A 144,179-nucleotide genomic window follows, 5' to 3' on the forward strand; every position below is an offset into this window, starting at 1 on the left:
TTTGTGTACATCAATATTTCCATTGAAAATCAGTAAGGGTGTGCCCCATATCCCTCTCCCATGCACCCCGGATCCAGGCATCCTTAGAAGGGAGTAATACCAGGGATGCCTTGAAATTCTTAGATATTAAATATTCACCCCCAGAATCCGTGATTATTAATGATAACTGCAGGAATTCCTCTGGTTCAAGAGCATAACTAGGAATTTGAGCCCTTAGTGCTCCATGTGTCCGTCTCAACACAGTGTGATCCATCATGGGCGCGTCTTTAAAAGAAGCGTCCTCTGTCTGTGAGAAGGCATGTCCGTCAGGGAACATATCACCAAAGGTATTGGTTTAAGTACGTTTAACAAGGGCATAATGGGCAGCCACGCTTTGCCCACTGTGGGAAGAGCAGATGAATATAATGTGTCCCCCGTAGCATGACTCGTTCTTTTCTATGCCCAGCTAGTGGTAGACAGTGTCTGGATGTCACGTGGATCACGCGGTATACCAGCTGGGGGTATCGTAGCCAGCGGGAGCGACTCCACTAGATCCGCCTCAGGCTTGGTATATGGTATCCTAGCATCTGGATGATACCAATGTCGGGCATAGCTAGACGAGGCACCAAATGGTAAATATAAAAATGTGGAACCCCCCACCTTCATATGGAAGGGTCAAGGTGCCCCAGCTAACCCTTGGTTGTTTCCCACCCCACACCAGGTGGATTCATAATGTACGAAGTGTGGCAAAAAATGCCTTAGTTAGTGGGATCGGGATGTTGTTAAATAGATACGTTTCAAGCCTCTTTTCCACATCTTGGTACCCAAGGTGAGAAAGCATTAATTAGGCTGCTCAGCTAAATGTTTACATGCTTCTTGCAATCTGAAGGGCATATACATCCTTTATCAGGACCCCAGTCTACGGTTCAATGTTTGAATGTATCACGTTTCCCATTGCAGACCCATATGCAGTGAAGGCTCCTTATCTAGGGCTTTAGGGCATATCCCCGCCTCCTGTGAGGCGCCACTTACTGCCCATTGCTTCTGCTGCTAATGATTTAATTGAGTAGTGTCCATGAAAACACGACTTTTGTGTTTTCATGAATACTGCTGGTGCGCGGGTCAGCTCTCGCGGCCTCGTCTCCAGGCTGCTAATGACAGGAGAGGGGGGGGGGGCTGAACAGCTACAGAGCGTTGTTTAAAAACATGGATGTTTGGATTGTGTGGTTCAACTGCGATCCCCTCACAAAGGCACAATCCTTTTTATTTATCGGACATACTATGCATGCTTCTGGCAGCCCAGTATATCTGCTAAATGTAGCTGTTATAACGCACAACAGTGCATCTGTGAGAGCCAATGAGGAACCACACAATGCAAGGGGGCAGGATCCCAAGCTTTGTCCCACTTTCTTATAGGGTTGTGCTTCCAGTCCTATTAAGAAGCTTGCAGAGGGATTGAAGAGGATCTTCCCCTTTTCAAACCTGGTCTTGCTGCTCTGTCGGGCTCCTCATTGGGCACCATGGGTTTGTGGTTCGAATGTCCATCGCCAGATCCCTGCTTTGCTGCTGTCACGGAGCCTTCGAGTTGTTTGTAAATGAAGCCAGGTAAGTAAAAAAAGTTTGTTTCTCTGGGCATGTGTATGTATGTGTTAGTGAGTGACTGAGAGAGAATCAGACTGAGTGAGAGTGTGTGTGTGAGAGTGTTTGAGAGTGCCAATGAGAGTGGAATTAAAAGTCTGAGTTTGAGACAGTTTACAAATGAGTGAAAGTGAGTACAAGGGAGTGAGTGAAGAAGTGTGAGGGAGCCAGAAAGAGTAGGAGATTGGAGCTGGTGAGAGGGCGTGGAAGTGGGTCAGGGATGTGGCTATCTATGGTGCAGCAGTTTTAGTTGCACCTGGGCCCAGAGTCAGTAAGAGTGAAAGGGTGATTTGGGCACGTGCACACTGCCAGACATTCTTAGCATGGGGGCACCTGTGGCAAAATACTGATGCTGGGACACAGGACGTAATTCTTGGCATTAGAGAGGGCACCCAGGTATAATGGAGACTCTGAAGTAATATTTGACATAAGGGGACACCTATGGCAAAATGCTGGTACTGGCATGCTGGAGGTAATTTTTGGGGGAACAGAGGGCAACTATGGCATATAGGGTCTGAGGGGGATGGGTTAGGGGATGAAAACCATGATAAGATGCTACCTCTGAAGTATTGGAGATAATTTCTGACACACGGGCCACCCATCGTATATAGTTAATATCAATGGGAAAATTCTGATACTAGAATATCGTATACATGTTTTGGCATAATGAGGCACCCATACCAAAATGCTGTCATCGGAACAATGAAGGTAATTCTTAACCTATGTGGAACTCTCAAAGAAAACATTGAAAAAAGTGGGAGGGACTCATGGCAAATATGACACCCCACCATTTTCAAAGATCAACATCCACCACGGCCCAAGAGTAAATCCGATACTTTAGTGCTTTGCCGTTACTTGTTGAGCTTGTTCCAACCCAGTTTGCCGGAGACCCTCTGGCCAACTGGCATTGTGATTTATAGAGTATTCATTGACATTTTGTTAATAAAGCCATTTAAACTTTGATTGGCATGTGAGCATATTTTATTTAACAGTGCTGAGAGACCTCAACTAAAATACTGATCAATGTTTGTTCTCAACTTTTGTCCTCTGCCTCACATATCTGTCCTGAGACTTTTTACTTGTGGCGTAGGGACACTTCAGTGCTAGGGTGAATAAATTAGGCAATTTGTTTTTTGGCTCATGGAGCGCATGAGTGATATGGCTGTGAATCGCCATGTTGTTTTGGGTACTGTGCGCACAAACCCAAGCAGTGCCAATAATGGGTTCGGTGTAAGAAAGTTTTGGATCATGTGTGAAATCTCGCGAAATATGGCCATCCAGTATTTATTCAGTTTCTCCAAAAACGCGTCATGTGCGCAAAATCTGCTGAGGGAGCGTGACATTTGGGACAGTTGTGGGGCCAGGAATGGTCCATGCGATGCATTTTGAGTGATGTAACATAGGCCAGTCACAAAACTTTTAAATGTAATATTTTGTGTTGATGGTTGAGGGAGACCCAGCGTGTTTGTGTACATCAATATTGCTATTGAAAATCAGTAAGGGTGTGCCCCATATCCCTTTCCCATGCACCCTGGATCCAGGCATCCTTAGAAGTGAGTAATACCAGGGATGCCTTGAAATTCTTAGATATTAAATATTCACCCCCAGAATCCGTGATTATTAATGATAATTGCAGGAATTCCTCTGGTTCAAGTGCATAACTAGGAATTTGAGCCCTTAGTGCTCCATGTATCCGTCTCAACACAGTGTGATCCATCATGGGCGCGTCTTTAAAAGAAGCGTCCTCTGTCTGTGAGAAGGCATGTCCGTCAGGGAACATATCACCAAAGGTATTGGTTTAAGTACGTTTAACAAGGGCATAATGGGCAGCCACGTTTGCCTACTGTGGGAAGAGCAGATGAATATAATGTGTCCCCCGTAGCATGACTCGGTCTCTTCTATGCCCAGCTAGTGGTAGACAGTGTCTGGATGTCACGTAGATCACGCGGTATACCAGCTGGGGGTATCGTAGCCAGCGGGAGCTGCTCCGCTAGATCCGCCTCAGGCTTGGTATATGGTATCCTAGCATCTGGATGATACCAATGTCGGGCATAGCTAGACGAGGCACCAAATAGTAAATATATAAAAATGTGGAACCCCCCACCTTCATATGGAAGGGTCAGGGTGTCCCAGCTAACCCTTGGTTGTTTCCCACCCCACACCAGGTGGATTCATAATGTACGAAGTGTGGCAAAAAATGCCTTAGTTAGTGGGATCGGGATGTTGTTAAATAGATACGTTTCAAGCCTCTTTTCCACATCTTGGTACCCAAGGTGAGAAAGCGTTAATTAGGCTGCTCAGCTAAATGTTTACATGCTTCTTGCAATCTGAAGGGCATATACATCCTTTATCAGGACCCCAGTCTACGGCTCAATGTTTGAATGTATCACGTTTCCCATTGCAGACCCATATGCAGTGATGGCTCCTTATCTAGTGCTTTAGGGCATATCCCCGCCTCCTGTGAGGCGCCACTTACTGCCCATTGCTTCTGCTGCTAATGATTTAATTGAGTAGTGTCCATGAAAACACGACTTTCGTGTTTTCATGAATACTGCTGGTGCGCGGGTCAGCTCTCGCGGCCTCGTCTCCAGGCTGCTAATGACAGGAGGAGGGGGGGCTGAACAGCTAGAGCGTTGTTTAAAAACATGGATGTTTGGATTGTGTGGTTGAACTGCGATCCCCTCACAAAGGCACAATCCTTTTTATTTATCGGACATACTATGCATGCTTCTGGCAGCCCAGTATATCTGCTAAATGTAGCAGTTATAACACACAACAGTGCATCTGTGAGAGCCAATGAGGAACCACATAATGTAAGGGGGCAGGATCCCAAGCTTTGTCCCACTTTCTTATAGGGTTGTGCTTCCAGTCCTATTAAGAAGCTTGCAGAGGGATTGAAGAGGATCTTCCCCTTTTCAAACCTGGTCTTGCTGCTCTGTTGGGCTCCTCATTGGGCACCATGGGATTGTGGTTCGAATGTCCATCGCCAGATCCCTGCTATGCTGCTGTCACGGAGCCTTCGAGTTGTTTGCAAATTAAGCCAGGTAAGTAAAAAAAGTTTGTTTCTCTGGGCATGTGTATGTATGCGTTAGTGAGTGACTGAGAGAGAACCAGACTGAGTGAGAGTGTGTGTGTGAGTGTGCTTGAGAGTGCCAATGAGAGTGGAATTAAAATTCTGAATTTGAGAGAGTGTACAAATGAGTGAAAGTGAGTACAAGGGAGTGAGTGAAGAAGTGTGAGGGAGCCAGAAAGAGTAGGAGATTGGAGCTGGTGAGAGGGCGTGGAAGTGGGTCAGGGATGTGGCTATCTATGGTGCAGCAGTTGTAGGTGCACCTGGGCCCAGAGTCAGTAAGAGTGAAAGGGTGATTTGGGCACTTGCACACTGCCGGACATTCTTAGCATGGGGGCACCTGTGGCAAAATACTGATGCTGGGACACAGGACGTAATTATTGGCATTAGAGAGGGCACCCAGGTATAATGGAGACTCTGAAGTAATATTTGACATAAGGGGACACCTATGGCAAAATGCTGGTACTGGCATGCTGGAGGTAATTCTTTGGGGAACAGAGGGCAACTATGGCATATAGGGTCTGAGGGGGATGGGTTAGGGGATGAAAACCATGATAAGATGCTACCTCTGAAGTATTGGAGATAATTTCTGACACACGGGCCACCCATCGTATATAGTTAATATCAATGGGAAAATTCTGATACTAGAATATCGTATACATGTTTTGGCATAATGAGGCACCCATACCAAAATGCTGTCATCGGAACAATGAAGGTAATTCTTAACCTATGTGGAACTCTCAAAGAAAACATTGAAAAAAGTGGGAGGGACTCATGGCAAATATGACACCCCACCATTTTCAAAGATCAACATCCACCACGGCCCAAGAGTAAATCCGATACTTTAGTGCTTTGCCGTTACTTGTTGAGCTTGTTCCAACCCAGTTTGCCGGAGACCCTCTGGCCAACTGGCATTGTGATTTATAGACTATTCATTGACATTTTGTTAATAAAGCCATTTAAACTTTGATTGGCATGTGAGCATATTTTATTTAACAGTGCTGAGAGACCTCAACTAAAATACTGATCAATGTTTGTTCTCAACTTTTGTCCTCTGCCTCACATATCTGTCCTGAGACTTTTTACTTGTGGCGTAGGGACACTTCAGTGCTAGGGTGAATAAATTAGGCAATTTGTTTTTTGGCTCATGGAGCGCATGAGTGATATGGCTGTGAATCGCCATGTTGTTTTGGGTACTGTGCGCACAAACCCAAGCAGTGCCAATAATGGGTTCGGTGTAAGAAAGTTTTGGATCATGTGTGAAATCTCGCGAAATAGGGCCATCCAGTATTTATTCAGTTTCTCCAAAAAAACGCGTCATGTGCGCAAAATCTGCTGAGGGAGCGTGACATTTGGGACAGTTGTGGGGCCAGGAATGGTCCATGCGATGCATTTTGAGTGATGTAACATAGGCCAGTCACAAAACTTTTAAATGTAATATTTTGTGTTGATGGTTGAGGGAGACCCAGCGTGTTTGCGTACATCAATATTGCCATCGAAAATCAGTAAGGGTGTGCCCCATATCCCTTTCCCATGCTCCCCGGATCCAGGCATCCCTAGAAGGGAGTAATGCCAGAGCTGCCTTGTAATTCTTAGAGATTAAATGTTCACCTCCAGAATCCGTGAATATTAATGATAATTGCAGGAATTCCTCTGGTTCAAGAGCATAACTAGGAATTTGAGCCCTTAGTGCTCCATGTATCCGTCTCAACACAGTGTGATCAATCATGGGCGCGTCTTTAAAAGAAGCGTCCTCTGTCTGTGAGAAGGCATGTCCGTCAGGGAACATATCACCAAAGGTATTCAGGGAGTATTTTGTTAAAGTGCGTTTAACAAGGGCTTTCTGCATAATGGGCAGCCACGTTTTGCCCACTATGGGACGAGCAGATGAATATAATGTGTCCCCCGTAGCATGACTCGGTCTCTTCTATGCCCAGCTAGTGGTAGACAGTGTCTGGATGTCACATGGATCATGCGGTATACCAGCTGGGGGTATCGTAGCCAGCGGGAGCTGCCCCGCTAGATCCGCCTCAGGCTTGGTATATGGTATCCTAGCATCTGGATGATACCAATGTCGGGCATAGCTACATGAGGCATCAAATAGTAAATATATAAAAATGTGGAACCCCCCACCTTCATATGGAAGGGTCAGGGTGTCCCAGCTAACCCTTGGTTGTTTCCCACCCCACACCAGGCAGATTAATAATGTATGAAGTGTGGCAAAAAACGCCTTAGTTAGTGGGATCGGGATGTTGTTAAATAGATACGTTTCAAGCCTCTTTTCCACATCTTGGTACCCAAGGTGAGAAAGCGTTAATTAGGCTGCTAAGCGAAATGTTTACATGCTTGTTGCAATCGGAAGGCCATATACATCCTTTATCAGGACCCCAGTCTACGGTTCAATGTTTGAATGTATCACGTTTCCCATTGCAGACCCATATGCAGTGATGGCTCCTTATCTAGGGCTTTACGGCATAGTCCCGCCTCCTGTCAGGCGCCACTTACTGCCCATTGCTTCTGCTGCTAATGATTTAATTGAGTAGTGTCCATGAAAACACGACTTTTGTGTTTTCATGAATACTGCTGGTGCGCGGGTCAGCTCTCGCGGCCTCGTCTCCAGGCTGCTAATGACAGGAGGGGGGGGGGAGGGCTGAACGAGCGGAGGCATGAAACAGCTACACAGCGTTGTTTAAAAACATGGATGTCTGGATTGTGCATGCGTGGGGTGTAGTTCAACTGCGATCCCCGCACAAGGGCACAATCCTTTTTATTTATCAGACATACTATGCATGCTTCTGGCAGCCCAGTATATCTGCTAAAGGTAGCTGTCATAACGCACATCAGTGCATCTGTGAGAGCCAATGAGGAACCACACAATGCAAGGGGGCAGGATCCCAAGCTCTGTCCCACTTTCTTATAGGGTTGTGATCCAGTCCTATTAAGAAGCTTGCAGAGGGATTGAAGAGGATCTTCCCCTTTTCAAACCTGGCCTTGCTCAGTGCTTAATTTGTGCCGGTGCTTGCCGGTGCTTAGCACCGGCACTTATTTATCAGGGCCGGGTCTACACGTATGCGCGTTGATGACATATTTACCTTACGGACTCGGGCAGAAAGTGTTGTACTTGTTTGTCCCTCGAGTGAGTCCTAGTGAAGTGTTACGGCTTTGAGAGCCAAGATTCGCAAGATATGAGGAATTACTGGTTTTTAACCATAATTATTTATCCAATATCCTCCATATAGCAAGCGCATTGCGAATTTGCTTTTGGCGGCGCAGAGGCAGCCCTTAGTTCAGTGCTTCCGGCGGGCGGGTGCCAGGCGGGAGCCGCGGGACACTGATTGGGCTGGAGTAGGTTTCTGCGGGTGGGGGCTGTGCGACAGGCAGCGTGCACAGATTGTTTTCAGAATGGCACGCCCCAGCACGCCCACACCCCACGAAGCATCAGCGGTTCAGCCAGGTCAGCCCGACGACGACGTGGAGGGCAGGCAGTAGGAGCTGCACCAGGCCTATCAGTTAAATAAAGGGAGTGCTCCGGCCGCCAACCACCAGTAAACCGTAAGTTCTAAATGAGCGCTGGTATTTTTTATCTTGAGCCGAGCCAAGCCAAGCGTGTTGGCTTGACGGACACCGTGGTAGCTCCGGCTCCACAATCTCAAAATTCAACGATGCCCAGGGGGCCCTGCCCTAGCCGTACATTATATCACAATAGAGCGGACCGCCCGGGGTGAAGTTAAACGCCCTGCCCAGCACCTGCACAATCACAACGGAAATGATACCAATATTATATTTTGAAATGCGCGCCTGAATGGTGACTACAGCAGCACACACGTAAAATTACTTTCTTGTACATACTCTTTGTTTACAGCCCAGACCTCTTGGGCTCATGATGACTCACACCAGGGAAGGGGTCAGAGAAGAGCAACAGGCCGAAATGCGAGCGAAAAGCCAGAAGCGGGGAGAGCGTGTGAAATAAATAACCGTTGGAGAATGCTTTCTTTAGATGGCAGGGTGGAGTCTGAAAGGCAGTGCGGCATAAAGTGTGCAGTGCTTTGATTCGCAAACTGGGCCGCCACCGATATTTTCTCTGAAGAAACCAGAACATTATTCTTTCCTAGCAGTCACTAACAGGCCCGGTTCTAGAGGGTGCCTCCCTCGCAGTGAATCTGAAACCGATGTACAACAACAATTTAAAAAAAAAAAATCGTATAACTGGCGATTTATGATCCTGCTGCAGAGCAACCCTTTGTTGGTAGTTTTTAAATGCTGATAAACGGAATTTTATGGAAATAGCTCAGCGGGTTACTACCTCTGTCACAGAGATCCTTGTGTTACTTGCAGTTCAGAAGTTACAATCCTAACATAGGACAGTGACCAATGAACTGTCATCAAAGAGCTGCATCCAAAATTCGTTTTTTTGTGTTGTGATATAGTTAGAACTTCTCCATTCTTTTATTATTCTAATGTTGCTAAAAAGAGTTCGTTTGGGCAGTTAAACATTTTTTTCAGTAAAGCCAACCCCCAACCACTGGAGTACTCTTTAAATCCTGAGTTTGTGCTTCTCCAGACAAAACCCTCGTAAAATATGTTGCCCACTATGACATGTGATTTCTACACCTTGAAATCCTCATTGGCTTATGTGACATTCCCCGTAGACTGATTTATTGTCTCTGTATAATGTGTGCTGTTATGTAAAGTACTGTGACACCCTACACTGATATGAGTAGCGCTATACAACAAATGGAATGGATATGAGAGCGGGGCAATGGAGATATGAGCACTGGTGGAGGGTGGCAGTGAGGGAGACAGAGGAGGAGGTCACGGGGTGGGGGGAACTACAGAGAGATGAGGGGCACTAATGGAGGGTGGCAGTGAGGGAATGCAAGGAGGAGGTCATGGTGTGGGGGGAACTACAAAGGGATTAGGGGCACTAGTGCAGGGTGGAAGTGAGGGAAGACGAGGAGGATGTCATGGGGTAGCGGGAAACTACAGAGACATGATGGGCACTAGTGGAGGGTGGTAGTGAGGGAATCCGATGAGGGGGTCATGGGGTGGGGGGGAACTACAGAGAGATGAGGGGCACTGGTGGAAGGTGGCAGTGAGGAGTCTGAGGAGGAGGCCATGAGGGGGAGGGGCTACAGAGAGATGAAGGGCAATGTTGGCGTGTGGTAGTTAAGTTATCTACAGAGAAAGAGGTCATTGGTGGGGTGCCAAAAAAGACTTCCACACCAGCACTAAACCCTGTCATGGCCTTTCTGTTTTGGTTTATTTAATTAACAGTCAGGTGATTAGGACAACTGTGGAGCATACTTTAAAGTGTGTGCTAATTACATTCACTGCTATATTCAATGTTTTAAGTTTTAAGGTGATTTTACTATTGTTTTCTACTGGGAATAATGAAAGTGGAACTGAATGGTGGCTGATATGGGGCTGGGGCCCAAGGTCAGCTGTGAGATAAGGTGCAATGGAGAGGGGTGGTAGAAAAGTGGATAATCAAGCCTGTAAGGGAGCGCGCTGCAGAATCTGGTCAGATGGAGGTAGTAATGAAGAGGGTTTCTGCCTGAAGGCTCACACAGAGGGAGCCCGAGTAGTGTCACTTGCCTGATACTCCCACCTTAGAAACCTCCTCTTCCCATCAACAGGACATTACATGGATAAAAACACTTTTTGAGAGTGATAACATTTAGAAAGAGACTTGGAAAAGAGTGCGTTTTACTGGGCTTGTAAGACTAAGGACAGATAAGAGGGCCCGGAAGCACGCCTGGCTAGATATACAAGCGATAAATCGGGCCAGCAGTGGCTCACCCGAATGCACCCTTGGCCCACCCAAATAAAAATCCCTGGAGCCGGGACTGGTCACTAAACAAGCGTCTTAACTTGAGTAATTAGACTAAATTCAACCAATATCTGGGTAGGACTGGAAACATGATCCTGAAATACTACCTAGAACACTGGTGATGTGACCAAACACCACAGTAGTGCCCGTGGCCCTGACAATTTAGCTACCCACGGCATTCATTCCCATTAACCCTTCGCCTACCTCCTTAGTTTTATGATCGTTAAGTTCTAACCTTCTACCAGTGTCTGGGCTGGAGCTGCCAATCTAGGACCCTTTGAAAACGGCCCCCATCTTGCACTACAGAGGTGTGCATATATCACTTTGTAGTACTGCTTTCAGAGCGTACCAGGTACCCTTTCCATACTGGACCTTACTCTCCAGCTACTGGAACTCAGTGGGGAGAAATATGTCTTGTCTTGGTTACATAAAAGGAATAGAACCGATGTCGGCCAAGCCTCTGTCCCTGTGTCAACCCATCTCTTTCTCTGTTTCTCTAACACTTTTCCCACACTCTGCAACATCCTCTTTCTGCCTTTTTAAATATTTTCATAACTCTTACTTCCTATCTTTCTCTCTTCTCAAGCATCCTCTCCTCCCGGTCTGTATCAGCTCCCTCTCTTCTCCCATCCTCTTTCCTTCTATCACCAGTCACTAGTCACTTATCACTTCGGTTCTCACCTGGCCTCCTCCCTCTTTTAAAACCAGTGCCCTGGAGCAAGAGTGTCTCAACTCTACAACTGGCAAGTTGAGAATGTTCTGATGAAGATACATGTTTACCAACATGCAAATTGGATTTACACATACATTTTACATTAAATCTTTTGCTGACCTTTTTGTGCTTTGTGGAGAACATCTGTATTTGCTGAATGAACCCTTTAGTTATCAGAGGTTTACCTTTTCTTTCTGTATTTTTATTTAAGTGTTCTTAATGTAATTTGCAATATCTTTTGTGATCTAATCGCATACTGGCTGAGCAACGCTGTTCTCAAGTGCGCTTATGGGCAACTTAAAATCTGGGTCTCCGCTTGACCCTTGCCCTGCTAAGCTCCTGGGTAAACTGGCGGAGGTGGTTAATCCGCTGGCGCACCCTCTTCTCAACCTGTCGTTGAGTCTGGGAGAGGTGCCGCCAGTATGGAAGCAGGCAATGGTCATCCCGCTGCTTAAAAAGCCGGGACTTGACCCGAAAGCCCCAGCCAATTATAGGCCAATCTCGTTGCTGCCGGCCCTTGTAAAAATTTTGGAGAAGCACGTTCAGTCGGTGCTCTCCAATTTTCTGGAGTCTCATGAGTTATTACATGACTCCCAGTCGGGCTTCCGTTCTCATCGCAGCACCGAGACCGCGCTCCTTGAGGTTTCTGAAACCATTAAAGGGGTGTTGGATTCCGGGGGCAAAGTCATGCTGGTGTTGCTGGACTTGTCGGCGGCTTTTGACACCGTCCCCCATGAGGGCCTGCTCGTAAGACTCTTTGAGATTGGTCTGCGGGGGACGGTGCTCAAATGGTTTTCTTCCTTTTTGGCCGGCCGCCGGCAAACGATCTGGACATCATCTGACACCGCCGTAATGCCGCCTCTGGGAGTCGGGGTCCCTCAGGGCTCTATATTGAGCCCGACCCTTTTTAACATCTTTATGACCCCTTTGGCGGCGGTGGCGGAGTCATTTGGTGCCCGGATCGTGTCGTATGCCGACGACACCCAGCTCCTCTTCTCTTGTGAGAGAGGGGCTGACTTTGACGGGGAGAGTATCCGGAATTGCCTTGGGGCTGTGTTCGCATGGTTCCAACGGAACAGCCTCAAGTGCAATTCCGACAAATCGGAGGTACTCTTCTTTGGGTGCGAGACGGAGCCTAGCTGGCAGGCCTGGTGGCCCATCGACATGTTCCCTCCGTCCGGCTCTTCTCCCATGGCTAAAAACTTGGGGGTTAAGATGGACAAGGGGCTGACGATGAAAGCCCAGATCTTGGGGGTAACCGGCACTTGCTTTGGCCTGTTAAAAATGCTGCGGAGGTTCCTGCCTCTCTTATCCGAGGAGCACAGGAGGCTGACGGTGCAGGCTCTGATAGGCTCCAGGTTGGATTATGCCAACATTCTTTACCTGGGCCTGCCAGAGTATCTGCTACAAAGGCTTCAAGTTGTACAGAACGCGGCGGCCAGGGCCATTTTTGGCCTAAGTAGACGGGTCAGCGCCTCTGGGTTGTTGGTGGCGTTGCACTGGCTACCCATCCGCAAACAGATCGCCTTTAAGGCTTTGACCCTGGCCTACAAGGCGCTCCATGCGGTGGGAGCTAAACATCTTCAAAAGAGACTGACCTTTTACCATCCGACTCGCTCGTTGCGGTCAGAATCTCTACTTTTGGCAGCTGTTCCGCGTGTGAAGAGGGCTCGCCTGGGGGGCCGCTCTTTCAGTCTGTTGGCCCCACAGATGTGGAACGCACTACCGCTCCCTTTGAGGGGGGCGTTTACTCTCCTTGATTTTAGAAGAGGTCTCAAAACCTGGCTGTTTTCTCAATAGGTCTCCCAGTTGTTTGTCTTCTCTTTGTTTATCTTTTAACTTGTTTTTAGTTGTGTTGTGTTATTCTGAAATCTGTCTCCCTTACCTAAAAAGCGCCGGGATACTCTTTTTGAGTAACCGTTGCGCTATACAAAAGAATAAATAACATAACATAACATAACATAACATTCTATGTTGCTCTCCTTCACATGTGGATAAATGATATGATATGATTTAATCCTTTTCAAAATTTCCCAAGGTAGGGGAACCTCCTATCAGAACTTTGCTATGAGGACGGTTCAATTGCTGAAATTCAGATAGGGTATTACCTCTGACTATTAGCAGTGCCAGTTGAGGATGTGGGTGGAGCCAATAGAGTAAGTGGGTGGAGCTGGGGAAAAGTAGGTGTGGCCTCCGACAAACATTTTAGCACCTGGACTTCATATTTTACAAATTAAGCACTGGCCTTGCTGCTCTGTCGGGCTCCTCATTGGGAATCATTGGTTTGTGGTTCTAATTTCCAATGCCAGATCCCTGCTATGCTGCTGCCACGGAGCCTCTGAGCTGTTAGCAAATGAAGCCAGGTAAGTAAAAAAAGGTTGTTTCTCTGGGCATGTGTATGTATGCGTTAGTGAGTGACTGAGAGAGAATCAGACTGAGTGAGAGTGTGTGTGTGAGTGTGTTTGAGAGTGCCAATGAGAGTGGAATTAAAAGTCTGAGTTTGAGACAGTGTACAAATGAGTGAAAGTGAGTACAAGGGAGTGAGTGAAGAAGTGTGAGGGAGCCAGAAAGAGTAGGAGATTGGAGCTGGTGAGAGGGCGTGGAAGTGGGTCAGGGATGTGGCTATCTATGGTGCAGCAGTTGCAGTTGCACCTGGGCCCAGAGTCAGTGAGAGTGAAAGGGTGATTTGGGCACTTGCACACTGCCGGACATTCTTAGCATGGGGGCACCTGTGGCAAAATACTGATGCTGGGACACAGGACGTAATTCTTGGCATTAGAGAGGGCACCCAGGCATCATGGAGACTCTGAAGTAATATTTGACATAAGGGGACACCTATGGCAAAATGCTGGTACTGGCATGCTGGAAGTAATTATTTGGGGAACAGAGGGCAACTATGGAATGTGAGTGTGTGTGTGAGTGTGAGTGTGTTTGAGTGTGCCAATGAGAGTGGAATTGAAAGTCTGAGTTTGAGAGAGTGCATGAATAAGTAAAAGTGAGAGCAAAGGAGCGAGTGTAGAAGTGTGAGGGAGATAGAAAGAGTGGAAGATTGGAGCTTGTTAGAGGGCTTGGAAGTGAGTCAGGGATGTGGCTATCTATAGTGCAGAAGTTGTAGTTGCATCAAGGCTTAGAGTCAGTGAGTGTGAAAGGGTGAGTGTGGGTAAGTGTATTTGTAAAAGAGAGTGAGAACCAGAGATTATGTTGTGTGTGAGTAACAGTGAGTGGGAGTAAGTATGAGTGAGAATGAGTAAGTGAGAGAGTGTGAGTTAGAATGAGTGAGGGAGAAAAGAGTGAATAGTGAGAGTGACTGTGAGTGAGAGAATGTGAGGGAATAAGAGTGTGTGTTTTTATGTTTAATGATTTTAAGTCTGCCGCATGGCATTCTCAATATATTTCTGGACTTATAGCTGTACCCAAGGAAACATGCTGCAGAGGGCATATTGGAGATAATTATTGGCATAATGAAAGGCACCTATGGCAAAAAGCAGGCACTAGTATAATCAAAGTAATTCTTGGCATGAGGACACTGTGGGAAAATGTTGGCACTTGCACACTGCAGGACATTCTTGGCATGGGGACACCTGTGGTAAAATAGTGGGGCTGGGACACTGGACGTAATTCTTGGCATAAGAGAGGGCACCAAGGCAAAATGCAGACTCTGAAATAATATTTGACATAAGGGGACACCCATGGCAAAATGCTTGTGCTGGCCTGCTCCAGGAAATTCTTTGGCGCACAGAGGGCAAGTATGGCATATTGGGTCTGAGGGAACGGGTTAGGGGACGAAAACTGTGGTAAAATTCTGCCTCTGAAGTATTGGAGATAATTTCTGACCCAATGGCCACCCATCATATATAGTTAATATCAATGGCAAAATTCTGATACTGGAATATTGTACACACGTTTTGGCATAATGAGGCACCCATACCAAAATGCCGCCATTGAAACAAAGAAGATAATTCTTAACCTATGGGGAACTCTCAAAGAAAACTTTGAAAAAATTGGATGAACTCTTTTTTTTTTTTCCCTCATCTCACCAATAAGGTTCTGCAGATCTTACATAGCCGTCCTTCTCCAACTGGGCGCCCAACGGCTTACTGCAATTGCTTAGGTCGACCCGACCGGCCCCATTTGATGAAGGCTTGGTGTAATCATAGGACCATGGGGGAAGCCAACATGAATTATATTATTCTCAGGTCTCGGCCCCAACTCATAAGGGGTTGCCAACTGTTTATCGAGCTATCCCCAGTTCCATCCTGGTCTAGACGAGCCAATGCAAATGAAGCTTTAAGCCAATCTTTTCTCTTCGGGGGGTGGGGATCTTTCCACTTCAAACAGATCTCTCTCCGGGCGATTAACACCAAGTATAACAGCAACCCACTATAGATATGTGGTAAATTCAATCTAAAAAAGGGACGAACTCTTGGCAAGTATGATGCCCCACCATTTTCAAATATCAGCATTCACCACTGTCCAAGCGCAAATCCTATAGTTTAGTGCTTTGCCTTTACTTGTTGAGCTCGTTCCTACCCAGTTTGCTGGAGACCCTCTGGCCAACTGACATTATGATTTATAGACTATTAATTGACATTTTGTTAATAAAGCCTTTTAAACTTTGATTGATTTGTGAGCATATTTTATTTAACAGTGGTGAGAGACCTCAAATTAAAAACAGATTACTGTTTGTTCTCACTTTTTGGCCTCTGCCTTACATATCTGTCCTGGAACTTTTTACTTGTGGCGTAGGGACACTTCAGTGCTAGGGTGAATAAATTAGGCAATTCGTTTTTTGGCTTATGGAGCGTAAATGTGGAACATGCCCCCCCACAAATCCACCTTTTTTGCATGATCCCCATCTGCTAATTGTGTCAAAAAACAAAGGTGATTTGCAAGTGCTCATTGTGCAGCAGTCCAAGGATCACCGCATGACTTGTAGGCAGTTTGTCTATAGCCTGTTTTGATTGGCTACTGAATGGTCTAAACACAGGAATATATTCCGATTAGTTGAAAGGATCCATATGATACAACCATTCTGATTGACTCATGTTAGACCTGGCATCATTGGCGTGGGTTTCCCCTGTATTTTTGTCTTTGCCTCCTGTTATTTTGCTATGTGTTGGACTTCGATTTTGCTGGTCTAGATGCTTTGGGTACTTTGCCATTGCTGTTCAGTGCCAAAGCGCAAGTGCTCCCTGTAAATTGTTGCTCTGGATTAGTGATTCCATGATTGGCATATTTGATTTACTAGTCAGTCCCTAGTACAGTGCACTGTGTGTGCCCAGGTCCTGTAAATCAAATGCTGCTAGTGGGCCTACAGCACTGATTGTGCCACCCACATAAGCAGCCTGTAAATGTAACTCAGACCTGCCACTGAAATGTCTGTGTGCAGTTTGGTACTGCCATGACGACCTGGCAAGTGCAACCACAAGAGAAGGAATTAACCTTTCAACCAGCAGACAAAGGGGAGCGCTGGTCGCCATGGATACGGCTTTCTACGAACTAAGCATGGACGAGCACGTGAATAACACTGAAACTTACATTCTGTTGGATACAGATCCCACCAAGGAATTCATGACGTTACTGGGCTCCATTTTATGTAAGGCTGAAGAGATGGGATGGATTAACGACTCTACTAGAAGATTTTTACAGATCACCACTCCTAAAACACCGCATATATATATGCTTTCTAAGATTCACAAAGACGCGGTTAACCCACCTTTTCGACCAATAGTTGCTGGCTGTGGATCCATTCACCGATTGGACAATATTTGGATCATCATTTACAACCATTGGTACAATCTTGGGGTATGTACATAAAAGATACCACTGACTGCCTGAATAAACTGGAAGCCATACGTCATCACTTCACAGAGGAGATCTTAGTGTGCACAATAGATGTACTAGCCCTACACACCTCTATCCCCCATGATGAGGGACTAGAGGCAGTGGAATGAAGATTACTACATATCCTACTGAAGTTTCAAACGGAGTATTTTTATTGGAATTACTTCACTTTTCGCTTTACCATAGCTATTTCTCATGGAAAGATAAGTTTTTTCTCAACGCACCGGGACATCCATGGGTTTTCTGGGGGATCCCTCCTACGCAAACACTTACATGACACATTTTGAAGATAAGCATATATTACATAATCTGAGGTGGCAAGAAAACCTCATCACAGACATACGTTACATTGACGATATTCTGGTGATCTGGAAAGGAAACAAACACACACTGGAAACATGCATTAAGGAAATAAATCAATGCAACGCACAAATTCAATTCACATCTACAATTCATTAACAGAAAATACATGTTCGAGGCATATGAGCTGCAGATCACACACTTAGGATAGTAGATCGCCATCTGGTGTTGGGCTCGGATGCTTGCAGGTTGTTGTTGTCTTCGGAAGAAGTCTTTGGTCACGAGATAGGTGACTCCTCCCTTGGACTACAGTGCGCATTGGCATCCACTCCATACTCAGATTGTTTTTTTCCGCCATTGGGTTCGGATGTAACTTTTCCACTCCGGTTGAAAATCTCAAATACAAGCTTTTCGAAGCGAAAACACTTCTAACAACTACATCAAAGCACCTTCACTCGACATCGAATTCATGGGCTCGATTCCGGACGTCGGCGCGGGCGGTTGGGCCTATCCACGCCGTGAGGCCTACGGCTCATGGAAAGGACGCCGTTTAAAAAGTGCCCCCAGTGCGGAACAAAATTTCCGCACAGTGATGATCACAAAGTCTGCAACCTGTGCCTATCACCGGAACACGACGAAGCCTGCTGTCCAGCCTGCGCAGCATTTCGATCCAAAAAGATCATTCGGGATCGAAGAGCTCGATGCCATATCATGGCACACAAACCAGCCCCGGAACCAGAAAACATCTTTGATGAGGGTCCCGATGTCCCGGAAGAAGATTCCGAGCAACTTCAAATCATCTCAGAAGCAGACAACTCAGACGACCCCATTACTCCTGGGCAACGCGTGAGTACCACTGCCCTTGCCCCAACCCCTCCAAAACCAAAGGCATTGGTCAAGACTTCGCCAGCTGGCCTCAGTCGAGACCGAAAACACCCTTCAGAAGCCCCACCTCCGGGCTCGGTTCCGAAGAAACATAAGCCTTCCGGTGGCTCGGGCCCGAGCAAGCCGCATGTAATGGTAACCCCGGCACCGAAGACAAAAGACCCCTCGGCACCGAAATCGGATCCGACACCATCAGCACCGAAAACATCGAGGCCCATAGATAAACCGGCACCAAAACTACCCAAGCTGAAAGACTTAACTTCGGCACCGAAACCTTCATCGGCACCGAAACCTTCATCGGTACCAAAACCACCGGCTAAGGACTATAATACACCTCCTAAAGCCAAAGACTCGACCGATCAACCAAAACCTCGATCGGAACCGAAAAAATTGGCGCCCAAATCTGTTCCTGAAGAGAAAGAACTTTTCCATCCAGATCCAACAAAAAAAGGATCTATATTAATCCAAAGACTGGACATGTCACTGCAGTGCCATATAAGAAACGGAAATTGGACACAACACCTGCCCCAGTTCCTATAAGAAAGAAGGACTCTGCAACATCACCTATTCCTCCTTCCTCTCCCATACGACCTTCTACCCCACCCCCTCTGCCTACACCACCCTTACCTCTAACATCTCCATCACATACACCACCTCCACAGGATGATGATGATGACCTAGGGGGAGAGGGTGATCCTGGTGATCCTAATGATCCGTTCACGGATCCAGATACCGCACCATTGGATGATTGGGCATACCCTCTACCAGATATGCCTGACCCTACACCATATCCCTCCAAACCATCACCTCCAGATGACCACCTGGGGTTTGGACAACTAGTAAACAGGGCAGCACTTTACCATGGCGTCACCATGCACTCCGATGCACCCGAGGAAGATTTCCTCTTAGACACGTTTGAACAGTCTCAGAAAACAGTACAAATTTTACCTATGATTAAAGGTGTCACAAAACATGCTACAGAAGTATTTAAAGACCCCGTCCGTGCCAGGGTGCTTAACCCAAGAATTGAGAAAAAATATAGACCTGCCCCAGAAGATCCTTGTTACATCAAAGGACAGCTCCCTCTAGATTCTTTGGTCATTTCCAAAGCAAGGAAACGCACCAACTCCCAAACCATGGGAGATACACCACCCCCTGACAAAGAATCTAAACTATTAGAAGCCTAGGGCAAACGAGTAGCAGCACAAGCTGCTAATCATTTGCGTATTGCCAACAGCCAAGCCCTACTAGCACGCTATGATAGGGCTCACTTCGATCAGTTGGAGAATCTGCTACAACACCTGCCAGACCAATATAAGACCCAGGCAAATGTCCTTATACAAGAGGGAAAACTCATCTCAAATGCGTCAATTAAATGCGCACTTGACGCCGCAGACACCGCCTCTAGAGCAATAAACACAAGTGTACTCCTCAGACGCCATGCCTGGCTACGCATTTCAGGCTTTAAGCCAGAAGTACAAAGTACCATACTCAGCCAACCATTTAACCAAGAACAGTTATGTGGGCCAGCAGTAGACACTGCACTCAAAAAATGAAAAAAGACACCGAGACTGCTAGGTCCATGGGAGCATTGCAGTCTCCACAACCACGCGGCTCCTTTCGGCGCTCCTTCTACAGAGGAGCCTCCAATAATATGGGAGCAGACACCTCCTCTACCTTCAAAACCTCTCAACAAACATCCCCCCGCAGAGGATATTTTAGAGGAGGATATAGAGGAAACAACACCAAGGAAGGCAATACCAACACTCGTACCTCCCCCACCACAAAACAATGACTTTCCTCCACTCCCCCTAGACCATTCCACTCCAGTCGGGGGAAGACTCAAACAGTTCCTACCTGTCTGGAACTCCATCACAACAGACAAGTGGGTAAGACAAATTATCCAGTATGGTTACTGTCTGGAACTCACCACTATCCCCCCCACACATACCAACCAAGCAGCGTTCCATGTCACCAGACCATCTTACGCTCCTCAAACAAGAGGTTCTCTCATTGCTTCAAAAACACGCAATAGAACCAGTTCCCTTACAACATCAAGGTACAGGGGTATACTCACTACTACCTAATCCCCAAAAAGGACGGGACTCTAAGACCAATACTCGACCTCAGACCCCTAAATCTGTATATAAACTCAGATCATTTCCATATGATCACTCTTCAACAAGTGCTCCCAGTACTGCAACAAGGCGATTTCCTTGCCACACTAGATCTCAAGGATGCTTATTTTCACATTCCCATACATCCTGCTCACAGGAAGTACCTAAGGTTTATGGTGGACGGACAACACTATCAGTTTACAGTCCTTCCATTCGGGGTGACAACTGCGCCCAGAGTATTCACCAAATGTCTAGCAGTTGTAGCAGCGCATCTCAGAAGACAACAAATTCATGTCTTCCCATATCTAGACGACTGGCTAATAAAAGCCAACTCATTCAACAAATGCGTTCTACACACTCACCAAACTATTCAACTCTTACACAGCTTGGGATTCACAATAAACTATCCCAAATCTCATCTCCAACCCTCCCACATACATCAATATCTGGGAGCCACCATAAATACCTCCAAAGCCCTAGCATATCCCAGCCCAGCCAGGATAGCCAATATACAAGATCTGATCGCAAAATTTCAAGCCCAACACTCTCTTCCAGCAAGAGTGTTCATGCAACTCATAGGCATGATGGCGTCATGCATCTTCATTGTGCTTTATGCAAGACTACAAATGCGTCCCTTGCAAGAATGTCTAGCACGTCAGTGGAATCAGGCTCATGGACAACTAACAGATCTGGTGTTGGTGGACAGCCGCTCACATCGCTCTCTAAAATGGTGGAAAACAATAAACCTGTTCAAAGGGTGGCTGTTCCTCGAGCCTCTTCCACAAATAGTGCTAACAACGGACACATCATTCACGGGATGGGGAGCCCATCTCCTAGGATACACAACTCAGGGCAAATGGACCACTCAACAGAAAGTGCTCCATATCAATTACCTGGAACTACTGGCAATATTCCTAGCACTAAAATCATTCCAAATACATCCCCAGAACAAAACTGTCCTCATCCATACGGACAACATGACAGCCATGTATTATATACAAAAACAAGGAGGCAAACATTCTCTCCAGCTGTCCCAGCTCGCACAGAACATTTGGAGATGGGCCGTTCCCCAGAACATATACCTACTTGCAGAACACCTTCCAGGGGTTCACAATCAGACTGCTGACCTGTTAAGTCATCAGACTCAACAGATCCACGAATGGGAATTACATCCACAAGTCCTACTCCCCTTTTTCCAACAATGGGGCCAACCAGACATAGATCTGTTCGCCACACATGAAAACGCAAAATGCCCAACCTTCGCAGCCAGGTTTCCCCACCCACAGTCGAAGGGCAATGCGATATGGATGAACTGGTCAGGCAGATTTGCGTACGCTTTTCTGCCTCTCCCACTCATTCCATTTGTGGTACGAAAGCTCCGGCAAAAGTCTCTCAAACTGATCCTAGTAGCTCCCACATGGGCATGCCAGCCCTGGTTCACAACACTGCTGGAACTCTCTCTAGTTCCACACCAAAAACTGCGCCTCTCCCCGTCCTTATTAACCCAGAACCATGGAGAAATCAGAAACCCAGATCCAGGACAACTGAATCTAGCGATCTGGCTCCTGAAGTCCTAGAGTTCGATTACCTCAACCTACCACCAGACTACATGAATATTATAAAAGAGGCCAGACGACCTACCACTAGAGCCTGCTACGCTGCAAAATGGAAAAGATTTGCCATTTACTGCACTAACAATGATATACGCCCACTGGATGCATCCATCCAGAACATCATTTGCTACTTACTACACTTGCAAAGATGTAATTTAGCGTACTCATCCATACGTCTCCACCTAGCAGCATTAGTAGCCTACTTACAAAATCGACAACACTTGTCACTATTTAGAGTACCTGCGATTAAAGCCTTCATGGAAGGCCTTAAGAGAATTATTCCGCCCAGATTACCACTCTCTCCAGTGTGGAATCTAAACATTGTTCTTACAAGGCTCATGGGACCCCATTTGAACCTATGCATAAATGCGAACTGCAGTTCCTCACATGGAAAGTGGCTTTCCTTATTGCTATCACATCCCTTAGAAGGGTAAGTGAAATCCAGGCTTTAACCATTCAAGAACCATTCCTACAATTACACCGCAACAAAGTGGTTCTTAGAACAAATCCGAAATTCCTGCCAAAAGTCATATCTTCGTTCCATCTTAACCAATCAGTTGAGATACCAGTATTCTTCCCAAATCTGGACTCGGTAGCTGAAAGAGCTCTCCATACCTTAGACGTTAAAAGAGCCCTGCTTTACCACATTGACAGAACCAAATCATTCCGCAAAACCAAACAATTGTTTGTTGCTTTCTCTCCACCACATAAAGGCAACCCCATTTCCAAATCTGGGATAGCCAGGTGGATAGTTAAATGTATCCAAATATGCTGGGGAACATCCTTTACATCGCGGTTAGTACACCGCAATGCAGTTACATCGCAATCGTTACAACGACTGCGATGTTACCACGCCATGCCATTACAACGCAAGTCTTTACATCGACTTGCACTAGATGGCGTGCTAACATTACAAATAGTGTACACAAATAGTGTAGTTTACTATCCCAACACCTTCCCTACTGTTAAGTGGACTGGAGTTGGAATAGTAAATTACGCTTTTCTAATGTTAGCACGCCATCTAGTACAAGTCGATGTAAAGACTTGCGTTGTAAAGGCATGGCGTGGTAACATCGCAGTCGTTGTAACGACCGCGATGTAACGGTACGCGTTGTAAAAACTCGCGTTGTTACATCGTACATCCAAATATGCTACCACAAGGCTAAACGCACACTATCAGTTCCCCCTAGAGAGCATTCCACACTCAAAATAGGGGCTTCCATGGCATTCTTAGGAAACATTCCCTTAGAAGATATTTGTAAGGCAGCCACATGGTCTACAACACACACCTTCACTAAACACTACTGTGTTGACGTGCAAGCAAAACAACAAGCTTCTGTAGGTCAGGCTGTCCTCAAAACCTTATTCCAAACTGCTGCAACCGATACAGGTGACCACCGCTAGGGGAGACACTGCTATATAGTCTATCCTAAGTGTGTGATCTGCAGCTCATATGCCTCGAACGGAATATGCTACTTACCAGTATGCATCTGCTCTTGGCATGTAGAGCTGCAGAGCCACACACGCCCACCCCCCTCCCCGGGACCTGTATCTGTTCCAGCATCGTCTTACTTAGACATGGACATCTCTCTCTTTTTACAAACTCCATCATTTCCCATCATGGCGAAAAACAATCTGAGGATGGAGTGGATGCCCATGCGCACTGTAGTCCAAGGGAGGAGTCACCTATCTCGTGACCAAAGACTTCTTCCGAAGACAACAACAACCTGCAAGCATCCGAGCCCAACACCAGATGGCGATCTACTATCCTAAGTGAGTGACTCTGCAGCTCTACATGCCAAGAACAGATGCATACGGTAAGTGGCATATTCCTTCGTGGATATAGAGATTCAAAAGACAGACAATGGATTACAGACAGCTGTGTACAGAAAACTAACGGATGTAAACAACACCTTACACTACACAAGTGCACATCCCTTTTCCTTGAAAAAGCATTTACCCATATCACAACTTATCAGGATCAAAAGAATCATGTCTCATCACAAGCTAACAGAGCGTCTCATCAATGAACAATTAGATAGATACCGAGAGAGGTTTCCTTCCACAGGTTTTACAATCAGCCAGATTTGTGGCAGCTCAAAAGAGACGCGAAGACCTCTTACAACAAAGAGCTAAGATAACCAACAAACGGGTAAAACACTCAGAGCAAGCCAATCAAATTTAAAAAATCATAACCAAACGATGGGAAATCCTACAGCAAGAGGTTGATTTTTTTACCTGTGTTCGCGGATAAACCCATGTTTGCTCATACTCATTCCAAAAACCTTAGAGAAATATTGAAACCAACACAGATCTTCACAGCCCTGGCACACAGAGGTATGCGAAAATGTTGGAACTGCGGACAATGCGGTAATGTAGTTTCAGGAAACACTTATGCTCATCCACACACTGGTAAAAAGATTAAAATATGACACCCTTCAGATTGCAATACCGAGGGTGTACTCTATGCAATTCAATGTTCTTGTGGACTTACATATGTAGCAAGAACCTCACGTAAAATCAAGACCCGCATCATTGAACATAAAAGCATGATTCGGAATAGAAATTGCAATTCCTGTTTTGCCGCTCACTGGGTGAACACACCACACACTATCCCTCAAATTAGTTTCACGATACGAGAAAAAATCGATACTGTTTCTGGTATAGATTTTAATGTTGTACTAGCACGAAAAGAAACCTTTTGGATCCAATACTTAGGCACGGTTATCCCTGGAGATCTTAATGATCACTATGAATTACTGTGTTTTCTATGAACAGATGTATCTGCCTTACGTTTGTAAAGGATTTGCACCCATGTATAATCTAATCGAATTCACTCTGAGATCTCTCTTTTTGTACTTATTTTCTCTCTTTTTCTAGTTTCGCACCATTTAACGCGTTGCGTTTTTTCACATTAACATGGAAATAGCTTATCCAGTACATCACCCTTCGTAGGCAATGCCTCTTACCGTGCATACAAGGGTACTAGTGAAGATCTTCTAACTACACATAGACGGGTTTATCCTTCTGCCATTTGACATTCACCTAGAAGTACGCGAAAACTTTTACAGGTTCCTATCATGAACCACATCGATATCAGTTTCACAGAGGAGCACTAATAAAGTTGTTATTCAACTTTCCTTTAAATCATACACGTCATTACGTGTTCCCGCTCTACCGCGATCACGTGGACACTTGTGTTTGAGCGTTCCCCGAGAAAAGTCACCGGTGAGTTTTGACGCGCTAGCTAACTTGGAAACTCTATTTATGTGATTGTCGTTTAGTTCTCGCGAGATGAAAATCTACTCGGTAACACTTGATTTTTCACTATAGAATTGAAGCGCACTACTTCCGTCTCTTGGTAAGACGCTTTTCGATATCACAGGGCACCGGGTGTGTAACACGCAGGGACCATTATGTTTCGTTGATCTTTATTCTTTGTTTATTCGAGCGCAGATCTTGAATTTCACTCGTTAAACCTTCATGGTAAGCATTCTGTGTTTCACAACTTTAAAATTGACCCTCCAATATTATTACCATATATACACTTGAGCTCTCTTTTCATAGAAACGTTTAACTCCGAGTAAAATGTAAGGTACCAGCAGCATTTTACTTTGTGCACATACGTTTTCAGATACCACACAAGTTTTTGCTTGGGCAGTAGTGTCACCAGGATGATGTTGAATCTACGGGTTTATTCTTTCACATATCACCTATCACACGACTCATTTCACTGAGCTCATGACGGCATGCTCCGCTTCTGTCCCTCCCTTCTTTCCTTATTGATTGTATATTGTGTGTGCAAATTCTATTCTGGTTTTTGTGCTTTTTATCGACATTAAACACCTGTGATAATGGTTCTTTTATTTTACTTTACCTTTGTAGTTCCGAACGGAGGAAGCTATCAGTTGCTCAGTAACTGCAGCCTATCAATGTTTTCTTGCAATATGTTCCCCTGAAGAAGGGTTTTCAACCCGAAATGCATTGGGTCGTTTTTGTTTCAAATTGTGAGTATTAAGAAAATGAATTATTGACTTTAGTACAAGGACTGTACTCATCATGTTTGCCACTAATAATACTCTGTTTACAAAAATCTTGTGACACGTAAAGATGAAATACAAACTTTGTTTGGAAATCACTCTTGTCTAAAAACATGTATTTCTTGTATGTAGTGGAAAAAACAATGACATAGTATCTGAAACCTTAGGGACATTAGCTGTGCACTGTTTAGGTTCGGATTGTGCCGTGTCCTCATAATAGACAATTATCACATTCGGGGTTAGGGCTACACTCCATCATACAGTAGCACGCTCAACAAACTTAATTTATTATTTTTTTCTCAGATTACATTTCCTGAACCTGATAAAGTAAGGTGAGCAGGTCATAACTTACGAATAAGTGCAACCACTTTCCAGGCCCTAACCTTCCCTTTTCTTACATGTTAGTCACCCCTAAGGTAGGCCCAAGGTACCACTGTGGGCAAGGTGTAGTTTATGTGAAAGGTAGGACATGCACTGGTGCATATGGCATGTCCTGGTAGTGAAATACTGCCAATTTTGTTTTTCACTATTGAAAGGCTATCTGTCCAATAGGATAGAATGGGAGTTTATTTATAACGTCTTCTAAATATAACTTTCCATTGGAACAAGATAGAAAGTTGAAGTTTAGTATGCCTGAACTCAGAATATAAAAATGCATCTTTTAGGAAAGATGATTTTTATATTGTGTGTTAGAAAGTGGGTATTTTCTTGCTTAACCAACCTGTGTGCTTCTGCTGGTTTGTGTATCGACTGTCTGGCTTTGGAGTGACAGGGGTTGGAGATGTGCATTCTCTCAGACAACCTCTTGGGGGTGGGGGGGGTTTGATGTGTGTCTTGCCTTTCCTGAATGAGTCATGGCTGGGCTGAATAGACCAGAGCTGCATTAAGAGTAGGGGGGGGGGGGGTCTCACTAGCACCTGAAAAGGCCCGGTCTGCATCTAGAGTAGGGGAAGGAGATTTCTTTCACACCTGAATGGGCCTGGTCTGCCTTCCACAATGCTATCTCCACCCCCTGCTAGGAAGATGCACCTGAGAGGACAGAACTGGTGTTGGCTGGGCAAAGAGCTTCTCTGCCACAGAGAACAAAGGATTTTATATTATAAAAAGAGGGGCTCAAACCTCAGACTTTTAGACTACTTTTGGACTTCAAGAGGAACCTCTGCCAAGGAGAAGAGCTGAAAGAGACTTGAGGAGGAGTACTGCCTCTTTGCTGTGTGCTCTCTGGGGTTGGCCTGCGGTAGCTGTTTCTGCCAAGGTGAGGAACTGTGTGTGTGTCCTGTTTGAGAAAGTATCTCCAAGGGCTTGGAGGTGAAGCTTGCACCCTGTTCAAGAGGTCTCAGGAACAGCAAAGACCTCACCATCTTTTTGGGCACCTTCTCTGGAACGGCTGGTTTCAGCCACCACAGAAGAAAGGAGCAACCGACTCTATCACTGAGTCCGTTGCAGGGTTCTGTGTTGGGAAAGCACCACCGCACTTCGCACCGCTTCCTTGGTCTCACCGACGATGTCTGGTCGATCGTCACCGAGCCGTTGATTGCACTACGTCCTGTGGGCATATCACTCCGCACCACATTGCCTCATCCTGCCTGGACGTCACCAACACTGTCGCTGCATGACCCACACAACGACCGGCTCTGTCGCCTGCACCGCAACTTGACAGCACTGCATCGAGCACCCCCTCACTCTGCACCGTAAGCCTTGGGCTCACCAATGCCGTCTGGGCGATCGTCACTGAGCCGCTGCCTGCACCGCATTGTGAGGGCTACCGTTTCAAAGAAATGTGTTTTGTAGCTATTTCTGCAAATTAAAGGTTATTTTACAAAGTAACTGTTAGACCTGGCACCTTGGCGTGGGTCTCCCTACCATTTTTGCTGTTGCCTCATGTGTTTTTGCTGGTGTTAGATGCTCAGGGCACTGTGCCACTGCTGTCCAGTGCCACAGTGCAAGTGCTCCCTATTGTAAATTGATGTATGAATTTGTGATTCCATGATTGGTTAGTTTGGTTTACCTGTCAGACCCTAGTACAGTGCACCAGGAGTGCCCAGGGCTTGTAACTCCAAATGCTGCTGGTGGGCTTGCAGCACTGGTTGTGCCACCCACAGAAGCAGCCTGTAAAAGTGTGTCTAAGGTCTGCCATTGCAGAGCCTGCGTGAAGTCTGGTACTGTCATGCTGACTGTGCAAGTGCACCCACTTGCCAGTCCCTAAACCTTCCCTTTTCTTCATATCAGACACCCCTATGGTAGGCCCAAGGGCAGGGTGCATTGTAAGGATAAGGTAGGACAGGCCCTGGTGTGTGTGGCATGTTCTAATAGTGAATTACAGCCATTTTCGTTTTTCACTATTGCAAGGCTACCTGTTCTCCATAGGCCAGAATGGGCACTTTAGATTATTACATTTTATAATCTTAACTGACTCAGCGAACATGGTAGAAACTCGAATTTAGTATGTCTGAACTCAGAATGATAAAATACATCTTTTAGTGAAATTGGTTTTAAAATTTTTTGTTTGAAAATAACACTTTTAGAAAGTAGGTATTTTCTTGCTTAACTGTCCAAGCCTGCCTCTGCTAGGTCGTGTATTGTTTGTCTGGAGTTTGAGTGACAGGGCTGGGGAATTCCAGGAGACAGGGTGAGGTAGCCCAGTGGTGAATAGAGAGATCTGCATCTAGATGGGAGGGATTAGTGGCACCTGGGAACTGAATAGGGCTGTGCCTTCCCTCCAAAATGCTGGCTCCACCTCCTGTGGTGCGTCTGATGATTCTGCCCTGCACTCTTAAAGGAAAGAAGGAGTCATGTAAACAAAGTGCTCCAGGACTGACCAGAACTGGTTTGGACTAGGCAAAGGCCTCTCTGCCCTCAGAGGACAAAGGATTTTGGGGTATAAGTAGTGGAACCCTGAGCCCAAGAATTTAGATCACTTTTGGAACAAGAAGAAACCTTTACTGAGGAGTGGAACCTGAAGAAACTGAGGAGAGACTATCCCTGAGCTGAAGTGCTGCTTGGGGGATTGGCCTGCAGTGGTTTGCCTGGCTGCCAAAGGAAGGAGAAGAGACTTTGTGTGCTTATTTCAACTTGTAAGGATCTCCAAGGGCTTGAGAGAAGAGCTTGCCTTCTGCTGAAGTCTCAGGGACAACAGACTTCAACCACCAGCTCCCCAAGAGTTCTTTGGAAGTGCCTGCTGCTGTTTTGGGCCTTCTGAGGGACTGCGTGTCGCAAGGAACTTGAAGCGCGACTCAAGAGGAAGAAGCATGTCGCCGTTGCTGCTGCTGCCATCGCAACTTGAATGTCGCCGCTGTAGCTGTCGTATTGCACCGCATCAGGAGAAGCGTCTCGCAACACCGAATAAGCTTGTCACCTTCGCAGGCGCTGGGGCTGTCGCATCGCACTGCATCACGAGAAGTGTCTCGCATCGAGGAAGAAGCGTGTCGCCATTGTTGCTGCTGCCATCGCATCTTGGATGTCGCCGCTGTAGCTGCCGTATTGCACCGCATCAAGAAAAGCGCCTCGCATCCACGGAGAAGCATGCCGCCGTCGGAGCTGCTGTCATCGCATCACAGAACAAGGGTGTCGCATCGAGCGGAAGCGTCTCGCAATGTCGGAGAAGAGTGTCGCCGCCAAAGCCGTTGTCGTCGCATCCCTGGACAAGGGTGTCGCCGCTGCAGCTGACGCATCGAGCCGAGATATCCCGCAACATCAGCGAAGCGTGCCGCATCAGGAAGATCTTCACGTCTTTATTTCTTTGCACCAAACTTTCATCACATCAACATCGTTGCAACACTTTCATTGCCCTGCGTGTCGCACCTAAAAGGTACATTGACTTAAAGTGTTGCATTTAAGAACTAAAGAGAACTAAGCTAAATACTACCGTTTTAAAGTAACAGTATTGTGGATTTTTGTCGTTTATGGTCTTGTGGTAAATCTATATAAAGAATACTTATTTTTTATATAAAACTGGTGTGGTGTCCATCTGTAGTGTTGTCACTTGATTACTGTATGTGTTCACAAATGCTTCACACACTGCCTCTGAGATAAGCCTGTCTGCTTGTGCCAAGCTACCAAGGGGGTGAGCAGGGGTTATTTTAGGAGTGTACCCCTTTACCCTGACTAGAGACGAGGGTCCCTATTTGTCATAAGTACCTACCTGTGCCGCCTAGAGACCCCCAATTCTAACATTGGTGGTCAGTGGTGAGGATTCTGGACTTGCATTTGTGACTCATGTACAGTGATTGGTGAACACTACTAGTGAGTGCAGACCAAAACGCAACCACATACTTGGTAGATTTCTTTTGGGGATTTTCTATTTTTGAGGAATGCCAGGTTCAAGAACCATGGTGGAGAGAGCAGAATCCATAGCCTCTATTGATTGTGATTGGGAAGAAGAAAAACTAGAAAGTTACGAAGTTACACAGCTGAAGTACTTCTGCAAGAAATTCAATGTTTCCACTGCTGGGTGCAAAAATAGGGCAGAGTTCTACAAGGTGCTGAGGGCCTGGGTAGAATCAAGAAATGCCCTTGATAATGAGAATGCAGAGGAGCAGCTGGAAGGGCCAGTGGGCCCAGGAGGAAGGAGAACCCCTTCCCCGCAGGTAGCAGTGTTTCTGCCAAGAATCTGTCTCCAGAGGAGCTGGAAGACAGAGAAAGATGTAGGAGGCATGAAATGGAAATGACCAAGCTCAAAGTGAATGGGCAACTGGAGTTAGAAACAGGAAATTGGCCCTAGAGGAAAAGAAATTGCAGTTTGACCATGAAAGGGTTTTGAGGAAGTTGGAATTGAAGGCCAAGAGCCTCTGGTGGCAGCATACCGCCAGTACCTGTTGAGTCTAGAGTGTACATTCCCAAAGATGTGGTGAAGGAATTTTTTTTAAATGATGACATTGGGCAGTGGTTCAAGGCCTGCTATGAGGTAGCCATGTCTTCCCACCGGGTTCCTGAGAAGGATTGGGGAGCGGGGTTGTGGGGGCGGTTCCTTAGTGAAGGGCGGGACACACTGTTAGACTTGCCTTCTGATGTCTATAATTCATATCCCCACATGAAAGATGCATTAATGTACAGATATGGTTTAACGCCTGAATTGTACAGACAGAGGTTCAGGGGGTGCAAGAACAGTACCTGGGTTGAATATGTCACTTTTTTCTGCAGAGATTTGAATGGTTGGGTGAAGGGTAGCAAAGTTGATGATTTTCAGGGATTTCTTGATTTGATTGCATGGGAGCACTTGTCAAGTAACTGTTTTCCTGAGCTACGCCAGCACCTGATCGATAGTAGGCTGACTAATCCTAGGAAGCTTGCTGAGGAGGCGGACCGCTGGGTCAGTACCAGGGTCCCCAAGGGTCACGTGGGAGACTCAGCCAAGGGTGGGCAGGGTCCCCAGCAGAAGAGTGGGGGGGACAAGGGTAAACAGAGGGAGTTCCATAGAGGGCCCCAAAGTAATCCCCAAGGGAACCAAGGGAAAGGTTCCCAGCCTCCCCCTGAGAGAAAGCAAGTGGTCCCGACAGGTAAACCTGTTCACCAGGGACCTTTCAAATGTTTCAAATGTGGGGACCTGGGTCATAAAGCGAATGATCCCAAGTGTCGCCTGTTTGGAAAACCAGCACCCCCTGGTGCAGCCCCCCGGCAGATGGCTAGTGTAGCCCTTGGTGAGAGATGGCTGCCCAAGGTGAGTGGGGTCCTGCAGAGATGTCCCTTGTCTCTTTAGGAGACTGTGAAATGGTCCACAGGACCCAGCTGCCTGATAACACTAAAAAATACAGGCAGTGGGAGACCATCAATGGCCATAGAGTGGAGGCTCTTGGAGATAAAGGAGCCAGTGTGACAGCTGTCAAGTGTCACCTGGTGTCTCAAGAGCAGGTTGCCCCTGATGCATTCTATCCAGTTGTTGCCGCTGACAACACAGAGAGTCACTGCAAGGTGGCTCAGGTTCCCTTTGAGTGGGGGGTTCTCTTCAGGTAGCTGTGACGCCCGCCATGCCTGTTGACTATTTGTTAGGGAACGACTTGCAGAGCTCCCCTTGGGCAAAGGTGGAGTGAAGCGCTCATTTGGAAATGTTGGGTTTGCCTGACTGGGCATGTGTGACCACCCATCCATGGCAGCAAGTAAAGGTGCTCAAGAGGACCTGGAACCTGAGAGGGAGGCCCAGGGACCTGCCATCAAGAGAGGAGGCAGGGGGCGCGGGAAACCGGCCCCCAAAGTTCCCACGGTCCAGGAGGGTGCAGACCTTGAGGGGGATACCCTGGAACCTACCAGGGAACAGGTAGCTGAACTGGGGGACCTGCCTCAGCTGACCCATTGGCAGTAAGAAAAAGGACCCTCCAGGGAAGAATTCTGCAAGGAGCAGGAAGAATGCCCTTCTCTTGTGGGTCTGCGGCAACAGGCTGCAGACCAGGCAACATGTGATCAGTCTGGGTCCTATTGGGTCTACTGGGAGAATGGTCTCCTCTATTCTGAGCCTAAGGTTGCTGAGCCTGGGTCAGCCAGTGTGCTGGTTGTACCCCAGCGCTTCAGGGCCTTCCTACTGGAGCTGGCTCATGATGTGCCATTGGCAGGACATTTGGGGAAGGACAAGACCTTTGAGAGGCTTGTCACCCACTTTTATTGGCCCCAAATGCACAGGAGTTGAGACACTCACTGCAGGACATGTCAGACTTGCCAGGCAAGTGGAAAGAGTGGGAGGAAGCGCAAGGCTCTTCTCCAGCCATTCCCTGTGGTCAGCACCCCCTTTGAATGGGTGGGTATTGACATTGTGGGGCCACTGGACCCCAAGACAGCCATGGGCAACAGGTTCATCCTGGTCTTGGTGGACCATGCCACCCGGTACCCGGAAGCCATACCTCTGAGGACAGCGATGGCCCCCGTGGTGGGACGAGCACTGATGGGAATTTTCTCCAGAGTGGGATTCCCTCGCGGGGTAGTGTCTGACCGGGAGACAAACTTCATTTCAAAATATATGAAGTCCCTGTGGCAGGAGTGTGGAGTAACCTACAAGTTTACCACTCCTTACCACCCCCAAGGAAATGGGTTGGTTGAAAGGTTCAACCGAACCCGAAAGGGCATGATTTTGGGTCTTGAGGAACCCATGAGGCGTAAGTGGGACGTCCTCTTACCATGCCTACCCTTTGCTTACCGTGAGGCGCCACAGAAATCTCTAGGGTTCAGCCCCTTTGAGCTTCTCTATGGACACCCAGTGAAAGGACCTCTGAGTTTGGTTAAAGAAGGCTGGGAGCAATCTCCCAGGAAACCTCCTCAGGATTTATGTAGCTACATGCTGGTCTTTAGGAGCCAAACTCGGCGTGTCAGGCAACTTGCTAAGTCGAATCTGGAAGCCAGCCAGGAGGAGATGAAGCGGTGGTACGAGCAGAATGCCACTCTAGTAGAGCTTCAGCCTGGTCAGAAGGTGTGGGTCATGGCCCCAGTGGAGCCCTGTGCGCTCCAAGATAAGTGGACCGGACCCTTTGAGGTTGCGGAGCGCAAAAGTCCGGTTACCTACTTGGTGGACTAGCGGTCTCCCAGGAACCCCTTGAGGGTCCTGCATGTGAACCGCCTGAAGCCCCACTTGGAGAGGTCCCAAGAGGGCATGCTCTTGGACACAGATGCTGGGATGGAAGAGGAGACCGAGCCTCTTCCTGACCTCCTGTCAGCCACCGAGCAAGATGGGTCAGTGGATGGTGTCAACCTCTCTTCCACCCTGACCCCTGAGCAACAGAATGACTGCCGCCAGTTGCTGGGACAGTTTTCTGATCCGTTCTCCCTGGTTCCCGGTGTCACTGATTGGTGCATCCATGATGTGGACACTGGGGATAGTATACCTGTGAGGCACAAAACCTACAGGGTGACTAACAGGGTGAGAGCTTGCATCAAGGAGGAGGTCTCCAAGATGTTTGCGTTAGGGGTGATTGAGTCCTCTAACAGTCCTTGGGCCAGCCCAACGGTCTTGGTCCCAAAGGCTGCCGCATCGGGTGCCACACCAGAACTCCGGTTCTGTGTGGACTACCGAGGGCTCAATTCAGTCACCAGGACGGACGCACACCCCATTCCCAGAGCTGATGAGCTCATCGATCGGCTAGGGGCTGCCCGGTACCTCAGCACGTTTGACCTAACATCTGGGTACTGACAGATCGCCTTGACTGATGGGGCAAAGGAGAGGTCAACATTCTCCACACCAGATGGGCACTACCAGTTCCGGGTGATGTCCTTTGGGATGAAAAATGCCCCTGCCACCTTTCAGAGGTTGGTCAACCAGGTGTTGGCTGGACTGGACTCGTTCAGTGCCGCCTACATGGATGACATCGTAGTGTTCAGCGCCAGCTGGGAAGAACATCTGCGACACCTCTGGGAAGTGTTGATGCGCTGCGGAGGGCAGGCCTCACGATCAAGGCGAGTAAGTGCCAGATCGGGCAAGGTTCAGTGGTGTACTTGGGACACTAGGTAGGGAGCGGCCAGGTGGCGCCCCTGCAGCCCAAGATTGCAACCATCCTGGCTTGGGAGCCCCCCAAAACCCAGCCAGAGGTGAGAGCCTTTTTAGGACTCACGGGTTACTACAGGAGGTTTGTCAAGGGGTATGGCAACATTGTTGCACCCTTGACCACGCTGACTTCCAGGAAGCAGCCCAAAAAAGTGATTTGGACTGACACCTGTCAGGAAGCCTTTGAGGCCCTGAAAACTGCTTTGTGCACGGCGCCCGTACTCTTGGCACCCAACTTCTCCAAAGAGTTCGTAGTACAAACAGACGCTTCAGAGCATGGTGTGGGGGCTGTTCTGGAACAGGTGAATGAGTAGGACCTAGATCAACCCGTAGCCTTCATTAGTAGGAGGTTACTTCCACGGGAACAGAGGTGGAGTGCTATTGAACGTGAGGCATTTGCTGTCGTCTGCGCACTGAAGAAGCTGAGACCATACCTGTTTGGGACTCACTTCCGGGTTCAGACAGACCACAGGCCCCTCAGATGGTTAATGTAGATGAGGGGTGAGAATCCAAAGCTGTTGAGGTGATCCATTTCACTACAGGGGATGGATTTCACGGTGGAACATTGCCCTGGTACAGAACACGCCAATGCTGATGGTCTGTCCAGATTTTTCCGCCTTAGTGATGATAACTCCCAGGAGGTAGGGTAGTTCTCCCCACATTTCAGCTTGAGGGGACATGTGTTAGACCTGGCACCTTGGCGTGGGTCTCCCTTCCATTATTGCTGTTGGCTCATGTCTTTTTGCTGGTGTTAGATGCTCAGGGCACTGTGCCACTGCTGTCCAGTGCCACAGTGCAAGTGCTCCCTATTGTAAATTGATGTATGAATTTGTGATTCCATGATTGGTTGGTTTGGTTTACCTGTCAGACCCTAGTACAGTGCACCAGGAGTGCCCAGGGCTTGTAAATCCAAATGCTGCTGGTGGGCTTGCAGCACTGGTTGTGCCACCCACAGAAGCAGCCTGTAAAAGTGTGTCTAAGGTCTGCCATTGCAGAACCTGCGTGCAGTCTGGTATTGTCAAGCTGACTGGGCAAGTGCACCCACTTGCCAGTCGCTAAACCTTCCAGTTTCTTCATATCAGACACCCCTATGGTAGGCCCAAGGGCAGGGTGCATTGTAAGGATAAGGTAGGACATGCCCTGGTGTGTGTGACATGTTCTAATGGTGAATTACAGCCATTTTCGTTTTTCACAATTGCAAGGCTACCTGTTCTCCATAGGCCAGAATGGGCAGTTTAGATTATTACATCTTATAATCCTAACTGACTCAGGGAACATGGTAGAAATTCGAATTTAGTATGCCTGAACTCAGAATGATAAAATACACATTTTAGTGAAATTGGTTTTAACATTCTGTGTTTGAAAATACCACTTTTAGAAAGTAGGTATTTTCTTGCTTAACTGTCCAAGCCTGTCTCTGCTAGGTTGTATATTGCTTGTCTGGAGTTTGAGTGACAGGGCTGGGGGATTTCCAGGAGACAGGGTGAGGTAGTCCAGTGGTGAATAGAGAGATCTAGATGGGAGGGAGGAGTTGCACCTGGGACATGAATAGGGCTGTGCCTTCCCTCCACAATGCTGGCTCCACCTCCTGTGGTGCGTCTGATGTCTCTGCCCTGCACTCTGAAAGGAAAGGAGGAGTCATGTAAACAAAGTGCTCCAGGACTGACCAGAACTGGTTTGGACTAGGCAAGGGCCCCTCTGCTCTCAGAGGACAAAGGATTTTGGGGTATAAGTAGTGGGACCTGATCCCAAGAATTTAGATCACTTTTGGAACAAGAAGAAACCTTTACTGAGGAGCGGAACTTGAAGAAACTGAGGAGAGACTATCCCTAAGCTGAAGTGCTGCTTGGGGGATTGGCCTGAAGTGGTTTGCCTGACTGCCAAAGGAAGGAGAAGAGACTTTGTGTGCTTATTTCAACTTGTAAGGATCTCCAAGGGCTTGAGAGAAGAGCTTGCCTCCTGCTGAAGTCTCAGGGACAACAGACTTCAACCACCAGCTCCCCAAGAGTTCTTTGGAAGTGCCTGCTGCTGTTTTGGGCCTTCTGAGGGACTGCGTGTCGCAAGGAGTTGGAAGCATGACTCAAGAGGAAGAAGTGTGTCGCCGTCGCTGCTGCTGCCGTCGCATCTTGGATGTCGCCGCTGTAGCTGTCGTATTGCACCGCATCGAGAGAAGCGTCTCGCAACGCCGAAGAAGCGTGTCGCCTTCGCAGCCACTGGGGCTGTCGCATCGCACCGCATCATGAGAAGTGTCTCGCATCGAGGAAGAAGCGTGTCGCCGTCGCGGCTGCTGCCGTCGCATCTTGGATGTCGCCGCTGTAGCTGTCGTATTGCACTGCATCAAGAAAAGTGCCTCGCATCCACAGAGAAGCGTGCCGCCGTCGGAGCTGCTGTCGTCGCATCACGGAACAAGGGTGTCGCCGCTGCAGTTTTCACATCGAGTGGAGGCATCTTGCAACGTCGGAGAAGAGTATCGCCGCCAAAGCCGTTGTTGTCGCATCCCTGGACAAGGGTGTCGCCGCTGCAGCTGACACATCGAGCCGAGATCTCCCGCAACATCGGCAAAGCGTGCCGCATCAGGAAGATCCTTACGTCTTTATTTCTTTGCACCAAACTTTCATCACATCAACATCGTTGCAACACTTTCGTTGCTGTGCGTGTCGCATCTAAAATGTACATTGACTTAAAGTGTCGCATTTAAGAACTAAAGAGAACTAAGCTAAATACTACAGTTTTAAAGTAACAGTATTTTGGATTTTTCTTGTTTATGGTCTTGTGGTAAATCTATATAAAGAATACTTATTTTTGATATAAAACTGGTGTGGTGTCCATCTGTAGTGTTGTCACTTGATTACTGTATGTGTTCACAAATGCTTCACACACTGCCTCTGAAATAAGCCTGTCTGCTTGTGCCAAGCTACCAAGGGGGTGAGCAGGGGTTATTTAGGAGTGTACCCCTTTACCCTGACTAGAGGCGAGGAGGAGGAGGCTCTGATGTGGAGTGGGAGGACATTCCATGGTTTAGCAGTGACGTAAGAGAACGCCCATCCTCCTAGTCAGGCTTTGCGTATGCCTGGAAAGTGTGTGAGTAGGTATCCAACAGAGTGGACGTTTCTGGGTTGTTGGTGGAAGGAGATGTGGCTGTTCAGGTAGGTGAGGCCTATGTTGTGTGGTACTTTGAATGTGTGTGAGGAGTTTTAGTTGAGCCCATTTGTGTATTGGGAGCCAGTGTAGTCCCCTGAGGTGTGGTGTGATGTGAGTTCTGTGTGGGAGGTATAAGATGAGTCTGGCTGTCAAGTTATGGATGCTTTGTAGTCTTCTTGTGAGTTGCTTGGTGATCCATGCATACAGGGTGTTCCCATAGTCTAACTTGCTGGTGACTAGGGTGTGAGTGAAAAATTTTCTAGTGTCGCTTTGGGCCATTTGAAGATCTTCCTCAGTATGTTCAGGGTGTGGAAGAGGATGCAGTGGGTGAACTTGTTTCTTGTATATTCTGGGTCTTGTCTGACAGGGAGAGTATGAGTTGTGTGCTCTCCGCATAGAAGTGGATGTTGATGTCATGTGTGTGGATGAATTTGGCCAGAGGGATCATGTATGCATTGAAGAGGATGGGGCTGAGTGATGAACCTTGTGTTACTCGGCAGGTGAGTTTGCAAGCTTCCGAGGAATAAGGTGCAAGGCTTACAGCCTGTGTTCTAACCATTAAGAGGGAGCAATTCCAGGGGAGAGCGAGCCATTGGATGCTAATATCATGCAGGCGTCGCATGAAGATGGGGTATGAGACTGTAAAATGCTGCAGAGAGGTCTAGGAGAATGAGGGGTGCTGTGTCTCCTCTGTCAAGGATCAGGTGGGTGTTGTCTGTGGTGGCAATGAGTGCTGTTTATTTACCGTGGATGGGCCTGAATCTGGACTGCACTGCATTAAGGAGCTGGTGGTTGCTGAAGTGGTTGGGGAGGCGTCAGTTGATTCGTTTCCCTAAGAAGTTTTCCAGGTATGGTAGGAGAGATATGGGTCTGTAGTTGGAAAGTGCGCTGGGGTCAGCTGATGGTTCTTTGAGCAGGGGCATGATAGTGGCATGTTTCCAGATGTCCGGAATGTGGCTGAGTCGATGGTGGCACTGAGTATGGGTGTTAGTGCTTTGCTGATTGGTAGTAGTTCTTTGGTGAAGGCATGGAGAGGGAAAGGGTCAAATGGAGTCCCTGAGTGGATGGTCTTCAAGGCAGCAATGATTTTAACGGTGGTGATGGTATGCCATGAGGTCATGGTTCATTCATCAGCTTTGATGGAAAGTTGATTTGCGACGGTGACAGGGTCTGGTTGAGGGTCGAAGTTGCTTGTTGCAAAGGTCTTGAGGGGGGTGATGTTGCTGGAGGCAGCAGGAGGTGAGGGGAAATCTTTGATGATAGTGAAGAATGTTTTGCTGATGTGAGTGTTGACGTTGATGCACTCTGCAAGAGCTGTGCGCTTGGTGTACCGTATATGCTAGAGGAATATATGTTGTTACTACGCATTCCGTTGCAACGCATGCCTTTACCACGCATGCGTTACAACGGAATGATTTTTCTACGCATATCCTTTACCTCGATTATTCTTTTACCACGCATTTTTTTTTGGGGGGGGGAGACCCCCCCAAGCCCCCTTTTTTCTTTTTTTTGCCTTTTTCTCACATCTTTGCCAACACTAAAAAAGGACTGAATCGGATGAGGAACAAGACGTTCCGTGAAGACGTTGCTTGCGTGGTAAAGACGGTCGTGAAAGCAATACGCGTTGTAAAGACGTTTACGAGGTAAGTGTACCGTTGTAAACATAACGCGTAGAAAAGCCTTTGTGGTAAAGGCTGTTTCCCATGCTAAAGTAGTGTTTTAGGGATGATTTGAAGATATCTTCATCTGTGGTGTCTTGGCTTTTTCTCCATTTACATTCTAGTTACATGCAGTGGAGTTTGTTTGTGAACCAGCTGGCCTGTGGTTGGGCTCCTGCTGTTGTATTGTACTTGAGGGGAGCCATGGTGCATGCTGTGATCCAGATGTTGAGGTTGAAGAAGCTGAAGACCTGGCTTTTCAATTAACCACCCTAGGTGTGGCTAGGCACACACACCTGTGCAGCACCAGGATATTCTTGCGTGTGAATGTGCGCTTTATGCTCTTTACAAATACACATAACATAACATGTGGGTACTCCCTCAAAGAGAGTTTAGCGTGGGGTCAGGTCGATTTCACAAGCGTATGACTATGCCTACAGGGCAGTGGAAGGTCTCCTTGTTCCAGGCTTCTTATCTGTGGAGTGCAAGGACATTGTCTATGATTTCTCAGGAACATACCATAGCTGTCATGGATTCACCGTGTGCACTGAAGAGGTCTGGCTGTCTGGGGTTTGGGTTGTACATCATGCTTGGCTTTGTAATTCCCACGTCTGAAACTTGATTTTGCATTCATTATCACATATCCTGCTATTAATCTTGAGCATATTTCTGAAGAAGCCACTTGTGGGAGTTTCCTGTCTCGGTCTATACTTCTGACCCAGGTTGGAGGTGGAGTGTTCATGCCCATTGCACAGGAGTGTCAACATCACAAATATCACCTGACATGTACATCTTGAACATCGTCATATCATACGCTGAGCCACTGGAATTATGCAGCGGGGAGCACCAAATTATGTGGCACGAAAAGGCCAATTATGCGACATAATGTGGCACATTGTGTGACAGTATTCCATCATTATTTTGTAATGTTAACACGTGATAATACTGTCTGCCAAAGATTTCAACTCATTTGTACCTGTTTAAATGCAAAGAAATAGTAATAAGCCACTGGAAGATGACCAGCTGACCGTTTCAAATGGCTTTCCACAGCGCACAAACGCAAGCCACCACGTTTTTAGCAACGTCTAAACTGTTGGAGCTGGAAACTATTTTGTTTGTTAATAAACTGTAGATTATGCAGTAGATGATGGATTATGTGGCAAATGTGGCAAAACCATAATTATGCAACAAAAAAAAGCAGTGGCCGCAGAATCGAAGAATTCCAGTGGCCCTGATCATACATTTGCCGCCAGTTGGCCTTAAGTCACCCTTGCCATCCAACCCTTTGGATGTCCATGCAAGGTCTTCCCATCTACTGGTACAACATGAATGCCAAACAACGTGGTTACATGTTTTTATCTGGTCTGTCACAAGTACAGTCCTAGAACATGCCCTTGCTTTGCTTTCAGTGAAGTCCTTCAGTATCGTGATGACGCGACTCTTTTATATGCTGGCCTTGAGCAGAGCTCTTTAAACTTGAGTTCTACATAACATTCTTTGTCTACTGAACACAGCAGCAGGTAAAAGCAGAAACACTGAAGTGCGTAGTAAGAGAATCAAATGAACACTGGTGTTGAGAAGGCCAATGTGCATTTCAATGAATGGATATTTACAATGTCAAATCTGGCCAGTACAATGTGTGGGTATAGACCACACAGAGTGGGGGAAAAGGGTAAACTAATACCTGCCAGTAATCATTTCTGTAGAAATGTATCCTATAATTAGCACCCTCTCTTAATGTTTTTGTTACTTATTATTTGTTTTATTTATTTATTTTTGTGTATTTATTTAGCAGCATTAACTTTTTTATACAAAAACTTTGTACACAGCACACTGGGTGTGGCTTTTCAGACTGAATGAAAGGAGATTCTTTGTAACAACCACACCAACATCGTTGTCAAAGACACATGTACAGCCTGCGTGACATACGGGTATAAACTATATGTATTTACAGTGGTTCAGCATGATTGCTCAAAGGGTGCCTACAACTTCTTAACATCACCAAAGTGCAAAGGATGGGTACACTTAGGACTTTATTATCAGTGTCACTTGCAATCTGATGGGGCAGGTAATAGGAGTTACCGTCCCATCCAGATTACAAGGGCCGGAACAGGTCGGCTCTAGAGTTTTTCACCTGGAGCTTTCGCATGAGGGAGGAAGGTATGGTTTTCTGGTGAAAAACACTGAAAATTGGGGAAACTAGCTCAGCCTGTTTTCTTCAATATATAATTTTTCCCTAGAAATAAGTCTGACGTCTGTTGCCTTTGTTGTAACTTTTATTCATAATAACCAGATGAGGCAGAGGGCATTTGACATAATATCTCCCGATGAACCAATCAGGCCTACAGCCTTGATCATTGATTTGTCACCATAACCAACTCAGCCCTGCTGGATTGAGCATAAGGTTTCTCAAACGGTAAATAAGCGTATCATAAGCCTCTTCTTCAGGAGGAGCACGCGGCATTTGCATATTACAATTTAGCTAACACTTCCACCAACATAGGTGCTGCTTGCCACGGGCTTACAGGCCTAAACTTGTGCATTGCTAGGCAATATCTAAACATTTCACAGTACCAAGAGGAAAACTGTTGGTGTTGTCAGTGCTTGTTGGATTCTTTTACTATTCTGATTCTGTGCGTTTACAGCCCTTGCTGTGGTGACTGGCACAACTGTGAGGTGCGAGTGCCCTAAAGTGCACCCCATGGATGTTGGGCATTACCCTAGCTGGCCCAGCAGGTACCGGGCACAGGTGAGAAGGTCCACAGATCACGAGGAAGCCTGACGGGGAGGAGCCCGCGGCTCCCAGGGGGTTCTGGGCACATGTACAAGGCCCAAGGGTCACACTGTGGGCACTGCACACCAGTGGGTAGGCCGGTGCAGATCCAGGGGGCACTGGAAGGAGGTGAGTGGGCCCAGGGTTCACCGCACGGCCATGAGGGAGCGGGTCACGGGTAAGTAGGTGCATGGTTCACCATGTATGTACTGGGCACAGGTGTGTCAGCCCGTAGCTCGTGGCGTGGAGGCAGGCGGCAGACCTTCTTATCCACCACCCTTGGCATTGGGCACAGATGAGTTGGCATATATATGAACCATGGGTGCTGGACAAGAGTGAGAAGACCCGTAGCCCCCCTGGCGTTTGCGGAGTCCTCGTTTAACAGCGCTTAGTGCACCGAGCGAGTGATGGTCACAGGTGACAAAGCCCAGCGGTGGACACAGGTGAGACAGATCTTAGCATCCCCTGTGAGTGGTGGATACAGATGACACATCCCATAGTGCACCGAGTGATGGTGGACACAAGTGAGAGAGCCCTTAGCACCCCCAGTGAGTGGTGGATGTAGGTGAAAGAGTCCATAGTGCCCCAGTGAGTGGTGGACACAGGTGAGAGAGTCCATAGTGCACCCGTTGAGGGGCGGATACAGATGAGACATCCCATAGTGCACCGAGTGATGGTGGGCACAGTTAACAAAGCCCAGTGGTGGACACAGGTGAGACGGCCCTTAATACATCCAGTGCGTGGTGGACACAGATGTGGGAACCGTTAGTGCACCGAGTGATGGTGGACACAGGTGTGAGAGTCCATAGTGTACACAGTGAGTGGTGGGCACAGGTGAAAGAGGGGTGGACACAGGTGATAGCGCCCATAGTACCCCCAGCGGGTGGTGTACACAGGTGACACAGCCCAGTGATGGACTCGGGTGACAGAGCCCATAGCACCCCCAGACGGTAGAGGACACGCGTCAGAGGGCTCTTAGTACACCCAGTGGGTGGTGGACACAGGTGGCAGAGCCCAGTGGTGGATACTGGTGTCAGAGCCTATAGCACCCCTAGAGGGTTGTGGGTCCACGTGAGACGGCCCTTTGTACCTCCAGTGGGTGGTGGACACAAGTGAGAGGGGGCATAATAGTGAATACACCAAGTGACTAGGTTCAGAGTTCGCCCATGGGCATCGACGGTACTGGGGTGCCAAAGGACAATAGACGCCTACCGGGCACCCGGCTCCGAGAGGGTGGCAGTAGTGACGCAAGCCTGGCGGCGGCGGCAGGAAGGGACGTCCCTCCGATTACACAATCCGAGCCGCACATTCGGCGATTGCATCGCTTGGACGTAACGCCGCGGCAGGCGTCCTGACTAACTGCTGCCATTACATAAGGGCCGCCGCCCACCTCCGGGCCGCGCCCGCACCGCAGCCTTACCTAACGGCGACCAGCTGAAGGCGCAGCCCGCGGGCGCACGAGGAACCACTGGGTACCATGGCGTCGTACGCGTGGCACACACGGGTCCAACCCCGGTACCACGAGGCCGTCTGCGGGTACCCGACACCGCAAGGACGCGCACCGGGTACGCGGGGTCTTACATAAGGGACCAACAAACGGGCGCCTCAAGGTCTCCCTCTGGGCATCACCTGCCACCTCGGGGCCCTGCCGCGTTCACCACAAGACCACCCTTTGGGTATGAAGGGACCCTGAATCCGACACCTCAGGGACACGGGCCAAGTCCCGCGGAGGTTTACATATGGCACATAACGGACCAACATTGGGCACTATAATATCACCCACTGGGTACCAAGGGGCTCTTCACTGGACCCCAAATTCCCTTTACCTGACACCTCACGGCCACACATCGATCACCACAAGCAGGGTTGGATTGGGATTAAAAATAGGCACGGGCACGCTAAAAAAAAGTGGCCGACATTTGCATATTGCCTTTCTGCAAAACAGTGCTTCGGTGAAATTTTATTTAAAAGAAAAGGGGGGGGGGGGGGGGGGAGGAGTTAGAAAAAATGCACGGATTCGTTTACACTGGTGAAACACACCTGAAAACAAGTGAGGCCGCTTTTGCTCAGGTCCTCTGTCCCCGCTCAGTATGCTTACATTAATGGGCTGGTCCAGCCAGAGAAAAGGGCACTCAGTCACCCACTGGGCAGTTGGCGGCATCGAACAATGCAGAAACCGCCCAAACCAGCCCCCTACGCTGCTCAAAAAAGAAGCCCACAGCTGAAATTCGGATACAGGCCTCTCGGGCATTGCCCGAGTGCCCGCGTTACCAATCCAACGCTGACCACAAGCCACCCACTCAATACTAAGGGGCAGATTTACTACTTCTGGTGCATCTCTGCTAATCAGCAGGGATGCGCCAGAAGAGTTGCGACGCATCTGCCCACCCTTGCGCCACCACTGATGCGCCGCATTTACAATGCGGCCCACCGTGGCCCACAGATGGGGAGATGCGAGTCGCATCCCCCCCGCGGAAAGGCGGCTCATTGCTGGAGTTGCGTCGCAAGCGTGACGCAGCTCCAGCAAGGCTCGGGGTGCCCCTATCCCTAACATGCTGCGTCAATCCTTACGCCTGCTTCAAGCAGGCGCAGGGTTTTGACGCAGCATGGCCGTAAAAGTGACTGAGTGAAATCTTGTAGATTTCATTCAGCCACTTTTCGGAGGCGTTCCTGCGCCGGAACGCCCCCCCCCGTGCAGGAACGCTCACATGTGGCGCAGGGCTTTACAACGTGACGCATCTTCCTAGATGCCTCACGTTGTAAAAAGCCCGCATCATGGCGCTGGCTTTGCGCTGCCACTGCGTCACAAAAGTGACGCAACAGTGGCGCAAATCTGGCGTAAGGGGCTTGTAAATTTGCCCCTAAGAGTGACGGGTTAGTCCATATAACATGTAAGGGGCGCGCACAGGCCACAGACCAGCACCACGAGCCCTGCATAAGGCACGTTCGTCACCCGCACTGGTTTTGCACCAGGCACCGTAGCACCCTGCACATGGCACCTCACAGCCCACACCCGCGCAACAAGACCACCTGCCGAGTACCACAGTGCACTGTACCTGTCACCTCAAGGAGCTTCACCAGGTGCAACAGGGCCACCCACAGGGTACCGGTCAGGCTGGTCTTCGGCAATCAGCAGTGCCCAGTGAGGGCTGGTCTGCCAGGACAGTGTATCAGCCATTTATTGGCTGTTTGTGGCCCTGATGTGTGGCGTGGTGGGCAGTAAGTTTTTGAACCAGTGGGTGCCGGTGGGAGCCACCAGCATCTATTTTTGGGCACCAGCAGTTATTTCTCCGCATCAGATATTGCCAGTGAGCTAGAGGGGGAAAACACACAAAGATGGAAAGAAGGAGGTAGAGAAAGAAAGAAAATCCATCACCAAGGTAGCATCACCAAGATAGGCCCTCACTGCCCAGAACCGGAGACAGTGCATCGCAAGAGGCACCACGTGGCCATGTATATGGTATTATAGAGCCTCCACTGGGCATCGCAGAGTCATGGACCATGGCAAAGTCCCGGTGCCAGGTTAAGGGGCCAAGACCATGTACAGGGTACCTCGTAGTTCCTGTACTGCTGAAGGATGTTGTGATACACCTTGGGATGTTTGAAAATGAGGTACCTTGTCTAGGTTACATCTTGGCTAGGATTACCCACCTAAGGGGGAAAATGTGCTGCAGAAACCCAGGGGCGGTATGGTAGCTAATACTGTCAGGTAGGTGTGCGTCTGTGCATGGGTGTAGCTTCGGGGGGGGGGGTGTTTGGGGAGTTACTACCCGCTAGAAAATGTATTCAGTAGCAACTAACTGGGTGCAAGGGCTCTCAGTGGGGTATGATGGAGTATCTGTAGGATTTCACCTAGGAATTTTACATCCGCACTATGACAAACTCTCTTTCTTCTCTGTTTTGAGGGCCTTAAAAAATGTTGATTAGTTTGAAAAAGGTTGTGTTTTAAGCGCCCCTAACAATCCGCTCTCCTCTCTCTTTCCTCTGCCCCTTAGGCCTTCCTCTGTCCTTCTTCTCATATAATGTGTTTTAAAAAGATGTCCAACTGTGACTGCTGGGAAATCTGAAGCTCTCACCCTCCTCTCCCCAATCTGATAGATCTCAGACTATGGGGCGTAGCTTGGTCACTCAACAAGCACTGTGGCTTGTCCAGCTCAGGATGGCAGTGGGTGTGCATGGGATAGGAAGCGGTGCTGGTGAAGAGCGGGAGCAGCCATGATTCTGGCTGCAGCAGCTATTATTGGGCTGAATTCTGTCTGGCCCATCAATTCTTTGCACATATGGATCAGTGAAGAGTACTGGCACAAAGACACATGCAGTGGCCCCCACGCATCCCATGTGTGTTTGTTGTGTGGAGGAGACGCCTGCAAGGGGCAAGTAGGTCAATTTTTACCTCCAGTCATGACCTGGATGCAAACACTCAGCTTGATGGACAATCACAGTTCTCTTTGCCCAAGGGGTTCCCTGGCAGGAAGCGGGCCTTAGAGGTCAAACTGAGCACTCAGATGGAATTTCACAACTCCTCCAGGCACAGCAGCCCACTGGGGGACAAAGACACACCACGTCAAGTTATAGATTGCCATGAGACAAACAAATCTGGCAGATTGTGTCTTATTTAATAATGCACAACAGTTCCATTCCTGGATTTTCCCTAGCATCCTGTCTATGGGCTAATCTATGGGCTAACAGCTACACCATTACACCACATATTAGACAATAGTAAACCAGGACTCACTGCAGATTCCTTGAGCTAGCGTTGTTCGAGGGGCGGAACGAAGGCACCAGAATGCAAACTGTAATCATAAGTGTTAATACCACCCAACAGAACTAGTTTTAAAAACTTTAGAATTACAAAACATTGTTACTGTGCTACGCAATTGTTTGCAGAGAGCGTAAAACTCCCTTGGCTGCATTACTACTATTGCAACTTGTCTCCTTCAGGTTGCACACGGATCTCTGCAACAGCCGCATTAATCCACTGAACTATCATACTTATTATAAAACTGTGATCTCCAGGTAGCATGCAGTGCTTGGAGGTATCCCTCTAGCCCTAACGATTCTGTGAGTCACATCTGTATCTACACATGGATATCAGCATTAAGTGCATTAAACACAGAGCTAGCTCACCAGTATTATAAGAAGAGTCTTACTGGATACACATAGTTCTCTGCAGTAAATTCTTTGGCCCACTAAGGTATCTTATAATGGAGTTTGTGAGAAATTGAGAAAGGCAGCGCATTTTAGCTAATCTATTTTCCTCATTCATTTATTTAGGAGCAGAGTCTGTATCATTAATGCATATGTCATGACAACCATCGACTGTCATTGACTCAGCCCCTCATATTGGATTCCCTCCCGACTCCACCCCCTGTCTGATACCAACTCTTCCTCACACCGTTTGTTAATCCCCTCAGCAAATATTTTCCATTTTCAACACTGATGGAAAGCCTTGATTTGCTATTCATAAGAGTATGTCCTGAAAGGCAATAAGGAAAGGAAGCATACATGAGACTGGGCTCAGATGAGAAGGCTTAACGGCTAGAGCGGCTGACTGGAGCTGGGGAACCAGGTTCGAGCCTCGGCGTCGGCTCAGCATCCTGTGATTCTGGGCAAATCACTTAATCTACCCATACCTAGAAAAATGAATGTGTGTCTGTCTGTAACGCAACTGGTGCTCATGTAAAGCGCTCTGATACCTTCAGGTCGAGTTTGCGCTATGTAAAACTGCAAAAATAAACAGCAAAAATAAAAAAAAGTCAAGAATCACAGCCCCTGTCCTGGAGAGGACAACAGGTCCCAAGGTAGAGAGAGCAGGTGGAGGCAGAGGTCAGAACTTAGGACAAGACCTCCAGTCCGTGGCACTGGGCAGGAGACACGCCCCTTCACGCTTCCGCCAAAAGGACAAGACAACGATCCCCACCTTGCTGCTTGAACATATGCACAACATCTGGCTAGACATGGAGTGGGCCTGTCAGTGTGACCAGTCTCCCCTCCCCCTCTCTGACCATAGAAGCCAGTTGGAGTTCACTGAAGGACCACATGCAAGTGGTGGCGGTGGCCAGGGAAAGGAGCCCGACCCGGACAGTAAAAACACGCTTATGAGTTTATACAACAATAATAATAATCTTTTATATAGGACAATACAAACTGACTTAAAGACACTTAGATCCTTAATTATTTCCATCATCAGGTGTTTTGGGGCAGGCATACTAGGGCATCATCAATTCTGTCCAGTATCCCGCACCTAAATTCCACCAAATGCATCCATATACCACAAGTTTTAAGCAGGTGGTAAGCATATGTGGGGTCTATCTATCTATCTATCTATCTATCTATCTATCTATCTATCTATCTATCTATCTATCTATCTATCTATCTATCTATCTATCTATCTATCTATCTATCTATCTATATATTTTTTTCATTATTATATAGTGTAAACTCGACCCGAAGCTATCAGAGTGCTTTACATACGCACCAATTGCGTTACAGACAGACGGACACATTCATAGGTAGCAGAGAGTTTAGGTCAGCAGGAAAGACCAGGAGTAGAGGAGAGTGCTGAAAAATCATGTTCTGCTCTCTCTTGCTGCAGTAGTAGGGCGGGTGCATGGAGCTGCAGGTGCCTACCTCACTAGCTCCGCTGTCAGATCCAGAGCCTAAGGACTAAGATTACTCAATCCAGGGTTTCTAGTTCTGGTAAAACTACAGGCACTGAAAATCCTGTAATTATCCAGAGCAGTGTCCCATCTGGGGTTCTGCTCAGGGCAACGCACAGTAGGTCAATGGTGTTTGTTACTATCCGACTGAAACAATTCAATAGGACCCTGTATGGATGCAAACCTCTGTCTTGCATCTCACATGTAGATGTTTGTAGCAGGTGCACAGCTCGCTGAGCTATTTACCATGACTCTAACTTGTTACCCACAAGTAATACAAGGTGTCATTCAGCAACAAAAGCAGTAACCAGCTGACCTATCTTTAAATACAAATATCTACCTAACATTACATGAGATGCATTGGTAGCAGGCACATTAACCCTCTACGCTATTTTAAGAAGCTTCACACTTGACATTGGAAATTACACCCAGGAGCAGGACTCCAGAAAGTGTGTTAACCAACAGAGTAGTGACAAGCATGAGAACCATGCATTATTTCCAGAGCTTCAGAATGACACTCCTTCACGAAGCGCTACTCTCAAAATTAGCTATTCATACTGCAGTGTCTTATGGCGAAAAGATACCGCCCTCCAGATAGGATCAAAATGAGTTATGGGCAGCATCCCTTAGCATGCGGGCAGGATGGGGGTGAGGACATGGTGCTGAAGCGCCTGAAAGCCCGAAGCTGAGGAGCTTTGGGACACGCTGATCACACCCTGACCTGAGATGTCATCAAAGATCTCTGGATGCAGACATGAGGCGCTGACACACGGGTGTAGGAGAAACCAAAGCGGTGGCAGAGGGCACAGAGTGAAATCAGACCCTACTTCACAGATGGCTACTGTGCAGATACGTGTCCTGAAATGAAACCTCCAGCCGAGGTCACAGCCCCCCTGTCACATCAGGTCACACTGGAAACATCCATGCAGTGTGAGTTACAGCCAGGGGTTTGCGGTGCTGGCACACACCTGGCCCTAACACCCCCCCCCCCCGTCCCGTCCCTGCCTGCAGTCACATGCCTGTCATCAGCTCACCCTCCCAAAGCTTGCTGTTGGCAGTGACATGAAAGGACCATGGACGCCAGGGTAGAGGAAGTGATACCACACACCATTTAATATTTGCTTTCACTCACTCACTCACGCCCACACACACATTCACACTCTTGCTCTCACATAAACACGCTCTAACCTATAAGCACGCACACAATATACATTTAAAAGCCTTTTTTCCTTACCTTAGCTGCCAAGGAGGGTTATATATTCCAGCTAATTATAGTCCAATTTTATAGCACTAATAGTGAATAATTAGATATTATTCACTATTAGTGTAATACAAAAATGACAAAATACAAGGAAAGTAGAGCCCCACCAAGTCCATAAGGAGAGCTGCCGTGGTGCTCCTGGCACTGATTTTGCCAGCTCAGAGGCCAGGGGTCGCAATGGCAGTGGCACTGGTAACAAGTGGTTGCAGCTGCGACCCCCGCGACTCCTAAATGGCATCCATGGAAAGTGCCCTGCCATCGCCTCACAAGTCCGAAGGAGAGGCCTCCTTCACCTGGCTCTGACACATGAGGGCAGACTCCGGCTCAAACTGCTGGTACTTCTGGGAACAGGGCAGGTGCTGAGAGGAATCCCAGCACAGATGACCATCTCTGGCTCCAGCGGCCCCATTCCATGTTTAACATCTGTCTGACTGGCTGCATTTTCCACAAATGATTTTGCTCGGATTTTAACCCTTACTTGCAGTGTTAACAGGCATTGGCCAAACCAATAGGATTTTTGGGTTTGTTTTATTCCAAGCATATGTCACAAAAAAGAAAACATGCAGCCACCTAAACATGACTGTCGTTTGCATATAACAAAAAATGTAAAATGTAAAACAAAATCACTGATGCAGCTGTTTTACTAGTGATGTTTGACAAATATCAAGCTTTTCTGTTGTGCCCTGTACTTTATTATTATTTCATTTGAATATAGAATAATTCACCACCTCAGTAAGCAAACAAACTGACTGCCGGCAGGGAAAATCTTATAATGTCACGTACACGCTTCATAACAGCAGCTATAAAGAGGGACAGAAAATAAATCACTATGTAACGGGGCACCCAACGTAGAGGCAAAATAAATACCCAGGATCTCAAGTTAATTTAATATATTAAAATTAAACAGAATTTCAAGAAATGCCTATATGGGGAGTTATTAATTTATTTATTTTATTTAGGATATTTATAGAGCGCAACGAATCACCCGGGGGCATCTCGGGTCATCTCGGGTGACCCTAAGCATGGAGCAACTGGGAGAAGTGTGAGGGTAAATGTCTGATTTTTTTTTCTGGTCTTCCAAAAAGTGCGATGAGCCCGGCGAGAAGATTGGAAAGGGATTTGCAGGCTTGGAAATTCCTGTCCTACAAATGAACCCTGTGATTCTGGGATAAATTCTGGTCCTCAGAGGTTCAAAAGGTATCAGTTGTCTGTGCAAATGAAATTGCAAGGAGTGAGCTAAGATAAGTGGTGCAGGTGATACAGCGTCATGTTATTCTGAAACTGTAGGGGTGCATTATAATCGTGAATAGCCCGCACCCGCATATATTCTTGTGTTGAATTAAAATCTGTTTACTAGAAATGTCAAGGTAATAACAAGATGTGTTCAATTATTGGTAGAATACTAGTTCGTGTTAGTTGAGAAAGGAAAACGACATTTAAAATGTAACTGCTATTGCAAATGCCTAATGAATTAGTTTGTGTGTAATGTAATGCATTAGATTTAAACCTGCATCTTATTAAAGTCTGCACGTGTAGGCATGTATACTTATATGCTGAATGTAATGACATATAGTGCTTATAGATGCAACGTTTATTAATGTGTGTGATTCTAAACGTGTAAAGGCCTCACTGAATGTTCACGTTTTGTTATGAAAGGCCTATTCGTTTCTTATGTTAGCTGAATATTGTAGGCCCAAAATGTATTCTCTCTTTGGGAAGGCTCTCATTTGGAGGTAGTCAGCAAATTGCATGTGCGTGGAAGGTTTTCTCGTTCTCATGCTTCTGTTGCAGGTGCAAGGGCATCGTCTTCGTTAGTTAGACAGATGCCTTTTGTTTTAGGAGCTAGGTATGGAGGAGAGCTGAAACAGAGCATCCTGGAATGCCGCTAATTGGAAGAAGCCTGGGACCCAAGGACATACCAACCGTTGCTGGACGAAGCACAAGTTTTGGTGGAAAATTACCTACGAGAGGTGCTTAGCCAGAGGAGGTGTACCAGAGGCGTGTCTCTGTATTGTACATTTTGTATTAGGGACAGTGCCCCGAAGGAGTAGAGGAGAGGCAGAAGGAGTAGAAGGAGGGCAGATGCGAGCAGAGAGCCGTTAGGGGTTGAAGGAAAGGATCGATCCTGAGGAAGGAGACTTAGAATGAATTTGTACTTTTAGCTACTGACCCATACAAGGTGAGTGTACTTCTTAGGAAGTCTTCACGAGCCGACACCTTTTTCTCTGATCTTGCCTGGGGAACGCTAAGTAGGGATGTCACTTTAGTGGTAGTGTAGGGACAGATTAACTGATTTTCTTTTTCCTACTAATGAAGGCTGGTTTGGATATTGGAGCAGTCATTGCTTGTTTGATATTTTTAGAATTTCTTATCCTTTTTTATGCTTCATCGAATTAGGTTAGTACGCAGAATGAGTTTTGTATTAGTGCCCATGTATTTCTTTAACCTCGTCATGAGGTGTTTGTATGTTCAGTTATTTTTGGCTTTGTAATAAATCCCTAAAAAGTTTATTCGGAGTCAGGGATCCTACCGAGTCCGAATTGACTGGTTTTCTGGTTTAACTTTGAATGAATTGGTTTCTCCCCTTTACACTTTTCAGCAAGTAAAAAGGTCCAGTTGGCCGAGGATTCTTAAGAGTGGTAAGATTTGATGAGATAAAATATGAATCCGACGCAATCACAGGTCAGGAATAGATTAGGAAAAATTGCTATGGTTTTACAAATGGATAAATTCAAGATGGCTGAGGCCGCCGATATTTCGAAAGGTGAATTAAAAGAGGCCTGTAGAAAAGAGTTAAGGTTGTCTGATGTAGGGTAAGTAAAGAGTAAACCTTCAACAAATTATATTATGGAATCCTGCAATAATCAGGGGTGTTCCCGTATATATATCTGCATTGTCAGATGCCCAGCTATGCCTCTCATTATTAAAATGTCAGGTTGCTTTGAATGTTTGGTATCTAAAGTTTGAGAAATGTAACACATTTTTGGATACTGAGAACAATTGCACCTGTAGATTAAGGTTTCAACATTTTAATGTTCATTTTTAATTGGACGGTCTTCATTTTTATAGGACTCAATGTCTGATTTTAAAACACGCTTTTTATAAAATATAACATCGTAACAAATTACTTGCATTTTTGGTGAATGTGGGATTTTTAAATGTTGCATGTGCCTCAGCAAAATGTAAAAAATACATTTGGGCTATAATGCGGTGATTGTAGTGCAGAGCCCTTGTACAGTAAAAAGTCAAGGAAGCAATTGAGGAAAGTGGGTTAAACCCGCTGCCCCGTGTGGTGGTGAGTGAAAGGAAAATGAGAATTACTTGTTCTCAGAAAAATGGATGACACCTACTGACCAAAACCCTCTATGTATGTATATTATGCGTGACATGTTGAAAAATAGTCTGTCGAGCTAACAAGATGCCTCAAAGGGTAGATCTGAAATTGAAACTGCAAGCCTTGGCATGGTGACGTGGGTGGCAGGTGCGACTTACCATCTATGACAAACGGCATAGTTAGGGTCAGGTGATAAGTGCCCAGTGTCTGAAAGGCCTACTACTCTTTGCGCCACAGAGGATAAGAGCGCCTAGATGCACCTCTCTTGGCACTGTAGGCTGTGGTAGCTCTCTGCTCACTTAGGGTGATGGTGGTCCTCATGGGTCATCAGATAAAAGACCATTTCCTTCAATACCAGCCCCACAAACCAACTTTTTAAAGCGGTGGGTTTAAGTCCTGATCCATGCCAGAGATTTAGGATAACCAGAGATTATGTAAACAAACTTTACTTGGATTCAATGTACGTAAATGTATTTCAGGAGAATATCCTTAAAACCTGGAATGGATCCATCACTCCTTGACGAATGCCAGACACTCCTGATCTAAGTTCATTACGCAAATCACACTCAAAAACATTGTCAGATGGAATAAGAATTCTTCATGTCAGGTGACACCATCGGACAGTCCTAACATTTCGTCCAACATCAAACTACTTTCTCTGAATTTTATTTTTTTAAATCTTTAATGTGGGCACACAAATCACAGCACAGCAAGTGATGCTGGTGTAAACTCCAGGAGTTGTTGAGGACGAACTTGAAGTGGTCTGAGCGCTCATATAAGGTGACTTTAGCATTTATAGGGATCAAGGCTTCAACCCCCATAGGCTGTGCTCTCGTGTTTCCTAAGCCCATGCTTGAGTAGCTCATCCAGTCCAGGTTTTAGTTTAGGATTGTGGTACTTGTAGTCCAGATTGAATATTGTGATACACTAGACTAAACAAAAGAGTGGCCATAACCCACTCTGTAGTCAGGGCCGGCTTTAGTGCTGGTGGCATCTGGTGCGAAAATCAGATTTGGCGCCCCCCCCATGATCTCCTCCTCAGATTCCCTGACTACCACTGGGCAAAACTGCCTCCTATCTATCCATAGCAATGCCCGGACTGGCCGTAGCAGGCACCGGGCAATCCCCCGGTGCACCGCACGGGTGGGGGCCAGTTTTGAGCCCCTGGGGGCCGTTTTTGTTACAGGGCCATTTTTGCAGCATAGCTGCAAAATCGGTCCTGTAACAAAATCGGCCGAAAACCGGCACTGGCAAAGAGCTCGGCGGCACCCCCAAGCCCCGGGGGGCCGGCTGAGCACTTTGCCACGGCCGGTTTTGGTTCCCAGTCCGGCCCTGTCCATAGCCCCTCTCTCACATACCTTTCATTTGTTTTAAAGCACTGGTAAAGGCTGGCTTTACTAGTAAGAATGTATATCTACCCAAACCAACCCTTTTTAGCAACATTAGGAACAGATAATTAAATACTGTGGGGAAAAAACATAACGTCCTAACTATTTTACGCAGTTGCATGCATATCTTTGATGTAGCCGTCACTGTTCTACTTTAGAGATGTATCATATGTGCTGTTCTAACACAGGGATCTCTGTGACATAAGCACTAATCCACTCAGCTATCCATTCAAAATACAGATTTGTGATCTGCATGGTAAGAGTTCCTTGCAGCAGGGATATTAACCCACTTCAATACTTTATGTCACTAGACAAAACCCTCATCTTTCCTGTTACAGGGACATTAATTACAAGAGTTATCTTGACATTTTTATGGCTGCCTGAGAGCTGGATGCATAAGGAACTCTGCAGAAGGTGTTTTAAAATCGTACGTTATTGCTGAGCACAGCACCCCCCCGAGGTCAGCCTCCTTCCCCAGGTCAGCGCCCAGTATGGCTGCACCAGGCGCACTGCCATAAAGTGCTTGGATTTGGTGTACTTTTTGCCAACAGCACTGCAAACCTGAGTTAACGACAGTACAGGGCTATACTGTACTCGATAACTATTAACATTTATCCGTAACAGCACATATATGATGCACAGTCTGTGGATACATTTTCCAAAATTGCCAGGCCTTAGGGTGATGTCTTGCTAGACGATGCGGCCTACAGAAAGTGAGATTTTTTTGTGATGGTGCAAAACATGACCTATACACGCCTCCACTCGGAAAATGTACCATGATCCTCTGCGGCCAGCGTGCACTTTATGGTTGAAGAAATAATGAAAAGGAGCATATAATCAATGTAGTACATTAATAGATTGTAAACAATATCAAATTCATGCGATTTGAAAAATAATTGAAGTGCGGGGATTCTTGAAATTTCTTTTCTTCATATAATCTTTATTTTCATTTCCAATCAGAAGCATAAAGCCTGGCCAACGTGTTTCGTTCAATAGATGGACTTCATCAGGGCTGTAAAACAGTTAGAAAAAACATTATAGAAATTATCCAAACATTATATATATATATTTACACAAGGTCTTTCGAAGAAGACATACATTATGCAATATACAATAAGAAAGGCCAGATAGACATGAACATTATAAAAAGGACATGAGGCAATTCTACCTGTAATAATGACACTTTCTCTTAATACTGGAATTGTTATCCTGTAGTAAGATGCTCCCTGCCTATATCCATTCTTAACATTTGTTTCCAATAGGTTATGGTATTTGTGTTTTTCATGTGGAAAAGCAGCCTACATTTAATCCAAAAAATCATCGGACAAGTTTCACAACATATAATCCTCATTGTTATTACAAATGTTCTCAGTTCAGACATGATCTGTATATAGGAGTATCAAAGGAGAAAAAAGTGGACATCCAGATCAAAAAAAGGATTTATAATCCACAAATACATAAGGTATTCTACATCCCCTTTATAATACCTGAAAAATTAGTCAATGAGGTACTTCCTATGATTTGAAGTACAGCAGTACTGAAGGTGATTATGACGGTTGGAAACAAAAGCTCATCAACCCACTAAGGGTCTATTATTTAAAATATTTATATAAGTAGCACTCACATGTGAATTAGATCACGGAGATCAGCAAAGCAATCTACGAATGTGAAATCTTGAAAACCAAGAATCTTGTGACGTCTTGTTAATAATATATATCCAAGCTAAAAAGAAGAGAGCAAAATCTATCATGGCTATAATCAATACATCCATTCATTATTCTATGAGAGAGCAGCGAGTTAATTATTCTAAAATAAAATTGATTACCCACTTAAATAATTTACCATCTAGTTTACACTTCCAAGCACCTAATAAGTCTAATAGGATAATTATTGAAAGAACAGAAATCACTTGGGAACAGATCATGTAAATCACCAAACAGGTTTAGTGATCTATATAAATGTGCATCGATATTCCATTCATGGTTCTGACCAGCTGAGTCAGCTGGTTAATGAGGTCACCAAGCGACTGACAGGACCCCGAGGCACGAGCCCACGTCAGCGAGAAGGAATTGCAAGATGCCCTGGTGACCCATATACCCCCTGACGTCCAGCTCTCGCCAGTTTAGGCAGCTACAGGTAGCAATCAAGCGATATCACTGTGTCCTGTTACATGACACATGAAACTTTTTCTGGGCTTTTAGCCAAAAGCATATTGCATGCTGGGATTGATGAGTTTAAACTCAATTTTAAAAGCAAAACTACAAGCCCAGAATGCAACAAGCTGTAGGCTAAAATGGCAGGACTAGCTGAGGGTATTGGCATGTCACGAGGGAAACTTGGCAACTGGATAGTGTTTTGCAATACTTTGAGATTTATAAGCATCAGTTGCAGAGTTATGTGTGCTTCCAGCATTCAGGCAACAATAAAAATCCCAAGATAACTCTTGTGATTAATGTTCCTGCTAGAAAGAGAGATCTGAGTTTTGTCTAGTGGCAGTTTTGACTTGCCATTAAGTAGCGCAGAGGGTTAATATGCCTGCTGCAAAGAACAGATTGTATTTTATGTGGAAAGCTGAGTAGATTAGTAAAGCCAGCCCATGCCAGCGCTTTAAAACAAATGAAATATGTGAGAGAGGGGCTATGGAGAAATGAGGGGGCACTTTCTGCAGGTGGTAGGGAGGAAATACGAGGAGGAGGTCATGGGGGGGGGGCACCATGAAAGATTGTCTCACCAGGCACCGACAGTGTTAAAGCCGGCCATGACTGCCATTGTTACCGTATCCAACTATGCTGCATAGCATACTCTAAAAGCATGCAGAACAAGCTGTGACAGAGCAGGCACAGATTACTCCTTCACCAGGAATGCTAAGCACACTGTGACCTGGCAGGCATGGTTATACTCCCCGTGCAGGAATGCTAAGCACACTGTGACCTGGCAGGCACGGTTAAACTCCCCGTGCAGGAATGCTAAGCGCACTGTGACCTGGCAGGCATGGGTAAACTCCCCGTGCAGGAATGCTAAGCACACTGTGACCTGGCGGGCACGGATAACTCCTTCACCAAGTATGCTAAGCACACTGTGACAAAGCAGGCACGGATAACTCCTTCACAAGGAATCCTAAGCACACTGTGACAGAGCAGGCACGGATAACTCATTCACAAGGAATACTAAGCACACTGTGACAGAGCAGGGATGGATAACTCCTTCACAAGGAATGCTAAGCACACTGTGACAGAGCATTGACGGATAACTCCTTCACCAGGAATGCTAAGCACACTGTGACAAAGTGGGCACGGATGACTCCTTCACCAAGTCTGCTAAGCACACTGTGACAAAGCAGGCACGGATAACTCCTTCACAAGGGATGCTAAGCACACTGTGACAGAGCAGGCACGTATAACTCCTTCACCAAGTATGCTAAGCACACTGTGACAGAGCAGGGACGGATACCTCCTTCACAAGGAATGCTAAGCACACTGTGACAGAACAGGGACGGATAACTCCTTCACCAGGAATGCCAAGCACACTATGATGAGCCGGGCACGGATAACACCTTCCCCAGGAATGTTAAGCACACTGTGACAGAGCAGGAACGGATAACTCCTTCACCAAGCATGCTAAGCACACTGTGACAGAGCAGGGACGGATAACTCCTTCACAAGGAATGCTAAGCACACTGTGACAGAGCAGGCGCATATAACTCCTTCACCAAGTATGCTAAGCACACTGTGACAGAGCAGGGACGGATAACTCCTTCATAAGGAATGCTAAGCACACTGTGACAGAGCAGGCGCATATAACTCCTTCACCAAGTATGCTAAGCACACTGTGACAGAGCAGGGACGGATAACTCCTTCACAAGGAATGCTAAGCACACTGTGACAGAGCAGGGACGGATGACTCCTTCACCAGGGATGCTAAGCACACTGTGACAGAGCAGGGATGGATAACTCCTTCACCAAGCATGTTAAGCACACTGTGACAGAGCAGACGCATATAACTCCTTCACCAAGTATGCTAAGCACACTGTGACAGAGCATGCGCGGATAACTCCTTCACCAGGGATGCTAAGCACACTGTGACAAAGCAGGCACGGATAACTCCTTCACAAGGAATCCTAAGCACACTGTGACAGAGCAGGCACGGATAACTCATTCACAAGGAATACTAAGCACACTGTGACAGAGCAGGGATGGATAACTCCTTCACAAGGAATGCTAAGCACACTGTGACAGAGCATTGACGGATAACTCCTTCACCAGGAATGCTAAGCACACTGTGACAAAGTGGGCACGGATGACTCCTTCACCAAGTCTGCTAAGCACACTGTGACAAAGCAGGCACGGATAACTCCTTCACAAGGAATGCTAAGCACACTGTGACAGAGCAGGCACGTATAACTGATTCACCAAGTATGCTAAGCACACTGTGACAGAGCAGGGACGGATAACTCCTTCACAAGGAATGCTAAGCACACTGTGACAGAACAGGGATGGATAACTCCTTCACCAGGAATGCCAAGCACACTATGATGAGCCGGGCACGGATAACTCCTTCCCCAGGAATGCTAAGCACACTGTGACAGAGCAGGCACAATAACTCCTTCACCAAGTATGCTAAGCACACTGTGACAGAGCAGGAACAGATAACTCCTTCACCAAGCATGCTAAGCACACTGTTACAGAGCAGGGACGGATAACTCCTTCATAAGGAATGCTAAGCACACTGTGACAGAGCAGGGATGGATAACTCCTTCACAAGGAATGCTAAGCACACTGTGACAGAGCCGGGATGGATAACTCCTTCACGAGGAATGCTAAGCACACTGTGACAGAGCAGGGACGGATAACTCCTTCACCAGGAATGCTAAGAACACCGTGACAAAGTGGGCATGGATGACTTCTTCACTAAGTCTGCAAAGCACACTGTGACAAAGCAGGCATGGATAACTCCTTCATAAGGAATGCTAAGCACACTGTGACAGAGCAGGCGCATATAACTCCTTCACCAAGTATGCTAAGCACACTGTGACAGTGCAGGGACGGATAACTCCTTCATAAGGAATGCTAAGCACGCTGTGACAGAGCAGGGACGGATAACTCCTTCACAAGGAATGCTAAGCACACTGTGACAGAGCCGGGATGGATAACTCCTTCACAAGGAATGCTAAGCACACTGTGGCAGAGCAGGGACGGATAACTCCTTCACCAGGAATGCTAAGCACACCGTGACAAAGTGGGCATGATGACTTCTTCACTAAGTCTGCAAAGCACACTGTGACAAAGCAGGCACGGATAACTCCTTCATAAGGATTGCTAAGCACACTGTGACAGAGCAGGCGCATATAACTCCTTCACCAAGTATGCTAAGCACACTGTGACAGAGCAGGGACGGATAACTCCTTCACAAGGAATGCTAAGCACACTGTGACAGAGCAGGGACGGATAACTCCTTCACCAGGAATGCTAAGCACACTGTGACAGAGCAGGGACGGATAACTTCTTCACCAGGGATGCTAAGCACACTGTGACAAAGTGGGCACGGATGACTCCTTCACCAGGGGTGCTAAGCACACTGTGACAGAGCAGGGATGGATAACTCCTTCACAAGGGATGCCAAGCCCACTGTGACAGAGCAGGGACGGATAACTCCTGCACAAGGAATGCTAAGCACACTGTGACAGAGCAGGGACGGATAACTCCTTCACCAGGAATGTTAAGCACACTGTGACAGAGCAGGGACGGATAACTCCTTCACAAGGAATGCTAAGCACACTGTGACAGAGCCGGGATGGATAACTCCTTCACGAGGAATGCTAAGCACACTGTGACAAAGTGGGCACGGATGACTCCTTCACCAGGGGTGCTAAGCACACTGTGACAGAGCAGGGATGGATAACTCTTTCACAAGAGATGCCAAGCCCACTGTGACAGAGCAGGGACGGATAACTCCTGCACAAGGAATGCTAAGCACACTGTGACAGAGCAGGGACGGATAACTCCTTCACCAGGAATGTTAAGCACACTGTGACAAAGTGGACATGGATGACTCCTTCACCAGGGATGCTCAGCACACTGTGACAAAGTGGGCACGGATGACTCCTTTACCAGGGATGCTAAGCACACTGTGACCGGGCGAGCAAAGATGCAACAGAGTGCAGGTATGGCTGACCACACCCCCACTCCAATGCAGAGCATATGTCAGCTGTGATCCCTGGGAATACTTTGCATAAACAGGCACCAGCAGAGTACTTTCACCGAGACTCTAAGCACGCTGTGACATAACAGGCATGCTTGCCTTCTCTCTCCAGGGAGCTGGGCGTGCTTGGGCAGAGCAGCGAATGTGTCATGAAATGGATTCTCAGTTTGAGACAAGCCAGTCTGTGTTATACTTCCTGTACAGTGCTAGGACAGCGGCAGAGAGTAAACGTCGTTTTTTCTGGCCTTTCCAGACGTTACACTAGCCGTGCTGTAGCAAGCATTGCTACCGTCTTCTCTGTAACGGGGCATCTACTTGTAATTTTCCTCTCTGTATGATGACCCTCAAGCAGGCACGGTTACTCATGCTCGGACACTACAGGCTATTAAAGATTGCGAGCGCGCGGTTATGGCCGCTCTCCGCATCAATGGCGCCTCTTTCTTCACAGATACTGGCAGTCCGATTTCCCAGCGTGCAGTCACACGTGGTCACTCTTCCTTTCGCGTGACTTTTGTTTCTGTTCCTCTCTGGTGACTCACTGGACACAGCGCTGGCAGCCGCTCCAGCTTTCAATGCTGGCTGCTGGACGTGTTGTGAAGCCAGTAGACCTGGAGGCGAGCGCCCCCTCCCGGCTGGAGACGGCAGAACCACGGACTCCCGAAAATGATAACCACCGGGTCTCATTATTTCTTGATATAATTGCCTTCTCGCTATGATTCCTTAAAAGTCAATACTGTGAATTTAACAGGAAGGCTGCGGTGACCTCGGTGACTTCTCCAGGTTCTGGAGACCTCCACACAGCGCTGGGCAAGTGGCGTCAGCCGCACTCTCCTAATTGGCCCGTCAGCTCAAATTATGATTTTTATAGCTGCGTGCCATCTTTCATATTAGGCGGTGTCGTGCTGTACTCCGCAGAGCAGAAATATGAAACGGGGCAACCCTGAAAGCACCCGCGATTAGGGGCAATAAAAACGACGAGAAACAATGGATCCTCGTGGGGTAAACAGTTATTTAATGATATTTAAATTAATATTGTTCTTGGTGTTTGAGCATTAAAAGTTGTTTGTATCAGTCCAACACAACCAGTGGTTTAAATGGGGAAAATAAGTGCAGGTACTGATTAAAATGAGTTAGAATTGTGGCGAGTGGGCGGGGCTAAGGGCAATACATGATAATGCCTAGGCCCTCATTTATGGGATTTTGGAGTACAGCAGAGCAAGTCAGTTTCCTACGCTGGCCTGCACCAAAGAGCCATTTCAGCAGCCTAGTGCCAACGTATGCACGGGTGCCTCCGTTGCATGCAGGATTGTTCTTGTGCTCAGAAACAGCCCTAAGAGGTGTTTTCCTCTGCAGCACACATAGAAAGAAGGAAAACAAGCATTTGCAATGCAATAGGTCTCGCCTTTAAGAGAGTTTGAGCTATTGTCATTGTAAATGACAATGCCTTTCATTTACGTGTTTTGAGAACCTGTAAGCGGTCCGTAAACACGCACTTTGTACTAACAGCTGGCAGTAAAAGAGGCGCAGTTACTGCCAGCCTTGCTTCTCAAAGCAAGTACAAAGTGAGTGTTAACGCACTGCTTGCAGGTTTTCAAAACACATAAATACAAGCATTTACAATGCAATGGTCTCGGCATTGGTAAAGTTAGAGCTATTGGCATTGCTCATGACATTATTTTTGTTTATGTTTTTGTTTTTAAAACATTTAAAGAAACAGCATTGTTATTTACAATGTCAATAGCTTAATCACTCTCAAATGCGAGACCTATTGCATTTGCACCCACACACAGAGCCCCCTACACACACACTGATTAAGCTATTGACATTGTAAATAACAATGCCGTTTCTCTACGTGTTTTAAAAACAAAAACATAAACAAAAATAATGTCATGAGCAATGCCAATAGCTCTAACTTTAACAATGCCGAGACCGTTGCATTGGAAATGCTTTTTTTTCTTCTCTGGGTAAGAAGGAAAAGACAGAGTCCTGTTACTTCTCTGCCGCCCGTCCTCGAACGCCAGGAACGCCAAGCTTTATTTATAGGCGATGGTAATTTCTTGCGTCCCGGGAAGCATCTCGCATTTGTTGGAGCTGGAGCTATTGGTATTGTAAATGGCAATGTTTTGTACTTTGAAAAAGGTCTTGTGTTTGTTGGAGCTATTCACATTGTAAATGGCAATGTTTTTTATTTAACCTTAGGGTTTTATATAGCACAAACTTAACAGCCTCAGTTGTGAATTTCGATTCATTAAAGTTTTATGAGCCCTGAAATTTGCACAAGTAAAGTGCTAACAGTATAAATATGGGCACTGTTTAATAAACGAAGCCCCTGCAATACAAGAGCAAAGGTGACCGAGTGACTGCTTCTGGGTTGACGGAGTTGCTTACACTCACTGGCCGTTAAAGCTAGCTAGCCCGCTACTATGAGTTTATCAAACTTAATGCTATGTTTTCTTATGTTATGTTATGCTATGCAATGCTATGTTTTGTTATGCTATGCTATGTTTTGTGTATGCTATGCTATGTTTTGTTATGCTATGTTTTGTTTTGTTATGCTATGCTATGTTTTGTTATGCTATGCTATGTTTTGTTTTGTTATGCTATGCTATGTTTTTTTGTGTTTTGCTATGCTGATTTGTTTTGTTATGCTATGCTATGTTTTGTTATGCTATGCTATGCTTTGTTTTGTTATGTTTTGTTATGCTATGCTATGTTTTGTTGTGTGTTGCTATGCTATGTTTTGTTATGTTATGCTATGATATGTTTTGTTATGCTATGTTTTCTTGTGTTTTGTTATGCTATGCTTTGTTATGCTATGCTATATTTTGTTTAGTTATGCTATGCTATGTTTTGTTGTGTTTTGTTATGTTATGCTATGTTTTGTTATGCTATGCTACGTTGTGTTTTGTTATGCTATGCTATGTTTTGTTTTGTTATGCTATGTTTTGTTGTGTTTTGTTATGCTATACTATGTTTTGTTATGCTATGTTTTGTTTTGTTATGCTATGCTATGTTTTGTGTTTTGTCATGTTATGCTACGTTTTGTTATGCTATGCTATGTTTTGCTATGCTATGCTTTGTTTTGTTATGCTATGCTATGTTTTGTTATGCTATGTTATGTTTTGTTGTGTTTTGTTATGCTATGCTATGTTTTGTTATGCTCTGCTATGTTTTGTTGTGTTTTGCTATGCTGTGTTTTGTTATGTTATGCTATGATGTTTTGTTTTGTTGTGTTTTGTTATGCTATGCTTTGTTATGCTATGCTATGTTTTGTTTTGTTGTGTTTTGTTATGCTATGCTATGTTTTGTTATGCTATGCTATGTTGTGTTTTGTTATGCTATGATATGTTTTCTTATGCTATGCTGTTTTGTTGTGTTTTGCTATGCTGTGCTTTGTTTTGGTATGTTATGTTTTGTTGTGTTTTGTTATGCTCTGCTATGTTTTGTTTTGTTATGCTATGCTATGTTTTGTTGTGTTTTGGTATGCTATGTTTTGTTATGCTATGTTTTGTTTTGCTATGCTATGCTTTGTTATGCTATGGTATGTTTTGTTATGTTTTGTTATGCTACACTATGTTTTGTTATGCTATGTTTTGTGTTTTCTTATGCTATGCTATGTTTTATTTTGTTATGCTATGCTATGCTATTTTTTGTTATGCTATGCTATGTTTTGTTATGCTATGCTATGTTTTGTTTTGTTATGCTTTGTTATGCTATGCTATGTTTTGTTTTGATATTTTTTGTTGCTATACTATTTTTTGTTGTGTTTTGTTATGCTATACTATGTTTTGTTATGTTATGCTATGTTTTGTTATGCTATGCAACGTTGTGTTTTGTTATGCTATAATATGTTTTGTTTTGTTATGCTATATTTTGTTGTGTTTTGTTATGCTATACTATGTTTTGTTATGCTATGTTTTGTTTTGTTATGCTATGCTATGTTTTGTGTTTTGTCATGTTATGCTACGTTTTGTTATGCTACGTTTTGTTATGCTATGCTATGTTTTGCTATGCTATGCTTTGTTTTGTTATGCTATGCTATGTTTTGTTATGCTATGCTATGTTTTGTTGTGTTTTGTTATGCTATGCTATGTTTTGTTATGCTCTACTATGTTTTGTTGTGTTTTGCTATGCTGTGTTTTGTTATGTTATGCTATGATGTTTTGTTTTGTTGTGTTTTGTTATGCTATGCTTTGTTATGCTATGCTATGTTTTGTTGTGTTTTGTTATGCTATGCTATGTTTTGTTATGCTATGCTATGTTGTGTTTTGTTATGCTATGCTATGTTTTCTTATGCTATGCTGTTTTGTTGTGTTTTGCTATGCTGTGCTTTGTTTTGTTATGCTATGTTTTGTTGTGTTTTGTTATGCTATGCTATGCTATGTTTTGTTTTGTTATGCTATGCTATGTTTTGTTGTGTTTTGGTATGCTATGTTTTGTTATGCTATGTTTTGTTTTGCTATGCTATGCTTTGTTATGCTATGGTATGTTTTGTTGTGTTTTGTTATGCTATACTATGTTTTGTTATGCTATGTTTTGTGTTTTCTTATGCTATGGTATGTTTTATTTTGTTATGCTATGCTATGTTATGCTATGTTTTGTTATGCTATGCTATGTTTTGTTATGCTATGCTATGTTTTGTTTTGTTATGCTTTGTTATGCTATGTTTTGTTTTGATATTTTTTGTTGCTATGCTATTTTTTGTTGTGTTTTGTTATGCTATACTATGTTTTGTTATGCTATGCTTTGTTGTGTTTTGCTATGCTATGCTTTGTTTTGTTATGCTATGCTATGTTTTGTGATGCTATGCTATGTTTTGTGATGCTATGCTATGTTTTGTTGTGTTTTGTTATGCTATGCTTTGTTTTGTTATGCTATGCTTTGTTTTTTTATGATATACTATGTTATATTATGCTATACTATGTTATGTTTTGTTATGCTATGTTATGATTTGTTATGTTATGTTAGGCTAGGCTATGTTTTGTTATGCTATGGTATGCTATGCAATGGTATGCAACGCTAGGCTATGTTTTATTATGTCAAAGGCAAAGCTGGCTGACGGCAAGTTGTGTATCCTCTTGAGTGCATATGTGAATGAGAACGAGTCAGGAGAGAAAACAGAGCAAATAAGATGCAGTTTTCCCAGAATGAGATTTGAGAGGAACAGGGAGGCATTCGGCGTCGAGGGAATGGGATCAGAACGCTGTGCAAAAGTGCCATGTGTAAGGATTAGGCTATGCTATGTAATATGTAACTTCGGGCACTAGAGTGTTGCTGCAACTGAAAGAGAAAGGAGTGACGGGAGAGGAACAGAGCAGCAAGCGACGAACATAGGGGGTGACAGATCATAGGGGAAAGGTAAAAGAATAAAGACTAGAAGGGACTAGGCAATCGTCAGGAAACTGTAGGACTGCGGGGAAGGAGAAACAGCAGGAAAGGGAGGAGAGAAGGACCAAAGGACATACAAGAGGGAGAACGAGCAGGAAAGGGAGGAGAGAATGGCTAGAGGACATAGGGGGGGGAGAAATGTAGTTGTGTAAACACGGAAGTATTCCACACATTAATGTTGGTATGTTTAACGCATATCAAAGAACTCGGCTGGTAGAGGGCCCGGTGCTGACAGACCTGTTACCCGCTTTTACATAACACAAAATTAGAACATTTCCTGCAAGTGAAGTAAACTAATTAAAAACATTGTGTTTGCGATCAAACATCAAAGCGGCGAAAGTGAAAGTAATGGAGCAGAGCATCAAAGGGCTGGGTGAGAAGGGAGGGGGGAATGCAAGGGTCAAAGCGGCTAAAGTGAAAGTAATCGAGCAGAGCATCAAAGGGCTGGGTGAGAAGGGAGGGGGGAATGCAATGAGCAGAGGAGCAGCTGTGCACGTGCATGTGATCGTGCACTCAAGGTTTAGGCCAGCCAAAAGACTTTGGGTAGCACTTTGAAAATCCCACATATAAAATGTCTCTTTGAGCCTTTGGCTCGCGAGACCTAAAAACAAGGAGAAATACAGATATTTCTCCTCGTTACGCCTCACCTCGGAAGGCGTAAGGATTTGGCACTTCCCCAGGTTTACATAATTTGGTAAATCTGGGGCAGCATCAAAATCCATGGGTGTTGCATGGAAAGACCCCCGCAACGCCCATGGAATGCCTCCCGAGCGCAGAGTAAGGCGACGCAGTGATTTGCGCTGCGTCGCCTTACTAAAGATTTATGAGACCACTCAAAGCCACGTAGAGTGGCCTTGCACGGCCTCATAAATCTGATTTAGAACCCTGCATCACACATGTACCACTTGACGTGGTGCAAAAGTGACGCGAGGCTCTCCTAAATAGCCCCCTCAATGGCATAACTGCACACATACCAAAACACACGAAAAATGCATTTATATAAAAACAGGTTGACTTATTTACACAAAATGAAAGCCAAAAGTGTTGATATGTTAACATTTCCTTGTTTTGTAATATTTGCAGCTTCCATACTGTTATTTGTTTTGTTTGGCATTATACTATATATTCTCGAGCGTGAACACGCACAGAAAGAGACAAGCAGACATGCACACACAAAGCATCCCACACATTTCCTTTAAAATACCTCCCAAGGAGAGTGTTCCTATTGTCTCCCTCTCAATTTTCTCTCACACAAAAACACGCACATGCAAGCAAGCAAACACACAGACATAACCAGACACTCAGACAAAAGACTCAGGTGTGATCAAAGCCATTTTAAACTTCCTACCTCCCACGGCTTTCTCAGCGGGCTGGCTCGAGTCCTGTGTTTGCACAAATACCCAGGATAGTGTGAATTTGATGCACAGGGCCTGAATGGACCCTTCTCTGTCAAACACAGCATGATGGTGACTACCTGGACGTAATGCAAATAAGTCCACGCTGAATAGTTCAGCGGGGGCTCAGCTCAGGGCTACAGAAGCGCTTTGGCTGTCAGAGACAGGTTCCACTCTGACAGACTCGTGCTCACAAGCACTAGCAGCCAATGAGCCTACCATTTCACGAGTACCGGTACTCTCCTTGGCAGGAGAGAAGTGCCAGTACTCAGAGTCCTAAAAATAAGAAGTGCCGGTACTCAGTACCTGTGAGTACCAGCCCATTTAAAGCACTGAATACAAAAGAACGCTAGCTAAAGCAAGTTCAGTTACCAAGGGCGTCGGGGACTTGGCCTGGTAGATTGGGCTGAACTGTTCCTATTGGAGCAGGACCAGGGCTGATTTGCATATGACTTGTTCCTGTCTGACATGGTATGGAGGGGAAACCAAATAGGGACTGGGAAGCAACCGTAGTAATTACTAGTGGCTGAAATTCTTTCAAGCATTCTCCCCATAATTTTTCTGTACTCCTCAGGGTGAAACCACCCCCGTGGGTCACTATATACTATACCTTTCTGGTGGTGGTGTCGGTCAGAGGTCACCTGTCAGCTGTGGGATGTTGAAATTATTTTAAGACTGAACCAGTGAGTCTCCCACTGCAAGCAGTCTCATGGTCACGGGCAGCTGTTTTCATGCCTCAGCCGCTAGCAGAAAATGAATGATGAACCCCATGCCTGCCAGCTGCTTCACAAGGGCAAAAGACCACTTAGAGCAAGGGTGCAGCGATCAATAGTGTAGCGGGTGGAGTGGCACTTCTTTAGTTGTTTTACTATTCAACCTAAGATGGGGGGGGGGGGGGTCATGGTCCTTGTTTGTATTAAGGCCCATGGTACCCTCACTATAGGATTATCTTAAACCCTCAAAGTAATGGAAATGGAAATGGGCTGTTTAACAATACTTGCAGCTGTGCCAGGTGCGGGCCACCTATGCTTTTCCATGTATTAGTAAATTAAAGACATCACCCCCAAAATTGTAATCCATGTTTGTTTCTATACTTTTTATCCAGAAGTCCAATTAGCAGCCCCCTTGCTAACAAAGTCCTCTTTGAATTACTAAAGGGAGCCCTGTCACCGTTCTTTACGCCACACTGCCCAAAGCTCCTCCCTACAGCCACAGAAAGGCAGACAATGCACTTACGATGTATGGGTAAGCTGTCCGCGCCCTCCATCTTGTGACATGCCAAACCAGAGGCATCCAAATGAATCCCAGTTTGGTTTTGTAATTAATACTATGAGCTAAACTTAAGGATGAGCATCCGTAGGCTCTGTTCATGTAAGCTTCATGCTTGTTATATTTGCTTTTAATGAGAGTTTCTATTGAATTGCTTATTTGTTGTATATGTTTATCATGATGATTATACCCCGTTCCCCTCCCTTCTCCTTCCCTTCTTTATTTCTTCAATAAACTCAAACTTAAAAAAAAGGATGAGCATCACTTGGCATTCACTCTAGCATCTACAGAATAGCCTTTTCAACGTTTGCATTATTTACCCTTTTATTTTCTGACATTGTTATGATCTTGAGGTTACTGCTTCCTTTGAGCATAGCCTGAGGCTCTCACCATTTCCCTATATATGTGCCCAGCAATTACCTTACACTTCCAACCCCTGAGCAGATCCATTGACCTTGATGGAACAGTAGTCTAGCAGTAACCTACCAGCATACAAGGTGATCACCAGATTCTAGTCTCTATCAAAATTAACAATAACGCTTTATCTCACAGGCTCATAATACTGTTTCTTTCTACTGTTTGCATCCTCAGATTGCATGCGACCTCAAAACACATCCACTGTCTTCCTGACACCCTGCATGAAACACTGACAAATACCTATCTCCTTTCCTTCCATCTCCTGGACACCTCCTGTCTCTGAGTACAGCCTACTCTATGTCACATGCATGTCTGCCTTAATCTCTATTATTGTATTTCTACAAATTGCCTACAGCTCATTTCAAAGATCGCAACCTCTCTTTCTTTGAAAGCCATACCCCCGCAACATAACTGTACTTACATTGCTCTAGCTTCCATATATTAATCTCACCAACCATCTGCATGGCATCACATACCCCCTTCCCACTTATGATCAGACCCAACTCATATAAATGTAATCTACCACAAAAAAACTGGAGTAAATGCTTGGAATAATGAGCTTGGGTGCCCAAGATTGCTCTCAATAACAAACAACAAGCAGAAATATTGGACTAACTGCTTACCTTGTGTTTGGAGCAGCGTGCTGCCCGATTAAAGTGCTTCAGTGCCGCGTCAGGGGTAGTAAGTGCTATATAAGTCCAGTTACAATACAGTACCACATGGAATGTCAATGAACATGCCTGCTCTGCATCAGCTTGCTCAGCTTCCTTGGAGAATAAAGTATTCACGAGCTGCTGCCTCAACTAGGTTTACAGATTACTCTGTAATAAAAGTAAGTCCATATCCCAACACTGAATAAGGGGGAACAACCTTTACAACGCAACTTTTACAACGCACTACCTTTACAACGCATTTTTTACAACGCATAATCCATTACAACGCATGACATTACAACGCATGACACTACAACGCATTTTTAAAAACTACCTTTACAACGCATTCCATTACAACGCATACTACCATTACAACGCATACCATTACAACGCATAATATTACACTACACTATCCAACATTTACCCTACTGTTGCACCCCCTGGAGTTAGAATAGTAATTTTTACCCCTATACTATCCAACACTTACCCTACTGATGCACCCCCTGGAGTTAGAATAGTAATTTTTACCCCTATACTATCCAACACTTACCCTACTGTTGCACCCCCTGGAGTTAGAATAGTAATTTTTACCCCTATACTATCCAACACTTACCCTACTGTTGCACCCCCTGGAGTTAGAATAGTAATTTTTACCCCTATACTATCCAACACTTACCCTACTGTTGCACCCCCTGGAGTTAGAATAGTAATTTTTACCCCTATACTATCCAACACTTACCCTACTGTTGCACCCCCTGGAGTTAGAAAAGTAACTTTTACCCCTATACTATCTAATACTTACCTTAAATGTAATTTAATATTATGCGTTGTAATGGTATGCGTTGTAAAGGTTGTATGCGTTGTAATGGAAATGCGTTGTAAAGGTATTTTTAAAAAATGCGTTGTAGTGTCATGCGTTGTAATGTCATGCGTTGTAATGGATTATGCGTTGTAAAAAATGCGTTGTAAGTGCATGCGTTGTAAAAGTGTGCGTTGTAACGTCATACATCCCTGAATAAGTACTTCTCACTCTTTGCATCACAGGGTTCCAGCCAATCGAAGAAAGAAATGGAAAGGGAGCTGCCCAGGGCATCGGTGGTCAGAACAAGTTTACTATGTTTTCACCTCAAGGGACACCCATAACCAACTGGACTCTCTACCTGTTCTGAGCCTGGGCGAGGCTCACTTAATGTAAGTGATATCTGCGGCATTGATGTGAATCCTGGAGCTGTGCCTGACATTCCCGAGTGGGAGAAGCACCAGGAGACCGGCAGGAGGTGCAGTCAGGATTGGTGCAGCAGGTGCAGTGGCAGTGGGTCATGTGTGTGAGGGGCCCACTGGACCCCAATTATAGTAGTGTTTTATGTGTGTGTAAATGTAAATGTAGTTGAGCTTATATAGCGCACAGCTACCCGCTGTGGGTTTCCCGGCGCTTGCTTAGGGAACCCGTCCTGGTATTCCCCTGTGAGATAGCAGGGTATCCACAAGGTGAAAGTCAGGCATCCCGCCGCGAGGGGCCGTTGTGGAGATTAAGCAAGCTATTGCCCAGAGTCGCAGAGTGTGAACCCGTGAGTCGAGGAGGCACCGGGGCGAGATTATTAGAATTTTTGTAAATAATCTAGTAGTAGTAAAGTTAGGACTCCTAACTTTAGGACTCCTAAACTGAGAAAAATCCTAATTTTAAGACTTTCGGTATTCACAAAAGGCATTTAGGAGTCCTAAACTTAGGACTCCTAACATCTGTGAATACCGAAATGAGTAAGTGTCTTCTGTGAATACCAAAATGAGTAAGGGCCTTCTGTGAATACGAAAATGGTAGTAAGTTTAGGAGTTAGTTCTGTGAATCGGGCCCTATGTGTCCCTGGTAGTTCCTGATGCGTGGGGAGTGCAGGTGCGAGTTTGGTATGTGCGGACTCGTGTGATTAAATGCTGCACGATGCTATGTTGATTGCTTACTGTCCCTATGCGTAGGAGAGGGTTTTTCCTAGTATAGGTTACAACTAGTAAGTTCATGGTTCCCTGCGTAATATTTTCCTAAGGAGGTTAGGGTTGCGTAGGTGGTACTGACCTGTTACCAGTGGTTACTGGTTGTGCGCTACATTTTCTAATTGGTGCTACAGTGATTGTATGTGCTATGTTCTAAAGTGTTATTCCTAGAAAGTGCTAATTCTACAACGTGCTAGTGCTAAAAGTGCTTATTCCTGACAGTGGTCCATGAGGCCCTGTCCCATGTAGATAATTCCCCTGTAAATTCTGCTCGTGCCAGTGGCACCTTGTAAAGTGTGTATTTATTATCTAATGTGTTTGGCATAATACAAAGGCTATTTTTATATAATACCTTGTGTGGAGTTTCTTTTGTGGTGGTCCTTGGGTGTTGTTGCTGGGTGCGCGCGCAAACGCTTTACACATTGCCTCCGGGATAAGCCTGACTGCTCGTGCCAAGCTACCAAGGGGGTGAGCAGGGGTTATCTTTGGCGTGTAACTTCCTTGCCCTGACTAGAGTGGTGGTTTCTGCCTGGCTTGGGCGCAAGCCCTAGCCAACCAGAAATCCCATTTCTAACATTGGTGGCAGCGGTAGGATAGGACTTGCGTTTGCGCTGTACCGCAGCAGCAACTGGCTGCACTACAAAACTCTGCATTTTAGATAATCACATTTTGGGGATTATTGTTTTTGAGTTCCATTACTTCCTCTCCTAAAGGTGTCCTTTGTGAATTGTGTACTCCTGTTTTAGCTCAGACGCCCAGGTTCCTTGTGTTGAACTTTTCTCGAGAACGTCCGCCAAAATGGAGCCAGCTTTTAATTTCTTTGGTCTGTTTAGATACAGTATGTTGGAGATGGTCAGGTTCTGTGAAGAGAGAGACATAGAGGTGGGTGAGTCAGACACCCAGTCCAAACTGAGGGACAACCTGATCCTATGGCAAAAGGATGAATGGGAACGTGAGCGCAGTGAGGAAGATAGGGCCCGGGCCACACGCCAAGAGGATGCTGGGTCTGAGGGGAGCCCTGAGGAGTCTGAAGAGGAGAAAGAAAGTGACAGGACAGGGACGCCAGTAGATAGTGAAGACCCCATAGATAGGGAGTCCCTTGCTGGGTCCAGTGTCAGGAGCTGCACCCTATCCCTTTCCCTGTCCCCAGAGGAGTGGGTAGATAGGAGGGAAGAAAGGGAGCATCAGCTGGCCATGGAGAAGCTCAGGTTAGAGCATGCCAAGGAGATGGCGCAGCTGAATGTGGAGGAGAAAAAGTTTGAGACCGAGAGGGTCTTAGCTCAGAAACAGATGGCGGAGGCTGAGAGGGCCTTCGCCAGGGAGAAATTTGCTCTGGAGGGTAAGTTGTCCCCTGAGCACAGTTTTAGTTGTCTGGATTCCCCAGGGAGGGTAGAGTCCAGTGGTGGCAGCGATAGAGAGTCCAGTGCAGAGAGTCCCATTCCCAGTTCCCAGAGTATGGTACCTTGTTCCCGAGAGGAGTACAGGTTGAAGTTCAGGTGCAGCAAGAAACTGTCTTACCAGACTTGGGAGGATTTTGCAGACGAATGTGAGGAGGCACTGACTGAGTGGGTGACGTATATCACGGAACCTGAGGATCAGAGACTGCTCAAACTTATTATCAAAGAGCAGATGCTCAGTAGTTGTTATCCCGGGTTGCGCCAACACATGTTGGGGTGTGACTCCTTGTGTCCTTGGGACCTTGCAGAGGAAGCAGACCGTTGGGAAAGGGCTCAAGGTTCTGATGAGGAATGGGAGAGTACTTCCAACAGTAGTGGCTCAGGTATCTTCCCATCCAGTATTGGGGAAGAGGCTCAGAGTAGCCCAGCTAGGTCCCAGAATAGTGAGAGGGGTGTAGGGGCTCACGTCCTGTCTCAGTGGAGTAGGAGTGAGTGGGTGACTTCGAGTCCCCAGAGGCCCGAAACCCAGTCTCAGAGCCTGGATGGTTTCTTCAGGGAACACCAGGTTGGGGGCCTAGGCTGTCCTGTTAGTCCATTTGAGGAGGATCACCTAGTGCATGGAGAACCTGGAGCATCTGTAAGTAGAGCTCCAGTGGTTCTGGTGTCTGGCAGTACCGCTCCAGTAGGGAGGGTGCAGAAGTCCAGCGAGAGAGGTGGCATGGGGCTGTGTTCCCCGGTGGAGGAGCCAGTGGGTCAGGGACCAGCCGGGAGGGCTGAGTCTCCTAGAGGTGACCATGGTGACCACACGTCTGTCCTGGGGGATCTTCGCGCACTGTCAGGTGGACAGGGGACGGGAGATCTGCGCCAGGCAGACTGTCACGCAACATATGAGGCATATGTTACTCTCGGGGGGATGGTGTGTAAGTCCCCAGAAGTCCTGGAGTGCCAGGCAAGTACTCAGCCAAAGGGTTTAGACCCCTGGTTGGGAAGCCAGGTTCAGGATCAGCCTGACCTGGAGGGAAGGTCGACTGTAAGCAGTGTCCTGACCGATGTAGCTGTTAGGGGCACCACTCCAGTTGGGAGGGTGCCAGACTCTGGAAGGGGGTGCAGAGGGAGGGAGTCCTCGCCTCTGACCCCGGTGCAACCTGAGGGGTTAAACCCTAGGTTGGGAGACCAGTTCTCAGGGAGAGGTCCTGAGCTGGTGGGAAAGTTGAGTTATGAGGGTGCCTCTCAGAGGAAGAGAGGACGGAACCCTAGAAGAAGAGGTAGGGGGAGGAGAGCCTCGCCCGTGACTTTTGGTCAGCTTGAGGGTACAGACCCTAGGCTGGAGGATCAGTGGCAGTTTAGAACTGCCCTGATGAGGGGTAGAGTGGAGAATGGTTGCTATGTGCCAGGGGTTACCACCCCCCACTCTGTGGTTAGGCAAGGACCAGTGGTATCTGGGTGGCCTAGGGCCTGGTCCTGGCCACGGACAGCTGAGGAGTACCAGTGGGGTAGCCCAGTTGGTCCGCCGAGTTTTTTCAGAGGGAACCACGTGAATTCAGAGTGGCGTAAAACCGGAGAGTGTCCCTGCCGTTGCGGGCCTGCGTCCGTGTTTTATCGCCCCAAGCAGGGAAGACCATCACGGTGGTGATTGGTCTACCCTGCGTTTTGGCTGGAAGGGGGTTGTGTTGGACTTGGCCCTTCTGGCAGGTTCACCCCTGAAACTTTTTGCTGTTAATTGTGACCTGGTGTATGTAATTTTTGGCTTCTGTGCACTTTACCGCTGTGTCCCAGGGTAAAGTGCGTGCGTGTAGTGAGGTTGGCCTGCCCTCCCATAGGAATGCATGGGGGAATGTATGTGTCCCTGGTAGTTCCTGATGCGTGGGGAGTGCAGGTGCGAGTTTGGTATGTGCGGACTCGTGTGATTAAATGCTGCACGATGATGTGTGCGGTGTCCATGTAGCTAGTGTGGTAGTGCCACTTCTAGACGCTGGCATAAATGTGCAGTAACTGCCTGGCGCGTGATTGGCTGGCTGAGGTCATGTGATGGGCTAGGGAATCCCCAGTCTGAGGAGGAATCACCCAGTGGTGAATGGGGAGATCAGCAGCCAGATGGGTGGGAGGAGTACACCTAGGACCTGAATAGGGCTGGGCTTTCCCCACACAATGCTGGCTCCGCCCCCTGTGGTGCGACTGATGACCCTGGCCTGCTCTGTGAATAGGGAGAGGGGCTGAGCAAAACAAAGTGCTCAAGAACCAGTTGCATCTGGTTCGCCCCTCCCCTGCACCTTGAGACAAAGGTATTATGTGTATAAAAAGGGGCTGTGTCCCCTTACAAAATGTTCTCTTTCTGATCCTAACTTGAGGGGGGCCTGCTACTGCTGGGCGCCAGGAGAAACCGCCACTGGGGACTGCCTCCCTGCTGGAGGGCCCTGTAAGCTGGCCCCTGGGCCCAGTCTTTGCCCCCCTGCTTCTGAAGACCTTTCCTGAAGGACTTTTCCCTGGACCTTGCCTTCCAGCACTTGGGAAAGCGCTAAACCTTGATTTACTGAAGGAAGCGCCTGCATTGAGGGCCAGCAGCGCGGCGCTACAGTAATCTACGAGGGGACCCCGACATAGGGATTCCCCCGCTTTGCCCGTGGGTTGTGGCGGGTGCCCACCCTGCATACTAGTGCCTTTCGCGGGTGCCCACCCCGCATTGCCGCCGTTGACGATTTAATTCCAATAGCGGGTGCCCACCCCGCATTGCGGTGCCCGTTGGCGGGTGCCCACCCCGCTTATGCCATAGTTCGACGGGAGCCTACCCCGTATCACCGCTGCCGCTGAAGAGCCCTGGGCTGCCGCGCTGCCTGCGGCGACCCAGAAGTAAAAGAAGGCCCGCCTTGGTGTGGGTGGGGCGCTCCCCGAACCAGGAAGCGGACGGGAGCCTACCCCGCGCTCCTGGGATCGCCGAGAAGAGAAGCGGACGGGAGCCTAGCCCGCGCCCCGGTGAAAACGTGCGGCGGCGTCCCCTGCAGGGCTCCCGCGAGTGGCGAGAGCCCTGCAAAGCTGAGAAGCCCTGCGCCGAGAAAAGAAGCGCCGCCGGAGGGGAGCAGAGAGCCTCCCGCCGTGACCGGAACAGCCGCCAGAGTCCCGGTGAGTGGGGGCAGCATTGTTGTTGTAAGAGCGCCTGACGCTCCACCGAAGGGGGCAGTGCTTCTCGAGCCTGTGAGGCTCCAACGCGGGCCGCAGTGTTGTGCAGAGCCCCGAGGAGAGGCTTCAACGCGTGGCATACCCCTTCCCAGAGCCTAGGTGGCTCCCGGGCTACACATTTGTTTTCAAAGGCACAGTGGTGCCCAAGCATTTTCCCAGCTGCCCAGCACTTAGTGGGCAGCTGCAACGTTTAGGTTGTGGCCTTCACGCTTTGGCTTGCGCAGCCTGCGCAGTCCCGCCCTGACTCTGTGGACAAAGGGCGTGTGAGCCCCTGAAAGGCCAAGTTGGCCTGGGGACAGTTTTCTTGTGTTGTGCCCTCACCTAGGGTACATGATTGTTTTTATATATGTACTTTGGCGCAAGGTGCCTTTCCTTTATGCTATGTTGATTGCTAACTGTGCCTATGCGTAGGAGAGGGTTTTTCCTAGTATAGGTTACAACTAGTAAGTTCATGGTTCCCTGCGTAATATTTTCCTAAGGAGGTTAGGGTTGTGTAGGTGGTACTGACCTGTTACCAGTGGTTACTGGTTGTGCGCTACATTTTCTAATTGGTGCTACAGTGATTGTATGTGCTATGTTCTAAAGTGTTATTCCTACAAAGTGCTAATTCTACAATGTGCTAGTGCTAAAAGTGCTTATTCCTGACAGTGGTCCATGAGGCCCTGTCCCATGTAGATAATTCCCCTGTAAATTCTGCCCGTGCCAGTGGCACCTTGTAAAGTGTGTATTTATTATCTAATGTGTTTGGTATAATACAAAGGCTATTTTTATATAATACCTTGTGTGGAGTTTCTTTTGTGGTGGGCCTTGGGTGTTGTTGCTGGGTGCGCGCGCAAATGCTTTACACATTGCCTCCGGGATAAGCCTGACTGCTCGTGCCAAGCTACCAAGGGGGTGAGCAGGGGTTATCTTTGGCGTGTAACTTCCTTGCCCTGACTAGAGTGGTGGTTTCTGCCTGGCTTTGGCGCAAGCCCTAGCCAACCAGAAATCCCATTTCTAACATGGGGCCTTTGTCTCATCAGGCTGGAGGGTGGTGAGTGTAGATAGCTCAAGGTGGGGAGTGGAGTTGTGGTAAATAGTGCTTATTTTGTCACTGAAGTAGTGGGAAACTGGCTGCAGAGATCTTGTGATGGGGTGACGGTAGTGGAGCTGACTGCAGGGGAGGTGAAGTCCTTTACTATGGTGAATAGTTCTTTTGCATAGTTGGAGCTGTTTTCAATGCTGTGACTCATCGCTGAGTGGTGGATCAAAGTTCCTGTTGGTACAAGCAGAGGGCAGATCTGTAGGTGCTTCTTTTATTTTCGTAATGGGTGTGTCTCCACCAGCATTCTAGCTGTTTGCATTGGCATTTCAAGAGTCACAGATCTTATGTATACCAGCTAACTTGAGGTCTAGTCCTTTGGGGCCGGTGCTTTAGAGTGGGGCCAGAGAGTCTGGGAAGGAGGTGATTAAACAGATGATGGATAGAGAATAGAGTTGGCCTTGGTGGAACTCGAATGGAGCACACTGTGCCCCTCCACTTAATATTGTTTACAAAAAAAGACCTTCCAAGCGAGGCTGCTCAATTTGAGGAACACAGTGAGCATCAAGCAGGTCTTGCCTTTCAGTTTGAGTATGATTAATTCAACACACTGAATTCTCCACATCACTTCCTAAAGTAGACTTTATTCTTTTTATGCAAGCATCACACAATTTGGTCCTTAGTCCTGATGAAGACCCCATAGCGATGGTTACCAATTTCACACTTCTTTAAGGGGTCGAAACGTCGACGTGTATGGAAATCAAACATTATAGTCCCATTAAACTTTAGATCCATTGATTAAGTTTGTATGTTTAAGTTAGGATGGTCACACAAGATTATGACGTTGATGTAATTGGTTGTGTTATATGTAAATAATTTTTGTTGAGTCAATTGTATTGGGATTTTTGTGTATAATTGTTTGTATTCACGTACTGTAATTTCACTGTGTTTTTTTGTGTAATAACCTCTGAATAGTCCTTTGTGTGTTTATATGTTATGCCTTTTATAATTTAATATTTATTAATTATTCACATTTCATTATTTGGTAGTGGTTTGTTTCATATCTACTTGATGAGTTTGGAGAATTATTTTGGTTTCTTTTCCATTAAATGATAATCCCACGCCAGTGGGTATAAAATAAGAAAGGTTTTTTTGATAAACCATGTAGCAGAACCACTGTTTGCTTACTGTTGGTGCAGTGAATGGCAGGTTTAGAGTTCTGAGGTCCATGTTTCTTCTTGAATACTGTTCCTGTTGTATCAAACAGCTTTGTTGCTTGTGGTTCTGCATTAGTGTGGGATGTGCAGGCCAAAGCAGATGAGGCAGTGGTTGTCCAGGTGAGGGGGGTGGGCTTTTCCACAGTGATGGTGGAGAAGTTGGTAAAGATAGGATCAAGGAGTTGCCCAGAAGTGTGGGTGGGGCCCTTCACTTTTTGGGTGAGTCAGAGTGTACTTAGGTCTCCAGGAGGTTCTTGGTGTTTTGCTTGGTGTGGTTTTCCAGGTGGAAACTGCAGTTGACGGGGATGATGAAGGAGCTGAAGACAAGCACTCGTGTGAGGTGATGTCCGTGATGGTGTTTCAGAAGTTGAATATCAGGTTGGGTAGTTGATATAGCAGTGCACCTCAGGAGGGTGTCGCTGGAGATGTGGTTTGTTTGAGGATGTTGCTTGAGTTTGCTGAGATGATGGAACAGTGGATGCATTCTTTATAGTTGATGGCTAGTCCTACTCTGGGTTTGCAGCTTTGGTCCTGTCTTGTGAATTTAAAGCCTGGGGGATAGCTATTGAAATGTTTGGTGCTGAAGCCGGTGTAAGCCAGGTTTTGGTCAGAAAGAGAAGGTCCATGGAGAGGTTGTCTAGAAGTTTGCATGCTTTGATGGCATTTTTGATGATCAAGCAAGTGTTGTGGAGGCAAGTCAGGGTGGGTGTTTGATGCGTGCGGGGGTTTTATGCGGGGTGCATGTGTGAGTGTGTGGGAAAGCACGGGGGTACTCAGCAGAGCACGCGCTGGAGAGGAAGCAAATGGCACAAGAGAATGCACTTTCAGTGATGGAGGGAGAGGCGCAGCCGCAGGGAGCTGAAGGATGTCTTTTGTTTAGGGCGCAGAGGTCAGTGGCCGGGTTCCACGTGGATTGCTGTGGTGCGAGGAAGGCCAGGGGTCCTAGCGCTGGGCACTGGTGGGGCGCGGACAGTTGCAGACAAGCTTATCATTCATTGGTGAGTCAATGACTCATCAGCAATGCACCTGCAATACTATCACCATTAAGTAGGTGGGGATGGGTGAAGGAGATCAAGGGGGTGGTGGGCGGGCCTGGGTGGGGCACATGTAAGTAGCAGGAAAGCAGGTGAGTGTGCAACGGAAGGAAAAATGTTGCAAATCCTGCAGAGGGAAAAAAGGGCACAAAAGGAGTAACATATGACAAAAAAGAAGGTTGCAGAGAATTGAGAGAAAAGGGAGAAAAGAGGAAAAGAGTGAGAGAGCAAAAATGGGCAGAGAGCACCAAAGCAAAAAGGTAAGTAATGATGCAAGAGATGGCGAAAACAGGTGTGGAAAGGCAAGAAGAAGCAAAAATGTCAAAGAAATCAAGAACACGAGCAACATCTAGAAGGAGGCAAAAGTTGGAAAAGAATGGAAGCGTGACAGTGTAGGAGTGAATGGAAAAAAACGCAAAAGATAAAAAGCTCAGAAAGAAAGCAAGAGTGAATGTAAAACAGGCAAAATGGCAACCAGGCGAAAAGGCTAAACAGGCAAAAAGGCAAAGAATCAAGAAAAGAATTCAAGAGTGACGGCGAAAGAGTGAATGGTAAACAGGCAATAAGGTGAGAAGGTGAAAGAGAAGAAAGAGCACAGGAAGAGTGAGAGAGAGATGGAATGTGTTCAAAAGGGCCTGGCCTGGTCGGAGGACTGGGCTCAGGTAAGGTGGGAAGGCAAGTCCAAAAAGTGCATACTGAGTGACTTACGCTATCTCTTTCCAGTTCTGTACCACGTGTCTAAGGGGCACCACGGGAACTAAGTGCAACATTACACAGTTTCAGCACTGTGAAACTAACTGCCCCACCATGTCCGCTGGTTAATTGTAGACTGGAGTATATGTTTCACCACCCCGTCTAAGTGACTCTCTCTTAACTAACACTTATTTCTGCCCCGCAAAATCCGTAAACTTATCTCCATTTATACTCCATCTCGATTGCTTTCCTCCAACTAATCCTAAACTCATTCTTTTCCAGGCCATTGTCGCACACCAGCCTCCACCGAGTGACTGTCTACCACACTGACTCCTGGATTCACCCACCTCCGGACCTCAGTTGTGACAACCGTCAGTCAATATTTTCATCAATCCACCATCACCATGCCTCCACCGAACCAAGCTGTCTCTCCTTAGCCGAAAGAATAACTTACCGTAGCTCCATTGAAGCAACATCGGGGAAATGAAGCTCAAAGCTGATGTTCTCCTAGACTCCTACCACATCCAGAGACCCTAATCTTCAATAGCTACTACAGCTCTGTCCTTGGAGTAAGGACTACAGACCTCATTTTGTGTGCGCCTGACACCAGCGCATGGCTGTCAAACTTACAACAGGCACACACACCCCTGCTCCTCCGTCTCCACCATTCTGGGGCAGAAAAAAATACTTTCCAAAAGACTTCCTTTCTGCTCCTTCCGTAAACATTTAGAAAAATAGAGAGGTAATTATCCAAGGCAACCACATGAGTCTGCAAAAAATAATTGAAAACAACAATCCCATGCTAAAAAGCAGAGTTGTGACCACGTTTTCCAATACTTGCAAGCCCTCCCGTACAACCACATCAAGTACCGACATCCTTTTCTCTCTACCTCCCCCATCCCCACACCTGGCTTACTACCTTTTATTCCTAATGCCCTAGAGTCTGCCCCCCTAAGTGTTAGATCAGCCCCCAAAATTGTCTATAACACCCTTGACTTTATCCTTCTTCACTCCTATCATCGGAGTACCGTCGTTGGGTCCTGGTTCAGTGATCCCATCGATATCTGATATCAATACTGAGGTTTTGTAATTCTCGAGACTGACTCCATTTTATATTGTGCCACCATTTTGTGTTGCCCTCACGTATCATTCAGTTGCTACGGCTTCTGTGTGACGTAGTCACACTCATTCGAGTTTAATAAAAATGTTCTTTTGTATTTCAGCTTCTGTGCCAAATTCTTTATTATTGGTTTGAATGGACTAAGTATCAGTGAGACCCCTGAGAAGGAGTTTATATTTCTTCAATACCCTCCTCCCTCCAAACTAGCACATTCTCACCAAAAATATGAACTGTGTCAGAGGTGGTGGTGTTAATTTAATCCATCACAGCTGGATTTCAGCCAAGCTGTTGAGTTGTCCTTGCTTTGATCCCTTTGAATATGTGCTATCCAGAGAGGTCGTCAACGTCACTTCTTCCTTCAAATGCGCTGTGATCTACCACCTGCCCCAGAAAATGCCTCGCCTCTTTCCCATCATCTTTCCTGGAGCTTGGCCAGCATATACTGGCCTCCCTTGTAGGTGATGTTAACATCGGACCTGAGGATTCCTACAATGCCTACAGCCAAAACATAATCACAGATATGGACACCCTAGTGACCTTCGAACTAGTTAATGGATCTACACAGTCAGGAAGCCACTGTCTTGGTCTGCTCTTCTCCACTATTCCCAACCTGCTCATCTGGGGTGGAGGGATCCAGATCTCTTGATCCAACCAAAGCCTAATTCGTTTCATGTTAAAGAACAAGCTCTGCAGTAAAACTTCCTGGAGGAACCTAAACCAAGTTACAACCTGAGGATTTCCCCCAAACACCTCTTAACATCCTTGATTAACTGCTTACCTGACTGCCTACAGAGCACAATCAAGGGGTTTCAAATCTTCTTGCACTAGAACTAAAAATGAACACTTACACACCCGCTTCTCAGAGGATTACAACTCAACTAAAGAGTTTTTCAGTGTCTATAGGAAAACGGTGTCTCCAACCAAAATTCAAGTTCTGTCGAGCCTTCTATCTCTTCAATAGCCTTGTGTCCTTCTCCATTGACAAAATCAATACTAGCCGAGAGCATATCTCTCTACAACCAGAGGAACCCCTTGTCGAGGCATCTCACCCTCCCTCCTTTCACCACTCTAAGAGTTCATCTCACTACAGAGAATTAAGTGTGTAAAGTCCTCAAATATTTCATCGTCCTTATGGTGTCTTTAATGCCAAAGCCATCAACTTGGACCTCTCAGTGCTGCTACCACTTATCACCGAGTTCATCAATAATTCTCTTTCTTCAGAGACCAGATCCCTCAGCCCCTAAAGCATGACTCATCACGTCCATCATGAAGAAACCTTTTTGGACCCCAACATCTCTCCAGCTACAGACCAGTCTCTCTTGCACTGCAGCGGATCTCTAAAACTGTGGTCAGACACCAACTCTCGGATAATTTGGAAGCTCATGGCCTCCTCAGTGACTTTCAATCGGGCTTCACACCCCAGAGGGGCACAGAATATTCACTTCTCCATATCAGTGAAGAACATCTTACCTCGAATAGACCAAAGCACACGCTGCATCGTAACCCTTCTGGAGCTCTTTGCAGCTTTCAATGCTTTGCCATCAGATACTCGTCGAATATAGCCTTTTGATTGGCTATCTAGTATCCTTTCACTGCTCACCTTTAGGGAACTCCTTTTCTTCTTTTTGGTTAAGTACTCCATGAGACTACATGTGTTTTCGAGCTCTTTCTGGTGTGGTCTTGCCCCTCCCCCACCAAACTCTAGCCCCTCATTGCCCAATCCCCTGTGATGCCCTCTTGGGTGTTTTTCCACACCGAACCTCCTCTGCACCCACCGTGCTCCATGTTGCTCTCTTCTGCACGTGTTTTTCACCCCCAGCTGGTGCTGTTCTCTCCCTCGTATGGTGCTTGCTCTCCCTTGTCTGCTTTCCCCGAGCGCTCTGTGTTATTCTCTCTATCTCCCCCATCCCCCTGCTGCACTCCCCTCATGTGCTGCTTCTCCCCTTCTCTCCCAACCTCGCCTCCATTGGACCTCCACTACTGCTTTCCTTTTAATCTGTAATTTGTGCTTTTGCATTAACTACTCATTTTTTTTTTTACCAGTCCAAGTAGCATCCGCTATCTTGGATCAGTATATAAAAACAGGCATTGGTAATGTATCGGTTTTGTCTATGTAACATATAAGCTGTTTTCACCAATCTTCATGCGGAAAAAGGAAAGATCGCCCTGACAGAAAACACAGGAGTGGGGAGGATGTGGTGCAGTGGCAAGAGCTGCTGACTCGAGAGCTGGGGTTCCCGGTTTGAGTCTCGGAGTCCTGTGATTTTATGCAAATCACTTATTCTCTCTTGGTGATAAATTGTAATATAAATATGCTGCAAGAGTAAAAGGCAAAACTTTATGAAAATATAGTTCCACCAAGGCGGATTTAGACAGTATTTCGGCTGTGGGAAACTGATAAGAGAGGCAGGTTAGGAACAAGCATTGGTAAATGCAGGCACATATGCTACAGCCCAAAAAAAATGGGGGAAAGGTAAGTGGGATGCACAGGCACTAATGAGAAGCCAGGAAAGAAAGTCCTGTTTAAGTTTATATTAAAAACAATAGATTTCTCAAGCACAGCACAAGCGTTGTGCAGATGAAGCCTAAAAAGGAAAACGGTGCCTTTGTCATTGCATGCATGCATCTACAAAATGATGCAACTGGCAACAACGGTCATGTAATGGTGCCTTTATAGTCTTCTTTTTTTGCTGATGCTATACAGAATTAACAAAACACATTGGTAAAGTCAATGGATCCAAAAGGCAAGGCCTATTGGTTTTGCCAATGTTAATTCTGCATTATTTGCTGCAGACGTGTAGCATGTTATTGTACAGCATAATAATAACAAATTGCTTTTACATATGTACATTGCCTTTTGGTACTTCAAACAAGCAGACATCACATTGGATAGAGTTCTCAGTTTTCTAGAGTTTTAAAAGATACAAGAGGACAGGTATTGCTTTAATTCACTTTCTGTCTCTCTGGACGCTGGCGCCGGTTGGCCAGTAAACTGGGTGGCGTGCAGCCTTTGGTTTTATTGTGTAGACTTCTCACAATATTCCAGCTTTAACAAGACCTACATTGATTTAAGGGACTGAAAAACGGAGTCTCCGGCCCTCCTGCCCCAGACAGTGAGAGTCCTGACAACTGCTGCCCAGTGGATGCAAGCGTGGGGGGGGGGCGGGTGTTAGAGGGGAGAGCAAGACAAGGAGTCTGGTGTAAAGAACTGGGGGCATTAAGGTGCACTGCGGATGGTAATGCTGCAGGTTGCCTTGGTAACAGTAGCATAGTAGTAAAAGGGCACTGCGGACATTACTGGCATACTAGACTAAGAGCACTAAAGTACAGTAAATCAGTGCTTAATTTGAGCCAGTGGTTACAGGTGGGGCCACGGGCACTCATTTTTGAAGGCATTTTTTTCCTTCCGACTCTGCTCCAGAGCAAGAGGGAGAACAACATAAAAGGGGGAATGGAGAAAGAAAAAGACGGTAAAACAGTGAGAGAGAGAGCAGGAACCTTCAAGAGGGACATAAAGTGGTAGGGAGCATCTCGCATTGTATTAGAGTCATGACGTGGATTCAAGCTACACAACAGTGGTATTTTGCATCCCACCCTTCCATAGCGCCGGCTGCGGGCTTCTCTGCAATGTTGGAGGAGCGTTGCCCCACTGGCTCAGAGCCAGCAGCTGAAAGATAAAACAATATTTTATTATTGTCTTAGTTTTCAGCAGCTGGCGCAGCCAGCATGTGTAGGGAGGGGCGGAGCCGGGCCATGGGATGGAGGAGTAATAGTGTACATGTGAACTTCTAAGTGCACGTGTCTGTTTTGCCAGCTGTCTTAGGCCGGCCAAACAGACATGCACAGCTATGTTTCTCCAACCCAGGTTAGAGAATCAACACAGACTCCCTGTGCCTGAGCAAGTGTTAAACCAGCCCGCTCAGGCCAATCCCTGCGCTGCTCTCATAATATAATATAATATGAGGGGAGAGGAGAGGAGTGGAGAGGAGAGGAGAGGAGAGGAGAGGAGAGGAGAGGAGAGGAGAGGAGAGCGGGAATTGCACATGGAGTCTCTGATGTGTTCCAGTGTCTGCTGGTATCAGGAAGAAAAAGAGAAAAAGAACTCCGATGTGGTAGGTGGCCAGCAGCTTCTTTATTTTTAGGGCTCGCGCAGCAAGAGCCCTTTTGTGTGGGGTTCGAAAATGGAGCCTGGAATCGAACACGCTCATGCGTTTTCTTTTCCTTTTGGCTTCCGTGATTGGCCTTTGCATGCGTGTGTTTCTGAAAGACAGCACGCAATAGGCCAAAGGCGGGCGCATTGCTCTGCCCATGGCCTATTGGTGTCTGTTACGCGCACCAAAGGCCATGTGGTTTAAATTATCGTGCCCAGACATGGGCGCGATAATTGAAAACACATGTTCGCTGTGGCACGCGCGTGCACCACTCGCGGGCGTTTTTTTTTTTTACAATCCCGATTGCAAAAGCGATGTTTACAAACAGCTACTGGAGGGCAGCACAAGGCAGAAGACGCGAACCAGCGCTGCTCCTGGAGTTGTAAAAGATTATCTCCGCAGCTAGAAGGGATTATGTTAGATTAAAAAACCACGGGCAAAAAAATTCCATCACGGCTGAATGAAAAATATCCTTTAATGGCCAGAGTTCGGAATGCAAGGAAGGGTCAGTTACAGGGATGTGGACGAGGATTTATAAAAGATGAAAGCAAAATGAGAGAAGGTGCGGGAAGCGCCTTGAAGTAGCCTGCGTAGAGGGTGCTAGAGAACCTCTCCGTGATGCGCTTAGAGTGAACCCCTGATAGTGCTAAACAACAGTGACCCCCCAGCCTCCACTGCAGCGGGCCTGTTCTAGGAAATGTCCTCTGAGAAGAGCAGGCAGGAGTGCATTATTGCCTAGCGTCTTTCATCTTCCCTCTCTCCCGTCGCTGCTCGTGACCCCCCCCCCCCCCCACCCCCCCAGCCTCCACTGCAGCGGGCCTGTTCTAGGAAATGTCCTCTGAGAAGAGCAGGCAGGAGTGCATTATTGCCTAGCGTCTTTCATCTACCCTCTCTCCCATCATCGCTGCTCGAGACCCCGCGCCCCCTTCTATCTGGTAATAATCCGAGAACTCTTTTCACTTTCGGAACCGGCAGCAGATGTCTTTCATTAGTCTGTCCAAACCTGCCATTGTGTGCCATCAATAATGCGGCAGTCCTGGAGAAATGTGTCATGTGAGTGCTTTTGTGTGTGCGTCTGTGCGTGTATGAGGGGGGGGGGGGGTGCGGATGCACGTGTGTGTGCACGCCTGTGCGTGTATGAAAGACTGTGTTCACATTTGTGTGTGCTTGTGTATGTCTGTGCTGTGATGGTGTGTGCATGTACTTGGGTGTTTTTGTACTAGAGCATGTGATTCTATGTGTGCTTGTGTTTGTACGTGCAGATGTTTCTGTATGTGTGCTTATGTCTGTGCGTGTGATAGTGTGTGCATGTACTTGAGTGTTTTTGTACTAGAGCATGGGATTGTATGTGTGCTTGTGCGTGTGGATGTTTCTGTATGCGTGCTTGTGTGCGCGCTTCTTTTCGCGTGTGAGAGTGTGTGCGCACATTTGTGTGTGCTTGTGCATGTCTGTGTGTGTGATGGTGTGTGTGTGCATGTACTTGTGTGTACGTCCTTGGATGTTTTTGTTCTGGAGCATGTGATTGTATGTGTGCTTGTGTTTTTGGTAGTTTCTGTATGTGTGCTTGTGTGTGTGTGTGTGCGTGTATGAGAGTGTGAGCGCATTTGTGTGTCCTGCTTCCCTCCCGTCCCTGTCTAGCTCCTTGGGTCTGCCGTATTGCTTGCAACCCGGTAGCCGCCCGCTGAAGCCTGCTTCCTGAGGTCCAGTGAATATCTGTTTTGGTTTGTGCCCTTATTCCCAGAGTGCATCTGTGCACTGGTCAGCCCGTAATTGTCAACTTTTCTTTGCAATTCGTATTTGGCTTTACTTTAGGCATTACTTTTGGCTCCTTAATTTGGCTTTTTAGTTCTTTTGGCATTGTTATTTTTGTGACGTTTTACTACCACTACAGTAAAACAGTTGCATCAGTATTGCAAAAAATGTGCCAGAGTGCAAAAAAATAGAGAAACCTTCACAAAAGAGCGCTCACATACTTACTTTCATTTGCCTCCCTGTCAAAGTACTGGTTTTACTTTTCCTGCAAAACTGATGTTTTTCAATTTTGGAACGGGACACAACTAATTCCTGAGCACCGCTGCTCTACATCACTACTGTGTTGGTCACTATCAAAGGAAGGCTGCTGCCCCTTCTGCTCATGGTGGATGGTGATTGGCATTGAAAGCCCAGGCCTATAGGCATTTTTATCTTCATCACAGTGTGGGGGTATTTCTTACTGGCTATTTCCGTTAAAAGTCCACCCTTTCCTCCATTACAGAGTTGAACCCCTATGTATGCGTGCACAAGGTGGTGGTTCTCCTGCAGGGTTTCTTTTTCCATGGTGGACATCGCAGCCTGCACGTCACCTTTGAACTATTTTTACCTGTCGAGTTTCCTTTAGAGTAGATTTCTCTTGCAACCATTAACCAGGCACATTACTGCTGTTGTCTAAAAAGTTTCCTTGTGTTGGATTTGGGCTGAGACATCCACACCTTGACCTGTGCAGACAATAGGTCTCGCATTATTAAAGTTTGAGCTATTGGTGTTGCATTATTTAGCAATGCCAATAGCTCAAACTTTCATAATGCGAGACCTATTTGTTGGAAGGCGTTCCCCGGGGAGGCTGCGGAATGGGTTCCTGACCACCCTGAGGCCCACCTTTCCCAGAATTAGGCCGAGCAAGAGCAGGGAGGCCCTTCCTGGAAGGGTCTCGCACCTAGGATCGCACGCGCTGCGCTTACTCTCTCTTCGGATAGAGGGACACCACACAGTAGTTCGTTATAAGGCAATAAGCTTTTATCGGTAGTTGTCAGGGATCTTTATGATCCGGCAGGCAGGTGCAGAATTAATGCCACAAGCGGCAGCGATCTTGTGATGATGGGAAAAGGGGTAGCGGGACAGTCTTTCAATCAGTGTCTCTGCGAGGTATCCGGCGCACAGCTCTCAATCCTCGAGCTGAGGGGATGTTGCTTCTCTCGGCAATCTCTGCCGATTCTCTTGGAGGAGCGGGCCGCGAGTCACTCAGCAGGCACCGGAGAGTCATAGTTCAGGGAGCCGCGACGGCGTCAGCAGGGCTCAGATGGTTCAGCGTTCGGGGAGCCGCGACGGCGTCAGCAGGGCTCAGATGGTTCGGAATTCGAGGAGCCGCGACGGCGTCAGCAGGGCTCAGATGGTTCAGCGTTCGGGGAGCCGCGACGGCGTCAGCAGGGCTCAGATGGTTCAGAATTCGAGGAGCCGCGACGGCGTCAGCAGGGCTCAGTTGATTCAGAGTTCGGGGAGCCGCGACGGCGTCAGCAGGGCTCAGGTGGTTTCAGAGTTCGGATAGCGGTTCTTCTGTTCGGTGAGCGATCGAGCCGCGACCAGGTCCGCAGGCTCTCGTCAGTCCAGGTCTTCTCTGCCTCTCGTCCCTTCAGCACTCCTTGTTATACTCCCCCTCCTCTTTGAAGTCCGGAGTCCTCGCGGAGAGGGGTCTCGTGCCTGGGGGGCGATGTGTCGGGGTTTCCTGTCGCTCAGCCCCTTGATCTGTTCAGATGTGTCCGGGAGGGACCCCAGACGCCCAGCAGGAGAGGCGCCCGCTCACCGGGGGCCTGGTGGCCGATCGAAACCTCCCTCGGAGAAGAGTCCAGAGGTGTGACAGAGTCGGCGCCTCTCGGTCTGGTTTGGGGGGGGGTTTCGTTCTCCCTCGGCCGGGCATGCGTGTTGGGGATCTGGTCGGCCCTCGGGATGTTGGTCCACGGAGGCCGGAAGGCCGTGCCCACGAGGTTCGGCGTGTTTGTAGTGTGACTTGCTGGTCGGGAGGGCCCACGCCACGAGGCCGCCACGAGGCCGGTCTCACACGTGCCCCCCCCAGCTGAAAGGCGGGGTGAACTACCCATCCACTTGGGAGTTCTCCTCGCTGAAGCGGAAGAATCGGGACAGGCCGTCCGCGTTGGCGTGGTCAGTCCCGGGGCGATGTTCCACAGTGAAATCCATCCCCTGGAGAGAGATGGACCAGCGTAGCAGCTTGGGGTTTTCCCCTCGCATCTGCATCAACCACCGCAGGGGTCGATGATCTGTTTGCACTGTGTGTTCCGAACAGGTAGGGCCGTAGCTTTTTGAGAGCCCAGACTACGGCGAACGTCTCACGTTCAATCGTGCTCCACCGCTGTTCCCGGGGCAGTAACCTTCGGCTGATGAAGGCTATGGGCTGATCTATGCCTTTGTCGTCGTATTGTGAGAGGACTGCCCCGATGCCGTGTTCCGAGGCGTCCGTCTGGACCACAAACTCCTGGGCGTAGTCGGGTGCTTTGAGTACTGGAGCCGCGCACATTGCGGCCTTTAGGGTGTCGAACGCCTTCTGGCAGGCGGGAGTCCAGTGTATTTTCTTGGGGTGTTTTTTGGAGGTTAATTCTGTGAGAGGGCCTGCGATGCTGCCATAGTTTTTAATGAACCTTCGGTAGTAGCCGGTGAGGCCCAGGAAGGCTCGGACTTCCGTTTGGGTTGTAGGGGGTTCCCAGGACAAGATGGCGTCGATCTTCGGCTGGAGGGGGGCGACCTGCCCACTCCCCACCTGGTGCCCCAGATAAGTTACGGAGCCGTGCCCAATTTGACATTTGCTAGCTTTGATGGTGAGGCAGGCCCGGCGTAGAGCCAGCAGGACTTGACAGAGGTGCTGGAGGTGCTCGGTCCATTGGGAGCTGAAGACCGCTATGTCGTCAAGGTATGCTGCGCTGAACCCCTCTAGTCCGGCCAGGACCCTGATCACCAGCCGCTGGAAGGTGGCCGGGGCATTTTTCATTCCGAACAGCATCACCCTAAAGCGGTAGTGCCCATCCGGGGTGGAGAAGGCGGAGCGCTCCTTGGCTCCCTCGGTGAGGGCAATCTGCCAGTACCCACTGGTCAGGTCGAAGGTGCTGAGGTAGCAGGCGGCCCCAAGGCGGTCAATGAGTTCGTCGGCACGGGGGATAGGGTGAGCGTCTGCTCGGGTGACCGCATTGAGGCCTCGGTAGTCCACGCAGAATCTCAGCTCGGGGGCAACACCCGGGGTAGTCGCTTTCGGAACCAGGACTACCGGGCTGGCCCAGGGGCTGTCGGAGGGTTCAATCACCCCAAGGTCTAACATCTTTGCCACCTCGGTCTGGATGCAGGTCCGGACCCGATCAGGGACCCGGTAGGCCCGATGTCTCACTGACGGGCTGTCTCCGGTGTCCACGTCGTGGACACACCAGCTGGTGACCCCGGGGGTCAGGGAGAAGAGATCCGCGAACTGCCCAAGTAGCTGGCGGCAGTCGTCGGTCTGTTGGGCTGTGAGGGCGGTCGACAGTCTCACTCCCTCCACGGATCCATCGGTTTCCTTCGCCCCCAGGGGGTCTGGGAGGGGCTCGGTGTCTTCTTCGGTCCCATCGTCGGTGGCCAGGAGTAGACTTAATTCGGTCCGCACAAAGTGGGGCTTGAGGCGGTTCACGTGGAGAACCCGGAGGGGGTTCCGCGGGGACTGCACATCGATGAGATAGGTGACTTGGCTCTTCCGCTCGATCACCTTGAAGGGTCCAGTCCATTTATCCTGGAGAGCGCAGGGTCTCACCGGGGCCATGACCCAGACTTGTTGGCCTGGCTGAAACTCGACCAGCGTAGCATTCTGGTCATACCAGCGCTTCATCTCTTCTTGACTGGCCTCGAGGTTTGCTTCTGCGAGTTCCCTGAATTTTCGGGTCTGGTTGCGGAGCGCCAGGATGTATCGGAACACGTCTGGAGGGGTCCCCCGGGGGGTTGCTTCCCACCCCTCCTTGACCAGGCTCAGGGGTCCTCGGACGGGGTATCCATATAACAGTTCGAATGGGCTGAACCCCAGGGATTTTTGGGGGACCTCCCGGTAGGCGAACAGGAGACATGGGAGGAGGACGTCCCACCTCCGGCGTAGGGGTTCCTCGAGGCCCATGATCATCCCTTTCAGTGTCTTGTTAAAGCGCCTAGGCCGTTTCCTTGGGGGTGGTACGGGGTGGTGAATTTGTACGATACTCCGCACTGCTGCCAGAGGGACTTCATATATCGGGAGATAAAGTTCGTACCCTGGTCACTCACGACTTCGCGGGGGAACCCCATGCGGGAGAAGATCCCCATCAAGGCCCGGCCCACCACGGGGGCCGTTACGGTGTGGAGAGGGATGGCTTCGGGGTAACGGGTGGCATGGTCCACCAGGACGAGGATGAACCGGTGGCCCTGGGCGGTCTTAGGGTCCAGTGGTCCGACAATGTCGATTCCTACCCGCTCAAAAGGGGTACTGACGACGGGGAAGGGTTGGAGCGGAGCCTTGCGCTTGCCCCCACTCTTTCCGCTGGCCTGGCACGTGGGGCAGGACTTGCAGTGGGCCTCCACATTTGCTCGCATCTTGGGCCAGTAGAAGTGGGTGACGAGTCGCTGGTATGTCTTATCTTGGCCTAAGTGTCCGGCCAGGAGTACATCATGGGCCAGGCCCAGGAGAAGACTTCGGAAGCGTAGGAGTACTACTAGTACTCGGGCCGATCCCAACTCGGCCGACTTCTGTTCACTGTACAGCAGTCCGTTCTCCCAGTATACCCAGTGGGTGCCAGTCTGGTCGCCTGCTGCTTGGGCCTCGGCCTGTTGTCGGGGTCCAATGAGGGACGGGCAGGTGGATTGTTCTTGGCAGAACTCTTCACGGGAGGGGCCCCCTTCGCAGGGCCACGGGGCCAGTTCTGGCAAGTCCCCGACTTTGGTCAGGGTTGCGGGGTCGGAAGGCCCGGATTTTTCGCCGGGAGCGGTTGGTTCGTCCAGAAGGGGGTCGTTGGCCTCTGGTGGTGTATCCTGGCTCTCGGGGATGGTGGCGGTGTTCAGGGGCATGGCCTCTCCCCCCTCGGAGGAAGGCGCCCGGAGAGTCATCGAGCGCGTGGTGGCGCATACCCACTCGGGTAGGCCCATCATCTCGAGGTGGGCCCTTCGTTCCACTTGTCCCCACGGGTAGTTCTCCAGGTCGTTGCCCAGGAGGCAGTCCACGGGCTGGGAGGTTCGGACCGCTACTTTTAACTTGCCGGTGACTCCCCCCCATTCGAAGGGGACTAGGGCCATCCGGCAGAGGCTCTCGGAATTGTCTGATGAGATGACGGGGCAAAAGGCGTCAGGCAGGATCTGATCCTTGGAAATCAGGTGACAGTGGACCGCCGTGACACTCGCCCCCGTGTCTTGGAGCCCCTCGATGCGGTGACCGTTGACCGTCACCTGCTGTCGGTACTTCTTCGTGTTGGCGGGCAGGGGCGTTCCGGGGACCATCTCCCGGTCCCCTAGGGAGACCAAGGCCATGGCGGCTGGTTCCCATTCTTCGGAGTCTTCCATCTCTTCCCCCAGGGCTACAGAGGCCATCTGTCAAGCCGGCAGGGTTGTGGTGGTGGTCCGCTGGTACAGGGGACACTGAGGGTCACTGGCATAGTGTCCGGTCTGCTGGCAGCGGAAACATGTGATTCTCCCTCGGGGTCCCGGCCTCCCTGGGGGCCTGGTGCTGGCCGGAGGCGGAGCGGGAAAGGGCGGAGATTGTCCTCTGGGAGGGCTGAGCGGGGATCCCCCCGGGAGCTCCCTTTGCCGGCCTTGGTTCCCTCCGCCCCTCTGGCGGGGGGTCCCTGATTGTGGCGACCGTAGTCTCCCACGGGGCCCCGGGAGGTCCGGGTGTTCACCCACCGGTCAGCCTCGACGGCCAGTTTCCGAGGGTCTGTGAGTTTGCTGTCCAGGAGGTGCTGGCACAGCTCTACGAAGCAATTAGCGGCCAAGTGTTCCCATGCGATTAGGTCGAACAGCTCCTCAAAAGTGGAGACCTTGCTGCCCTTGATCCATCCGTCCAAGGCCCGGCTGTAAAAGTTCACGTACTCCACCCATGTAGTACCGGGTATCTTTTTGCAGTCTCTAAACCGTTGCCGGTACATTTCAGGGGTGAGCCCATATCTGGCTACCAGGGCCTCTTTCATGTGACTGTAGGAGTTCATCACGGTGGAGGGCAGGTCCAGCAGGGTATCTCTCCCCTCACTCAGGAACCGGCCCCACAGCCCAGCCCCCCAGTCTTTCTGCGGGACTCGGTGGGAGGTCATGGCGACTTCGTAGGCCTTGAACCATTGCTGAATGTCGTCGTTCTTATAGTATTCTTTCACCACATCCTTGGGGATGTGGACCTTCGGTTCCACGGTGGAGGAGATGGGTTGTGTTTCCGAGGGTCGGGCCTCCGCCCTCTTGGCCTTGAGCTCGATTTCTTTTAGGCTACGTTCGTGCTCTAGTTGGAGTTTCTTTTCTTCGTGTTCTCTCTGTCGTTTCTTTTCCTCTAGTTCTCCGTGTAGGCGTAACTGTTCTACTGCCAGTTTTTTCTCAGCCAGTTTTATCTCTCCTTCGATTTTTAGTTTTGCTAGTTCCAGTTCGTGGTTGCGACTTCTTTCTCGGTCCGCTAGTTCCTCTGGGGATAGGCCCCCCTCGGGGGCGCCGTTCCTCCCCGGGCTGCTTCGTGGTTCGTTGGGGTGCTCTCCTTCTGTTTGTGACCGGGGAGTTTCTGCCTCGACCCAGGTTTTTAATGCCCCCTGGAAGTCCTCTTTCGTGCTTAGTCCGGTGATAGCGATTCCAAAGTCTTTGCAAAATTGTTTCAGTTCTCGGTGCGTATACGATTCTAACTGGTCCTTTTGAAATGCCGTGCTTGGGTTGGTGCCTGCGGCACCTAGGGAAGTTTCTCCTTCCATTCTTCTTGGTGGTGCGTAAGCCGTCTACTGCACGATCTCTAGGTGTTGGCTCGGATCCCGTCGCCTGCCACCAAATGTTGGAAGGCGTTCCCCGGGGAGGCTGCGGAATGGGTTCCTGACCACCCTGAGGCCCACCTTTCCCAGAATTAGGCCGAGCAAGAGCAGGGAGGCCCTTCCTGGAAGGGTCTCGCACCTAGGATCGCACGCGCTGCGCTTACTCTCTCTTCGGATAGAGGGACACCACACAGTAGTTCGTTATAAGGCAATAAGCTTTTATCGGTAGTTGTCAGGGATCTTTATGATCCGGCAGGCAGGTGCAGAATTAATGCCACAAGCGGCAGCGATCTTGTGATGATGGGAAAAGGGGTAGCGGGACAGTCTTTCAATCAGTGTCTCTGCGAGGTATCCGGCGCACAGCTCTCAATCCTCGAGCTGAGGGGATGTTGCTTCTCTCGGCAATCTCTGCCGATTCTCTTGGAGGAGCGGGCCGCGAGTCACTCAGCAGGCACCGGAGAGTCGTAGTTCAGGGAGCCGCGACGGCGTCAGCAGGGCTCAGATGGTTCAGCGTTCGGGGAGCCGCGACGGCGTCAGCAGGGCTCAGATGGTTCGGAATTTGAGGAGCCGCGACGGCGTCAGCAGGGCTCAGATGGTTCAGCGTTCGGGGAGCCGCGACGGCGTCAGCAGGGCTCAGATGGTTCAGAATTTGAGGAGCCGCGACGGCGTCAGCAGGGCTCAGTTGATTCAGAGTTCGGGGAGCCGCGACGGCGTCAGCAGGGCTCAGGTGGTTTCAGAGTTCGGATAGCGGTTCTTCTGTTCGGTGAGCGATCGAGCCGCGACCAGGTCCGCAGGCTCTCGTCAGTCCAGGTCTTCTCTGCCTCTCGTCCATTCAGCACTCCTTGTTATACTCCCCCTCCTCTTTGAAGTCCGGAGTCCTCGCGGAGAGGGGTCTCGTGCCTGGGGGGCGATGTGTCGGGGTTTCCTGTCGCTCAGCCCCTTGATCTGTTCAGATGTGTCCGGGAGGGACCCCAGACGCCCAGCAGGAGAGGCGCCCACTCACCGGGGGCCTGGTGGCCGATCGAAACCTCCCTCGGAGAAGAGTCCAGAGGTGTGACAGAGTCGGCGCCTCTCGGTCTGGTTTGGGGGGGGTTTCGTTCTCCCTCGGCCGGGCATGCGTGTTGGGGATCTGGTCGGCCCTCGGGATGTTGGTCCACAGAGGCCGGAAGGCCGTGCCCACGAGGTTCGGCGTGTTTGTAGTGTGACTTGCTGGTCGGGAGGGCCCACGCCACGAGGCCGGTCTCACACTATTACATTGCAAATGCTTGTTATTAATAACTCTGCTCTCCCCCCTGCGCTCCCCCTCCTACGCTGCCTCCCTGCACTCCCCCCACACCCCTTCCACCCCCCCCCACCACTTTTAATGTATGACGGACGCTACTGGGGCTTCTAAGCAAAACGTGCAGGCCCCTTGACTGCAACTACCATTAATTGCAGCAGGTGCATTGGCACCGGGGCCCAGAGCCCTGATGGGCCCATTGAAGCCTAACAGTTGCTATATTTTACTAACCCAACAGCAATCAAACGGACCATTTTATTAGGAAGCACCAGGGCCCTTGGCATCCTTGCAGCGTTAGTGGGTGGCTTGGCACTTATACCTTTACAAATGACAAATGCACCTGGGAAGTGAGGGGGGCCCGCTCCTCCACGCCGTTCGGACACAGGCGTCAGATCGCGCTGTCTCAGCCTCGTTGGACGCATCACTCCCACTCAGAACCCGGGGGCAGGGGCAGCGGCAGCCTGGCACTTCACCGCTGCATTGGAGCAGGTAGGTAGCATCCGCTTTGGGTGGCTATGGATAAACAAACGTAAAGCATAAACGTGCCCTTTTTCTTGTATTTTTTACTCCCTGTGCACAGCCAGTCTATGCACGGATGGAGCAATGCAGAGAAACAGGAGACTAAAGAAGACAAACTTGGGCCTTACCAGGACTGCTGGGAGGAGGGCACCCAACTTTCCATTCTCTCTTTGCATGCACAGAGACGCAATGCACACTTGGAGCTGCAAAAAGATGCACAGAGGTACAAAGCACACTCTGAGCTGCCAAAAGACGCACAGAGACACAATGTACACTCGGAGCTGCCAAAAGATGCACAGAGGCATAATGCACACTCGGAGCTGCCAAAAGACGCACAGAGGCACAATGCACACTCGGAGCTGCCAAAAGATGCACAGAGACGCAATGCACACTTGGAGCTACAAAAAGATGCACAGAGTTACAAAGCACACTCTGAGCTGCCAAAAGACGCACAGAGAAACAATGCACACTCGGAGCTGCCAAAAGATGCACAGAGGCACAATGCACACTCGGAGCTGCCAAAAGACGGGCAGAGACACAATGCACACTCGGAGCTGCCAAAAGATGCACAGAGGCACAATGCACACTCGGAGCTGCCAAAAGACGCACAGAGGCACAAGACAGACTTAGAGCTGCCAAAAGATGCACAGAGGCACAATGCACACTCGGAGCTGCCAAAAGATGCACAGAGGCACAATGCACACTCGAAGCTACCAAAAGATGCACAGAGACACAATGCACACTTGGAACTGCCAAAAGATGCACAGAGACACAATGCACACTTGGAGCTGCCAAAAGATGCACAGAGTTACAAAGCACACTTGGAGCTGCCAAAAGACGCACAGAGGGACAAGACAGACTTGGAGCTGCCAAACGATGTACAGAGGCACAATGCACACTCGGAGCTGCCAAAAGATGCACAGAGGCGCAATGCACACTCTAAGCTACCAAAAGATGCACAGACACAATGCACACGTTGAGCTACCAAAAGATGCACCGGGGCACAATGCACACTTGGAGCTACCACAAGATGCACAGAGGCACAATGCACACTTGGAGCTGCCAAAAGATGCACAGAGGCACAATGCACACTCGGAGCTGCCAAAAGACGCACAGAGGCACAAGACAGACTTGGAGCTGTTAAATGGTAGCGGCAGTTTCAGTCGATAATCTTTCAAGTATTTGCCCGGCGGTAATCGCCTCTCATACCACTCGATAATTTACCAATAAAAGAGGCAGGCGCCGGAGACTGGAAGGCAGGAAACAAAGTTTTATTCCGTCGGAGCAGAACACATCAGATCAGACAGCAAGGTATCGTCACGAGGTGCTCTAACTGCATCTCTGAGACCTGGTCTCTTATACACTGGTTTATTGCTTTATTACACATAGTATATTCTTGAGATTCCCTTGATGTGCGGGGAAATATCCCCTGAAGCTCCGGCTCAGATCCGATCCCACACATGGTTACAGTAGAGGTTCCCACCCTACCCGCAGTGGGAGATGGCTATCGCGCAGCAGGGAATTCCGCTAATTCCCGGGGGTGTGTGCAACCGGCCGGGTCTCAGGGGGTAGGGGCTTTGATTCTACTGTAATCCCTTTGATGTGGGGTGTTTCCCTTACAGTAGGGGCAGTAAACTGCATCCGCAGGGCTAGGTGATGGCCTGGGACCAGTTCAGACAATGGGGCGCAGAGGAAGGGGTTTATCAAAGGAGAGGCATGACCATGTATGGGTTGTCGGTTGGAAGTGGTTCCGTAGCAGGGTCGCGCAGAAGGAGAGGGTTTATGGCCTGTATGAGAGAGCTGGGGTGGCCGGCGCGCGGGGGATGCTTGCAGCGCCAAGGGAAAACGCTGGCGGTCGAGAGTGAGCGGGGAGAGAGCGGGGTGCCTAAAATGGCGGCTGTGCAGTCGCTGCGCGTGGTGCTGGGGAGGGGCAAGATGGCGCAGATAATGTTCAGTTTGCGAGCTAAATTTCCACAGTCCTCCCTTTTAACATATCTCGCCAGCTTGTCCGGCCAATATTCGCCTTTGTTAGCCTTTCAGTTACAGTATCGTCAATGTTCGTCACACATTTAAAGATACAGAGTCTTTAGGGTAGGCAGGAGTAATCTGACACATTTGTACATTGTCTCATACAGTTTGATGAAGCAGGCGAGGAGGAAGTACATTCAAAGTTGCAGTATAGTTGTGTACATGGCTGGTGTTGTATGAATGTTACTATACAAAGTTACATTTCTTAACTTCTCAGTGTACAGTCGGAAGTGATTGATGCAACATCATGAAAACTTGATAAGAAGATAGTTAATATAATAAGGTGGTTGGGAGAGGATTTTCAACTTTGACATGGGTTCTTCTTTCCAGTGTCCTTGTTTATAAAGAGCTATCACTGGTAAGCTCTCATTGTTGTTCTTCTTTCGTTGGCACTGTTGAGCACCGGCGGTGGAACTAAGGTCCAGTTCAAATCCGATTTCTTCACGTGGCAGGGTGTGACCACTCACTGTTCTTTGATCATAGTCCTGATCCTTAACACAGTTCACCACAGGTACCTTTGAGACAGGGTGCCGGCCTTTTGTTCCTCGGTAGTAGGTCAAAGTCATAGTCCAAATGAAAGAGGAAGAGAGAATGGGGTGGCATGGGATCAGATCAAAAATGCGGACCAAGGAGAGCAGAATCTTTTCGGCACTGGGCCCATCAATCGGGCCCGACGGGTTAAGACTTCAGGCACGCTGGTCAGTGAGCAGGGGCCTCGATGTAGCCCTTCGCGCTCATCGTTCTGATAATGGTGCCTCGTCTCACACTCTTGTTGCTTCGTCGCTTCCCCCTTGGTCGATGTCATAGATGTTTTATGATCCGCAGCCAGACTGTGCGTCACATCCGACCCCTCTCTTCCGATGTCTGCAGGTTATCCTTGAATAGGTTATAAGAAACGAAAGTCTTAGAGATCTTGGCAGGGAAGACATTTACATACTTCATTCTCTCTCCCAACCACTGAGTAGTTGCGGAAATGCTCTTATCTGTTACTATATGATTGGTGTCTATTAACTCTGATGTTAATGTGCGTGTTACTAATCTATTAATTGCTGCTGTGGTGCAGGGTTCTGTGGGTGTCCCTGTCCATCGTCTGGCCTTCTAGGTGTCAGTTTCTGCGCCCTATAATGCAAGGTTTGGTAATACCCGTAAGTGCGAGGTGCTATGGTCATGCGTTTACGAGTATCCTTTTCATACAGTAGGTGACCCTTTATCAGTTTAAAACAGGGGCCATCAGCTGTTTTGTTCGGGATACTCTGAGACGGCTAGTATAGGGCTGGAGTTATCTTTGGGAGAACAGGGTGCTTTAGACATTCTATTTCGGGCTAATTGGTCAGGGGTAATTCTGGGTGGTGGAGATGGTGTCCTTTAAGAACAAAAACCACTGACATATAGTCCCCGTGTTGTGGGTCAGATTGGGAGACATCAGTCGTCTTACCTGTCCTTTCCTTCTCAGCCGATTAGGCTTAATGTTTGTAAAAAGGAGAGGTAGTAACGTGGTAAAGTATGGTCGTTTTTGTTTCTGTCAATTTGTTCGAACACCACTGTGTTCAGGCCAATTATACACTTACCAAAGGGGTGTATGTCGTTAATTTATTCAAGAAGAAAAGAGGGCAAGAGAGAGCCTTTTGCGAGGGAGGGGGAGAGGGAGAGAGAGAGAGAGAGAGAGAGAGAGAGAGAGAGAGAGAGAGAGAGAGAGAGAGAGAGAGACGTGTGCATCAAGTAGGCTAATTTGGCATACATACGACACAAAACGAGAGAGAGAGAGAGATGGGTAAGATAATAGGCCACTTGGTGCACACACAACATGGAGTAGCATGGGTCTGTTCCATGTAAGAAAACACAAGCGGGGAAAAGACATAAATTCGGTGATCATGTACACACAAATGCCGGATAGGGTATGACAGTACATGCAACAAGACGGAGACTCAGGGTTGCGTCGAGCACGGGGACCTCTCCTTTCCTGTCCTCTATTCCTATGCATGCTGCGTACCTTTAGTATTTTGTAGTTTATCTTATGGGTTGTCTGACCCTTTTATTCTCCTCCCTTTGATCGGTGGACGCACACTTCAATCATACAATGACGCTCTCTTCAAGTGATCCGAACATGAAATGCATACACATTCATATCGTATAATCGTAGTACACACGCACAATCATATCATACAGTTTTTCATGTTCTCAATGGTGGTCTGTAATTTTACACACTATCTCACAACGTTTGTCTATGTTTTCCCTGATATTGAACTTGGTGCGGTCCATGTCCACTCCACTCTTCAGTCGGAACTTCGTCGTGACCTATAGAGGGGAAATAAGAGGGGAGGGGAGGTGCAGTATTCAAAATACCCCAGCGCGCGCAGACACGAAAGGTTCTACTTACCATGTACCAGGCTAGTCGCAGGGGTGGGTAATACCACGGACCTATTATTCTTTAGTTCGAGGCAAAGATGCTCTAGTTCATTCATCTCCTAAATTCGCGTTCCCTGGTCGTGCATGTATTTCTCAATTGGTCGTGTATTATGGTGCAGGATATCATACCTTGCATGCGACATATACCTTAAGTTATAGTTCATTATTGATTTGACAATTCTTGGAAAAAGGGCAGGCGGGATGGGTACAAATTCCGTTAAACAAAAAGATTTTTAGGCAAATTGTGTCTGTATTATCTGTATGCTTTCGTTTAGGAGTAACAATCATTTATTCAAAAGAAAAACCTTCAACAACCTAGATGATTAGTCATGACACTGATTTCGTAATTCCTTTTTAAGAAGCCCTTTATTTAAAACAATGTCAGTATGGAAATACGGGCCTACAGCCGCTATAGACCGGCCACGGTGTGAGAGGCGTCGAGCAACATGAGCAACACTAGATTAACATAAAAATCGGTTCCCCCCTTTCCCCCACCATCATGCGTGAAAGCATCGCATACATATATATATATATGTCTTTTTAACACAAATGTCACGTGGCAGGAACGCCACAAGGAGTTATAGGCCACTCCTACATCAGCGCCATCTTGGGGCGGGGTCGGGCCAGTGCACAGTCTAAGTCTTTCCATGAATTAGCAGTTGAACCAGAATTCCTTTCGGTAGTTCGAGAACTTTCGTTAGCGTCAACTTTGCGTCAGCATGGCGTCACTGCAACCTTGTAGCAAAGCCACGGTTTGTTCTTAGGGCGGGGCAGCAGGCGGGTTCTTCCGCCGACGCTTTACTTTCTCACTGCACCAAGCGGAGGCAAGGCGGCTGCCGCCCGGGGGCAAAAGAGCAATGGCAGTGGTTTTGTCCTTACCGGAAGTCCGCAGGAGTCGAATGTCAAATGACTCCAACCAATTCTGCAAGGCTGAGGGGAGCGTTCTGTCAAGGGTGGGGCCCATGCCCTAGCAAACAAGCTTTTGAGTCCAGAAGTGTCTCACGGTGGGCCAGGCCTGGAACCGGAGGGGTCGACCGCCGGAGTTCAAGGGCAGCAGTAGCAGCAGCTCTTCGGTACAGTCACCGGAGAGGAGCCAGCAGCAGTAACAGCAGCAGTTCGGGTGGTGCTGCCACCGGGGTGATTCCAGTAGCAGTGACGACAGCAGTTTGGATGGTATCACCACCGGGGTGGGTCCCCGATTACCTTGCTGCGGGGGCCCACTCCTCACGTCGGGCGCTAGCGGCAGTCCTGGTGAACCCGGTGCTTGGGTGGTTGCCTGGCGGCCGCGTGCAGGGGTGCCGGCTCAGCCGAACGGCGAATGAAGTGGCAGGGCGCAGCTCAGCTGGCCGACGTGTGAAAGGTGTGGTTTGGGGTGCCCTCATCTGCTGGCGAGCCTCCACCTGGGGAGGTGGGGGAGGTCCGTCCGCGTCGCCTCCCCCCGCCAGGGCACCCTCCGTTATTGAAGGAAGAAGTGACTGGGAAGACCCGCACAGCGTGCCAGGGTGAAATTCAGCAGGCCGATGAAAAAGATGGCTGGGTGCAGCTTAGCTGGCCGGAGAGTTAAAGGCGGTTGGGGTGCCTGGCAAGCCTCCACCTGGGGAGGTGGGGGAGGTCCGTCCGCGGCGCCTCCCCCCGCCAGGGCATCAGCCCTTATTGACGAAAGAAGAAGAGAAAGCGGAAAGGCCCGCACAGCGTGGCGGGCTCCGCCTTGGTGTTGCCAGAACTTCGGCGCTTCGTATAGCCTCCGGCCTATTCGCACAATCGCTCGCCACTGATGTCAATGGATTTTTGCATGGCTTTTATAGCCCAAAGTCAACTAAGAGGGACCGCCCAAAACAGGCCAATGTTGCAATTTCGAGGAAGGAGAGGCGAGGACGGTGTCACGTGGACGTTAAGGCTTTGGGATGGAGGTTGCAGCAGACTGTCATGTAAATAGTTGTTTTAAAACGTGTTTTATCCTGTTCATTTTGCCGGAATGTTGTTATACTTGTAATTTATTAAAAATGTTTGATCATACTATTTTGCTGGAGCGTTGTACGTATCAGCGATCTGGTTAGCGTATTCGGAAAAAATGGCGTTTGCTCGATTGCACGTGATCCTAATCAAGTGTGGTGACGTTGATGGTGGGTATCAACAAACTTCCGGTTGTGTCTATTGGGGTCCCTATTTTTGTTCAGTTCCAAAAGGACCGGGCACTGGGATTTCCAGTGTCCGAACCCTCTACAGAACGCACATTGATTTCCATCTAAGTCTCTCCGTCCGTTGTAGGGTGTAGGTGTATGGTCTCTAGGGGGTAGCTTTCTAGGGGCGGTTAGTTGGTAATTCTCTTTTGGGGGTTCCCTTCCTATGGTCACCCCTTGCAACTGTGCTATCATCACCCTCTCCTTTAATTCCTTTTTCTTCTTCTCTGATGCCCTATCGTTCTCGTTCTTCTGATTTTCGTAGTATTGGGCCATCTGGAGAATTGCTGCGGGTTTGGAGGCTGCCCAGCTACTCTCGCTGGTCTGTAGCTTCTGGGAGACTTCTTGAGACAGACCCTTTACATAATTCTGGACAAAGAGGTGGTGTCCGGTTGCGGTGGTCATGTCTTGGCCACTGTAATCGGAAAACACAGTCTCGAATCGGGAGAAGTATTCAGACACATCCTCCTGGGGTTTCTGGCGGCAAGCCGTCACTATCGACCAGTCTACCTTTCTTTCTGGGATTAAAGTCTTCAGCTTTTGTACAATCTTGTCTGGGAGCTCTAAGATGGCTTTCGGGGGTTTCTGTCCAGGTTCTCGCTGTTTATCTATGGTATCGAGTTGTACCCAGGTATATCCGAACGGCTCAGCGTGGTCAACTTTCCGGATTTGTTTCCACACATCAGCCGGCAGACATAGCCCAAAGAACAAGTCGATATCTGCTAACGTCATTATCGTTGAGCCTAAGGCTGTGCCTAATTCAGTGTAGAAGGCAGTCGGGTTCTTTCTCAAGTCGGGTAGGGTCTTTCTAAAGGTCAAAATATCTTGCCGGTCCCACGGCTGGTAGACCCAGTTATATACAACCCTTCCCTTCGCATCTTGGTGGTTGATGTCGTCGTGCGTTCCCTGACCCCGTGGGGGGACCCAATAGGGGGCAGCTTCTTTAATGGGCATCATGGCATCGGCCCTTCCTCCCTGGGGCTTAGTTGCTATGGGGGTTTCTGTTTTGGTTGTCTGTCCATGTTCTGTAAGGTGTCGGTAGACCTCGAGTGTACGAGTGAAGAGGTTCGTTACATCGCCCTCTCTTTCTTCCCCAATGTCTACCTTCCTATATAGGGCCGCTAGGCCTTCGGGACCTTTATCATGGTACCTATCCTCATATGTATTCAGGGTGTGATAACAGAGCCGTACGACGAAGTGTCGTCTGCGGCTGTCGGCATACGAGCTATACACGTCTGTTATATACTCCTCACTTTCTTTTCGCTCCACCAGCGTCCCTACTATCTTGTCAATTCCTGCTCGTTCATCTTTAGTTAACCGATTCATTCTGGTGGACTCTTTCTTTCCTATCTCATGGTCGTCTAGCGTTGTAGTCGACGTTAGGTTCAGTACAAGAGGCTCAGCCGGCGCGGAGGCCGTGAGGGCCGAGGCCCCTGTACTGCTTTCGTTCGTGTTCGGGGGTTGTGGGTGTTGCACTACCGATTGGGAGGGTGCATACGGAGGGGGCATGTAAATGGTCGGGGGACCTAACAGTAATTCGTCATTCGTTTGCTGCTTGGAGGACAATACAGGGTAGAGCAAAGAAGGGGTCCTAACAGCGTACTGGCCTGAGGTTTCGGGCTCCTGTCTTAGTTTAGTTTCCCTTCTCTCCTTTATGTCTTCTTCTAACTTTTTAGCGGCTAGGTGAGCTGCCTTTCGTAATTCCTTTTCTGCTTTTACTTCTTCCCTCTTTTTCCGTTGCGTCGCTTCTTTGCGCCACATGCCAATACTGTCAAGCATAGTGGGCGTCGTCTTATTGCTACGCAGAGCTACTTCTAGCGCTTCTATCTTGCGGTCGTCGAAGGATCCCATCAGTGGCCACTGACTTTCGGGGTCCTTCTTGGTATATTTATGCCACAGCTTGCTATAAGCTACGGCGACTAGTCCATATTTAGTGAACATGTCCTTATTAGGGGTGCCTTCCAGTGGAGCCGGATGGTTCACCTCTAATAAGCGGTCCGGGCAGAACCAACTACCAATCAGTGGGGAGAAGATAGGCATGACGGGTTTCAACGGGGACAAAAGTCAGCACTACCTATCTTTTCACTGCTTGCAAAGACTAGACAGAATATCTCTATTCTTCGTTATTTGTAAGCAGAGAATACCTCCAAAGAACCAATATCGAACAACTAGTGTTCGGACAATCAATCAATCAATCAATGGGGAGATAAAGATAGGCACGACGGGTTTCAACGGGGACAAAAGTCTGCGTTACCTACCCTTCACTATTTGCAAAGACTAGACAGAATATTCCTATTCTACGTTATTTGCAAACAGAGAATATCTCAAAAGCATTATTCTTCAAAACAATCAATGTTCGGACAATCAATCAATGGGGAGATAAAGATAGGCACGACGGGTTTCAATGGGGACAAAAGTCTGCGTTACCTACCCTTCACCATCTGCAAAGGGAGAGAGAGAGAGTATTTCTACTCCTCCCCGTTTGTAGACAGCGAATATCTCAAAGAGAACAATCAATGAGCACAATCAATGAGCAATACTAGTATTCAAACAATCAATCAATTATTTCGCACTTTTGTCGTATTTCACGACCTTACCCGGACCGCTTGGACAGTTTCTCGTCTTCCGCCTCCAGCGCCCGATCGTCCTCTATTCTCCGTATTTGCCGCGGCACTCCTGATGGTTCCCAGTCAGGACCGTAGATCACTCGAGAGAGGTCTGCTCGGAACCAGTGAAGTTCGGATGATCGGCTGCCAGACGAGGGTCTATTGGGCAGGAGCTCTCCCGATCGTTGCAGTCGTTCACTCTGTCGTCGGGACCTCTCCCACTGGATCCACGTGTCGCTGATGGGCCCCACGTTTGGGACGCCAATTGTTAAATGGTAGCGGCAGTTTCAGTCGATAATCTTTCAAGTATTTGCCCGGCGGTAATCGCCTCTCATACCACTCGATAATTTACCAATAAAAGAGGCAGGCGCCGGAGACTGGAAGGCAGGAAACAAAGTTTTATTCCGTCGGAGCAGAACACATCAGATCAGACAGCAAGGTATCGTCACGAGGTGCTCTAACTGCATCTCTGAGACCTGGTCTCTTATACACTGGTTTATTGCTTTATTACACATAGTATATTCTTGAGATTCCCTTGATGTGCGGGGAAATATCCCCTGAAGCTCCGGCTCAGATCCGATCCCACACATGGTTACAGTAGAGGTTCCCACCCTACCCGCAGTGGGAGATGGCTATCGCGCAGCAGGGAATTCCGCTAATTCCCGGGGGTGTGTGCAACCGGCCGGGTCTCAGGGGGTAGGGGCTTTGATTCTACTGTAATCCCTTTGATGTGGGGTGTTTCCCTTACAGTAGGGGCAGTAAACTGCATCCGCAGGGCTAGGTGATGGCCTGGGACCAGTTCAGACAATGGGGCGCAGAGGAAGGGGTTTATCAAAGGAGAGGCATGACCATGTATGGGTTGTCGGTTGGAAGTGGTTCCGTAGCAGGGTCGCGCAGAAGGAGAGGGTTTATGGCCTGTATGAGAGAGCTGGGGTGGCCGGCGCGCGGGGGATGCTTGCAGCGCCAAGGGAAAACGCTGGCGGTCGAGAGTGAGCGGGGAGAGAGCGGGGTGCCTAAAATGGCGGCTGTGCAGTCGCTGCGCGTGGTGCTGGGGAGGGGCAAGATGGCGCAGATAATGTTCAGTTTGCGAGCTAAATTTCCACAGAGCTGCTGAAAGATGCACAGAGGCACAAGGCACACTCGGAGCTGCCAAAAGATGCACAGAGGCACAATGCAAACTCGGAGCTGCCAAAAGACGCACAGAGGCACAAGACAGACTTAGAGCTGCCAAAAGATGCACAGAGGCACAATGCACACTCGGAGCTGCCAAAAGATGCACAGAGGCACAATGCACACTCGAAGCTACCAAAAGATGCACAGAGACACAATGCACACTTGGAGCTGCCAAAAGATGCACAGAGACACAATGCACACTTGGAGCTGCCAAAAGATGCACAGAGTTACAAAGCACACTCTGAGCTGCCAAAAGACGCACAGAGGCACAATGCACACGGAGCTGCCAAAAGACGCACAGAGGCACAATGCACACTCGGAGCTGCCAAAAGACGCACAGAGGCACAAGACAGACTTGGAGCTGCCAAAAGATGTACAGAGGCACAATGCACACTCGGAGCTACCAAAAGATGCACCGGGGCACAATGCACACTTGGAGCTACCACAAGATGCACAGAGGCACAATGCACACTTGGAGCTGCCAAAAGATGCACAGAGACACAATGCACACTTGGAGCTACAAAAAGATGCACAGAGTTACAAAGCACACTCTGAGCTGCCAAAAGACGCACAGAGACACAATGCACACTTGGAGCTGCCAAAAGATGCACAGAGGCACAATGCACACTCGGAGCTGCCAAAAGATGCACAGAGGCACAATGCACACTCGAAGCTACCAAAAGATGCACAGAGACACAATGCACACTTGGAGCTGCCAAAAGATGCACAGAGGCACAATGCACACTAGAAGGTAACAAAAGATGCACAGAGACACAATGCACACGTTGAGCTACCAAAAGATGCACCGGGGCACAATGCACACGCTACCACAAGATGCACAGAGACACAATGCACACTTGGAGCTGCCAAAAGATGCACAGAGACACAATGCACACTTGGAGCTACAAAAAGATGCACAGAGTTACAAAGCACACTCTGAGCTGCCAAAAGACGCACAGAGACACAATGCACACTTGGAGCTGCCAAAAGATGCACAGAGGCACAATGCACACTCGGAGCTGCCAAAAGGCGCACAGAGGCACAAGACAGACTTGGAGCTGCTGAAAGATGCACAGAGGCACAATGCACACTCGGAGCTGCCAAAAGATGCACAGAGGCACAATGCACACTCGAAGCTACCAAAAGATGCACAGAGACACAATGCACACTTGGAGCTGCCAAAAGATGCACAGTGGCACAATGCACACTTGGAGCTGCCAAAAGATGCACAGAGGCACAATGCACACTTGGAGCTACCACAAGATGCACAAAGGCACAATGCACACTTGGAGCTGCCAAAAGATGCACAGAGACACAATGCACACTCCGAGCTGCTAAAAGATGCACAGAAGCACAATGCACACTCGGAGCTGCCAAAAGATGCCCAGAGGCACAATGCACACTTGGAGCTACCACAAGATGCACTGAGGCACAATGCACACTCAGCTCTGCTAAAGGATGCACAAAAGCACAATGCACACTCGAAGCTGCCAAAAGATGCACAGAGGCACAATGCACACTTGGAGCTACCACAAGATGCACAGAGGCACAATGCACATTCGGAGCTGGCAAAAGATGCACAGAGGCACAATGCACACTCGGAGCTGCCAAAAGACGCACAGAGGCACAAGACAGACTTAGAGCTGCCAAAAGATGCACAGAGGCACAATGCACACTCGGAGCTGCCAAAAGATGCACAGAGGCACAATGCACACTCGAAGCTACCAAAAGATGCACAGAGACACAATGCACACTTGGAGCTGCCAAAATATGCACAGAGACACAATGCACACTCGGAGCTGCCAAAAGACGCACAGAGGCACAATGCACACTCGGAGCTGCCAAAAGACGCACAGAGGCACAAGACAGACTTGGAGCTGCCAAAAGATGTACAGAGGCACAATGCACACTCGGAGCTGCCAAAAGATGCACAGAGGCACAAGACAGACTTAGAGCTGCCAAAAGATGCACAGAGGCACAATGCACACTCGGAGCTGCCAAAAGATGCACAGAGGCACAATGCACACTCGAAGCTACCAAAAGATGCACAGAGGCACAATGCACACTTGGAGCTGCCAAAAGATGCACAGAGACACAATGCACACTTGGAGCTACAAAAAGATGCACAGAGTTACAAAGCACACTCTGAGCTGCCAAAAGACGCACAGAGACACAATGCACACTTGGAGCTGCCAAAAGATGCACAGAGGCACAATGCACACTCGGAGCTGCCAAAAGATGCACAGAGGCACAATGCACACTCGAAGCTACCAAAAGATGCACAGAGACACAATGCACACTTGGAGCTGCCAAAAGATGCACAGAGGCACAATGCACACTAGAAGGTAACAAAAGATGCACAGAGACACAATGCACACGTTGAGCTACCAAAAGATGCACCGGGGCACAATGCACACGCTACCACAAGATGCACAGAGGCACAATGCACACTTGGAGCTGCCAAAAGATGCACAGAGACACAATGCACACTTGGAGCTACAAAAAGATGCACAGAGTTACAAAGCACACTCTGAGCTGCCAAAAGATGCACAGAGACACAATGCACACTTGGAGCTGCCAAAAGATGCACAGAGGCACAATGCACACTCGGAGCTGCCAAAAGACGCACAGAGGCACAAGACAGACTTGGAGCTGCTGAAAGATGCACAGAGGCACAATGCACACGCGGAGCTGCCAAAAGATGCACAGAGGCACAATGCACACTCGAAGCTACCAAAAGATGCACAGAGACACAATGCACACTTGGAGCTGCCAAAAGATGCACTGAGGCACAATGCACACTCAGCTCTGCTAAAGGATGCACAGAAGCACAATGCACACTCAGAGCTGCCAAAAGATGCACAGAGGCACAATGCACACTTGGAGCTACCACAAGATGCACTGAGGCACAATGAACACACAGAGCTGCCAAAAGACGTTTATTGAAAGGGCCCATGCCAGGGAATGTGTGGGGTTTCATTCCATATATCTTCTCCGCTCCGGGTGCAAAGGATTGAGTTCTTACCTAAAATGTAATAGTTGCCTATGTTATACTATTTTTGTGTGCGTAACTCCTTCTGTGTTCATTCGCTCGTCTACAAACCTTGTAAATGCTTAGAGATTAGCTCAGTTCAGGTAAAGAATGCTAAAAAAAAAAACCTTGGGCGGGCACTGGGTAATTTAAGTCGACAGAATGTACCACCCCATCACTAGTTGTGGTTCAGAGCTTACTTTTATGTTTTTATCTAGAAATCTTCACATGTTCAATCCTAGCTTTTTCGCTTTACATAAATATGCTGTTTAAATATTCGAGCAAGGATGCAACGCAGTGTCAGTTCCCTGACGCTTGCCATCAGACCCACCCTTAACCGGTCGTGGCCTGTGTGAGCAAGCTAGAAACACTAGAACCAGTAGGTGTGTGTGTTTTTATAATACTGACTTTGCCATGTGACCAAACTGTTTTGTCGGATGCTTAGAATAAGGTACATGGTACTAGTAAAATTGGGCTATGTGTATAATAGACTGCAGGCCAACACACTTCGGGGCATATTATCAAGGGCCTTATCTCCCCTTTTTTGGCTTTAAAAGCCAAAAAAGGGGAGATAATGTTTTTGCCCTATTAACAAGGCAGTGCTAACATGCATTAGCGCATGTTAGCAGCCTTGTCACCGACGCCTCGCTTTGTATCTCTAACGAGATGCAAAGTGGGTGTCACTGGGCAGTACAACCTTGCAAATATCGCTGATGTGCACATCGCGATATTTACAAGCCTGCCCCAGCATTTAAGCAGACGTTAGTTTTTGGAGAAAACCGCTGTTTTCTCCAAAAAGTAACGTCTGCTAAAATGCAGACTTACCTATTGGGGTGGATTATTCTGATACGGCCATAGGGTCGTATCAGCAAGGTTATCCCCGTTTTGCAGGGAACATCGCTGGAAAACCAGCAATGTTCCCTGCAAAACGGCTATTTCCCCGCTATCGCTGGAATTTTTATCACCCTGGAGAAACGCAGTTAATAACGCGCTACCAGGGCGATAAATTCCAGCGATGAACGGTGATAAATGAAAAAGCGCTAAGCGCGCTTTGCGTTATTTATCACCGTCCCTAGATAACATGCCCCATTGAGTGTTATCTTGAGGGAAACAGTGCCCAACATCATGCTCGCATATCCAGAAAGGTATGCACCTTGGAGCAAGTAGTCCATAAATGCAGTCTCGGCTCACCTATTGTAGCAAGCTACTTGATCTTGCAATAATTGCTTTCCCCCTATCCAATAGAAACACCTCGCTGATAAATGACCTTTATTTTTGGCAGATTTTATATAGCGCGAACTCGACCCGAAGGTATCGGAGCGCTTGACATGAGCACCTGTTACGTTACACATTCTGGCACGGGGAGATCAAGTGATTTGCCCAGACTCACAATATGTGGACGCGACCCCGAGGCTCGAACCCCGGTTTCCAGCACCAAAGTCGGCAGTCTAGCCGACGGACCACATCCTCTCCCCTACCTTTGTCTGCATACGAGCGTTTGCGGCCAGTAGTGCACTGTTTAAGGTGTTTCTTCTGAAGCTACTGTGTGATTGATAACGAGGGTTTATAGAGAGTACTGTGGCTTAGGATACGCCGGTAAATGACGAAGGTGGGGGGGGGGGCTATGTAATGGTGGCATTTATGGTAAATGATTAGATGCCCCCTCTGAAATTGTTGCTCTGTAAAGACCGTTAGAGTATTTAGAGGGCACGATAGCTCTGCGATGGAGGCTCACATAATACTAATGAAGGATTGTGGCACAATAGAGGCAATAGGGCATTTCGCAGGTTGCCTTGACGACAGCACGCCATGAAACGGATCAAGTAAATACATAATGTCTGCTAGGGCTAACTGAGGCATTGTTCAGTACTGGACTACCTGGCGCTACGGTGCACGTCTACTGACACTAGGCATCAAAAGTCGACAGTGCGCACCAGGGACCTGATCAGCTTCCACGTTTTGAATGACAGGCTCCACCCACTACTTTTGGCCGTCAAATTCACAATCCCTTGCCAAGACCATGCACAGCTACACGAGACACGACAGGCCCCGCCCAGGCGCATTCCGTTGGTTGCTACAACTGACGCCCCCTTGCCTCTCATTTCTTATTGGCCAGGAGAGCCGAGTATCTCGGCACGAAGCAGTCTGAGGCACGTGGCAGGCGGCGCGAGCTTGGTACCAGCTTGTTTACTGTTTGAGTCGTGCCAGCCTGAAAAGAAATGGGCTGGATGGGGCGGGGGTCCCTGAAAGGGAGCCCAGTGGAACGAACCAAATTTGAAAAGAGGGAGGCCCAGCTCGTAAATAAACCACCAGGAAAAGATGGATAGGAGAAAGGTGCTGAGTGACGGAAAGGAGTCACGTTTGTTTTCAACAAGCGAGCTTTAGTCTGAGACAAAGCGACAGGCTGTTTACTTCTTCTGTTGCTGTTTTTTTTATCGATCCATTTCCTCCCTTTCTAAGTCGAAACCTATGCAAGGTCTGGTTTGCTAACAACGCCTTGGAGATATCAAGAATGCTTTCACGGGAAGCCATTCAGCTCCTTGCTTACCCTTTGTGGTTTGTAACTCACATTTTCTTGCTTTCTGTTTGCTGGCTTTATTTGTTTTAAGCTGTCCAGGTTGAGTTTGTCCTTTCCATTTCCCAAATCTTATTTACAGTATCCTTCTGATTGCTCCCTTTCTGTAAACAGTACTTTAAATCTTGTTTGTATCTTGTCACGTTTGCGGTGCATTCAAAAACAGAGGTCAGATGTCAGACTCCCTCTTGTGAGGAAGCACCTGTTAACTTTTGTTTCACAGACTTCAAAGTGAGAGGATTTATGTGACGATCATACTGGCTACTGGGGGCAATTCTGAAGTGTGGTGGAAACAAATATTTTAATACCATTAAAACAAAACAATACACTAGGTGATGACATTTCCACCCATTATAGTTTGTGCGCTGTATACTTTTATCAGTAAAATGTATGTCAATTGAAGCTGTGTTGTCTGCAATGGCAGTGCGCTATCACACTATGCATACTCCTTTTTACCCCACTCTACTCTGCAACACTCCACGCCACTGCACTTTACTCTGCACCACTCAGACAATGTCACTCCACACTGCGTCACTGCACTCTACTCTGCACCGTTCCACACTGTGCCACTTCAGTCTACGCCTCCCTACTCTAATCACTCTATGTCAATGCACTGTACCCCACTCTACTATGCACCACTGCAGTCTTCGCCATTGCACTCTACACCACTCCTCTCTATGGTACTCCAATCTGCAACCCCACACTCTATGCCACTGCACTCTACGTCAGTGCACTCTACTCCCTTGCACTCTACACTAGTGCACTCTATGCCATCCACTTTACACCACTCTGATCTACTCTGCACCACTGCACTCTACACTACATCACTCTATGCCGCTGCACTCTCCTGCACCACTCCACTCTACCATGCACCATTGCACCCTACACCACTTCACTCTACTCTGAAACAATCTACCTGCACCACTCCACTTTATGCCACTGCAATCTACACTCCAAAACTCCACTCTGCGCCAACTCTACACTACTCAGAACCACTCAACTCTACCCCACTGAACTCTACTTTAACCACTGCACTCTATGCCAATGCACTCCATATCATTTTACAAAAAAAAATGAACTCTACGCCAATCCACTCTGCACCACTGGACACTATGCCACTATACTCTAATCTACAACACTCAATGCCACTCTTTTCTACTCTGCACCACTGTCCTCTATGCCACTGCTTCTGTTTACACCAATCTACTCCATTTAACTCTATACCAAGGCACTCTATGCCACTCTACTATACAACACTGCACTCTACGGCAGTCTACTCTGCAACACTGCACTCTCTGAACTCTACACCACTCTACTCTATGCCACTGCACTTTGCACCACTACAGTCTACTCTGCACCACTCTTTTCTACAGCACTCTATGCCACTACACTCTATGCCACTCTACTCTGTATCACTCCACTCCACCCTATGCCACTGCACTCTACACCAATCCACTCTATATTACTCTGTACTGCTGCACTCTACGGCACTCTACTCTATGCCACTGCACTTTATGCTGCTTCACTGTACCCTGAAACAATGTACTCTATGCCACTGCACTCTTCGCCACTGTATTCCACTCTGCACTATTCCTCTCTACACCACTGCACTCTACAGTGCACCAATGGCGGCTCCTCCGCTAAAAGGCAGAGAAGCGTCGCCCCCACTGTTTTCCAGCAGTGTAAAACAGGAAAAATAAAATGATAATTTAAAAAAATATATATATTTTTCCCTGCTGAGGCAGTTTTGCAGAGCGGGGTGGGGCTGAGCTGCTCTGCTCACAGAGCAGGGGGAGGAGTGGTGAGTACTCTGTAAGTGTGCATGACAGTTTGGCCGGCCGTCTTCGGCCAGCCAAACAGTCTGTTGTAAATTGAAACCACGATGTGATTAAGCATTTACTAAAGACATGAATTCTCCTGCCTTACACATGTCTCTTTCGTTATGTTGACTGAAGTTTGGACTCCATTTTGTATTGTCATGTCTCCACGTGCTCAACACGAGAAGAGTCCTATCTCCGTGTTAGTTGCTCTTGTAATCTGCCTAGTAACAGTCTATAAATAGTTCCTTTGTCCGCCTGGCGCATGCCCAGGCTTGACCACATCTGTTATCAGTTAGTCCTTGCTTGACCATGTTTTCGCGGGCTCAAGGAGTATGTCAGCTCCGCCCACATATTGATCTTGTATCGAAAATGCCCATAAAAGGTAACATTCCTTGCCTCATGTTGTATCCTCCCACTTATGAGCCCCTCTGTTGTGTATAAAAGGGGACTGTGTACGCAAGTTCTTTGTGCTACTCTATGCAATACTGAAGGGTATTGTATGGATTGTAGGACCACCCTTAAGGGTTAATAAACCTTGTCTTTGTACTTTGCAGTTTCCGTGCCAACTTCCTTATAGATTCCATTGCAGGAGAGCGAACCCTTGTATCCTGCGGGCCTAGCTGGGGCCTGTATTCATCAATTGGCGCCCGTCACGTGGGGCTCATCGGCGACTCGGATGCTCGAAGGATTGGTCGCGACGAAGGTGAGGAATTTGGCCGGGGATGTGATCACTGCCAGAGGCACTTTAGTCCTGGCATCCCGAGGTTTTTCTTCCTTCCCTTCCGACCTGACCATCTGGGTGGCGCCGGTCCTCGACTGAGACCTCTTCTGTCGGTCCTGCCGTGACAGCCGTTTGGGCGAATTTTGGAGCTTGGCAGTTGGAATCTGGACTCTTGATTGGTAAGAACCGTTGTACGGTACTTGCTCCGAGTTTTTGAAGCCTGGTTTGGCTATTTGAGTTTGATTTGTGATGACCGGTCATATCTTGTATTGATTATTGTGAGAATATATGCGTTGCAACACATATAGGCAGGTAATGTGGAGATATTTCTCCGGAACTGTGTAACTTTGAACGGCACAACGTTTAAGTGCCATTTTTTTGATAATACTGCATATTCTGCATTATTTTTGAGCATGCCTGCTTTTAGCGCACTCCGTAAGTGGTGCTGCTGCTTTGGAAACCGGTTAAACCTCGAGGAAACTGCTCCAGCTCCCCCAGAGGGGACTCCTAATAGGGATATGTATGTGAAGCATGGTCTTTCTTCCATAATGTACAGCACAGTATGGAGGAAATATACCAGAAAGGATCCTGAGTTACGGTGGCCGTTGTATGGGTCGTTTGATATGCGTAAGATTGAGTATGTGGAACAGTGTATGTGTAAACGGCGTGCTCGTCAAGACATGTTTGAATGTGTGCGATTATGGGTGAAGGAAGTGCGTGAGCGAGAGAAACGTGAGAAAGCGCTGTTTGATAAAGAGCAACGAAAGAATGATCATGTGAGAGCGCAGGAAGCAAAGCGTCGGGAGGAAAGAGAACAGACGGAGAGGCAAGAGAAAGAGCGTAGGTTACAAGTCTCGGGTCAATATGCTGTTCGTCAGTCACTCTATCCTGTCCTTAATAATCATGACGATGATTTTTATTTATTAGATCGTTCTCCGCCTCCTTATGTCGGCGCGTCTGCCCCGAGGCCACAAGATTCTGGATCGGGTTCGGGTAAGGTAGACACGCGGTCCATGTTATCGGCTGAGCGAATGGGTGAGCTTCGGCAAGTTTCCTATCGTGCACTTAAGGGCAAGTTATCCCTTGCTGAGTTGTTGGATTCTTGGGAGTTGTGGCAGGATAGAGAAAGGTTGTATTTTTTGGGCCACTTTTCTGAGGAAGTGATTGCTACTTTCCGGAAATATTCCAGTGTCTTTGAACCTGACGATGTGGTATTAGATGCTAAAGCGTTGCGTAATGGTGTTTTCTCTCCCTCTAAGGCGCCTGATGCGGTTCGGTGACTGTTTGCGTTGCGGGATGCGGCGAGGGACCTTAAAGAGAAAGCACGCCAACAAGTTGAGGAGGAGAAGAGGTCGGATTCGCGTACCGGAGATGGCCATTCATCCACCTCTCAGTCAGATAAGAGCGACCTAGTGCATGCTAAACCAATGCGAGAGGCGGCGCCTTTGTATGTTCCTCCTAAAGGAGCGGGGACTAGCTCGGATACTACCTCCGCCGATGCTAAGGGATATTTTGTGTATAATTGGGTTTATACTCCCTGGCACAGGGCTGACGTCATGGCGTTAAAGAATGCGTTGCCTGATCCCCGCAAGAATCCAGCGGCCTTTTACGAAGAAGTCGAGGGGGCCTTGAATTCTTGTAGTATGACCTTAGCAGATATAGATTTGTTCTTTGGGCTTATTTTACCACCAGATATGTGGCGATCTGTGCGGAAGGTGGATGATGCTGCCGCTTTTAAGGCTCGATGGTCTGAGCTTGAGGATGAGGATAGGGAGAGGAAGCCCGCGCAGAAACCACCTCAGATTATCTTAGATCTCCCTGCTGCTATTCTGGCTAAGTTGAAGACAATCATTCCCCCTAAAAAGATTGACTGGAATATGCTAGCCTCGTGCAAGCAGAAAGTCGATGAATCAGTTGCAGATTTCTTTACGTGCTTTGAGGAGACGTTTCATGATTTTAGTGGTCAGTCACTTACGGATGACACGGGTCGACACCTCTTTGCTGATAAATATGTGGCGAATTTATTACCGGCGATCGCAGCCCGCCTAAAAGCGAGTGAAAGTTCTTGGTCCACTGCGACCCCGACAGCCCTCCTGACTATAGCTCAGTACTATGAGCGCCAGGAGCAAGAAGCGAAGGGGCAGGAGGAGAAGAAATCGAGGGATTTAAAAACGAAGGTGATGTTAGCACAAGTATATGGTCCGCCCCGACGGGGTGTAAATAGAGGTAGGGGAGGATTTTATGGTCCTCCCTCGGGCCGATCTGATTTGAACAGGAATCAATGTGCGTATTGTAAGCAATCGGGACACTGGGCCAGAGATTGCCCGGCGTTGCATGCTTCGCGTCAGGGACACAATCAGGGTGGCCCGAGAGGTAGAGGGGGTTTCTCGAATTTTAGAGGGAATTCTAACGATCACGCTCGTTTTGACCCTGCCGGGCAGCAACGAGATAGGCCTAATGTTTTCGATCGACAAAACCAGTATCAAGTGTCGGGGATTGACCGTTCTGGGTACCATGATTCTCAGCATGCATAGGAATGCGTTGGATGGGGGTTAGAATCAGTTGAGGTGCCGGTTGATCAGAAGGGTCCTTACGTATCAGCTGAGGTTTTGGGTTCTACTGATCAGTTCCTAGTGGATACAGGAGCGACTCGTAGTGCGCTGTCTAAACAATTGGTTCCGAGGGCTCCCCCATCTGGCTTAATGGTTACATCGGTAGGGTTTGATGGTGCACTCTCCCGAAGCCCTCTTTCACGGCCCCTCACATTTCAGGTTGATTCCTTTTCTGCACCCTGTCCGTTTTTGCTTGCCCCGAACACGCCGGACAATATTATGGGCCTTGATATGCTGAAGCACTTCAGAGCTACGATCCGCTGCTCCCCTGCTGGAGTGCGGGTGATATTGAATGACAATTACCCCCTGTCTGAACGGATGTGTGTGGTTGCAGAAGATGCTGTGTTAGCTACCCTCCCTTGTGCTCTGTGGGCCACCTCAGATACTGATGTGGGACAGATGGTGATTCCGCCTATTCACATTAGTGTCCAGGAGGGGGCGGTGTTACCACGCCTTCCACAGTATCGTATTTCGCAGGAGGGGGAAGAGGCTCTTATACAGATAGTGCAGGATTTGATTAAGGTGGGAGTAGTGGAAGAAGTTTCCTATAACGTCTGTAATAGCCCGATTTTACCCATTTTGAAAAAGGATACGGATGCCAAAGTCTATCGGTTTATAATTGACTTGAGAGAAGTGAACAAGATCGTGATACCTCAGTACCCAGTGGTTTCTGATATCACGACGTTGCTTACTTTGGTCCCGCCTACGGCGACCACGTTTTCAGTTATTGATTTGAAAAATGCCTTCTTTTCAATTCCTATTCATCCCGATAGTCGATACCTCTTTGGTTTCACTCTAAATAATAGGTCTTACCGATTTTGTAGAATCCCTCAGGGTTACACGGAAAGCCCTAGCATTTACAGTCAAGCTTTGAAAAGACAATTGGACTCCTTTGTTCTGCCCGAGGGTGTCGCCCTCATTCAATATGTCGATGACATCTTGCTGGCGGCCGACACTCCGGAGTTGTGTGAAACGAGTACGTTGTCTTTGCTTTCCTTTTTGGCATCCCACAATCACAAAGTATCTCGGAAAAAGTTGCAATTCTGTAGACCAAAGGTGACTTATCTGGGTCACCTTTTGTCTAAGGAGGGGCGTGCACTCACACCAGATCCTGTCCAAGTAATTCTGGACACGCCGACGCCGTCCACGCAGAAGGACGTGCATGCATTTTTGGGTCTCGTTTCGTTTTGTAGGCAATGGATACTAGGGTTTTCACACATAGCTAAGCCATTGTTAGCCCTTTTGACAAAAGACACACCTATTCCGCTTCCTTGGACGAATGAGTGTGACACTGCCTTTCAGAAATTGCGACAGGCTCTCTGTTCAGCACCAGTGTTAGGGACTCCTGATTATACCAAACCTTTTTCGCTGTATGTGCATGAGAAAGATGGATGTGCATTATCAGTTTTAGTGCAGATGCACGGCGACAAGCAGCGCCCTTGTGCATATTTTTCGGCTGTACTTGATCCTGTTGCCCGAGCATTGCCTGGTTGTTTTCGCTCGGTTGCGGCGACAGCTGTGTCAATACGCCAAAGCGAGGGAATTGTGTTATCTCATAAGCTGTTGGTATTAGTCCCCCATGCTGTTGATGCCCTGCTTAATCAGACAAAGACGCAGCATTTGACCAGTGCCCGTTAAACGGGATATGAGCTGACGCTTTTGGCTCCTCATATTACGTTAAAGAGGTGCGTGACGTTAAATCCGGCCACATTGTTGCCATACCTCGAGACTCAGTCTGAAGCACGGAAAGCACATGATTGTATTCTTGTGACTGAGGAACAAACAAAGGGTCGTATTGATCTCCAGGATACGCCCTTTCCAGATGTAGATGGAGAACTGTGGGTGGACGGGTCCTGCCTGAAGCTACCAGATGGTACGACTTCAGCAGCGTATGCAATTACCACATTGCAAACAATAGTGGAGACAGCACGCATACCACAGAAATCAGCTCAAGCAGCGGAACTGATAGCATTAACACGAGCATGTGAGCTCAGTACAGGATTGTGTGTGAATGTTTATACAGATAGCCGGTATGCCTTCGGAGTAGCGCACGATTTCGGCCTGCTCTGGAAGGAGAGAGGGTTTTTAACGTCACATGGAGTACAAATAATGCATGGGGAGTTAGTTCATAATCTTTTAACTGCATTGACATATCCGAAGAAAATTGCCATCATTAAATGTAGCGCCCATAGGAAAGTAGTCGATAAAGTTGGAGAAGGGAATGCGTTAGCAGACCGGGTGGCACGGGAGACTGCGATGCAGCCTGGTGCTACTGCCATGTATGTAGTGAAGTCGCAAGTAGAAAGATGGCATGATGCGAAGGAAGAAGTGCGAGAAATACAGAGGACCGCTTCTGATAAAGAACGGGAGCAATGGTCCAGTGAGGGAGAATTGGATGATGAGGGTTGCTGGAGAAATAAGCAGATGGATAGATGGAAATTACCCACGGCTCTTGTACAACCTATGGTTCAGATGGCACATGGGCTAGCACATGTTGGAGCTTCCGCAATTGTAAAATTGCTTACCCAAGTCTGGGAGCATCCAGAGATTGCTAGCACGGCAAAGAGGGTGGTGCAGACCTGTATGATCTGCCTGAGGTACAACCCAGGAAAGGGTACTCGAACCCCAGCAGGAGGATTTGTAACACCTACTGCACCCTTTGAGGTTCTGCAGATGGATTACACCCAGCTTGAGCGCTGTAACAATTTGAAGTATGTTCTAGTAGTGGTTTGTGCCTTTAGCAAATGGGTTGAGGCATACCCTACGAAAGACAATACTGCAATGACTACCGCCAAGATGCTGTTGAAGGAGTTCTTCCCTCGATATGGCGTTTGTAGACTTCTGTGGAGTGATAACGGACCCCACTTTATAGCGGATGTTATAAAGTATGTTTTGAAGGGTCTGGGCATCACCCAGAAGTTCCACGCAGTATTTCACCCTCAATCTGCAGGACTAGTCGAGAAGTATAATGGTACACTGAAGCTCAAGATCGCTAAAATCCAAGCTTCAACGTCTTTGACTTGGCCAGATGCTTTACCACTGGCGTTATTGTCAATTAGGTCGGTACCGCACTCTCGAACCGGTCTTACACCGTACGAGATTGTCTTTGGACGCCCAATGAATATTTGGGGTCCACCAAAACCTAAGACTGTGTATGATGTACCTTGTGTAATGATGAATGATTATCTGGCGCAGTTAACGGATAACTTGGTTTCTATTCATCAACAGGTCCGGGAGGCGCTCCCTGATCGGTCCACCGGTGAAGGACATAGTCTCCGGCCTGGCGACCATGTCATGATAAAAATCTTTGACAGGACGAACAGCCTGGAGCCGAGATGGGTTGGTCCTGAGCAAGTCTTACTTGCAACGAGGACGGCTGTGCGAGTTTCCAACAGAAAGAATTGGATCCATTCCCTGCACTGCCGCAAAGTACCGCCCGGATTGGTGGAGCCTGCTGTATTGACCGATCAACGAGAGATTCTGACCACAGAGAAAGGCCGTGCTGTGGAATCGAACGACGCTGAGGAGCTCTTTCCGGACCACGCGACTCCTGGAGGAAAGCGATATCATCTGAGGCCAAGAAAGTGAATCCTTCAGTATCGGGACATGTTGTCAGAACGGCCCTTGGGTTAGTGAAACGGAGAGCCAATGAGGCAAGGGGGGGGATCAGCCCTGCATTAGTGTAGCGACACCCGTCTTGGCCCGTTGGTGAAGAAATCGACCGCTGCCTAAGGGGAAGAGTTCTGACAAACCTTTTTTAGTTTCAGGAAGATATTGATTCTTTATCTTGACATGGAGAAAAAGAAGATCCTTTGTGCAACAGGTTTTATGCTCACAGTAGCTATTGTTGGGATAACCACATGGTTTGTGGAGGATGTGACTCCTGCTCGAGAGTTACTTGTGTTGACCACTCCAGTGCCTGAGGAGCACTACTTCTATACCCTTCCGTATCAAGAATTGAAGCATCGTCAGTCTTATTTGAATAACACTTTCATCCAGATGTTGCATCATACCCACGTTGCCACGAATGCTACGAACTGTTGGATATGTGGTATGATGCCAGCTCATCAGAAGAAAGGAGGAACGCCATTCATAACTCTTCCTTTCTCTCATAATGGCTCTTGTAGAGCATGGTACACTTTGCTTTTTGCCACCCGGAAACCCACAGTGGGACGATTACTCTTCAGACTCAATAAAGAATGTCATCAGGATAAAGATGGATATCCGCAAGCGAATGGGACAATTTGGGAATGGGAAGAGTATCGACCAGACAATGAATCGATTCCTTATATTTTCACGAACACCAGAGACACTGTGGGAAAAGACAAATTTGTGATTCAAGTGGCACAAGCTCAAGCGGACCTGTGTGTCCAGAGTGTGGGTTATATTCCTGTTGGTGTTAGTGATTGTATTACCATATTAAACATCGACGGGTTGAATAACAGTACCTTCTTAGCATCCCATAATACATACTTCGTATGCGGGAATAAAGGTTATTACCGTTTGCCAGCCGGTTGGTCCGGAGTATGTTATGTAGCATTTCTATTGTCTCCTGTATTTTTGGCACCTGCATCCTATCATAAGGATTTGAAGTTGTTAAATAATGTGACTGTAAATAGGTATAAGCGTACTCTATCAATTGATGACGTGGATCAGACTGACACCAGTCTGCAGCAGTACATTGATTTTAATTTAGGATTGTTTTTCTTCGTTGGAGCTGCCCTAAATAGTAGGAAAGTTCGAAGATTAACAAGAGTGGTAGAGGCTGTGACAAACCAAACCGCTGCTGCTCTTGGGAATCTTACGGAAGAATTGCAGATTACCAGAATTGTTGCATTGCAGAATCGTATGGTGTTAGATGTTATGTTAGCTGATCGAGGTGGAGCTTGTAAAATTATCGGGAGTAGTTGCTGTGTGTTTATCCCTGACCACACACCGTCAGTCTATAATGCAATTAACAGGTTGCATAAAATTGCAGCTGAAATCCATACAGAAAACGGCACCTGGTCCTTTTCTGGATGGTTTTGGGCATTGATCACTGCTTGGGGTTGGAAGGTTTTAACTGGTCTCTGTATAATTATAGCAGTTCTGTTTTCTTGCTGCATCTGTGTCCAATGTGGTCCTTTGCTCTGTTCCTTATGTGTATCATTCTGTATTCCCGATAAGAAAGCTATTGCCAATGTCACTTATCAGAAACGTTTAGCTAAAGAAGTAGAAGAAATGATGACAATTGACCTATACGATGATTATCCTAACAAACCGGATATCTTCAGTAAATGCTGAAAGGGTCGTCTGTTGTAAATTGAAACCACGATGTGATTAAGCATTTACTAAAGACATGAATTCTCCTGCCTTACACATGTCTCTTTCGTTATGTTGACTGAAGTTTGGACTCCATTTTGTATTGTCATGTCTCCACGTGCTCAACACGAGAAGAGTCCTATCTCCGTGTTAGTTGCTCTTGTAATCTGCCTAGTAACAGTCTATAAATAGTTCCTTTGTCCGCCTGGCGCATGCCCAGGCTTGACCACATCTGTTATCAGTTAGTCCTTGCTTGACCATGTTTTCGCGGGCTCAAGGAGTATGTCAGCTCCGCCCACATATTGATCTTGTATCGAAAATGCCCATAAAAGGTAACATTCCTTGCCTCATGTTGTATCCTCCCACTTATGAGCCCCTCTGTTGTGTATAAAAGGGGACTGTGTACGCAAGTTCTTTGTGCTACTCTATGCAATAGTGAAGGGTATTGTATGGATTGTAGGACCACCCTTAAGGGTTAATAAACCTTGTCTTTGTACTTTGCAGTTTCCGTGCCAACTTCCTTATAGATTCCATTGCAGGAGAGCGAACCCTTGTGTCCTGCGGGCCTAGCTGGGGCCTGTATTCATCAAGTCATGCGCTCTTAGCATGTTCTCCACCAGGCTGTGTTACAGCCTGTTGGAGAACATGCACAGGCTCATAGTCCCCATCTGAGTGCAGAACCACGGTGCTCAGACCAATCGTGGCGCTGCTGACAGCAGCGTCGTGATTGGCTTAGTGGAGCCTGTGTGCTTCCTGCTTCCATTCTGGCTGGACTCGTCGGGAAGAGACCCTGAGAGACGACTGAGGAGAGATGCGGTGAGGAAGTACGTTTATTTTTATTTTTCTACACCCCCCGCTTCACCACCCCTGATCCGTGCGAGCCGCCACTGCACTGCACTCCATGCCAATGCACCCCTCGCCAATGCACTGCACTCCACCACTTTCTGCAAAACCAATACCTTCTACACCACTGCACTGTACACCACTACACACCACTTTGTATTACTCTACTGTATGCCACAACACTCTACACCATTGCACTCTATGCCACTGAACTATAAACCACTTCACTCTAACCACTGAACTCTACATCACTCTAATCTACTCTGCACCACTGTACTCTACACAACTGTTCTCTACACCACTTTACTCTGCTCCACTCTACTCTACGCTACTGCACTCTAAGCCACTCTATTCTACACCACTGTACTCTAACACACTCTACTCTGCACCACTGCACTCTGTGCCATTGCACCACTTTATTCTATGCCACTGCACTCTACACCACTCTAATCTACTGTGCGCCACTGCACTCATCGCCACTGTTCTCTTCACCACTCTAGTCTATCCACTCCACTTTGCACCACTCCACTCTATGTCAGTGCACTGAACTCCACTACTCTATGCCACTGCATTCTACTCTGCACCACTCCTCTGTGCCCTGCAGCACTCCACTCTATGCTACTTCACTCTACTCGGAAACAATCTACTCTACACCACTGTACTCTATGCCACTCTACTCTATGCTGTGCCACTCTACCCTACACCACTGCACTCTATGCCACTCTACTTTAAACCACTGCACTCTACTCAATGTACTCTACACCACTTTACTCAAAACCAATGCACTGCACTCCACCACTTTCTGCAAAACCAATACCCTCTACACCACTGCACTGTACACCACTACATACTACTTTGCATTACTCTACTGTATGCCACTACACTCTACACCATTGCAGTCTATGCCACTGAACTATAAACCACTTCACTCTAACCACTGAACTCTACATCACTCTAATCTACTCTGCACCACTGTACTCTACACAACTGTTCTCTACACCACTTTACTTTGTTCCACTCTACTCTACGCTACTGCACTCTACGCCACTCATCTCTACACCAATGCACTTTACACCACTACACTTTACACCACTCTAATCTACTCTGCAGCTCTGCCTTCAACGCCACCCTAAACCTCCGCACTCTACCCTGCATCACTCAACTTTATGCTGCACCACTTCACTCTACTCTGAAACAATATACTCTATGGCACTGCACTTTATACCACTCTACTCCACCCTGTGCCACTGCAATCTACTCTGCACCATTCTACTGTGCACTACTCTACTCTACGCCACTCTATTCTACGCCACTTTATGCCACTGTACTCTCTACCAATGCACTCTAAACCTATTTACTCAAAACCTGTGCACTCTAAGCCACTGCACTCTATGCCAATCTTCTCTGCACCACTGTACTTTATGCCACCTCACTCTAGGCCACTCTACTGCACTCCACAATACACCACTCTACAATGCTGTACCCCATTAAACTCTATTCCACTGTATGCCACTCCACTCTACTTCACTCCATGCCACTCTACGGCAGTACTCCACTCTACAACACTCTATGCAACTCCCTCTACACAACACCATACCACTTTACTCCACTCTATTTTGTGACACACTACTCCACTCTACTCCACTAATGCACTCTAAGGCACTCCAGTACTCCACTCTACTTCACTCCACTCTGACAATCTATGCCATTCCACTCTGTGACACTCTCCTCCACTCTATGCCCTTACACTCCATAACACTACTCCACTCCATGACAATCAACTCCACTCTACACCACTTTACTCTATAACACTCTACTACACTCTATGCAATTTCCTCTACACCACTCAACTCTGGTCTACATCACACCACAACACTCTATGCCACTCCACTCTTTGACTTACAGAAGCTGAAGCACTGAATGGTGAATCCTCGAATAGTAGTGCCAATCATGAGAGTGAGGCTGGAACATGAGAATCAAGCAGTGCTTAATTTGTGCCGGTGCTTGCCGGTGCTTAGCACCGGCACTTATTTATCAGGGCCGGGTCTACACGTATGCGCGTTGATGACATATTTACCTTACGGACTCGGGCAGAAAGTGTTGTACTTGTTTGTCCCTCGAGTGAGTCCTAGTGAAGTGTTACGGCTTTGAGAGCCAAGATTCGCAAGATATGAGGAATTACTGGTTTTTAACCATAATTATTTATCCAATATCCTCCATATAGCAAGCGCATTGCGAATTTGCTTTTGGCGGCGCAGAGGCAGCCCTTAGTTCAGTGCTTCCGGCGGGCGGGTGCCAGGCGGGAGCCGCGGGACACTGATTGGGCTGGAGTAGGTTTCTGCGGGTGGGGGCTGTGCGACAGGCAGCGTGCACAGATTGTTTTCAGAATGGCACGCCCCAGCACGCCCACACCCCACGAAGCATCAGCGGTTCAGCCAGGTCAGCCCGACGACGACGTGGAGGGCAGGCAGTAGGAGCTGCACCAGGCCTATCAGTTAAATAAAGGGAGTGCTCCGGCCGCCAACCACCAGTAAACCGTAAGTTCTAAATGAGCGCTGGTATTTTTTATCTTGAGCCGAGCCAAGCCAAGCGTGTTGGCTTGACGGACACCGTGGTAGCTCCGGCTCCACAATCTCAAAATTCAACGATGCCCAGGGGGCCCTGCCCTAGCCGTACATTATATCACAATAGAGCGGACCGCCCGGGGTGAAGTTAAACGCCCTGCCCAGCACCTGCACAATCACAACGGAAATGATACCAATATTATATTTTGAAATGCGCGCCTGAATGGTGACTACAGCAGCACACACGTAAAATTACTTTCTTGTACATACTCTTTGTTTACAGCCCAGACCTCTTGGGCTCATGATGACTCACACCAGGGAAGGGGTCAGAGAAGAGCAACAGGCCGAAATGCGAGCGAAAAGCCAGAAGCGGGGAGAGCGTGTGAAATAAATAACCGTTGGAGAATGCTTTCTTTAGATGGCAGGGTGGAGTCTGAAAGGCAGTGCGGCATAAAGTGTGCAGTGCTTTGATTCGCAAACTGGGCCGCCACCGATATTTTCTCTGAAGAAACCAGAACATTATTCTTTCCTAGCAGTCACTAACAGGCCCGGTTCTAGAGGGTGCCTCCCTCGCAGTGAATCTGAAACCGATGTACAACAACAATTTAAAAAAAAAAAATCGTATAACTGGCGATTTATGATCCTGCTGCAGAGCAACCCTTTGTTGGTAGTTTTTAAATGCTGATAAACGGAATTTTATGGAAATAGCTCAGCGGGTTACTACCTCTGTCACAGAGATCCTTGTGTTACTTGCAGTTCAGAAGTTACAATCCTAACATAGGACAGTGACCAATGAACTGTCATCAAAGAGCTGCATCCAAAATTCGTTTTTTTGTGTTGTGATATAGTTAGAACTTCTCCATTCTTTTATTATTCTAATGTTGCTAAAAAGAGTTCGTTTGGGCAGTTAAACATTTTTTTCAGTAAAGCCAACCCCCAACCACTGGAGTACTCTTTAAATCCTGAGTTTGTGCTTCTCCAGACAAAACCCTCGTAAAATATGTTGCCCACTATGACATGTGATTTCTACACCTTGAAATCCTCATTGGCTTATGTGACATTCCCCGTAGACTGATTTATTGTCTCTGTATAATGTGTGCTGTTATGTAAAGTACTGTGACACCCTACACTGATATGAGTAGCGCTATACAACAAATGGAATGGATATGAGAGCGGGGCAATGGAGATATGAGCACTGGTGGAGGGTGGCAGTGAGGGAGACAGAGGAGGAGGTCACGGGGTGGGGGGAACTACAGAGAGATGAGGGGCACTAATGGAGGGTGGCAGTGAGGGAATGCAAGGAGGAGGTCATGGTGTGGGGGGAACTACAAAGGGATTAGGGGCACTAGTGCAGGGTGGAAGTGAGGGAAGACGAGGAGGATGTCATGGGGTAGCGGGAAACTACAGAGACATGATGGGCACTAGTGGAGGGTGGTAGTGAGGGAATCCGATGAGGGGGTCATGGGGTGGGGGGGAACTACAGAGAGATGAGGGGCACTGGTGGAAGGTGGCAGTGAGGAGTCTGAGGAGGAGGCCATGAGGGGGAGGGGCTACAGAGAGATGAAGGGCAATGTTGGCGTGTGGTAGTTAAGTTATCTACAGAGAAAGAGGTCATTGGTGGGGTGCCAAAAAAGACTTCCACACCAGCACTAAACCCTGTCATGGCCTTTCTGTTTTGGTTTATTTAATTAACAGTCAGGTGATTAGGACAACTGTGGAGCATACTTTAAAGTGTGTGCTAATTACATTCACTGCTATATTCAATGTTTTAAGTTTTAAGGTGATTTTACTATTGTTTTCTACTGGGAATAATGAAAGTGGAACTGAATGGTGGCTGATATGGGGCTGGGGCCCAAGGTCAGCTGTGAGATAAGGTGCAATGGAGAGGGGTGGTAGAAAAGTGGATAATCAAGCCTGTAAGGGAGCGCGCTGCAGAATCTGGTCAGATGGAGGTAGTAATGAAGAGGGTTTCTGCCTGAAGGCTCACACAGAGGGAGCCCGAGTAGTGTCACTTGCCTGATACTCCCACCTTAGAAACCTCCTCTTCCCATCAACAGGACATTACATGGATAAAAACACTTTTTGAGAGTGATAACATTTAGAAAGAGACTTGGAAAAGAGTGCGTTTTACTGGGCTTGTAAGACTAAGGACAGATAAGAGGGCCCGGAAGCACGCCTGGCTAGATATACAAGCGATAAATCGGGCCAGCAGTGGCTCACCCGAATGCACCCTTGGCCCACCCAAATAAAAATCCCTAGAGCCGGGACTGGTCACTAAACAAGCGTCTTAACTTGAGTAATTAGACTAAATTCAACCAATATCTGGGTAGGACTGGAAACATGATCCTGAAATACTACCTAGAACACTGGTGATGTGACCAAACACCACAGTAGTGCCCGTGGCCCTGACAATTTAGCTACCCACGGCATTCATTCCCATTAACCCTTCGCCTACCTCCTTAGTTTTATGATCGTTAAGTTCTAACCTTCTACCAGTGTCTGGGCTGGAGCTGCCAATCTAGGACCCTTTGAAAACGGCCCCCATCTTGCACTACAGAGGTGTGCATATATCACTTTGTAGTACTGCTTTCAGAGCGTACCAGGTACCCTTTCCATACTGGACCTTACTCTCCAGCTACTGGAACTCAGTGGGGAGAAATATGTCTTGTCTTGGTTACATAAAAGGAATAGAACCGATGTCGGCCAAGCCTCTGTCCCTGTGTCAACCCATCTCTTTCTCTGTTTCTCTAACACTTTTCCCACACTCTGCAACATCCTCTTTCTGCCTTTTTAAATATTTTCATAACTCTTACTTCCTATCTTTCTCTCTTCTCAAGCATCCTCTCCTCCCGGTCTGTATCAGCTCCCTCTCTTCTCCCATCCTCTTTCCTTCTATCACCAGTCACTAGTCACTTATCACTTCGGTTCTCACCTGGCCTCCTCCCTCTTTTAAAACCAGTGCCCTGGAGCAAGAGTGTCTCAACTCTACAACTGGCAAGTTGAGAATGTTCTGATGAAGATACATGTTTACCAACATGCAAATTGGATTTACACATACATTTTACATTAAATCTTTTGCTGACCTTTTTGTGCTTTGTGGAGAACATCTGTATTTGCTGAATGAACCCTTTAGTTATCAGAGGTTTACCTTTTCTTTCTGTATTTTTATTTAAGTGTTCTTAATGTAATTTGCAATATCTTTTGTGATCTAATCGCATACTGGCTGAGCAACGCTGTTCTCAAGTGCGCTTATGGGCAACTTAAAATCTGGGTCTCCGCTTGACCCTTGCCCTGCTAAGCTCCTGGGTAAACTGGCGGAGGTGGTTAATCCGCTGGCGCACCCTCTTCTCAACCTGTCGTTGAGTCTGGGAGAGGTGCCGCCAGTATGGAAGCAGGCAATGGTCATCCCGCTGCTTAAAAAGCCGGGACTTGACCCGAAAGCCCCAGCCAATTATAGGCCAATCTCGTTGCTGCCGGCCCTTGTAAAAATTTTGGAGAAGCACGTTCAGTCGGTGCTCTCCAATTTTCTGGAGTCTCATGAGTTATTACATGACTCCCAGTCGGGCTTCCGTTCTCATCGCAGCACCGAGACCGCGCTCCTTGAGGTTTCTGAAACCATTAAAGGGGTGTTGGATTCCGGGGGCAAAGTCATGCTGGTGTTGCTGGACTTGTCGGCGGCTTTTGACACCGTCCCCCATGAGGGCCTGCTCGTAAGACTCTTTGAGATTGGTCTGCGGGGGACGGTGCTCAAATGGTTTTCTTCCTTTTTGGCCGGCCGCCGGCAAACGATCTGGACATCATCTGACACCGCCGTAATGCCGCCTCTGGGAGTCGGGGTCCCTCAGGGCTCTATATTGAGCCCGACCCTTTTTAACATCTTTATGACCCCTTTGGCGGCGGTGGCGGAGTCATTTGGTGCCCGGATCGTGTCGTATGCCGACGACACCCAGCTCCTCTTCTCTTGTGAGAGAGGGGCTGACTTTGACGGGGAGAGTATCCGGAATTGCCTTGGGGCTGTGTTCGCATGGTTCCAACGGAACAGCCTCAAGTGCAATTCCGACAAATCGGAGGTACTCTTCTTTGGGTGCGAGACGGAGCCTAGCTGGCAGGCCTGGTGGCCCATCGACATGTTCCCTCCGTCCGGCTCTTCTCCCATGGCTAAAAACTTGGGGGTTAAGATGGACAAGGGGCTGACGATGAAAGCCCAGATCTTGGGGGTAACCGGCACTTGCTTTGGCCTGTTAAAAATGCTGCGGAGGTTCCTGCCTCTCTTATCCGAGGAGCACAGGAGGCTGACGGTGCAGGCTCTGATAGGCTCCAGGTTGGATTATGCCAACATTCTTTACCTGGGCCTGCCAGAGTATCTGCTACAAAGGCTTCAAGTTGTACAGAACGCGGCGGCCAGGGCCATTTTTGGCCTAAGTAGACGGGTCAGCGCCTCTGGGTTGTTGGTGGCGTTGCACTGGCTACCCATCCGCAAACAGATCGCCTTTAAGGCTTTGACCCTGGCCTACAAGGCGCTCCATGCGGTGGGAGCTAAACATCTTCAAAAGAGACTGACCTTTTACCATCCGACTCGCTCGTTGCGGTCAGAATCTCTACTTTTGGCAGCTGTTCCGCGTGTGAAGAGGGCTCGCCTGGGGGGCCGCTCTTTCAGTCTGTTGGCCCCACAGATGTGGAACGCACTACCGCTCCCTTTGAGGGGGGCGTTTACTCTCCTTGATTTTAGAAGAGGTCTCAAAACCTGGCTGTTTTCTCAATAGGTCTCCCAGTTGTTTGTCTTCTCTTTGTTTATCTTTTAACTTGTTTTTAGTTGTGTTGTGTTATTCTGAAATCTGTCTCCCTTACCTAAAAAGCGCCGGGATACTCTTTTTGAGTAACCGTTGCGCTATACAAAAGAATAAATAACATAACATAACATAACATAACATTCTATGTTGCTCTCCTTCACATGTGGATAAATGATATGATATGATTTAATCCTTTTCAAAATTTCCCAAGGTAGGGGAACCTCCTATCAGAACTTTGCTATGAGGACGGTTCAATTGCTGAAATTCAGATAGGGTATTACCTCTGACTATTAGCAGTGCCAGTTGAGGATGTGGGTGGAGCCAATAGAGTAAGTGGGTGGAGCTGGGGAAAAGTAGGTGTGGCCTCCGACAAACATTTTAGCACCTGGACTTCATATTTTACAAATTAAGCACTGGAATCAAGAGATCAGAACAGGCTATGTACAAGGGCACAATATGAAAAGCAAAATGGCAGTCAGTGAACCAGTGTAATGTCAAAGCAATTTTTATGCAATTCCAGAACCCTACCATTTGCATAAAAAAGTGCTACATCTAAAGTAGTTCAGCCGCCATCAGTCTATTGATTTTATCATTTAATCATCACAGCAGTTTTCCATATCAGAGTTAGAAGTGCTACCGGGGCTAAAAGCGTCTTCAGTGAGCCTCTGTGAGAAATCAATCAATCAAGGATTTATAAAGCGCGGCAAATCACCAGTGAGGGACCCAAGTTGCTGAAGTTGCTGCTTCATGGTGATCTGTTCATTCAGTCGCAATAAGGGGAAAACAAGCAAAAATCAGTGAAAACTAGGGAAAAGCAAGGACTAGGCACTCAAAGAAACGGGAAAAAGCAAGGAGAAAGCAGTGAAAATGAGGGGAAAGCAAGGAGAAGGCACTCAAAAAACAGGGGGAAAGGCAAGGAGAAAGCAGTAAACAAGGAGGGGAAAGCAAGGAGAAGGCTCTCAAGAGATGGGGGAAAAGCAGGAGGAAAAGCAAGGAGAAGGCATTAAAAAAATGGGAGAAAAGCAAGGAGAAAGGAGTGAGTACGAGGAAAAAGCAAGGACAAGGCTCTAAAAAACTGAGAAAATAGCAAGGCCGAAGCCAGGACAAAGCAGTGAAAGCGAGGGAGAGGCAAGGAGAAGGCACTCAAGACATGGGGGATAAGCAAGGCGGAAGCAGTAAAAATGAGGGAAAAGCAAGGAGCAGGCACTCAAAAAATGGGGGGAAAGCAAGGGGAAAGCAGTGAAAATGAGGGGAAAGAAAGTAGATTGCACACAAAAAACAGGAAGAAGCGAGAAGAAAGCAGTGAAAACAAGGGAAAAGCAAGGAGAAGGCACTCAAAAAATGGGGGAAGCAAGGAAAAAGCAGTGAAAATTAGAGAAAAGCAAGGAGACAGCACTCAAAAAAATAATGGGAAAAAAGGAAGGGGAAGCAGGGCCGGACTGGGAACCAAAACCGGCCCTGGCAAAGTGCTGGGCCGGCCCCCCCAGGGCTCGGGGGTGCCACCGAGCTCTTTACCAGGGTCGGTTTCCGGCCGATTTTGTTACAGGGCCGATTTTGCAGCTATGCTGCAAAAACGGCCCTGTAACAAAAACGGCCCCCTGGGGCACAATACCGGCCCCCACCCATTGCGGCGCACCGGGGAATTACCCGGTGCCCGCTGTGGCCACTCCGGCCCTGAGGGGAAGACAGGAGCAAGAGCGATGCAGCAGCACTGGGAGAGCTAGGCCTGGGGCCCAGAATGGGCTGAGCCTTTATTAGTGGTGAGACAATGAATAGTATACACAAATATGTATGAGTAACTAACTCAAACATATTGTTGATGTTATGCAATTCATTTACTCTATCTCTAATGTGATCTGTCTGTTTGTGAACGCTTAGAGGAATATTAGGGATTAATGAGTTGAATTCTAAACTGACTATGGTGCTCATCCCACTTTTGGCAGCAAGGACAAAATCCAAAGCCATTCGATTATGGAATACGACAGCCTTCTGGGCTTCTATCTGGTCTGAAATAAGTCCTAGTGTGAGGGTAGTGGCACTTGCTACTTTGCGTAGCAATGGCTTGAACTTCAAGAGTAGTCTGTCCAGTCACACACATTGGGAACTTGATAGCAAATAAATAGGAAGTTTCTGAGATAGCAAAGGGTAGCCTCTTATTAGAAGGAAGTCAACTGTGTGTCCAATATGTTAGGGACAATGCAGGCAGAGAAACAGATTCCAGACCAGTCTTTCGGCAGCCAGACATAGGCTCTGTTTACGCAAAGTACGTTCCATAGTGTTCAACGGGGTGATGCAATAGTACAGAACTCCTGTGGGAAGTTAGAATGAGTAACCTACCTCTGAATTAGATATGGCAGGGAGGGTGATGTCACACTCGCTGCGCCTTACAGATTTAGTGCCATTTTGGCACTTGCATGCGATTGTGAGCAAGATGGATGGTAGTAGGTAGGATACTCTGATTGGGAAGACAATGTTCAATGTTGTTTATGGGTATAAGAGTATTAACATTGTTGCACTCAACATGGACATGTCCATGTAGAGTAAGTGAAAGCAAGTTGTTTGGGCATTACAGATCTAGTTATAGTGAGGAGGGTCTGTATCTAAGGAGATCGAGGCTTCAAAGTTAAATAAGTCGGAGCTCATCATTGTAGCCTTGGAATGCAGTGGTTCTGTGGCGCTGGGCCAGGAGCGGAAGTGGGGTAGCAGCCGGAGGCACAACAAGAGCGGAAGAGCTGGTTGGGCTCAGTCGTCCTCATGCAATTCACTGAACGAAACCAGCAGGAACCTTACCACATTTCATGGCACTATTTGCTGTGTACAGGATCTGGTATGGACCCTTCCACTGTGACTGCACGATAGACTTCAGCTGCTCTATTCAAATATGTACCCGATTGCAAGGCTGGAAGATATGGCATGCTTTGGTCAGTAGAGCTGCATGGACATGGGATTGGAAACTACATAGTGAATCAATTGCCTGCAGTTTTGCAGAATAACATAATCATTAAGAGGTAATTCAATAGTCGCAGGAGAAACAGAAGGTTTCATTGGAAGCAGCATGGGACGATCCATGGCTACCTCATAGGGATTTAGTTTAGTCTTCCTAGAAAGTATGGTTAAGATTGACCAGAGTGCTAGGGGTAGTGGGTCAGGCCCCTAAAGGTGAGTTTTGGCACCGATCTTGGCACGTTTTTTCTTGATTGTGCTATTGTAATGCTACTCTTTGCCTGAGGATTTGTGTATATGGACAATGGAAATACTGTTTTATCCTTAGGATGTTAGACACTTTGTGCACAGAGGGAACAAAGTTTGTCCCTCAATCACTTAATGGGATTCCAAAGCTTGCTATGAAGTTCCTAAGGGGCATATTATCAAGGTCCGGTGTTAAAATTATCGCCAGTTTATCGGCAGAAAACTGCAGCTAAAGCGGCGATAATGGCCTTGATAATATGCCCTTGAGGATTCCAATAGAAGCCCATGTTCACACCAGAACATGGGCTTCTATGGGAATTCTCAAGGGCATATTATCAAGCCCATTATCGCCGCTTTAGCTGCAGTTTTCTGCCGATAAAGCGGAGATAATTTTAACGCTGGACCTTGATAATATGCCCCTAAGTATCTTCTTGGCCACCTTAATAGCATCAGCATGAGAACTTGGATATACCTCAACTAGCCGGAAAACATACACATAATTACAAGAACATAAGAATAGGAGCAACACTTCGCCATGTGACTAAAGTCCAGTTGTGAGTAGACAAAGGTGCCACAAAGAGGTGGGAGAATGGCAGGAGCAGTCTTAATCCCTTGTCCAATGATGTGGGCTTGGTACGGGGCACAGGAGTGACGAATCTGTTGGGCCACTGAGGGAATCATAATATCCTTCCAACTGAGCATGTCTCTGTTACAACCTGGCAAGGTTGGAGATCAGCAATCTTGGGGAAACCATTCTCCCTGTGTCATCCCTTTTACAATTCTCTTTGAAACAAGATGTTCAGTAATTCAAATAAAACACATAACTTTCATGACTGAAAGACAGTGCAGCTTTCCTAGCCATTTATCAGCAAGTGGACACTTTGTCTTGGGAGGATTGGTGAGCAGCTATAATTGCAATAGCAGTTTTACATGGTCCCTTTATTCAGGTCTTCACCACTGTTCATTTGGCTGATAAGGCTAATATTGCTACCCACCTTCATATACGTTTGGCAAACACTTTAACATATCTCAACAGCAGTAGTTTAGGAGTGCCACTGGACTGTGGTGGCAACAGTTTGGGCTATGGTTTCGGTAGTCTCCTGCCAATAAACCTTTCTGAAAGAGTCAAACCTATAGATAACTAAATAAAGAACCTTAACAAAATGTTTAATCAACTGAGGCTAATGGGACCTGAGGGTCATATTTGATGCGCTGAGATCACTTGGAGTGTGTGGTCCACTAAGATCAGTTGAAGTATGTGATAGTATACAGCATATGTTTTAGTTGCGTTAAGAAGTCTTGCAGAATGTTTTTGTTGCATTGAGGGGATACTTATGTGCAGCAGCGGATGGCAATACAAAAATATGCGGGGGAGCCATCCGCCAACTCACCTCTATGATGCTCCTGCCCAGCGTGGCACTCCCAGCGATGGTGGTGTGACGTCTCTTCTGCCCAGTGGAACAAGACTCAGGACCAATAGCATGAGAGCAGCTCCAGGATTGGTGGGATCAGACTAACCCTGCGCTCATTTTGAAGCTGGGGGCCTGTGCCAGCAATCCCCCGGCTGTTTCACAGCCGGGTGATTGCTAGGTGTACAGTGTGCTTGTCAGGCTGGCTGTATGTACCCAGCTGGCAAACCCAATGTGTACTGCAAGAGAAGCAGGATTCAGCCCCAGACAGTTGCCTTACACTCGCACTGTACACTGCTGGAGCTGGTGGAAAGATAGAATGACATTATTATACCATTTTATTTTTTTAGTGTTTCCCTGCTGTGCTTGCCCTTTAGGAAGAGCTGCCCCTGCTTATATGTACTTCATTTATTCTGTTACGTGTTTGGTCTTTCATGGGTGTTAAAATTGCCAGGAGAGTAGTCACAATCGTTGTCATGACCTGAGAGAAAGTTATCAGTATTTCATTCCTTTGCGCTGCTATTGTTTTTCCTCCTCACACATTGCAACTCCTTTGCATCTAAGTTTGAACTCTCCGTCTACTTTCCTACCAAATTTTCCATGGGGCCATAGTTGGTGCTGAGGTGGACTTCCAAGCCAACGCTAGTGCTCTTTTGGCCAGAATAAGTGTTGTGTCTAGAAGGTTTTGCTTCTGATATTTCTCCAGTAATTATACTAAATTAGTTTTCAGTTTTTTAAAAATATCTTGTATGAGGTTAAAGACAGTGATTAATTTGAGCCGGTGGGCTCCTGTGCTCATCACCGGCACCTAATTGTTAACACCGGCGCTTGTGACAGTCTGCCACTGTCTGGCTAATTTAGAGATGACCACAACTACAGTTAATTATTAATTCACTTTACATTAGAAATTACTATTACCTTCGTATAGCTTTGGAGGCTTGAAATAGTCCGAATTGTCACGCTTGTAGGAGTGTAATAGTTACTTGTTACTATCATTAGCAGCGCTGGTAGTGGCAATGGGTGATGTAAGCTGCAGTAGCCTCCCGCCGAGAGCCCTGGAACTTATTATTTTACAAATTAAGCACTGGTTAATGATTAAAAGGTCTGGCCTCAGCAGAAGTGTGTGGAGGCCTCATTATTTCCCCAGAACTGCCCACTTCTACCCTCAGCATTCCTGCCAACTAAGCAGTTGAAAACTCAATTGAAGGACCAGAACTTCCCAGCAGCCAGTAAATAACATTGGCCCTGAAGAGATTGGTACTTACCACATCTATCCATCATACGTCTATCCTTCCCCAGAAAGGTAACAAAAAAAACACTTGAGATTCGACTGCATGAACAAATTAAAACCAGCTATCCTTTACCCATGCTAGCAATCAAGCTTTAGACGACAGTGCTGCGTCCAAGTTGAAGAATATGCTTTACTCCAGTTCCTCTTCAAAATATCAGTTTCCAACCATGTCATTGCAGTACAATAGTGTGCCTGCTTCCCATTACTCATACTCAAAGTGAGGATTGATTGGTGGATTAAGAAAAATAAGGATATTACATTGACCTGACATGTTCAGTGTGTGTGAAGCTGGTGTGATCCTCACATATTATTATATATGCACTTCCACTTTAGTACATCTTTGTAAATCTGCAGTTACTACATGAGTTTGCATCTGTAATAATATTACACCAGTGAACCTACCCAATCATCACATGTGTGTGAATATCAAATATTAGAAGTAAATGAACTTGATAAATTCTCACATGTGTGAACTTTACATATATGTACATGTATGTGAATATGGCCATGTACTAGAGGTAAAATAAATATCTCCTTTCTGGTGACCACTGTTCATTTTAGAAAAAGATATCCAAGAAGGAAAAGCTAGTTCTTATGTTTCTTGTTTAATCTGCAGCTGTCATTATGCTCTGTGATCTACTTTTCACCTTGGCTGCAGGCACCTACTTGCTGCCCTTTATGCCGACTGCCATATAGGCAGCAATTTAGGACATCCACTTCTGTCTGCCTCGAACAAGTTTCTGTAAGGTGCCCCAGTTGTGGTTCAGGGCCTTCATTTCTGTTTCCACAGCTCACCGCCATTTGTTCTTTTGCCTGCCAGTCTTCCCTGTGCCTTCTGGGGTCCAGTGGAGAGCTGTTGTTGTGATGGAGTCTTGTTCTCTTCTGATGGTGTGTCTTATGCATCTCCATCTTTTTCTCAAAAAGATGATGTTCACGCTCTTGTGCCTGCCTCTGGTAAGCAGTTCCTGAATGGAGATGGTTCGCTGCCAGAAAATGAGCAAGAGTATTCTAAGGTAACTTGTGTGGAATGCTGAAAGGTTGGTGATGTCGCTTTTCATCATCCACCAGCATTCTCACCCATACAATATTGTGGACAGATGCAGCTCTAGTAAAGCCTCAGCTTGGTGTTAGTGCTGTGCTGAAATAACCTCCACACATTGTTCAACATCCTGTAGGAATTCCTGGCCTTGTTCGGCCTGCTCTTGGTGCCTGCCTGGCCCTCCATTATGTCCCATCAGTTATAAGGACAGGATGCACACCAATTTTAGCTATTTTACAGTGCGATTGGTTGGGGCGAGTTGACGCCCCATTCTAGGATGGTTGTTGATATTTCGGTGCCAGTTGGGCATGGCACTTAACCAGTCTGCACGCAATCATAGGACAAGTTTTGTAAAATAGCTAAAATATGTGTGAATCCTGTCCTTATAACTGATGATTCACAATTGATGGAACCGGGATTGCACCCGCCTGTAGAAAATGGAGTAAGCAGGAGGATTTACGGAAAATGGAGGAGTCCACACGTTTGGGATGACAATGTGATTCATTGAAAGACAGTGTTGAAACGAAACAGAAATGTATTTTAAAATGATTGTTGACCAACTATGTTTAATACATCTTTGTAAAGTGACATTTGCATTTAGCCGTTAGGCTTTAAACGCACTGAATGCTGGGAAATGGAGTTTGTAAATGTAATAGCATCTGGTGAAAACAATTGCAGCCCCGGGGTGGTGGGAATATTGAAGTTAGCGAGCCAATCAGGTGTTTAACAGGACGGGTTAAAAGCGCGAGGATCTGTGGGGTGTATAATGCTTTGGTTGAAGGTATACGGAGGACAGGGGCGGCTGGTGCATAGGGGCGAATGGGGCGTTGCCCTACCAGCGTCCGGACGCATTGCCCCACCAGCTTCCGGACAAGGATCGGGGTCGGAGCGGGAGGACAAGACAGACACCTTAAAAACAGTGTTAGCAGTGCAGCCCAGCCTTGTACAAACACACACACCCTGCGCATGACGTGTGGTGGACGTTCGTTCGACTTCAATATCGCCCACGTCACGCATGTGCAGAGTGTGTCTGTGAGGCAGTGGTGAGGGCAAGCAGGCGCTACCTGAAGCAGCTGGTTTTCCAGGACTTCGGTCGAATTTTCGGCTCGCCCTGATCTGACGTAGTCACGTAGCTCAGCTCAGAACATTCTTCAAGTTCTAGGATCCCGCCTCCTCCCCTGACTGGATGACGTTGATACAGAGTCACCCTATGACAAGAGGCGGGATTTCAAGTACAGCTTCCTGCGCGGAGTTAGCATTTCCCTCCTTCCTTGAACCAGCTTCAACCTGGTCCGGGAGTCGGGACTCCGAGAGAAACCCGCCGTGATCAAGCTGAAAACAGTGAGTACTACTTCGATCCGCCATGTATGACGTCACTGCACTATGATCAGTTCCACTCTTGAAGTTGTTACCAAGGACGTAAGTGATGGTGCATGTGTGATTTCACTGCACAAAGGACAGTTTTAAATGTGCATTTTTATAGGTTCATTTAGCTTGCGGTAGTGATGTGTGTCACTACAATGACGGATGTTCCACAGTACGACGTCACCGCGGGAATGGCAGTTCTGATTGTACATTCCTATACGCTCACTTCATCTGCAAGAGTGATGTCACTGCAGTGTAGGACTTCCCATAGTACGACGTCACTGATCAAAGGAAATTGTTCAGTTTTCATTGTTGAGTTTAGTTCAGTCCCGTCCCCGTATGATGTTACAGTAGTAAGGGATATCTCACAGTACGATGTCAGCACACAAAGGGTATCTCACAGTGTAGAGTGTATATTGCTACACATCTAGTTCAGTTGCCTCTGTGACGTCATGGTAGAGAGACACATCCCACACAGGGGCGTATCTTTAGGGGGGGTGATTGGGGTGGAACACCCCCCTAATACCTACTCTGTGGGTCCCACGGCCTGCTGGTGGTCGGGCCAGATCATGTGTGTGACTGCTGTGCAGTAAGGACTAGGGCTACAGGCTCAGATCTGGGTATAAAGTGCACACACCTGACTATAACACTAATACCGCATGACCCCGAGTGACTGGAGGCACGACGGGTAAGTCGCGGTAGTGCGCCGAGTCACCCTTGTGAAGGGGTGTTCATTCTCCTTCAGAAAGCTGAAGTCGAGATGTGTCACGCTGCAAGGCCTTGCAGCAGCACTCGGTTTCATCTCTGGCTTGCATGCATTTGTCACCTCATGGTGCCCGGGCCTGTCCCCACCCGAGTCCACCCCCATCGAGTATTGCGAGCCGCGACTGTAACAGTTACCGGTCCCAGCTTCTCTCCCTCATTAAACTGTGTGACCCTGGGCAAATCGTTTCATCTCCTCCTGCATCACTATTCCCATACGATACGGAGTTCACACACTACACCCTACAATAAAACCTCGGTAAATCTAGTTGGCGGCTCTTCGCACGCTTGGCTGAAGCAAGGAGTGACTCCGAGGTAGAGACGCTTTGTAGTTCTTCAAATGCAGCCGGCAGTCGCTCTGAGGTACTCCCCACAGCATCTTCCAGAAAATGCTATAATTCAGTCCCACCGATGCCATCTTTCACCAAAATAGATTATGTTTTGCCTTGTAGTGTGAGGTGAGGGAGGGAGGGCAAGACGAGGAGACGCACGTTGCATGCATTTTTTTCTTGAATTAATGTCTATGAAAAGCAACAACATTACACCTGCCACACCCTTGCAACTCTCTTACGGAGGAAACGTAATTTATGCTTTTTTATGGATAGGGCCACTGGAATTATGAAATTCTGCTGCTGCGTCGTTTTCCACATAATGGCTACATAACTATTTTCTTGTCCCGCTCCGTGTAGTTGAAAACAATCGCCCCAGGATCACGGAGTTTAGTGACATAGTGAAGCCGGGATGAGAATTAAGCTATGATTGTTCCGAAGCTTAATGTGTCATCTCAGTTTGCTGTACTCGAATTAAGCACCCTGTATACAATATTTACTTAATGCTTTATTTAAATTTTATTTTTACCGTAAAACATTAATAGTAAGGACGCATTTGTGATCCTCTCGTGCCTGCTGGTTCCACTCCTGGACATAATTTTAAAATATGCAAATCTGGTCACTTAAAATGCTATGAATGCCTTTTCTTTCACGATTCTGCTGCGATCACGCTGTTTAATGTATTGCTTTCTGCAGTTTGCTACTTTGTTGAGTGCTCCCCTATTTCCTCGTATGTCTCATCGACGTCAGTAAGCTGTTCTGTCCCTTCACTGACATCGGTGGCCTGGCCTTTACCCCTCACTGGCGTCAGCAAGCTACCTGAATCTCTTTCGCTGACGCCACTAAAGAGAATTATCCATGCACCGGGAGAACACAGTAAAGGACACTTGTTCAGAGAAAAGGTGTTCAGACAAGGATGCCAAACAAAGATACATTGTGAGTGTGTCTGCAAGTGTGTGTGTGTGTGTGAGAGAAACCTCGAACGTGTGTGTGTGACTGTGTGTTGGTGCATGTGTGTGTGTTTAACCTCGAATGTGTGTATATTGGACTGTGCTTTTAGCTTTACACGTGTCTATATCTGCAGGTCTATATCGCTTGCCACGGTGCACTCCGACAGAAACTTTACGCCTCACCACTTTCAAATGTCACCAGCCACCACTGACGGAGGATGGATTGCTTTTAACGTTACATGGCAGGTATGTGTACAACCGCTAGGTAAAAAGTTGTGGTTGTAAGTTGAGTGTACAATCTAGTTAGGATTTTACTGGGCCATAATAGATAAGTGTGAACATATTGATTGTTGGAGGAGAAAAGATTAAGGAGTTATAATGGGAAAGTAAATGAGCGTTATAAGCCATGGAAGGTAAGATTATACTGATCGTTACTCGTGGAGAAAAGGGTTTGATAAACGAGGGCATGAAAGAAGGGAGGGGATAAGGATATGCTTTTTTCTTAGATCAACGTGATGCAGGGATGGATGAGGATGGCATTAATATCAAGGGAGTCAGGGATAAAATCGGGAGGAAATTTGTGTAGAGAAATTGGCATGTTATGCGCACAAGGGGAAACCAGTTTTGTTTGTGGAAAAGATGGGTTGACATTTTGTTTCAGAACATGCTGAGGCGGAATGCAATGTAATACTTTGTAGTAATCTGTTAAATCAGATTACGTATATTCTAATTTACTATTCCCTCACATTTATAAATTTATGTATATTAATGTATTATGTACCTGGGTGGAATGTTCTACTGCTGCTTAGTTACTACAGAATGTTAGTGTGGCACTCTTGAGTTGGTGTCCGTTGGAGTTGGCTGCTTCCAAGCCATCTCCTCTTCCATGTAACCTACAAATAAACTACTCAAGACATCAACAGCATCCTGGTTGCTTACTAGATTTGATTGGCGACAATCCTGGTTACATGGACTACCCAGCGTGCAAGTATTGAAAGAAGCGGATCAACTCATGACAAGCCACTTTCTACTACTCAAGATTTGTGAATCTTCAAACACCTCTGGCCTTCATGATCTACAATTCAAGCTCTACACTACAAATTCACAAGAGAGATTTCAACACAAGTGAATTGATTACAAGCAAGACTTCCTTCAGCCAACACGGTAGGGTGTTTTTATTTCATCTACTACCCACTATTAAGACCTTTTTTTTTTCTATTGACTCAGGCGCATTTGAACTCAATTATCTTTTCGATAATATCTTGCCTCGTTCCTCATCGTTATGAAAAACAAGCGTCTTAGTGTTTTTTTCCCCTACTATTTGGCCCAGCTTTTGCGCTCTCCAACGTTTATTTCTGCTTTTTTGCATAGTTCCTGCCAGATGAGCGTCAGTACGTTAGAGCGGCTATGCGTCACAATTCCTTTGCACATGACTGCCGCTTTTGTTCTTCCTGCTGCCTCGGATCCCATTAATCCTGCGTCCTACATTACCTAGCAACCACACCACCGCGAACAATGCGCACAGACAGAAAATCTGCAACGCTGATGCGCACAGTTCATTTCCTACAGTAAATCTTTATCGCTTTAAAGCATTACCACATGTACAATTCATCTTGCTTGAAGATATGTGCGCACAGTCTATGAAATTAACGCTGATGCGCACAGCTTATCTTCTTCATTGTTTTTGTTTGTTTACTCACTCGTGAATTTTTTTGATTCTTGCACAATATTTCAGTGCTCTGTGGGTATCCTACGGTGACACACACACCTTCTCCTCGTACTTGTGTATATCATGGTGATGTACACACCTAATTATTATCAATAAGCTCCTTGTCCAAGTGTGCATTCTACGGTGACACACACACCTCGTTATTTTCAAACTGGTGTATATCACGGTGATGTACACTCACTACTAAGTTCTCTCTTACAAATCAGTCAATGTGAGACTATTTTAATTTATCTGACCACTTCAAGTTCGATACTCCTATATTTTCTTGGTAGTTTGTTATCTCTACCATGTGTACCCTTCAGTCTGTCAATCCACATCCTGCATTTTTGGACTCTCCTGGAGAACCACCTATCAGATGGGAAGTTTGGCATGACGCTTTCGAAACTTATTTAGGAGCCATGGGTGCATCTAGATTTAGCGCAGACAGAAAGAAATACTTGTTGCTACACTCTAGGTTTTGAAGGAAGATCTGTGTTTAAACATTTGCCTGACCTACCACAAGAGGTCGCCATACCTAATGATGAATACAGAGAAACTGTTCTTAAACTCAAACTTCGGTTCGATAAACTACCAAGTCTCATGGTTCTCAGACATACTTTTTTTTAAGAGAAAACAATCAGAAGGGGAAGATGTGGATTCTAACATCTCTGTGTTGCGTAGATTAGCAGCAGACTGTAAATTTGAGAACTTTACTGACCAACTCATCAGGGACCAATTTGTGTGCCATTGTAGAGACAAAAATATTAGACAAAAATTACTTACCATGGGTGATCCGTCTCTTGATGAAACTATCAAATTAGCTAAAAGCATAGAAATTTCTATGATTTCTTTGACAGAATTGGAGGATAAAGTAGTGGAACCTGTTAATGCCATTAACCTCAATGCATCTGGTAAATCCGTCAAAAAAAGTCTAAAAACAGTGCTGGTAATGTCAGTAAGTACTCTAAAGCTAACAATTCAAGCAATGCAGAGCCTACAGTATGTATAAGATGTGGGAACTCACCTCATTCTAAAGGATCACGGTGTCCTGCTTCCAATGTCACTTGCAACTATTGCAAAAAAGTAGGTCACTTTGCAAAAGTTTGTCTTAAGTTAAAAGGACATAAGAATCTAAAGAAATCTAT

At 47.5% G+C, this 144,179-nt stretch overlaps 1 long non-coding RNA gene across 1 annotated transcript; it reads left to right on the top strand.

Annotated features, from left to right (window-relative positions):
- The first annotated feature begins 7,963 nt into the window (after nt 1-7,963).
- LOC146780133 (uncharacterized) lies at nt 7,964-81,757 on the top strand. Its single transcript, XR_014972130.1, has 4 exons — nt 7,964-8,239; nt 25,874-25,995; nt 71,064-71,210; nt 80,824-81,757. It is a non-coding gene; the product is annotated as an uncharacterized LOC146780133 (long non-coding RNA).
- Nucleotides 81,758-144,179: the final 62,422 nt, after the last annotated feature.

The sequence above is a fragment of the Triturus cristatus genome, chromosome 12 (assembly GCF_964204655.1).
Source record: "Triturus cristatus chromosome 12, aTriCri1.1, whole genome shotgun sequence".
NCBI lineage: Eukaryota > Metazoa > Chordata > Amphibia > Caudata > Salamandridae > Triturus > Triturus cristatus.